The sequence below is a fragment of the Rhinoderma darwinii genome, chromosome 4 (assembly GCF_050947455.1).
Source record: "Rhinoderma darwinii isolate aRhiDar2 chromosome 4, aRhiDar2.hap1, whole genome shotgun sequence".
Taxonomy (NCBI): Eukaryota; Metazoa; Chordata; class Amphibia; order Anura; family Rhinodermatidae; genus Rhinoderma; species Rhinoderma darwinii.
This window is the reverse complement of record NC_134690.1, coordinates 95,876,948-96,021,126: the sequence shown is the minus strand read 5'-3', so window position 1 is coordinate 96,021,126 and position 144,179 is coordinate 95,876,948. Positions and strand designations below refer to the sequence as shown.

Genomic DNA, 144,179 nt, shown 5'->3' with positions numbered 1-144,179 from the left:
AAAGCTGAACATATTTTGAGTATGTAAACTGTTGTTAGGATTCGACAATGACTTCACTTAGTGTTTTGAACATGATGATTGGCAATAAATAAATGCTTCAAATATACAGAATGCTTTATTTTTGTTTTTTGTTTTATACAGTACCACACGATACACAACAAACAGTAACAAAATAATTCAGTGATTAAAAATAAATCCTGTGAAAGAAACCTGAATGTATAGTGTCAGGACTTTTGGTAGTGAAAGTAATTATGTCTATAGCATACAGTATGTGTTGTATCCCGATTATTTCTTGAAGCAGATGCTTTACTGTGACTGACCAGCTAAGGTTGCGGACATTCCACAAACACTTGGGTACGACAGAGCAGCCCTAGGAAGAAGTGACAATGGTAAATCTCAAAGCAGGGTGAATGATATATAAAAGCCCAGATGATGAGAATCCACGTTGAACAGTTCACTACAGCAAAAGGTATTTGTGTATGCCACACAATACAATCCTGAACACAAGATTGGGCCATTCATTGGTTGGTTAGAGCTTGGTCTGGTATACATGCCACTTCTCCATTATCAAGCACACTGTTCTTTATCCCATTATGTGATATTTAGCTCATGCTGGTCATAAAAGCCAAAAACAAAGCCAAAAACAAACTTCCTTTATCAACTTTAATTAAGAGAAATTGAGTTATTATATTTAATTAGGGCCTTTTCGCAGTAGGTCAGATGCTTAGAATATCTATCATAAGGTTTTATGCTTCCTCTTTCTTCATTTCCAATAATATAAAAATAAATACATTATAATAAGATCTGATCTATCCATGTGGGAGATGAGTTTTGAAGTACGAATTTGACCTATGACAGTACCACCATAGCATGGCTAGTCTTGCGAAAATAGTTCTATGTCTATCTAGCACTCATCATAGTAAATCTACTATAAAGGTAAATTGCGTTCATCTACCATATTAGTCTGTGTTCTCTCCATATACATTTTTCTGAAAATATCAGCATTGGTAATTTAACTGTTATTTCTTCCTCTGTTGGGATTTAATACATGTATGACAAAAACGGACACTTTGTGTTTTAATTTGCTTTCATTAGGCCCTGCTTTACCTTAAAGGGGTTTATGAGATTAGAAAAAAAAAGTGTGTTTGGTTTTTCCAGAAATAGCACCACTCTTGTCCATGGGTTCTCTCTGGTATTGCGGCTCAGCCCCATTCACTTTGTAAGGAACTGAGATGCAATACCAGACACAGCCCATGGTGGCACTATTGCTGCAAAAAAAGAAGACCCTATTTTTCAAATCTCTTACAACCCTATAGAGGAAATGCATGGCTCCACTTAGTGGCACTGAGATACCTAGACTGCGCCAGGTCTTCTACCTTCTCATACTGTTTGTTATCAGTAGAATACTGCAGTACTTAACATCTCCATATAAACATGCTGCATTCCCACAGAACTTTACATATAACAGTATAGTTATAGACTAAGAAGCTATAATAATATCAGTTTTAAATGATATATCAAGTATAAAAAATCAGATTCATTGATAAGAACATTTTGATTTATAGAGACTTCAATAAAATGTAAACTGAAATGTCCAGGACATGTAGACTTTAAATGGTCCCTCAATTTCACGTAAGATCCAATTCCATAAGTAACGCATTAGTGTCCAATGGATACAAATCAGTCATACTTTCAATGATGACTATAATGCAATAATGTATGTTAATCCTGACACTGGGTCATCAGAAAACCATTCCCATTACTGGAAGAGAAACCTTAGCCCAGTCCACATAAACCACAAAGCCGGAAAATAAAAAAGATACTGATGCTGTTGGGTAACACAAACAAATTACATATTCTCCATAGATCTTTTAACACTGTGATCTCTCCCTTTTTCTGCTTTCTCCTGGTTCATGTACTCCAAGACCTTCATAAGCATGTCCTCATCTATATACTGCTTATTTTGGTTGTCATCAGTTTCCCTTGGTATGGGTAGCCTTCGATTGCCATTAGCTGCAGTCTCTAAATCCTGGTACCCTCGCATGTTCAGATATCCCCTTAAAGCCTTTTCATACTGCTTTTCAAGATCCTGAATGTCACCTGGTGAGTAAAGGGCATGCATTTTTTTATTCTGACTGTTGCCCACAAGCTCTGGATTTTTGGCTAGCATCTTAACTACATAGTCAGCCAAGTCTTCCTCCTTGTCTGACCTGGGCTCATATTCTATTTGCCTTTTTTCTAAGTCATTTGGCCAGGCAAATTTATGTCCTTTTGGTTTGCTAAACATGGAGTAGGGCCTTGGTGAACCATTGTTTTGGTTGAATCGATTCAGGAAAGGATATTTTTGATTTGGCAACTTATCAGCTCCCATGAGGTTCATCATATCTTCTACTGTTAAATCTTCAGGGCCATTAGGCAACATAGCAGTTGCGGGTTGCTTTATAAATCCCTGCTTACTTTTATACACATCCGTTTTATCAGTCATAGTTTCAGAAACCTCATCCAGATCTTCAGGTACTTCAACCTCTTTTTCAGATTCCAACCTCCCGGCAAATTTCCGGCTATCTTCATCTTGCAGCATGTCAATAAGATCCTCAGGAGGAATTTGCAAGTTTCTAGATAGATCAATCAGCTGATAAATAGATTCAGGATCAAGATTCTTTCCTGAAAATTTTAGTGATCGCTTATCTGTACTCTGTTTACCCTTTTCCAGTCTGTTCAGCCACATCTTTAAATAGGAGTTCATCAGTTTTGACAGGTTTTCAGATTCTTGTTCTTTATTTTCTTTCTCAGGATCCTCATCCTGTAAACCCAACAATCCAGAACGTTTCATCTCTTCTTCCATCTCATCTGTCTTCTCTACTTCCTCCTTACTCTCCTTCAACTCTTCTTGTGTTTGGCTCTCAACTTTCTCTTCAATGGGGTTCCAGTCCTCACCTCCTGCTACATCTTCATAAGCAATGTTGTTGGCTTTATACATGTCATCATCATCATCCTTGTAAAGCTTCTGGTCATCTTCTAATCTATCTCTTTTATGGTTGGCCTGGCCTTTGAGTTTCCCCAGTTCCTGGAAGACAGACTGTAATGTAGCTAGACTTTGTGGAGTATACTGACCTTCAACATTTTCATTGGTCCTTTTTAGTGGGTTGTCCCGAGAGTACTCATCATATAATCTTGGAGAAAATTTTCTAGTTTTTGGTCTTCTCTCAGACCACTTGTTTGAATCATAATCTTCAATCAGTTCAGGTGGTAAGTTTTTGTCCATTAAGTTGCTGTATGGTTTGCTTTTGTCTTGTGGTGTCACCTTTGCCTCGTTTTCTGCTTGCATCAAGGCTTCCAACATTGCTTTCATCCACTCCGACTCATCATCATTGAGGAGAGGTTTGGCACTGTCTGGTGAAAGGGGTTGTGCATCCTTCTGCTCAAAGAGGAATGGTGCCCCTTGGTAGGAGGTATAGTCAGGGAGGCTTTCAGTTCTGCTTCCTTGCTTCCTGAGGTTCTCAATATACTCCAGTGCCTTCAACATATCTGGGCTTGGCAGCCTTTGTAAACTCTTCATTTTGTACTCTTGCTCCTGTTGTGGCACTTGGTAGTACTGAAATGGTACAGCATCAGCAAAGGACATTAGGATGATTAAAAAGCACATGGATAAGCATCTTGCAAGATAGAAGTTCCTTGGAGATGCCATGTTTATCAATATTTCCTGCAAAATAAATTGAGATGAATTTGCAGCAAGGAATGAATTATATCGCATTTATTAAATAATATCAAATACATCATTTCCCTAACTCTAACATGTCATTAGGTGCACTTTCATACCATTAAAATTGCAAAACACAAATAACAAATGGACCAATACGTGATTCATAGTGCCGTACTCCAAACATCTACACATTTAATGAATCTCTCAGTGACTGACCTCTGACTGTAGAATCTCAATCTACTTATAGCAACATGGTTAATGTGTTTGTATTTATAGCTTTTACCTTGGCTTTAGGTTTATGTGTGAAGGTTTAAAGCCACACAAATAAATGTAATGCACAGACAAGTGCAGTCTTGGCTTCTTTCCACTAAGGATTTTCAATCTTGATTTACTAATAAAAGCGAGTACCCGCCACAAGCTCTAAAATCATTTATATCAATACCACATTCAACAACAAGAGAGAAACAATAATGTATCCTAGATAGTGAGACACATAAGTTACTCCACATTTTCCCTAGTTTTATGTCTAATCAGACCAAAGCTTGTCTTTACAGTTAAAATCTGACCCTTCTCGTGATAGTTATGAATTGAGTACCTCTGTGTATAAAAATAAATCTATTACTAATGCCCCCTTCGTGGCAAAAATTTTGATTCTACGACTTTTGTTGTCAAATAATATTCTCTCATATGCAATCTGGAAAAAATGTCTTAATCTTATGTAGTTTAGAGAGAGGTGGATATACAATAAGAAAAATCAGCAGGGTTATTTTTTGGCTGGGTGGAATCCATGGTAACAATCTCTAACTACGGTCGAATACAAGACCATAATGGGTTAATGTTTTGGTTTTATTTCTCCTCCTCTTCAGTACTCCTCTCCTTTCGGGGTGGGTGGGCTATATAAACATGAAGTGTTATTTTTTGTAGTTATATAAATTGAGAATTAAAAATTTAAAAATCGAACCCTTAACCTTTGTGACGTACTAGAAATATTAAATATACTTAACTAGGTTTGGGTACCCCATGGCATTAGAGCTGTGGTAGATCTACAAATGCCATTCAGAGTTCTTTGAGTTTCTTCTTTTCTCTTTATTGCAATGAACATCTTGCCTCCATATAGTCAAATTTGCTTTCATGTGTATTGTCAAAACCTGCTTATTGTCTAAGGTCTATAATACAATGTAACACACACACACACACACACACACACACACACACACACACAGTAGTATATTGGATGATTCAGATGCCATGGACCAATAAATACCAATCTGCGTATAATGAACATGGGCACCCATAAAGTACGACTACATAAACAGCCATTAGTGCATTATGAATAATGGTGTTTGCCTGGTATATCTGGTATAATATAGTATATCCTGTCATCTGTTCTTTAAAATAATGCACACACATACCAGTTCTATTTGTCTACTTTTACTGCTGACATAGTCCATCACATCATCTCAAACATCATCACATTCTGCCCCAGTGCAGAAACAGTTACATGGTCATAAGACTCAGTTAAGGCAGCTACATGTTTATCTAGTTACTTGTGCAATCCCACATAGATATTCACAGATCTGCATCCGTATATTACAGACATCAATGCAAAATGCTCCCAATGAAAAGAAGATTGTACATAATATAATTTACTCATAATCTGGACTTTAGAACTTTATCAGACGAACAGTTTCTCTGTAGCTTTCCAGTAGTTATTACTATATTTCCTGCAATGTGTAACCTCAGCGTCATTCCCTTTAGTGATGAACCACATCCATAGGGTAACATTGCCCAGTCTACCACACTAACATATGGCCATTGTCTACATCTTCTGCTTGGTAACTTGTACAGCATAGCAACAGGCAATGCCCTGATCACCTCCCCCCACTTACCATACACAGCTAGAACTTAGTGCCTAAATTCAGATATACAAAGGGTGTATATAGCAACCATGCCAGAATACCCACAGACACAGGGGTAAAGTACTGGAGCATTTATAAAAGAAGCTGCATCAAGTTTCCTGAACCCCTTGGGCTTTGAGCCCAGTTCACACTGACACAACCCTGACTGGCACCCCAGCAGCAGCCTACCTGCGAGCTTCAGGCAGAGGTCTGCTCTCTGATCATCGCTCCCTCTCAGGATGGAGATATTTGTTTCAGCACCAGAACAGCTCCCAGTGCTTAATAAGGCGCCTCACGTGATCCGCATGACGTCACTGTGTGAACAGGGGAGTGAGAAGCAAGCAGAGTTAACTCTTTCCTTACCCTGTGCCTGCCATAGAATTTACATGATCTAAAGCATAGAAAAGAATATATATAGTGAACTGATAACACATATAGCTGTCTCTATCCTTAGTCTAGCCTATATAAACTAGTTTATATTAGAGATATGTATTACATCCACATCATTGCACAATAAATGCTATTATTATCTTCAATAGATGCATGGTACAGTCACAATGGTCTTATTAACCCCCCCCCCCCCCCCCGATGATAGCCACAGTCTCTTTTTTTATGCACGGGTCCAGCATCAAGAGCCTTCATAGCGTTTCCTGCAGGTGTAGTAGTCAATGGAGGCCACTGGATGGTATCATGAAGGACCTGTTGCTTATGACAATTAACTGAATGATATAAAAATCTCAGTGCCAACTACTTTATCTTTTAATATTGTGTTCAGTCACTTTATGTGGGTTGTAAAATTAGAAAAGGCGGCATTGGACGCGGTAACGCTGCTAAAGATAGTACAAGTTACATGAGATGTACATGGAAAGGAGACATGAAACAGACTTGGATAACCAGTCACTTATTAGATGTTGTAATGAGGCATTAAAGGTGTTCATGAATCTGAAGTAAAGAAGTACAAGCGGTATCTACCGTATGTACTCCCAGAGCCCCCCCCCCCCTTTATTCACCATCACCATATGGAAGATCCACGTGTTACGTAATCTGTGTTCATGTCTTATTCTAGGAGATTAATTCCAACATGACACAGCCACAAAAAGCTTTCAGCAAATTCAGGTAAATGTGTGCAAACATGAGCTGTGTATTCCTCTAGGAGCTGGTCATTCAGTAAGAGAATGTCATAGATATAATGCTATATCTAAGTGTCATTCAACTTCTAACAGCGCTTTACAGATTAACATAAACAGTTGAGTAACTGCAAATAAGTTGCTTTACTCATTTTAGGGCGATTATAAGAAACAATATATATATTTCAGATTTCAAAATGGTTTTGCTATACGTTGGAAACAGGTTTATCTTCAGTCCACTGTCAGACATGTTACCTTAGATCTACCTGTGTTACTCTCAGGTGAGCGCCCACTGCTCTCTGGTCACAAGAAACCACAAGTTATGAATTTATCATTAGGAATGAATGGAGAAGGTAAAATATACCCACTGTAATCATTTTTAAGAAAAGAGTGGCTTAAATGGATTATTTTTATATATGCTGGATAGGTCTATAGTCCTCAGATTCTGTAGTAACCTCATACCCCTATTCCCCAGATCACTAGGGGTCTAATATGTATACAGCTATGAACACTTTCTACTGTCCTTTATAGGAGTTGCACATAGAGGGGCCCCCTAGTGGTGGCAGCGGAGACGTCTACAAGTTTACAGAGGAACACTATCTTAGGCCCCATGCACACGAACGTAAAAACGCCCGTAATCACGGGCCGTAATTACGGCCCGTAATTACGGGCCCATAGACTTCTATTGCCCACGGGTACCTCCCCGTATGCTTACATGTCCTATTTTAGGCCGTAATTACGGCACGGGCAGGCCCATAGAAGTCTATGGGGCTCCCGTAATTACGGATGACTACGTGTGTGCACCCGTAATTACGGGAGCGTTGCTAGGCGACGTCAAAGGATAGTCACTGTCCAGGGTGCTGAAAGAGTTAACTGATCGACAGTAACTCTTTCAGCACCCTGGACAGTGCTACCGATCACAATATAGATCAACGTGTAAAAAAAATAAAAGACGTTCATACTTACCCAGAACTCCCTCCTTCTTCCTCCAGTCCGGCCTCCTGGGATGACGTTTCAGCCCATGTGACCGTTGCAGCCAATCACAGGCCAAACACAGGCTGCAGCGGTCACATGGACTGCCACGTCATCCAGGGAGGTCGGGCTGGATGTCGAAAGAGGGACGCGTCATCAAGACAACGGCTGGGTAAGTATGAATTTCTTTTACTTTTACTGCGGAAATGGCTGCCCCTTCTCTTTATCTTGCACTGATAGAGAGAAGGGGCTGCCAATTAATGCAGTGAAATTTTGCAGCGAAAACGTGCTCGTAAATACGGGTGGAACACTAGTGACACCGTACCCGTATTTACGGGCACGGGTCCTTAAATACTGGTGCAATATGGGTCGAATACGTGTGACCAAGGTCCCGTATTTACGCCAGTATTTACGGAAGGAAAAAAATACGTTCGTGTGCATGAGGCCTCATACTAAAGAAATGGATCGCGATAGTCTGCTCTGTTCACATCTGCCTCAGAGGTTCCGTTAGAGAATGCAGTGCTAGTTTTCCCCTTAAAGTGAACCCGACGTCAAAGGAGATGTCAGGTGCCACTGGTGTCCATCGTTGAAAGATCCGTCACAACGTTGTGGCTTCCCTTATCAATGAAAGCCACAACACAGATGTGAACAGTCTAAGGGCTTATACACATGGCAGAGCCTACATGGCATTGCAGGGAACCTGTATGACACCTTTTGTATGGAGCCAAACAGGCCCTGTCAGGTGCCAAATGTATAGAGAAGATGTTCTCCCCTAGAAGCAATGCTTCTAGCGGAGAATACCTCCATACAAACAGCATCTGGTGGAGCATGCCATGATGTTTATGAAATCGGAGACATATAGAAGTACAGTATTAAACAGAGCCATAATACAGCCATGTGCAGGGGCATAGCTAGAGGCTCATGGGCCCTGATGCAAAGGTTCTTCTTGGGCCCCCCCAAACTTCTCATGGCCGACAGCCGGCAGCGTTCAGCTGCATCACTGGGTCTGCTAGGAGACCCAACAATGCAGCACCAGCAGCCAGGGGCGTCGCTAAGGTCTTGAAACGTCAGGAGAAATAGTCCCAATATTATATATATCCCACGCCAAAAAAAACAAAACATGTGTATGTATATTTGTGTGTATATAGGAGACAGCTTAGCTATAGCACTACAACCCTATAGCTATGGATAAGATTAGATACAGTGGCTTAGCAGACGTTATCACATATGATTGGATTAGATACATTGGCTCAGCAGACAGTATCACATATGATAGGCTTAGATATAGGGTCCAGCTTGCTGACATTGTGGCTCCAGTGCAGGACCCAGGAGAGATAAGTATAAGAATTGTTTTGCTTTTTTATGTGTTACAAATTTTTCTGTGTTTGTGTTTTTTTACAAGTTTGTTTGTTGGACTACTTTGGATTCGAGGACTAATTCGATAACAGTGTTTTTTTTTTTATTCTCATGAGGGTTGTGTGTGGGATTTTTATTTCAATTAAAAAAAAAATTCGAAACTTTATTACTACCACCTTAGTAATGGCCGCTGGCTGGTTGACCACGTCCCTTAGTAAGGCTGGGCTCAATGTTAGACATAAAGAGGCTAACACTAACCCCCATTATTACCCCGGTACCCACCGCCACCAGGGGCCCTGGGAAGAGCCGGGTACAATCCAGTACCCGGCCATCTGTAGTGATGGAGCGGCAGTGTCGCGGCCGCAGGCTGGTATTACTAGGCTGGAAAAGCCCCAAAACAGTGGCCTTTCCCCCCCTGGTAATGCTAGCTTGCTGCTGCTATGTTGTATAAAATTGGGGGAACCCCACACCGTTCTTTCCAATTATTTAGTTATTTATTTTACAAAATTTTTCATAACCAGCAAGATACAACACAGCAGCCACAGCCTAGCATTACCAGGGTGGATAGGGCAACTGTGTTTGGCCTTTCCCAGCCTAATAACACCAGCCTGCGGCTGCCCCAGTACATGACCATCACTGCAGATGGTTGGGTACAGTATCATGCCCGACTCTTCTCGGTACCCCTGGTGGTGGTGGGTGCCAGGGTAATAATGGGGGTTAGTGTTAGACTTTTCACCAGCTAACACGAAGCCCCGCCGTAGTAATGGGCGCTGTCAATCAGTCAGTGGCCATTACTAAGGCGGTAGTAATAAAGTTTAAAAAAATACAAAGACATAGAAAAAATAGGTTTATTTAAATTAAAAAAACACCACAAAACCCTTATTAACCACTTTAGTATTATTTTTTAAAAAAACATCATCGAAGTAGTCCTCGAATCTGATGTAGATCAACGACCAAAACTTAAAAAAAAAAAAACAGAAACACAAAAACAATTAGTAAGGGCCTGTTCACATCACCACTGCCTTTGCATTGAGGGGTTCCGTCGCAGGTTTCCGTCAGGTAACCCCTCAACGGAAAGGCAAACTGAAACCTCAGCTTCCGTTTCCCTCACCATTGATTTCAATGGTGACTGAAAGGTTGCTAAAGGTTTAGAATTGTCACTGTTATGACATGGTTCCGTTGTTTTGACGGAATCAATAGTGCAGTCGCAGGCCTCTCTTTTTTAGGATTGCCCTTTTAGGCCCTGTTCACACAGAGTTTTTTGGCGCTGATTTTTGAACACGGAAACTGCATCGGAATCAGCGCCAAAAAAAACATCCCAAATCTCCTCCAATTGATTTCAATGGGAGTCAAAGGCATTTTTCTTCCCGAGCAGTTTTTGTCCGCTCGCGATAATAAAAAAAAACGACATGACCTTTCGGGGGAGTTTACACTAAGTTTTTTGGCGCTGTTTTTGACGCAGAAGCCAGGTTGAAAACCGCACCAAAAAAATTCCAAAATCACATCCCATTGATTTCAGAGGCGGAGGTGTTTTTTTCCTGCGAGTAGAAAAAAACTTGTGTGGGGAAAAAAAAGCATCATGTCCTTTTTTCAGGCGTTTCGTCTCTGAAGGAATTTTGAGGCAGATTTTTTCCGCCTGCAAAAACCCCATTGAAATCAATGGGAGACGGAAAAAAACTAAAAAATTTTACGCGGTTTTGGCATGCTGTACAAAACCATTTGAAAAAAAACCGGAGCTGATTTTTCCATGCAGAATTTTCTGCCTGCAAAAAAACTCTATGTGAACTGACCCTTAAGGTCTTTTACACCAGCCGATTATTGGCTATGGATGGGGACAAGCGGTCGTTACTCTGATCGCTCGTCCCCATACATTATTATTATGTTGGCAGCACGTCTCCTCGTTTACACAGGGAGATGTGATGCCGACAACGATAATATTTTACTTTTTTAAAACGATACGACCAGCAGATGATGGAGTGTTTGCTTGTTTATCTGCTGATCGCTGCCCTGTTTACACAGGGCAATTATCGGCAACGTGCGTTCTATGAGCGCTCATCTGCCCGATAATTGCCCAGTGTAAAACCTCCTTTAGGCTATGTTCACACTGAGTATTTTGCCGAGTTTTTTGACGCGGAAACCGCGTCGCAAAACTCGGCAAAAACGGCCCTAAAATGCCTCCCATTGATTTCAATGGGAGGCGTCGGCGTCTTTTTCCCGCGAGCAGTAAAACTGCCTTCTGGGAAAAAGAAGCGACATGCCCTATCTTCGGGCGTTTACGCCTCTGACCTCCCATTGACTTCAATGGGAGGCAGAGAAAGCGTATTTCGCTGTGTTTCATGCCCGCGCCGCTCAATGGCCGCGGGCGAAAAACGGCACGAAAATCGCCGCGAAAATCGGCGTGCAGGGAGAGGAAAATTTGCCTCAAACTTCCAAACGGAATTTTGAGGCAGATATTCCTCCTGCAAAATACTCCGTGTGAACATAGCCTTAGTCTTCAAGCTGTTAGATGTGGGTTGTGTACATGAGGAGATCTGGTCTGTCTGGGAGGATACAAGGTTGGTCTATTGATTGTGGGCTGGTCACATGACGAAGATTCGTGTCGTCATGAAGGAAGACTGTGCAACTAGACTTCCGGTCCCCCACCAGCGCTATAAATATCTATTTAAATCTCATAATCAGTGCGACGGGGGAGCGGAATGTATATTAGCGAGTGTACTCACATACTTAAGTGGATACACTGCTAATACTTTTCGGTCCCCACATAAACCCTTTAAGCAAATTTGACCTGGTGCCGCCTTGCTTGTTTATTTAAGAGATGGCCATGGTTCTGTCTGAATGAATTTTCATGTTGTGGCCCGATATTGTTGGAAGAGCCATCTGAAAAGCCTGAAGAACTGCATAAAGCTCTTGGGAATTCGAGGAGAATTTATCTGAGAACCCCAGTTTCCTTGGAGGAAGGAGGAGTTGAAGTGCGCTCTTCAACCCCAGTGGCTTGAATCCGTTGTTATATTTACTACAGGAGATGTTATCCAGCAAACCCCCTTCACTATATATGCTGTATCTCTAAAGCCACCACACCAGGGACAGACAGGCATTGAAGAAAGGTAAAAGTGGCAATTAAGAGTAAGTTTACCCTTGTTCCACTTCCTAAAGGATGTCTAATTGAAGGAGTTGAGACCTAATCTAAGCCCATTTTATTGCTGGGATATAGGCTGTTAGGAGCCCCAGAGCCAAAATAGTATGTTAGAAAGATGTCAAATGGGAAAGATATAGCTCTGACACTCCGTTACTAGTTGAAACTTCTCCTGTAGGAAAAAGGACATTTGATTAGTGGAATCGAGAAGGCTTCCCAGAAAGACACATCTTCTTGACGTGATGAGGCAGGACTTTTTAAGATTGAGGGTATGTTCACACGTGCACGTCCGTTACGGCCGAAATGACGGGGCTGTTTTCAGGAGAAAACAGCCCCGTCATTTCAGCCGTAACGGCATGTGCAGGCGCTTGAACGCCGCGTCCATTACGGACGTAATTGGCGCTGCTTTTCATTGGAGTCAATGAATAACGGCTCCAATTACGTCCCAAGAAGTGACAGGACACTTCTTTGGCGCGGGCGTCTATTTACGCGCCGTCTTTTGACAGCGACGCATAAATATACGCCTCGTGTGAACAGACAAACGTCAGCCCATTGCTTTCAATGGGCAAATGTTTGCCAACACTATTGAGGCGCATTTTCGGACGTAATTAGAGGCCGTAAATAGGCCGTGTGAACATACCCTTATATTCCATCCCAGATTTGTCAAAAAATTGAAAAACATTGTTTAATATCAACACTACCCTTAGAAATCTCTAGTGGGGTTGGAATATTGGAACAGTAGGTAATAGGCATCTTTCAAGTCGATTGAGGCCATTACACAATTTGGAAAAAGAAAGTTCACAATCGATGAGAGACGTTTTTGTAATAGAGAAAGATATTTAGTCCGACCTGCCTGTTACGGCCAGAGGAGCTACTTGAAAAATCCCTCTTTTTTAGATGTTTAAGGGAACTCTTGACCAGTCTGAACAATCCTTTTAATGCTAGAGGCTAGATTGGATGACTGTTTCACAATGACGGTATTTAAGTACATAAAGCTGACATAAGGCTTTAGTGTATGATGTAGCCAGCTTCTTTTTACACACCACACATTCTCTATTAAGAGACTTAGCCACCGCTTTCGTAGGCCCCTCTTTAGTTTAAGAGACTTAGCCACCGCTTTCCTAGGACTCTCTCTAGTTTGAGTCTGGGTTCACACGACCTATTTTCAGACGTAAACGAGGCGTATTATGCCTCGTTTTTACGTCTGAAAATAGGGCTACAATACGTCGGCAAACATCTGCCCATTCATTTGAATGGGTTTGCCGACGTACTGTGCAGACGACCTGTAATTTAAGCGTCGTCGTTTGACAGCTGTCAACCGACGACGCGTAAATTGACTCCTTCGGCAAAGAAGTGCAGGGCACTTCTTTGCAACGTAATTTGAGCCGTTCTTCATTGAACTCAATGAAGAGCAGCTCAAGATTTACGAGCGTTACAGACGCCTCGCATAATACGAGGAGGAGCATTTACGTGTGAAACGAGGCAGCTGTTTTCTCTTGAAAACAGTCTGTCTTTTCACACGTAAATGCCTACTATCGTGTGCACATACCCTGAGAGACTTAGCCACCGCTTTCCTAGGCCCCTCTCTAGTGTCCTGAAATACACACAATAATGTATTTACAAATATAAATATTTTCTCCTACTATTTAGAAAAGGAAAAAATGCCCTCATTAGAATGTACTGGACTGGAGGATCTGGTGGCATCCGAACGATCCATGTGCCCTGCTGCTTCTACTGCTGGATCAGTAGAAGGAGCCATGGTGAATTCCAGCCTTAATAGGTTGAGGACTGGCTGGAACAGGTCACTGGCATTGGCGCTTTGTTAGCATCTCCTCCCCGCAAGAGTAACTGGGTTAGACGTTCCTGGACCTACCGCATCACTGGAAGTGACGTCGAGCATGAACAGGAAGTATACCACTTTCGCTGTCCGGTCCTCAGCTCGCAGCGCCAAACATTCCGGCCGCCCAACATGGGGAACGGTGGCAGAACAAGGCGCAAGGGAAACAATTCTCTCTAGAGGGGATTCTGACACAGCCGGACCTACCATCTCCAAAACCCTGTGACCGGAGAGAAGCGATGCACGGGATGAGGAGGGGGCACTGACCCAGCTAATATGCTGCTCTAGGAAGAGTCCTACCAACCAGAAAAGACCCAGGGAATAGGTAAGCCTCTACCAAGGGGATCAGCAGCTCTGAGAGTATGTCCTGAAGGTAATAGAGGAACTCAAAGTGTTCCACAGGCTATTCCATCCACAGGATAGGAAACCTAAACTATTATCTTCTCAGGTTTCCTGTCCAAGAAATGGGAAGTCCTCTTCAGGGGTGCTGTCATGGGTGAGGGGTAAAAGTAGGATATTTTCTATATACTTCCCCTCCCTTTACGATCCATTCCTGGTTGTGGCCTTTAAATCTGCATAAAACACTGCACCAAAAGTGCACTGTGAATAAGGCCTAACAGCATTTGTGCAGCCACATCTCCATTAATGCCCTTGTTGTCAGCAACTGGGAGATACCCCATGGTCAAACCCCTACTGATCTGACTTTTATGGCAGTGGATATGGAAATCTCGATATGATATAAGGCATGAAAATAATTTGTCAAATAAATCACATTAAAAAAAATCTGTTGATATGTCAGAGGCAATTAGAGCTTTAATCTAAATGTAAATTATATAGGATGCCATTGGTATGACAATAGGGGAGCTGAAAATAAAGCTGTATAGCTGGATTCACAGGGAAAAACTTGGTCCACTTCTGTCTTTTGCTCAAATATCTGCATCAATGTCTGCAACAAAAGCTGCAACTAATACGCACCGTGTGAATCCAGCCTAAACAAGCTGATCATTAGGAACACACTTCCTGCAATTAATTATAGAAATGAATTAGAGGCCGCTTGACAGATCTAAAATTTGACACATTATAATCTTATCTTTCCTTTAAACTCTATGGCCAACCTTTCTACTAAACTGCAAAGATCAACACCTCCCAAGACAGCAACTTCTGCAGACCTCTGATTTGTACAGCTCCCTGTTTTACGTCATCACAATGAATATAAAGTCTGAACGTATGCAGAGATTTAGAGACAGAAAGAGCAAGGGCATCTGACTCATCTCTCTCCTGAGAACAGGACTCATCTGCTATGAATGAGAGCGAAGGGAGGGAGGGAGAAGAGCATTTGTAGTCATGCTTCCTCTAATCTCAAAATAGCTTGATGTAAAAAAAGATATTTATGGATCCTGACAATTATTATCACCGCAAGGTACAGTGACACGGGATATGTGTGATAAATGGAATATTAGACACGAGGAAAATAAATTCAACCAAATTAGAAAGAAGTTAAACTATTGTGTTCATGTGCAGCTTTTCGCATAAAAGACATGGACTGGTGATATGAAGGTGGTATAAACGTACTGCGTATGTATCGGACATGATACTCTGCTACTGCCTATATCAAATGTCTTCATATTTCCACTTTTCTCCAAGTTAATCACCATATTACGTCACCTAAGCAATTCTCCAACAGAAGCATCAACTGCCTGGAGCCTGAGCATTCCAATGACCTTTCTGGCCTGATATAATATTTTGGCAATTACTAACCTAATATATTTCTCCTCTATGTGCTCCTCCAAGTATCGCAGGATACCTACAAGTGAGGTAGGAGGATAACAGATCCCATACACTGTATTAATAAGAGAAAGCTTAGCGATCAAGAAGACCATTTTTACTGAAGAGCCCCATAGCATATTAATCAGCTGAATCTTCAGGACAGCAAGGACAACATGCATCAGGTCATGAGACCCACCTGGTAATACTGGTGTCCGAAAAAGTGGAAGATATTGTCAACAAATGAGTTGCAGGGTTGTTCTTGATGCAATCAATAGCTCAGTCGACTGCGCTATTGATTCTGTCAAAACAACGGAACCCTGTCACAACGGTGACAAACGGAAACCTTTAGCAATGTTTCCTTCACCATGGAAATCAATGGTGAGGGAAACGGAAGCTGAGGTTTCAGTTTGCCTTTCCGTTGAGGGGTTACCTGACAGAAACCTCTGAAGGAAGGGCAGCTGTGATGTGAACAGGCCCTTACTATGTTTTTTTTCTGTGTTTGTGTTTTTTTTTAAAGGTTCAGTCGTTGGACTACATCGGATTCGAGGACTACTTCGTTGATGGCTTTTTTTATTATCAATAAAATGGTTAGTGAGCGTTGTGTGTTTTTTTTTATTTCAATAAACCTGTTTTTTCTGTCTTAGTATTTTTTTTTTAACTTTATTACTACTGCCTTAGGCCTGTTTCCGTTTTAAACGGACGTTGTGCTTCCGTTTGGCTTCCGTGTTTCCGTTAAAAAAAATGAAGGTATTGAACTTTATTTGAACTTGTCACATGTCCCAGTCTGTGAACTTTGGCACGCCCTGCCATTGCTAGGGCAACGGATCCATCAAAAACGGACGGCACACAGAAGCCTTCCGTGTGCTGTCTGTTTTTTTGACAGACCCATTGACTTCTATGGGCCCCACGGTCACAGAATCACTGACTAAAGTAGGACATGCTCTACTTTTGACGGAACGGAACAACGGATCCATCAAAATAATGGAAGTGTGCATGGGCCCATTGAAATGAATGGGTTCAGGGTGCTATCAGTGACAAAAGCGGATAGCACCCTGAAGGAAAAAGTTGAAGTGGACATGAGGCCTTATTAATAGCTGCTGCATTGACAGCATCCATTACTAAGGCGGGGCTTAGTGTTAGCCGATGCAGAGGCTAACACTAACCCCCATTATTACCCCGGTACCCACCGCCACCAGGGGTGCCAGGAATAGCCTGGTACAATCCAGTACCCGATCATCTGTAGTGATGGTCGGGCACTGGGGCGGCCGCAGGCTGGTATCATTAGGCTGGGAAAGGCCAAAGACAGTGGCCCCTCCCACCCTGGTAATGCTAGGCTACTGCTGCTGTGTTGTATCTGGCTGGTTATGAAAAATGGGGGGGACTCCACGCCATTTAACCCCTTAGTGACCACCAATACGCCTTTTTACGGTGGTCACTAAGGGGCCTTAGGCTAGGCTGACGCCTTTTCACGTTCGTCTAGTCTAAGTCCTGCATGGGTCCCCCGTGCAGGCTGGAGCCAGGGCTCAGCTGTCTGATGACAGCTGAGCTCCTGCTCCAACGCCCGTGATCGAAGTTTACTTCGATCGTGGCCGTTTAACCCATTAAATGACGCTGTCAATAGCGACCGCGGCATTTAACTTTGTTTACAGAGGGAGTGCGCTCCCTCTGTCACCCATCGGCGGCCTGCGAATGCAATCGCGGGTCTCCGATGGGGTGTCATGGCAGCCGGGGGCTTGATAAAAGCCCCCAGGGTTGCCCTGGACATATGCCTGTTAGGACGCGCCGGAGGCACGTCCTAACAGATTGCCTGTCAGATTTACACTGACAGGCAATAATGCTCTGGTATACGAAGTATACCAGAGCATTATATCAGCGATCTGAAGATCGCACAGTAAAGTCCCCTAGTGGGACTAGTGAAATAAATAATAAATGTGAAATAAAGATTAATAATAAAAGTTACAGTAAAAAAAAAACAAAAAACATTTTTTTCCATAAAAAGTGGTTTTATTTAGTAAAAGTGTAAAAAAATAAATAAAAGTACACATATATGGTATCGCCGCGACCGTAATGACTCCATTAATAAAGTTAATATGTCATTTAAACCGCAAGATGAACACCGTAAAAAAAAAAACCGCAAAAAACAATGGCGACATTTCCATTGCCCCCCAAAAAAGTCATAATAATAATGAATCAATAAGTCCCATGCACCCCAAACCAGTACCAATCAAAACTACGTCTCGTCCCGCAGAAAACAAGCCCAAAAAATCACTACATTGATGGAAAAATAAAAAAGTTACGGCTCTTGAAAAGCAACGATGCAAAAACAAATAATTTTAGTTCAAAAGTGTTTTTATTGTGCAAAAGTCGTAAAACATAAAAAACCTCTACATATGTGATATCGCCGTAATTGTACCGACCCATAGAATAAAGGTAACATGTTATTTACGTCGCATAGTGAACGGCGTCAATTTAAAAACGCATAGAATGGCGAAATTTCAGTTTTTTTATAATCCCCCCCAAAAAAGTTAATAAAAGTTAATAAAAAAATTATATGTACCCAAAAATGGTGCTATTAAAAAGTACAACTAATCCCGCAAAAAACAAGTCCTCATACAGCTATGTAGACGAAAAAATAAAAAAGTTATAGCTCTTTGAATGCGACTATAGAAAAACGAATAAAATAGCTTGGTCATTAGGGCCAAAAATGGGCTGGTCACTAAGCGGTTATAAAATAAATAAATAAATAATTGGAAAGAACTATGTGGGGTTCCCCCATTTTTATAATCAGCCAGATACAACATAGCAGCAGCAGGCTAGCATTACTAGGGTGGGAAGGGCCACCATTTTTGGGGTTTCCCAGCCTAATAATACCAGCCTGCAGCCGTGCCAGTGCCCGACCATCACTACAGATGGTCGGGTACTGGATCGTACCTGGCTCTTCCCGGTTCCCCTGGTGGTGGTGGGTACCGGGGAAATAATGGGGGTTAGTGTTAGCCTCTTCATGTCTAACATTAAGCCCTGCCTTAGTAATGGACGTTGTCAATCAGCCAGCGGCCATTACTAAAGTGGTAGTAATAAAGTTTAGAAAAATACAAAGACATAGGAAAAATATTTTATTGAAATAAAAATCCCACACACAACCCTCGTTATCCATTTTATTGAAAATAAAAAAAACGCCATCATCGAAGTAGTCCTCGAATCCGAAGTAGCCCAACAACCGAACCTGTAAAATAACACTCACACAAAAATAATTAGTAACACATAAAGAAGCAAAACAATTATTATCTTACCTTTCCTGGGTCCAGCGCTGGAGCCGCAATGTCAGCGAGCTGGGCCCTATATCTAATCCTATCATGTGTGATACTGTCTGCTGAGCCACTGTATCTAATCCTATCATGTGCGATACTGTCTGCTGAACCACTGTATCTAATCCTATCATGTGTGATACTCTTCTGCTGAGCCACTATATCTAATCCTATAATGTGTGATACTGTCTGCTGGGCCTCATATCTAATCCTATGTGTGATATTGTGTGCTGAGCCACTGTATCTAATCCTACCCATAGCTATAGGGTCAGGGGTGCTATAGATATGCTGTCTCCTATATACACATGTACATACACGCACACACAGGGGGTATATGTATTGGGGCTATTTCTCCTGACGTTTCAAGACCTTAGTGACGCCCCTGGCTGCTGGTACTGCATCGTTGGGTCACTTAGGAGACCACCGATGCAGCTGAAAACTGTGGGTTGTCGGCCATGAGAAGTTTTGGGGGGGCCCAAGAAGCCTTTAGCTACGCCCCCTGTGTGGCATCCAATGTATTGTACATTTTCTTCATTTTAGTAAATTATATGACATTTGCATTTGACAATCGGAGGCCATTCTTTCCTGTACTGACAACCTGAAACAACGGAAATGTAATATCAGATGAAGATTACCATGGAAACAATTGCTGCTGATCTAAACCAGTATTGATTATGAGTAGATGCAATTGAAATGATTTGGATCTCATCGAATCTCTGAGCAGTAAAATGTCCCTCAAATGTATTTTACATTTTTGGCAGTTCTCCAGGTTATTAATGTGTTTTCTAACTAGGCATGACTCACAAGATGTATCATTTCTTTGTTGTGCCAAGATTTCCAAGCTAGAAAAGCAATCAACTATATTTCCATGTAAGTGTAAAGCAATACAACATCACTACTGAACCGAAAATAGCAAGTGGCTTATATAAACATGTTATAGAACAGGGGTGGACATAGAGTACCACCTGTGGAGCTGCTGCATCTGCACGGGGTCCTGGATGGGAAGGGAGTCCTCTCTGCCACTGTAGGACTCAGACATTACTGTGTTGCAGAGAAGGCAGACCAGACTAAGTACGCCTTTGAAAACTTTTTTTTTTTAAATAAAAACGTGTATCAGTGTGAATTGTGCAATTTTGTCATTACATTTTATTAAAAATTATTTTTACTTTTTGAGATATAGCTGCTTTGTATTCTGCTGAAACCTGCATCTGAACCCGACACTGATGGGTTCCGTGTCAGTGGGTCCTGCATGTGCCGCTCACCTGACGGATTTAGGTCTTAGCGCGAGATACAGGATACAAACCAGCTGTATCTCAAAAATGATTTTTAATAAAATGTAATTACAAAGTTGCACCAATCAGACTGACAGACATTTTTATAAAAAAAAAACAAAAACAAGGATTGCTGTGTTATCGCAGTGGATTACAGTAATGAAAAGTGAATGTGGCCGCAATGCAACTCGCTGGTTGCAGCAATTGCGACACTTCAGTCGCAAAAAAATCCATCAAGACCATTTGTCTTCTGCAGCTTGTATGTCTAACAATAGAATACATGCTACTGGATAGCATTCAGTGCTTAGTCCGACTGAACAGCTGATTGTCGGCTTATCTCAAGCCTCTCTCTCTCTCTCTCTGCTCTCCTGAACCCTATTCTAAGCTGAGCTTTGTGTCTGCGAGAATCTCACAGCATGCCCATTTTTCCGGACCAGACTAGCCAATTAAAGTCTATGGGTTCCTGAAAAAACGTCAGCACACAGACGACATAGGTGTGCTGTCCATTTTCACGGATCAGTTGCTTAAGAAATGCAGAAAAAAAGAAAAGTTAAACCAGCAAGTGCTTGCAGAGGAGAAAAATGGACAAGAAAAACGGAAACCACATTGACCCAATCTGGACAGCCATATGCATGACGCTCGTGTGAATAAGGTTAAATACAACCGCAAAAGTTTGAATAAAACTAATTGTAAATATGTTTTTTGTTATAGAACACATTTAATGCAATAATAAAATAAAAAAATAAGAGTCTGCAAAGGTGTCCATAGCATTTAATGGCAGCAATTAAAAATAAAATAGATGGATAAAATGGAAAGCGCTACTGGTAGAGGAAAAAATTTTAATGCATGGCTACGCGTTTCAACACAGACCCTGTGTCTTCATCAGGCCAAAGAAAACATACATCAGACATGGCATATTTATACACATCCTAGGCAGGATCACAAAATTCAAAAACAACAAAAAAGACCCACCAAAAAGATTTTATTGAAAGGTACAACTGTCAGTGACGTCATCTGGGAGCGAGTAGTGATTCAAACTACATAAATTGAACATAAACTGAACATAAATAGTAGCTTCCACTATGTTGCATAAGAGTTACATTAGAAATAAATATAACTGGACACTATATTCTGGTGTTAGAGAATATCTCATTGTAGTCAGAGAAGAGAAAAACAGATGGATAAAAGAAAATATGGCGATAAAAAACGATAATAAGGAGTATTATACAAAAGAGGACAGTAGGCATGTTAGTAGGCATGATATAGTTATGTGTTGCGGTACTGTGGTCATGGTACCGGTTTTTGGATTGGAGAGCTGCAGCTGATTTTATTACTACTTACTTACATCAGTGTTGTACCTGAACTGTACAACTTCCAAAGGTGAGCGCAACTGCTTCTCCTTGCATTTTATTTGTCTTATCAACCAGGTTTATCTTGCACCATGAGGCGCTGTGTATCTTTTCTCTCTCTTTAGGTATAGCATTTAATGTCTTGAGAAAGACCCTCCATTCACCACGGGTCGAAACGTTGTCTGTCTTACCTGGATATTTTGACAATAAATTTACCCTTTGATGGAAATCCTGGAGATGTGCGCTGTTGTCAAACCATTTTACCTTGAGGATTGCGTTATGTCAGATTGGATTTGTCTGACTTGACAGCGTGACACCATCCCAGCTACCAGGACCTGTGCACCTTTAAAACTTTTTTAGCATTTAATGGGGTCACAAGGGAGTGGTATTGGTGTGGCCTCACAATATTTCACCTGCCTGCAAGGATCTACCAGGGGTCAGAATTGGAAAAAAGAAATCTGGTAATTGTGAATGATTGATATGTAGTATCACCGCATGTGAGTAGTGATTGTGGGACAAGTGTCGACTGTTAGATAGATAGTGGGCTGCACAGACCAGTCTATATATTGCCTTGCCGCTACAGACACGTCTGTAGCGTCTCTGTGAGATTACAGCAAGGCAAACGTAATCTCGCGAGATTACGTTTGCCTTGCTGGAATCTCACAGAAAAGATTCAGAAGTGGTCAGGATTCTGAATAAACATCACGTCCAGGCTGGAGGTAATTTATATTCATTATCAGGACACTGCTGTAATGTTAGTGTTTGTGTATGTGGCTGCACATAGCGATATAACTATATCGTTAGTGCAGTGTAAATGAATGGAGAGAAGTGTATGACGCTGATTGGTCAGCGTCATACACTCCTCTGTACAACGGCCACTTGGTCTAAAGTAAAAACAATTGCAGTTTCCAAATAATACAGCAATGCATTGCATCATTTTTCTATACACCAACTAAATAGTGTGATTCAGATTCGAAATAATACAGTAATACAACAGTCAAATAACTTCATCATACAATGCCTACATAACAGTACCATACAAGGTCCTAAAGCCATACAATACCCACAGTGATCATATACCACCTGCCATAGTTACCCTATAATAGTGGCACACAGGGCCAAATAGTGCCAAAACAGCTCTGACCCGTTGAGGCATAAACTACACAAGACCTCTCAAGGTGTCAAGTTGTATCTGGAACCAATGTTCCCTCTAAGTCTTGGCAGCTCCTGAGCGGAGCTGTTAGGGAGCAGGGCAAGTCTCCATCAATGGTGGGCGATCTGATGACCAATGTCACGGTGGGTGTGTGGACCCACTGGGCCGTACTACCGCAGAGGGATAGCAGCTGGCCAACAGGATACCAAGTCAATGTCTATAGTTCGAATAAGGGTACCTATGCAAATTCAGACAGTAGCGATGGTTAGGCTCAGATGGGACTTTGGCAGCATGCAGATACCAAGCACGGTGTAACACAGCAGGCGTAGTATACAGCACAACATGACTCCAACTGTTAAGGATCTGCCAGGCACAGCTTCTGTATCCACGCCCACAGGTAATCAGTCTGCACCTGCTTCTATGTCTGTGAGACTGACTCCATCTTCCACCACTCAGGATGGCAGGCTTAGGAGTGGGAGAGCCTATCACACCCTGGCCAGGCGGAGCTAGCTCCCGCCCTCTGTCTATTTATACCTGTCTTTCCTGTTCCTCCTTGCTTGTGATTCTTCTCATTTTGTTTCCTGGCCCTGCTGCAGCTTCTTGAACCATTTGACCCTGCTTCATATTGACCCTGGCTTACTGACTACTCTCCTGCTCTGCGTTTGGTACCTCGTACACTCCTGGTTTGACTCGGCTTGTTCACTACTCTCCTGCTCTGCGTTTGGTACCTCGTACACTCCTGGTTTGACTTGGCTCGTTCACCACTCTTGTTGCTCACGGTGTTGCCGTGGGCAACTGCCCCTTTTCCCTTGCTTCTGTGTACCCTTGTCTGTTTGTCTGTCGTGCACTTATTGAGCGTAGGGACCGTCGCCTAGTTGTACCCCGTCGCCTAGGGCGGGTCGTTGCAAGTAGGCAGGGTCTGAGTGGCGGGTAGATTAGGGCTCACTTGTCTGTTTCCTTACCCCCTTCATTACACCAACTCTCTATGGCACAAGAACAATATAGCACGGGATACGGGGACAGGTACGGGAACACTGGAAACTGGAAAACACGAAGGGACCATTTGTAAAGACTAACACGGGTAAACACAACGCCCAGGCAATGAAGGAATGGGCAGGGCCCTTCTTATAGTCCAGGGTGATCATGGGCTAATTTCACATACTTTTCAAACACTTTGCACCCTATGGGACACAGCAGAGTAAAGCGGAAGTGAGCACTGGTGTCTCCTGAGGAGGAGATGCGGGCCAGCGCTCACAGATCCATTGCTGCGGCCATCGGGAGGTGAGTAATCTTGACGGTCCATGGCCATGGGCGCTACAACAAATAGTAATACCCCCAGTAAATGCTAATATAGCATACTAAATAAGAGAAAACTTATTTTAAATTAGTTTTAATTACTTTTTTAACTACTATAATATTACAAGTACACTAGTAAAATAGGCAGTTATAAACACCAATTATAGGCATCAATGATAGAATCCCCCTCTTACACCACTGTCCCTATAGATAGTGCCACACAGCCCTCCCCCTCTTGTAAATAGTGCCACACAGCCCCCTTGTATATATTGCCACACAGCCCCCCCTTTTATATAGTGCCACACAGCCCTCCTTTGTATATATAGTGCCACACAGCCCCCTTGTATATAGCGCCACACAGCCCCCCCTTGTATATAGTGCCACACAGCCCCCCTCGCTTGTATATAGTGCCACTAGGCCCCTTGTATATAGCGCCACACAGCCCACCCTTGTATATAGTGCCACACAGCCCCCTCTCTTGTATATAGTATCACACAGCCCCCGATTATATATAGTGCTACACAGCCCCTTTGTATATAGTGCCACACAGCCCCCTCTCTTGTATATAGTGCCACACAGCTCCCCCTTGTATATAGTGGCACACAGCAATCCCGCCGTGTATATAGTGCCACACAGCAATCTCCCGTGTAAATAATGCTACACAGCAACCCCCCCCCTGTGAATATAGTGCTACACAGCTCCCCCGTCTATATAGTACCACACAGCCCCCCTTGTATATAGTGTCACACAACCTCCCTTGTATATAGTGACATACATCTCCCTTGTATATAGTGTGACAGAGCCCCCCTTATATATAGTGCCACACAGCCCACCTTGTATATAGTGCCAAACAGCCCCCCTTGTATATAGTGCCAAACAGCCCCCTGTATATGGTGCCACACAGACCCCCTCTCTTGTATATAGTGCCAAACAGCCCCCTTGTATATAGTGCCACACAGCCCCCCTTGTATATAGTGTCACACAGCCCCCCTCTCTTGTGTATAGTGCCACACAGCTCCCCCATGTATATAGTGTTACACAGCAATCCCCCATGTATATAGCGCTACAAAGCAATCCCCCATGTATATAGTGCTACACAGCAATCCCCCCATGTATATAGTGCCACATAGCCCCCCAAAAAAATATTGTACTTACCTTGCCCCGTTCCTGTGATGGACGGAGCGCTGCACTGCCTTGCGGGCGGGACGCATGAGCAGATAAGCGTGATGCAGTGACATCATCACGCCGCCCTGCATAGGGAGTTTTCCCAGCGCCTTATAGGCTGCAGGCCCAACGTGGCCTGCAGCCTATAGTATTCATTTGTATCTGTGCCCTGAGGATGCAGATACAAGTGAATGTGGCTTTCGCTAGCACCAGGGCCCCCTTCCCGGCATCCACCTGCCGCTCGTGACTGCACCTTATAGGGAACACTGGAACCAAGACATTAGCAGCAGATCCTCCAAGTCCTGTAATTTGCGAGGTGAGGCCTCCATGAACTGGACTTGTTTCTCCAGCACATCCCACAGACGCTCGATTGGATTGAGAGCTGGGGAAATTTGACTATTTTTGCAATGTGTCAGGATGCATTATCCTACTGAAAGAGGCCATTGCCATTGGGGAATACTGATTCCATGAAGGGATGTACTTTGTCTGCAGCAATGTTTAGGTAGATGACACATGCCAATGTAACATCCACATGCCAGGACCCAAGATTTCCCTGCAGAACATGGTCCAGAGCATCACACTGCGTCCACTGGCTTGTCTTCTTCCCATAGTGCATCCTAGTGCCATCTCTTCCCCGGGTAAATTACGTACACGCGATTGGCTATTCACCTGATGTGAAAGAAAATGTGATTCATCAGGCTAGGCAACCTTCTTCCATTCCTCCACGGTCTAATTCTGAGGCAGCGCATTATGTCAAATTAAAGAGGCTCTGTCACCAGATTTTGCAACCCCTATGTGCTATTGCAGCAGATCGACGCTGCAATGTAGATAAGAGTAACGTTTTTATTTTTAAAAAACAAGCATTTTTGGCCAAGTTCTGACCATTTTTGTATTTATGCAAATGAGGCTTGCTAAAGTCCAACTGGGCGTGTTTAAAGTAAAAGTCCAACTGGGCGTGTATTATGTGTGTTACATCTGGGCGTGTTTACTTCTTTTACTAGCTGGGCGTTCTGATGAGAAGTATCATCCACTTCTCTTCAGAACGCCCAGCTTCTGGCAGTGCAGACACACAGCGTCACTCACTTCCTGCCCCAGGTCCTGCATCGTGTCGGTCACATCGGCACCAGAGGCTACAGTTGATTCTGCAGCAGCATAAATACAAAAATGGTCATAACTTGGCCAAAAATGCTCGTTTAAAAAAAAATAAAAACGTTACTGTAATCTACATTGCAGCGCCTATCTGCTGCAATAGCAGATAGGGGTTGTAAAATCTGGTGACAGAGCCTCTTTAAACAGGTGATGCACAGCCAAGCAAATTGCAGCCTAATGGAAAGCTCATGCTCCAACTAATGTATCCGAATGCTCAACTGGTCATTCCATAGCATGAATGGGCTATAACAGCAGATGAACAGTTCAAGTGTCATTGCTTTTTAACGCCTTCAGGACACAGCCTGTTTTGGCCTTAAAGGAACAGTGTCATCACAAATTTATTTTTCATATGTTAAAGATGTTAGTGCTTTATTAAAAACGTTTATATTTATTTGTGTGTTTGTGTTTTACTTTTTCTTATTTTTACACTTTTTCTTCCCTATGGGGGCTGCCATTTTTTGTTCCATTTCTGTATGTGTCGATTAACGACACATACAGACATGGAATACGGCAGCCACAGTCCCATAGGGACTGCGAACGGCTCCCGTCCCATCCACTTCTGTGTACGCCGTCTGTGTGGGAACTGCGCATGCGCCGCTCCCACACAGTCCAATTTGAAATTGGCGCCGTCCGGCGCCATTTTCCTGTGGACCGGAAGTCGCGGCCGGACAGTAAGATTACTACTTCCGGTCGCGGCTTCCGGACTTGTGCACTTGGACCAGCGGCAGCAGACGGAGCGGACGGGCCGGAGGGAGCCGCGGCGGCAGGAGCAGGTAAGAGATTTCAATGTATGTTCGCGTTTGTGTACGTTTACTACTGTATGTTAACCTTCTACACTGTGTGTTAGCTCAAAAAATGGCGACACACAGTGTAGGAGGTTAGACCGTTCAAACCCCTCGTTTATCCCGGCACTAGCCAGGATAAAGGAGGGGGGGATGCTGAGAGCTCACTAGAGCGAGGGCTTTTTACCCAATTTTGCAATGCTGCAATTTTGGGAATAGCTCCATCTAGTGACCAGCAATGGGAAATATTATAAATTAGAATCTAATTTATAATATTTCCTGACTCGTGAAAAAAAGAAAAAAAATTTGAACAATGTTTAATCACCTACACACTAAATGTTTAATTAAAAAAAAACAAACATGTTTTTCTGGCAACACATTCCCTTTAAAGACGAAGCCGATTTTTTCAAATCTGACATGTGTCACATTATGTGGTAATAACTTTACCTATCCAAGCGATTCTGTGACTGTTTAGTCATGACATCGTTTTTGTACTTTATGTTAGTGAAAAAATTTGGTCAGTAAATTCAATATTTATTTGTGAAAAACACCAAAATTTTGAGAAAATTAGCAAAAATTAGCGCTTTTCTAAATTTGCTTGTAAAACAGATAGTAGTACCACACAAAATAGTTACTATTTCACATATCCCATATGTCCACTTTGTTTGCATCATTTTATGAACGTTCTTTTCTTTTTCTAGGACGTTGCAAGCCTTAGAACTTTAGCAGCAATTTCTCACATTTTCAATAAAATTTCAAAAGGCTATTTTTTCGGGGACCAGTTCAGTTGTGAAGTGGCTTTGAGGGGTCAAAACAATATAAACCCCCATGAATCACCCCATTTTAAAAACTGCACCCCTCAAAGTATTAAAAACAGCATTAAGAAAGTTTCTTAACCCTTTAAACCAGGGGTGGGCAAACTTTTTGACTCGCGGGCCACAATGGGTTCTAAAATTTGACAGAGGGGCCGGGCCAGGAGCATTTGGAGGGAGTGTTTGGGCCGGATATACTAAAGCATTAAATGTAGTGTGTGCAAACCTCATAGCACAGTAAGAACACTACAACCCAATTTATTAACTGTCTTTCAAATGTGAAAAATAGCCCTTATCAGTTAATAAATTTGTCTCAAGGAATATGCAAGATATGGCATTTACATACTATTTCGCAGATACTGGGAGGAGGAAATGTAAATAGATTAAAATAACATACGCACTGTGATTTATCAAGAAAAAAGTTCTGTTGACTCTGTAAATTAGCTGCCAACCTCTGAGCAGTAGCCGCCCGTTCTTGTGTTGACTGCTTGCTAGCATAGTTTGCATGCTTCGTGGCAAAGTGACGGCTGATATTGTACTCTTTGAAAACCGAAGGGCTTAATGGTGACGTGAAACGAAGTGAAAATTAAAGTGAAATAAAGAGAAATACGCGCCACATTAACCCCTTAATGACCGGGCCATTTTGCACGTTAATGACCAAGGATTATTTTTTGTTTTTTCATGGTCGCATTCCAAGAGTCGTAACTTTTTTTTTATTACGTCGACATAGTCGTATAAGGGCTTGTTTTTTGCGGGACGAGTTGTATTTTGTAATTGCACCATTTTTAGATGCTTACAATATATTGATTAACTTTTATTAACTTTATTTTAGGAGAGAATTGAAAATAAGCAGCTATTCCAGCATTAATTTTCACGTTATAAATTTATGCCCTTTACTATGCAGCATAAATAACATGTTACCTTTATTCTACGGGTCGGCACGATTACGAGGATACCAAATATGTAAAGGTTTTATATGTTTTCCTATGTTTGCACAATAAAAACCCTTTTAGAAAAAAATTACTTGTTTTTGCATCGCCGCGTTCCAAGAGCCGTCATTTTTTTATTTTTCCGTCGATGTGACCGTATGTGGGCTTGATTTTTGCGGGCCAATGCGTAGTTTTCATTAGTACTATTTTGGGGTACATAGGACTTATAGATTAACTTTTATTTTATTTTTTATGGGGGGAATGGGAGAAAAGAGAGAATTTTGCCGTTGTTTTTTGCGGGTTTTTTGGACGCCGTACATCCGGCGGTTTCATTAATGTGTTCATTTTATTGGTCAAGTTGTTATGATCGCGGGGATACCATATATGTGTATGTGTGATTTGTTTTGACACTTTTACTGAATAAAACCACTTTTTGGGCAAAAAAAGTAGTTTTATTTGATTTTGACTGTAATTATTTTATTTTTTTTCAACAAACTTTATTTAACTGATTGACATTTTTTTTTTAAGTCCCACCAGGGGACTTCACTATGCGATGTGCCGATCGCATATATAATGCTTTGGTATACTTAGTATACCAAAGCATTATTGCCTGTCAGTGTAAAACTGACAGGCAACCTGTTAGGTCATGCCTCCGGCATCGCCAAACAGGCAGTTGCGGAAGACAGACCTGGGGGTCTTTGTTAGACCCCCGGCTGTCATGGAAACCCGACGGCGACCCGCGATTTGTTTGCGGGGGCGCCGATCGGGTGACAGAGGGAGCTCCCTCCCTCTGTCAAACACATTAGATGCCGCTGTCACTATTGACAGCGGCATTTAATGGGTTAAACTGCCGGAATCGGAGCGCGCTTCGATTCCGGCAGTTGCAGCAGGAGCCAGGCTGTGTATAACAGCCGTGCTCCTGCCGCTGATCGCGTGGGTACACTTGCAGTACCCGCGCCATCACAGGACGGATATATCCGTCCTCCTGCGCGAACTAGCAGCTGCTGAGGACGGATATATCCGTCCTTCGGCGTAACAACGGTCAATGTGTTTTGAGTGCGCCATCTATTGGGAAAACGTGGGCATTGCAGGGAAAGGGGAAAAAAAAGGAGGTTTTTACTATGATTTGGACAAGTTCGGCGGGCCGGATTAAAAAGCCTAACGGGCCGTATGTGGCCCGCGGGCCGTAGTTTGCCCATGTCTGCTTTAGACGTTTCACAAGAATTAAAGCAAAGTAGGGGTGAAATTTACAAATTTCATTTTTTTTGCAGAAATTCATAGTTAATCCTTTTTTTTCTGTGAGGGTATGTTCACACGCAGAGTCAAAAACGTCTCAAAATATGGAGCTGTTTTCAAGAGAAAACAGCTCCTGATTTTCAGACTTTTTTGTGCCACTCGCGATTTTCGCTGCGTTTTTCGCGGCGTTCTTTACGGACGTTTTTGGAGCTTTTTTGAATAGAGTCTATGGAAAACGGCTCCAAAAACGTCCCAAGAAATGTCCTGCACTTCTTTTTCGCGGCCGTTTTTTTACGCGGGAAAAAAACGCTGCGAAAACGCTCTGTCGGAACAGAAAATCGTTCCCATTGAATTCAATGGGCAAATGTTTAGAGGCATTCTGCTTCCGATTTTTTGGCAGTTTTTCGGGCGTTTGAGGCCCAAAAAATGGCTGAAAATAGGCCGTGTGAACATACCCTAACACAGAAGGTTTTTCCTGGAGAAACGCAACTCAATATTTATTGCCCAGAATCTGCAGTTTTTAGAAATATCCCATATGTGGCCCTAGTGTGCTAATGGACTGAAACACAGACCTCAGAAGCAAAGGAGGGCCTTCTTTTTATTACAATATATTTTAGGCACCATGTCAGGTTTGGAGACGTCCTGTGGTACCAAAACAGTAAAAAAAATAAAAGTGACCCCATTTTGGAAACTACACCCCTCAAGGAATTTATCAAGGGGTATACACAAGTTTTTTGCTGAATTTAGTGGAATGAGGCCGTGAAAATGAAAATCTAAATTTTTTCCAATAAAACTTAGAAATTAAAATTTTTTACAAGGCATATAGGACAAAAAAACACTCCAACATTTGAAAAGCATTTTCTCCCGATTACGGAAATACCCCATATGTGGTAATAAACTGCTGTTTGGACACAAGGCAGAGCTCAAAAGGAAAGGAGCACCATTTGGCTTTTGGAGCTCAAGTTTTGCTGCAATGGTTTTCGGGTGACATGTGGCATTTGTAAAGCCCCTGTGGGCCAAAAACAGTGGAAAACCCCCAAAAGTGACCCCATTTGGGAAACTACACCCCTCAAGGAATGTATCGAGGGGTATAGTAAGCATTTTGACCCCACAGGTTTTCTGCTGACTTGAGTGGAATTAGGCCGTGAAAATGAAAATGTACGTTTTTTTCTAATGCAATGTAGTTTGAGCTCAGATTTTTCCATTTTCACAATAAATAAAAAGCACCCCAAAATATGTTAAGCAACCTCTTCTGAGCACAGCAGTACCCCATATGTAGCAATAAACTGCTGTTTTGACCCACGGCAGGGCTTAGAAGGGAAGGAGCACCATTTGGCTTTTGGAGCTCAAATTTTGCTGGAATGGTTTGCAGCGCCATGTCACATTTGCAAAGCCCCTAAGGAACCAAATCAGTGGAAACCGCCCAAAAGTGACCACATTTGTGAAACTACACCCCTGAAGGAATTTATCGAGGGGTATAGTGAGCATTTTAACCCCACATTTTTTGCCGAATTTAGTGGAATTAGGCCATGAAATTGAAAAGCTACATTTTGTCCGATAAAATGTGGACATTTAACATTTTAACAAGGAATAAAGGAAAAAAAGCACCCCAACATTTGAAAAGCAATTTCTCCCGATTACGGCAATACCCCATAAGTGGTCATAAACTGCTGTTTGGACACACAGCAGGCTTCGAAATGGAAGGAGCACCATTTGGAGCTCAAATTTAGCTGGAATGGTTTTTGAGTGCCATGTCACATTTCAAAAGCCCCTGCGGGGCCAAAACAGTAGGCGCTCACCAAAAGTGACCCCATTTGGGAAACTACACACCTTAAGAAATCTATCTAGTGGTATAGTGAGCATTTATACCCCACAGGTCTTTTGCAGAATTTATTGGAATTAGGCCGTAAAAATTTATATCAACATTTTTTCCACTAAAAAGTTGTTTTTTTCATTTTCACAAGGGATAACGGAGAAAAAGCCACCTAAAGTTTGTAAAGCAATTTCTTCCGAGTACGGCAATACCCCACATGTGGTCATAAACTGCTATTTTGACACACAGCATGGCTCTAAAGGGAAGGAGCGCAATTTGGTTTTTGGAGTCAAGATTTTACCGAATTTGTTTTCTGACGCCATGTTGCATTGAGCTAAGGTACCAGTACATTGGAAAGCCCCAAAAAATTACCCCATCTTGGAAAATTCATCCCTTAAGAAACTTATCTAGAGCTATTGTGAGCATTTTGACCCCACAAGTGTTTTGCAGAAATGAGTGCACAGTGGAAGTTGCAGATTGAAAATTGCCATTTTTCCACGGATATGTCATTTCAGTGACCAATATGTTGTGCCCAGCTTGTGCCACTGGAGACACACACCTCATAAATTGTTAAGCAGGTTCTCCAGAATACACTGTCAGGCTCAGATGGACTGTCATTTGGCTTTTGGAGCACAGATTTTGCTTGGTAAAAGCTTTGTTTGGGGTTTTACAAGTATTTCAGCTTATAATGTGAGGGCATATGTAAACTGTGCGGAGTACATCAGGGTATATGTAAGCTGTGCGGTGTATATCAGGGTATATGTAAACTGGGCGGAGGACATCAGGGTATATGTAAATGGGGCGGAGTACATTAGGGTATATGTAAACTGGGCGGAGTACATCAGGGTATATGTAATCTGGGCGGAGTACATCAGGATATATCTAAACTGTGCGGAGTACATTAGGGTATATGTAAACTGTGTGGATTATATCAGGGTATATGTAAACAGGGCAGAGTACATCAGGGTATATGTAATCTAGGTAGAGTACATCAGGGCATATGTAATCTGTGAAGTACATCAGGGTATATGTAATCGGTGCGGAGTACATCAGTGTATATGTAACACGGGCGGAGTGCATCAGTGCATATGTAATCTGTGTAATCTGGGCTGAGAACATCAGGGTATATGTAATCTGGGCGGAGTACTTCAATTTATTTATTCATGATATAGAGGATGGGATTAATAGCACTATTTCTATTTTTGCAGATGACACCAAGCTATGTAATATAGTGCAGACTAGTGAAGATATTCGTGTATTGCAAGCGGATTTAAACAAACGAAGGCTCGATTCACACGAGCACATTACGTCCGTAATGGACGGACGTATTTCGGCCGGAAGTCCCGGACCGAACACACTGCAGGGAGCCGGACTCCTAGCATCATAGTTATGTACGATGCTAGGAGTACCTGCCTCGCTGCCGAACAACTGTCCCGTACTGTAATCATGTTTTCAGTACGGGACAGTAGTTCCACGGAGAGGCAGGGACTCCTAGCATCGTACATAACTATGATGCTAGGAGCCTGGCTCCCTGCAGTGTGTTCGGTCCGGGACTTCCGGCCGAAATACGTCCGTCCATTACGGACGTAATGTGCTCGTGTGAATCCAGCTTAAGTGTTTGGGCATCCACTTGGCAAATTAAGTTTAATGTAGATAAATGTAAAGTTATGCACCTGGGTACGAAGAACCTGCATGCATTATGTGTCCTAGGGGGAGCTACACTGGGGGAGTCACTTGTTGAGAAGGATCTGGGTGTACTTGTAAATCATAAACTAAATAATAGTATGCAATGTCAATCAGCTGCTTCAAGGGCCAGCAAGATATTGTCGTGTATTAAAAGAGGCATGGACTCTCGGGAAAGGGATGTAATATTACCACTTTACAAAGCATTAGTGAGGCCACAACTAGAATATGCAGTTCAGTTCTGGGCTCCAGTTCATAGAAAAGATGCCTGGGAGTTAGAAAAAATACAAAGAAGAGCAACGAAGCTACTAAGGGGTATGGAGAATCTAAGTTATGAGGAAGGATTAAAAGAACTAAACCTATTTAGCATTGAAAAAAGACGACTAAGGGGGGGGGGGGACATGATTAACTTATATAAATATATGAATGGCACATACAAAAAATTTGGTGAAATCCTATTCCATGTAAAACCCCCTCAAAATACAAGGGGGCACTCCCTCCATCTGGAAAAAGAAAGGTTCAGCCTGCAGAGGCGACAAGCCTTCTTTACTGTGAGAACGGTGAATTTATGGAATAGTCACCGCAGGAGCTGGTCACAGCAGGGACAGTAGATGGCTTTAAAAAAGGCTTAGATAATTTCCTAGAATAAAAAAAATTTGCTCCTGTGTGTAGAAATTTTTTACTTCCCCTTTCCTATCCCTTGGTTGACCTTGATGGACATGTGTCTTTTTTGAACCGTACAAACTATGTAACTATGTAACTATACTATGTAACATCAGGGTATATATAAACTGTGCAGAGTTCATCACGGCATATGTAATCTGGGCGGAGTACATCAGGGTATATGTAATCTGTGTGGAGTACATCAGGGTATATGTAATCTGTGCGGAGTACATCAGGGCAGTGGCGTAACTACCACGGGGCCCGCGGCATGAGGGGGCCCGTGTCGCCCGCCGGCACGGGCCCCCCCACCATGGCCGGAGGCTCCGCTAGCAGCCGCTATGGCTGCTACAGCGGGACGCCACTGAACACTATGGCAGAGCAGGGAGGTATCTCCCCGCTCTGCCTTTAAACAAAAGACATGTATCCCCTATCCACAGGATAGGGGATACATGTGTGATCGCTGGCAGCAATAGGGAGAACGGGGGACCGAAAGTCCCCTGAAGTTCTCCATCACAAACCTCGGACTTCCGGGGTCTGTGTCGGCAGCTCCATAGAAATGAATGGAGCGCCAGTCGCGCTTCTGCGCATGCGTGACCAGCGCTCCTTTCATTTTTATTGAGCTGCGCCGATGCTGGAAGTCAGAGGTTAGTCATGGAGAACTTGGGGGGACTTTCGGTCCCCCGTTCTCCCTATCGCTGCCAGCGATCACACATGTATCCCCTATCCTGTGGAGAGGGGATACATGTCTTTTGTCTTTTCACACTGTAGGTCGCATTTTTTTGGGGGTTTGGGGACGCTGTGTGGCGTTCCCTACAGGGGGGGGCTGTATGGCGTTCCCTACAGGGGGGGCTGTATGGTGTTCCCTACAGGGGGGGGCTGTATGGTGTTCACTACAGACCCCCCTTGTAGGGAACACCATACAGACCCCCTGTAGATAACGCCATACAGACCCCCTGTAGATAACGCCATACAGCCCCCTCTGTAGATAGTGCCATACAGCCCCCCTGTAGATAGCGCCATACAGAGTCCCTGTAGATAACGCCATACAGACCCCCTGTAGATAGCGCCATACAGCCCCCTCTGTAGATAACGCCATACAGAGTCCTTGTAGATAACGCCATACAGCCCCCCTGTAGATAACGCCATACAGCCCCCTCTGTAGATGTCAGGTCCATATATCAGGGAAGCTCCTTTCTCCCTGTCATTTCACACCGAATAACTACCTCTGTAAATTGAAAGCTGAAGGCATGCCTGGAAAGAAGTAAACCAGTCAGAAATGTTTGGTACACAACTTTCCCTTCCTCAGAAAAGAGAAGAACTGAACTTTATTCAGAACAAAGAAAACAGACAGAGGAGACACATGCCCCTCCCTAGAGATGTGGGACTTGTTTAAGTCCCATTGGCTCCTCAGATGTAAGCTTTCCTGTACATTCTTCTGCACACTCCTCTTTGCATTCCAGGGGGCGGTGTCTTCCATAGGCGTGTTATGCAGGCTCTTTGTGCTCCATGAATCCAATCTCTTTGTGTAATATACTGAATATATATATATATATATATATGTAAGGATAATATTTTTCAAACAATATACATAGTAATGATCCCTGACAGTCCCCCCTAAAAATATTATTATTCTATCCCTGAGTCTTGCCTATCAACCTACCACTGACCACTCGAACCAGGCGGGTAGTGGTTTTGGATTTCCTCACCAGCTTGAGACGAGCTACTCCTTATAAGTAACCCCCCTTTGTACCTGGACTTCCAAGGTTTCTGAATGGTCCTAACTGTCCCTATTCTCCTCAGTATACAGGATGGTTGTCTTTAAAGGGACTGTCGGTGTCACCTCATCTATTTGTGTAAACATAGTGGGAACAGTCTGTTCTACAGCTTTCGTCATCATTTTCCTGATACAAGGGAAAACACAGCACACAAGGACAGAGAATAGTATTAAAAAGACGACTACCACTACTCCTATTTGTGCTAATATTTTCTGCCATCCCGTCATCCATGAGAAATACTGGTCCCATGGGTCGGTAATACCTGAGTTCCTTTTCAACTCCTGAGATAAGCTCTCCAACTTATGTATGGCCATTGTGACTTTTCCTTTGGGCCCGGTGTTGTCGGGGATATACGTACAGCAGGTTGTCCCTATCATTCGGCATACCCCACCTTTTTCAGCCAATATCATATCAAGAGCCATTCTAATCTGGAATGTCATAGTTGAGGTAGGCCCTAGTTGGTCGGCTAACCCTTGTAAAGCATCTCGGGTATAATTTACAAACCGCTGCTGGTTGTAATATATATAATTAATCCAGTCTACATTTTTATTAACAGTAATAATTGGGATAAGAGACTCAAATCCTGCCCTCACCTGATCTCTGGCCTTGAACTCGTCTGGCACCCCCCTCGGGACACCAATTGTATCTATATACACATGTGGATCTAAGCTTCCCCTTGGGGATGCCTCCCTCTTTCTGCGGGGGTAAGATCCTTTCATTGGGTCTTCATTTGAACCTTCACCAAGAATGTGGAAAGGCATAATTGCTTTAGCCAATGCACATTCTCCTTTCCATTGCCCCTCAAGTCTGGCTCTGATTTTCATATCCCCACATATCCAGTATATATCGCCCAAAAACTGCACCTGATTCTGAGTGATAGATGCATTTAATGAGCTGTACTTTGAACAGTACCCTTCCGGAAAGTTCCCTAGGAGCCTGCCATTCCCTTCTGTATTGGTGTAACATGTGTAGTTGCCTTTGTAAATGGTAAGTCCTTGGGCTTGTTTGGGTGTCTTGGTGACTATGGGGTATTCCTTTTTCCTGGACTCGCATACTGTGTGGTCTAATGTTATATTGGTGTATAGGCTTAGGAAACATTCTTCAGCATCGTCAGGAATATTAAGTGGTACTATCCCCAGGTGTGGACGGGCTCCTGCACACACATAGCAGTTGGACTTATTCACTTTCCGTGTCGTGTATTGTACCCACTCTAACCAGACATTATGGTCCCCAAATCCGGTTTCTACGGCCATAGTGTCTTCCAATCCTGGGTCAGCCATGGCCATCATTTTTTTATGCATCTGTATTTGGGATAGCAACACTTTTATCAGTCTCTCAGGGTTCAACTTTCTCCATTCTCGGGAGTCTACCATATCTTTTAGTTTGAATTTTCCCATTTCTCTGTTTACTCCCCCATAGGTCCCTAATATGTATGTGTCTTGGTCTGTTTTACTAGGGTTTTCTATGGTGAGGATCAAGTCTAATCCTGACAGACCACGGGCTTTCCTTGATAACGTCATTCTAGTTAGAAGTGACTTCCCATTAATGTCTTTCTTTTCTAAGGCACTCTGTGGGCTATATCCCCAATGGTCCCCCGTGTTCCAGCCCACCGCCTTCCAGGATGTACAATGATTGCCGTGATAATTGTCTGTTACACATATATATTGAGTGCCTCGATCAAACAGGTGATAAGCATTCCAATATCTGCATGTTTGTTTGACACAACTATGTTTGTTTCTGAAGGATGTTACAGACTCAAATTCAAACTGGTATGTAGCTACATGTGTACTAGAAGAATTATACCAAAAAGTGGTCACCCCATCAGCCTGGGAGATTCCTACATGTTCCCCCTCAACACTCTGTGCAATAATACGAAAAAGGATAAGGATGTACATGCTGACAGTCATTCTTTGGAAGAGACCCTCTTGCAGTGCGAGGCGTGGATCCATGTCGGCCTTCCTTCCAGCTTAACTGCAGTGGGCGAGATCAGGAGGACCTGGTATGGACCCTCGAATCTGGCTTCTAAGGCCCCTCTGACGTGTCTTTTCACCAGTACACAGTCTCCTGGTTGTAGCTTGTGCACCCCTGAGACAGAATCTGGATCTGGAATGGAAGAAAACACTGCAGGATGTGTTACTGTCAACTCTTTACTGAGGGAAATAACAAAATTAACAAGACTATCATTTCCTAAACTAAGCTGTTGTGGGTAGTAACATCCCATTCTGGGAGGACCCCCAAAGAGGACTTCATATGGGGTGAGTCCTGTTGGCTGTTTGGGGGTATTTCTAACCGAGTACAAAGCAATGGGCAATACTTCGGGCCATGGCAGGGATAGTTCTTTAGTGGATTTAAGAATTTTACTTTTCAGAGCACCGTTCATTCTTTCCACTTTGCCACTGCTTTGACGGTGGTACGGGGTGTGTAGTCCGAGATCTGCACCCACCATCTTCCAAATGTCTCTGGTCACATCTGCAATAAATGCTGGTCCCTGATCACTTTCTATGACTTCAGGGATGCCGAATCTGCAGATTAACTCTGTCAGCAGTTGCTTCACCGTGGTTTTTGCTGTCATGTTGGACACTGGGTACGCTTCAGGCCATCCTGAGAACATGTCCACCACCACCAGGACATATTCATACCTTCCACTCTTTGGTAATTGCATATGGTCTATCTGTATCCTTTGAAACGGGTACAATGGTCTTGCCAAGTGTTTCTTTGGAGTGGATTCAGTTCTTCCTGGATTGCAGGTATTGCAGATTTCACAGCTTTGGGTGTATTGCTTAACTGGTGTGGAAATGCCGGGTGCTACGTATAGTTTGTTTATGGCAGCAATCATCTCATTCTTCCCTCTGTGGGCCCATTGTACTGTAGATGGGTAAAGTGCTCTGGGTAGACATATTCTGTTCCCTTTTCTCCAGAGTTCATCCTGCAACGATTGTATCGCCCCTGTTCTGAGCCATTCTTCTCTCTCGTGGGTCGGGGCTTGTCTTTGAAATTCCTGGAGGGTCTTGACTCCTGGATTATCCATTTTATCCCCCTCCTGGTCTTCTTCCTTCCTTTTACCCCTCCTCGTCATTACGTACACACCTGCCTCCTCTCGAGGTCCTATGGCTGCTTGCTTAGCCTCTTGATCCGCAAACAGATTTCCTTGGGCTTCTGCCGTATGGGTTTTCCCATGTGCTTTAACTTTGATTACCGCCACTTGCAGGGGAAGCTGGAGGGCCTCCAGTAAACTCTCCACCGCCTCTGCATTCTTGATAGGGGATCCGTTGGCTGTCTTGTAGCCCCATATGGCCCATAGCTGACCAAAATCATGCACCACCCCAAATGCATATCTAGAGTCAGTATAGATATTGACGGTTCGTCCTTCTGCATGTCTGCAGGCTTCAGCTAGGGCTATCAGCTCCGCCTCTTGCGCTGACATGTGCGGCGGAAGAGATCCGGCTGTAATGACCGTGGTAGAGGACACCACAGCATATCCAGTGTGGAAAGACCCCCATTTATCCGCATATCTGGATCCATCAGTGAAGAGGGTAAGGTCAGCATTGACTATCATCTGTTCAGTCACTGTAGGCAAATGCGATGTTTCATGCTGCATTACCTGAAGGCAGTCGTGTTCGTGGGCATCTGGATCATCATGATCCGTCATAAGCGGGGGGTTAGGAGTGTGAGAAGAAAACCCATCTGTATAATCCCCCCACGAGAGAGGAAGCAGTGTGGCCGGATTCAGGATTGTGCATCGCTGTAGGGTCACATTTTCTGGGAAAAGAAGAGAACATTGGAGTCTCATATGCCGCTGTGTAGAGAGATGCTTTTGTTGGCTTTGATCAAGGATGGCTTTGAGATCATGTGGAGCCAATATCGTAACTGAATGTCCTAGAAGAATGTCAGACGTTTTATCCAGCAATTCCTTGGCGGCCAGCACAGCTTTGAGACATACAGGGGCCGCTTGTGAGACAGAGTCCAATTTACAAGAGTAATATCCAATGGGACGGTGTGTCCCGCCATGGTGTTGGGTTAACACTCCAGATGCATGGCCGTGGTATTCTGACACGAAGAGGAAAAACGGTCGCTGATAGTCGGGGATGCCAAGGGCTGGCGCGGAGACAATCAGGTCTTTGAGTCTTTGTACCGCATCCACGGCTTCCACAGGTAGATGTGGATTCCAGACTACATCCTTCAAGGCAGCATACAGCGGTTGCATAAGGGCAGAAGCATTGGGAATCCACTGTCTACAGTAGGTGACCATACCCAGGAACGCTTGGAGTTGTTGCACTCCCCTTGGGAGGGGAATATCTCGAATAGCAAACTTCCGGTCTTCAGTAAGGTGTTTCATCCCCTGAGAAATGCAGTGTCCTAGGAAAACAACTTTGGTGGCACACCACTGGAGCTTCTTCAGAGAGACCTTACAATGAATTTTCGCAAGAAACTAGAGCAGGCGTAGAGAGAGATGATGACTTGTCTGTTTGTCCGGACAACAAAGGAGTAGGTCATCCACGTATTGGAGGAGTGTGGCTTCAGGGTGAGTTCGTATCCAAGGATCTAGGCACATGGAGAGGGCCTGAGAAAAGTGATTGGGTGAGTTCTGTGCTCCTTGTGGCATAACTGTCCAAGTGTACTGAGCTCCCCTGTAGGTGAACGCAAAAAGATACTGACAATCAGGATGTCGAGGGACACTGAAGAAAGCATTGGTCAAATCAATAACCGTGAAGTACGTAGATTCGGGCGGAATGTTACTCAGCAGAGTATGCGGGTTGGGGACCACTGGAGTTTCTAGTACCGTGGCAGCGTTAACTGCTCTCAGATCCTGGACCAAGCAAAATTTATCGGGCTCACCTTTCGGAGTTTGCTTCTTCACAGGGAAGAGGGGGGTATTGGCTGGAGATATGCAGTGGATAAGGGCACCATTCCGTAGTAGTCCCTGAATCTGGGCTCCTAAGGAAGCTTCTTGTGTAGCCTTCAAAGGATATTGTGGGAGCCGTGGTGTGCACACCTTCTTTGAGGAACACTTGAACAGGTGGAACGGGTAATCTCCCTATATCTTCCAGGCATGTGGACCACAAAGAATCTGGGATCTGATTGTAGAAATATTCCAGAATGGGGGTGGGAGGGGGTTGGTGTAGAAGCAAAGGGATAGCCCTGATCTGACAGGTCTCTTCCTGGGACAGAGGAGTGTCCAAATCGAGGTACATTCCAGAGTCTTCGTAGCGGATAATTGCGTGAAGTTTTTGTAATAAGTCCGCTCCCAACAGGTTGAGAGGACAGGTATTGGATACCACAAATCTGGAGAGAATCTTTTGTTGGGCCCCAACAGGCACGGGGTAGGTGAGCCTAGAAGAAGATGGCTTGCCGTCTACACCAACGCAGGAGATATAATCTTCAGATATGGAACTGTCAGCAGGTAGAGCCTTAGTTCTTATGACTGATCTGGCTGCACCCGTGTCCACTAGAAAAGGCAAAGAGTGGCCTCCCACCAGGATCCAAACAGAAGAAATAGGTCCAGACTGTGCAGTAACAGAGGACATGGTGGGCATGGGCTTGCCGGTTCCCTATGGTCGGTAAGGGCGTTCCAGAGAGTGATTACGGTAATCATCTTGAGGTCGTGGATCAGGCCGATTGTCCAGACGAGTCTTGCAGTTTCGCTTGAAGTGCCCTGGTTCCCCACATTTATAACAGATGAGGACTTCACTGGCCCTTCTGGGATCCTGGGTGCCAGGATATTCCCTTGTAAATCTCGCTTGTACGGGTCTGGGCCCGTAAGAACGTTGAGGTGGACGGTAAGCCTGTTGCAGGTATAGAGGGGGGGGGTGTCGCTCTGCTGGTCCGGCATACATAATTGTATTGATATCCTGGCACACAGCTACCTTTGTAGACTCCTGTGGGGTGGGGGCTGGTTGTTATTCAATAGCTTTAGCTATGAGGAGGACCTTCCTGGGATCCATGTCAACATATTCCGGCCTTCCCTCCACCAACTTCTTCTTGATATGCTCCTTGAGACCATTAACAAAGGAGGTCACTAACAACACCTGTTGCATTTTGACTTTAACATCAAACCCCTGGTCTTGGAAAAGGGATTGTATCCGGGCATAGAACTTCTCCACTGACTCCGTGGTGTCTTGGGTGCAGTCTGAAATACTCGTGGAAGATTCCGTTAACCTATCCCTGGCCCATCCTTGCATTTGACGGCAAAACACATTTCCTGATTCATAAGTTACCTGATTTCGTACTTGTGTATCATCTAAGGCAGACTGGATTATGGGCCAGAAACTATCCCCCGCCTTGATGCTAGTGATGAGTTGCAAATCCTTCCATGCTGCTGAGTATGTCTGTTAAATTTGTCTGAGTCTCCTGTAGAACGGCATAGGATTCTTGTCCGGGTCCGGGAGTTGGCTCACAATCTGGTTCACTTGCGTCGGATTGAAGGCCACATATTTGTTGGGTGCGTCACCTTGGGACGTGGTCATGGTCGTAGGTGGGTCAGGGACTGGAGGAGAGCCGGGGATGGCGGAGGAGGCGGCTGTGGTAATCCCGATCTCCTGAGGCAGTGCCGCATAGGGGAGTATCACGATGGGTGTGGATATGGGAACTAGAGGTAAGGCTGTAGGAGGGGGTGGGTAGACCGGTGGGCCGGGTAGGCCAGGTAGCAGTTCATCCGGATCTTCAGGGAACATCTCCTTAAGTAAAGGTGAGGGGATAACTTGCTTGGACATGTTCTGCACCGCCTGCTTCAGTGCTTGGACAGTAACATCATCATTGCTAATTAATCTGATTTCCTCCAGGGACGGCACTGCTGGGTGATGCCGTATGGCCTGAACAATTGCCTGTGCGCATGCTTGAGGTGGGAACCCGAAAATTCCTGCACTAATAGCTGGGAGTACTATGGTTGTGAGACGTTTATAATTGGCGAAATCCAGAATCCTGCGGACAGTTGTTTAAAGCTGTTGAACACAGTGCTCGTGATTCTCGGCCTCATACACAGGGCCTACTGCATGTACTATCAGGGTGCAGGGGAGATTTCCTGGGCCTGTGGATACCAGATCTGTCACTCTAAGTGGGCCTTGTTCCTGAACTATGAGATCGCTGTCACGTTGGATTCCGACACCTCCGGCGTGTACTATTGCTCTGGCCACCCCTCGCATATGGCGGAGCTTACTATTAGCTGGATTGACAATTGCATCCACTCGCTGGGTGACAATATCGCCCATTCCTGCTATCAACAAAGTGTCAGTAGGCCACACCAGTCTTTTTGCTAATGGTTCCCAGTGCTGTGGGTGTCCTGCATCAGAGAAAGTATCCCTCTCTTCCACTGGTGGGGACTCTGGTATGTGAAATGTGACACGGCCCGGGATCTGACTGACCGGTAGGGGGAGCGAACAATCCTCTTTCACAGCATGTAACTCATGCTGGGATTCCTTGTCTTCATCCGGTTCACACTGACTCCTTCTCTTCGCCATTTCACGTTGAAAGGCCGGGCTATTAAGAAAGTCATCTATGGACGGGAAGAGCCCAGTCATGGTTGGGGGGACAATAGGGAAAAGGGGCACAAAATCTTTCGGGACATAATAGGCACCATCTGGTGTAAGGACTGGGAATAGTGGTAATGGTGGCTCTATGGTAGCTTCATGTGGAGTAGTAAGATGGCCGCCAGGGGTGGGAACTTCCTGTGATGTACTGATGTCAGTTCCGGGTGTACTGGGGTGTCGGTGGGTGCAGAAGGGGTTGGTCTAGGGGTTGGGCTTGGGCAGGCTGATTTGGTTGAGCCGGACGTGAGCTCATCAGGGGGTGAGGGGCGGCCTCTCCCACAGGAAACACATTGTTCAATTGTAAGGGGGTTTTGCTGGCCACAATAAGGGCACACCCAAAATGAGGGATGGCGGCCATTATAAGGTGGGGGCTGCTCCTTTGTTGTATAATACATATAACATAATATAATGCCTTTCTTATTCCTAACTTCTGCTTCTTCAAATCCTTCTTTGCTGACCGCTATGGCTGTTCGCTTCCATGCTAAAGCACTTTCCATCAATTTACTATCTTCTAACTTCCCTTTGTTCTCACGAATCCCTTTTGCCCAATCTGCGGCTTGGAGCCTACCTCCTCTATGGATCCCACACACATCCATCAATTTCTTCATTTTACTCACATACTGCTTCCCTTCCCTTCGCTTCACTAAATCATACGAATAGGACTGTCCGGAAATGGACGATCCTTGAGATTTGAATATGGACCGCAAACTATCCATTCTAACAGTCTATATTATACACGTATTATACACGTAATTTATATAACAATTTTCGATCTACAACTCTTGGTCTGGCCGGAAATATTACAATTTCACAGTCTGCAACGCTAAATCTCGCCGAAATAGTATAATCTCTAGTCTGCAATGTATTTATTACATCTCGCTAGGATATAACAATATTTAGACTCTCTGGCCTCGCTGGAAATATTACAATTTTCAGTCTACAGCTCTCCGGTCTGTTATATCATCTTTGTCTAGTCCCTAATTACCCAGAGGATGGTAAGTCGGGCGCGAAGAACTGAACTTTATTCAGAACAAAGAAAACAGACAGAGGAGACACATGCCCCTCCCTAGAGATGTGGGACTTGCTTAAGTCCCATTGGCTCCTCAGATGTAAGTTTTCCTGTACATTCTTCTGCACACTCCTCTTTGCATTCCAGGGGGCGGTGTCTTCCATAGGCGTGTTATGCAGGCTCTTTGTGCTCCATGAATCCAATCTCTTTGTGTAATATACTGAATATATATATATATGTAAGGATAATATTTTTCAAACAATATACATAGTAATGATCCCTGACATAGATAGCGCCATACAGCCCCCCTGTAGATAGCGCCATACAGACCCCCTGTAGATAGCGCCATATAGCCCCCTCTGTAGATAACGCCATACAGCCCCCCTGTAGATAACGCCATACAGCCCCCTCTGTAGATAGCGCCATACAGCCCCCTGTAGATAGCGCCATACAGTCCCCCCTGTAGATAATGCCATACAGTCCCCCCTGTAGATACCTAAATAAAAAACACTGCTGTAATCTACATTACAGCGCCAATCACATTATGTAGAAGATATGGCACTTATAATTTGGTGACAGAGCCTCCTTAAAAACATTAAAAAAAGAGTATATGTGAGAGACAGGTGGGCAGGCTCTCTGTGGGAGGCCATGGGACAGACACTAGGTGTGTAAGGGGGGGGAGGAAACATAAAAAAATCATTGCGCTAAGGGCCTTTTCACATCAGCGTTGCCCTTCCGTTGAGCGGTTCCGCTGGAGGTTTCCGTCGGGTTAACCCCTTAACGGAAAGGCAAACTGAAAACTTAGGTTCCATTTGCATCACCATTGATCTCAATGGTGACGGAAACAATAGCGCAGTCAACTGCTCTATTGATTCTGTCATGAACAACGGAACACTTTCATAATGGTGACAAACGGAAACCTTTAGCAACGTTTCCGTCACCATTGAGATCAATGATGATGCAAACAAAATCTAAGGTTGCCGTTTGCCTTTCCGTTGAGGGGTTAACCCGACGGAAATCTCCAATGGAACCCCTCAACGGAAGGGCAACGCTGATGTGAACACAGCCTAAAGCTGCTGCTTTTACACAGCAGAGTCATTCACCTAGTTGTAGTCCTGACTGCTGCTTCAGGCTCTTGCATGATTTTAGATCTTTTACTACCACGGCACGCTTGGATGTCACCACCTCCTCCTCACACATGATGGTACCCACGTCACCTGCGTAGACACCAGACCAGATACTAAATTTAATTTGGATCCCCAATTAGCTCTTTAAATTAATTCAGACCCCTGACCAGACCCCTAAATAAATTCAGATCCCCGACCAAATCCCTAAATTAATTCAGACCCTAGACCAGACCTCTAAATGAATACAAACTCCAGATCAGACCACTCGAAAAAATTAAGACCCTAGATCAGACCCCCTATGTACTAAGAGCTCCTGGGTCCTTTTGCCTCCACTTTCAGATGGGTGCCTCTTCACTTCTGGTGTATCACAATCCTGAGGCTGGGGCCCTTCTTCACAAGTGGTAATACTAACCATCATCAGGACCATGTGACGCAGGACCCTAGAGGTAATTACTTTGGAGAGGGGAATGGGTCCTGCAATATATTGTGGCCCCTTCCTTTTTCTTAACTTACTATCACTGGGGATCATTTTAAATGGATGGCGGTGGGCTGCAGCAATGAACGGCAAATTTACCCCTTTTTTAAAATTTTATGGCCGAGCCCATGACATTAGTACGCCATACTGCCCAGATGGCAGCCCTGTTTACAGGATCTAGTGGTATCCTGCTGTGACATGAAAATGATTGTGGTCAGTGTCCCTCAGGCTGTCCAGTTCAGCTTCCTATTCCTGTACATTTTGTTTGTGTTTTTTTCTGCAGTTGTAGTTACTGTTTTGCATAGAAGCAGGTTTAGGAACATCTTCATAGAACTATAAATGGGAAATGTTTCTATTCAAAACACATTTGCGGCATCAGCGAGACAATACATATGTAAATATATATGGTTATCGCTGTGTAGAAATGATGTGGCTTTGTTATGCCGACATGTCAATGTGCCCTATGAGTAAATTCTGGATAATGAAAAAGGTTTGCAGCAAAACTTATTTTATATTACCTAGTGAAATCACCTAAGGCTTCGTTCACATCTGCGCTAGGGCTTCGTTCCGACATTCCACGGAAAAGGAGCCCTGACAGACACAAACAGAAACCATAGGTTTCCGTTTCCATCACCATTGATTTCAATGGTGACGGATCCGGTACCAATGGTTTCCGTTTGTCTCAATTGTGCCAGGGTTCCGTCGCTTTGACAGAATCAATAGCGTAGTCGACTATGGTATTGATTCCGTCAAAACGACGGAACCCTTGCACCACAGAGACAAACAGAAACCATTGGTACCGGATTCATCACCATTGAAATCAATGGTGATGGAAACGGAACGTCGGAACAGAGCCTTAGCGCAAATGTGAACGAAGCCTTAGATGTGAAAATAAAATCTAGTCTACATGTCTCGTCCCGGATACAATTTTGCTGTGTAGCCATTTGTACAAGGTCTTGGAGCACAGCTGAAAGGTAGATAGGAAACCTATGCGTCTCTTATCACAGTGGAAGGAAAAATGTGAATATAACAAATCAACAGATATAAGCTCTGACTTCTTCATTTAAAAGGAAAAACAAAAGCCCAGCGTTTCCATCACAATGAACATCTTTAGGGAGCTTCATTATTTGCTTCTGTATTTGGAGTCTGCAGATCAATGTTGCTCCAGAGCGTGCTTGTTTACACATGTAAATGAAGAAGACTTTGCTACTATCATATCTCGTTACTATGGCTACCAGATCCAAGGGACATATTGGGCGCGTGGTAACTAAGAGGATAGCAAAGAAACATCCATTATGCTTCCGTTTCCTAGTACAGATGTGTTTCTCAAAATGCTGGGTAAAGAAAAGTCACCTGGTCACCTAATAGACCCGCTACACCTATACCCTACACCCCTTACTGTGCAACTTAATTGATCTAGCATATATTACGACATTGATCACCTTTTACCTGGGTCACACTAGATTACGTAGCAGTAATATTTTATTCTGTAGCGGAAAAAGGCCAGACGTGTTTGACACCCTCATTGATTTTTTTCTTTAAGCAGATTTTTGGAAAACGTGCTAATTTAACTACATACTTAGTCATTCGGTTCAGATAACCAGTTTGGATACCCGTGGAGGGTCAGATTGCACAGAACCAGTACATTGCCTTTATATTTCAACTACAAAAAGTCAGCTTTTGATGGTGATGGATTTTAATTGAAAAGATAGTTAGCAAAATTACAAAAGAAATAATAGATACTTCATAACCAGTGCATTGTTGCAGATAGCTTCTTTGCATAGAGACACCTTTGCAACCAATTGTTTTATTGCTCCAATGAATCTAGGATAAGAAATTAAGCAATTTTCAAATAGTACTTAAAAATGTCCATTTGTTTTGTGTCTACAACTCTTAGGGTATATTCACACGCACTAATTACGGACGTAATTCGGGCGTTTTTGCCCCGAATTACGTCCGAAAATAGCGCTTCAATAGCGTTGACAAACATCTGCCCATTGAAAGCAATGGGCAGACGTTTGTCTGTTCACACAAGGCGTAATTTACGCGCCGCTGTCAAATGACGGCGCGTAAATAAACGCACGCGTCAAAGAAGTGACCTGTCACTTCTTTGGGCGTAATTGGAGCCGTTATTCATTGACTCCAATGAATAGCAGCGCCAATTACGTCCGTAATGGACGCGGCGTTCAAGCGCCTGCACATGCCGTTACGGCTGAAATTACGGGGATGTTTTCAGGCTGAAACAACCCCGTAATTTCAGCCGTTACGGACGCCCTCGTGTGAACATACCCTTAGGCAGATTTATGTGTTACTATGACTACAGACTACAAACAAACCCTGTGTAGTCCTATCCTGCTGTCAGTCTCTATTCCGTCTGAAACTTTATAACATGGTCAGAACCAAATTGCTAGAGTCAAATGTAAAGTGGGGGGTGAGCATGTGAGCCGATGCGTGCCGTGGCTCCGCCCCCTGCCATTGTCTCTGCAGCCGACGCTACACCTGACCGTTGATGTCCTGGACGCTCTTCACGATGTGCTCAGGCCTGTCAACGCTGTAACCTAGCACCTATCCCTCTGCCTCCTGCTGCCTATCTTCCTGGCGCCTGACAGGTCCTTAATAGGGCTGGATACACTGCTCCTCACCACTCCCCACAGTTACCGCTACCATTAATATCTCCAATACTTTATATGGGGGATGGATTACTGATCCTTCTGCCAATATTGCTACCTGTGACCTGCCATCTGCCATCTCTGCTGACATCAATGCTGACACCAATGATGCTAGAATCTACTGCACCCTTTGCTGGGTTTCAGGTTTGGGCTACCAATTAGAAAGATTTTAAGGAAATATATGAAGTATACTAATGTATAAGTATACTAAATATGAAAATTTGACTCTAAATCTGATGGAATTTCTGAATGTTTGGACTATTCTGCCCTCTGTCCGGTATCAGCTTAATGAAGATGGTTGTCTTTAAAAAAAAAAAAAAAAAAAAGTTCCTTTCTCTGCTTCCCGCATTTATATAGGTAAGGCTATCAACTTGTCCGCCTCCATGCCATGTCGTTGTGCGGTTTATTGGCCTATGTATTGTTATTAAAATCTGCTTACTTGGGTATTGGTATATTGCAAATTTGGTATACAGAAAAAACGGTCCGTTATACCTGGCCTAGGCACTGCAATTAAAGCCTGGGTGTTCGAGGCTTGGTACATTGTAATCCTGGTAAACTGAAAAAACAGTGAGTTATAACTGACCAATGAACTGCTATTAAAACCTGTGTATTGGTTCACTGCAAATTTGGTATTCTGAAAAAGGGGTTTGTGGTAACCGGGCCATGTACTGCAAATAAAACCTATCTGTTCGTGACTTTGTACACTTCAAATTTGGCATACTAAAAAACTAGTCTGCCGTAACGGGCCTAGGTACTATAATGGAAACCTGTGTTCGGGGCTTAGTACATTGCAAACTTGGTATACTGAAAAACTGGTCTGTTGTAACTGGACTTGTAACTGTCCTATGTATTTCAACTAAAACCTGAGTGTTTAGGACTTGTCGCACTGGAAACATGGTGTTCTGAAAAACCAATCTATGTTAACCAGCCAATGTACTGCAATCAATATCTGTGTCCGGGACTAGGTACACTGTAAACTCCTACAATCTATCGTGTTTTTACTAACTTGTGTATGTTTTTAATAGGTCTATGTATTATGCATCTACTCGCCCTATGCCCGGGATTTGGAAGGGGAAAAATCCAGTATTCTACGATATAGTGGGACAATGTCCAAAAATTGTTGGATTTGTTGTTTCTTATAGAATGGTATTGACGGAAGATGGGGGTCTATTGCTCTAACTCTCTTAGATCGGGTCAAGATGATGCTGATTTGAAGTTGGGCTAGATATATATGAAACTGAGCATATACTGTATGGAAGATATAACAACTATTTTTGCTCGACACAATTATCAATTTTATTGTAAGCATTTGTTACTATGTATTATCCATGACGTACGTTAGGCAACCATAGCATGCTTTCTTGCAATAATTGGATGATGTAACAAAAATATTTTTTATGTCACATTAATTTTTATCACTTGAGATGTATTTTTTCATGATCTTATGATTACACTATTCTATGGTTGTCTGTGTATTGTGACAACAAGTTATTTAAAGAGGCTCTGTCACCAGATTTTGCAACCCCTATCTGCTATTGCAGCAGATCGGCGCTGCAATGTAGATTACAGTAACGTTTTTATTTTTAAAAAACGAGCATTTTTGGCCAAGTTATGACCATTTTTGTATTTATGCAAATGAGGCTTGCAAAAGTACAACTGGGCGTGTTGAAAAGTAAAAGTACAACTGGGCGTGTATTATGTGCGTACATCGGGGCGTTTTTACTACTTTTACTAGCTGGGCGTTCTGACGAGAAGTATCATCCACTTCTCTTCAGAACGCCCAGCTTCTGGCAGTACAGACACAGCCGTGTTCTCGAGAGATCACGCTGTGACGTCACTCACAGGTTCTGCATCGTGTCAGACGAGCGAGGACACATCGGCACCAGAGGCTACAGATGATTCTGCAGCAGCATCGGCGTTTGCAGGTAAGTCGATGTAGCTACTTACCTGCAAACGCTGATGCTGCTGCAGAATCAACTGTAGCCTCTGGTGCCGATGTGTCCTCGCTCGTCTGACACGATGCAGGACCTGTGAGTGACGTCACAGTGTGATCTCTCGAGAACACGGCTGTGTCTGCACTGCCAGAAGCTGGGCGTTCTGAAGAGAAGTGGATGATACTTCTCGTCAGAACGCCCAGCTAGTAAAAGAAGTAAAAACGCCCCGATGTAACACACATATAACACGCCCAGTTGTACTTTTACTTTTCAACACGCCCAGTTGTACTTTTGCAAGCCTCATTTGCATAAATACAAAAATGGTCATAACTTGGCCAAAAATGCTCGTTTTTTAAAAATAAAAACGTTACTGTAATCTACATTGCAGCGCCTATCTGCTGCAATAGCAGATAGGGGTTGCAAAATCTGGTGACAGAGCCTCTTTAATCTATGTAATTTTTTGTCATTTTTTATGCATGAATTATTATAATGTATTTAATTCTTTATTTTTCACTTCACTTGCACTATGCATTCTGTTTCAATATGTCTTTATTAAACAGTTGAGACATCAGAAAATATATGTGAACAGTTCTACTCGCAGGTAGAAGTAAATAGTTAGTCTCAAATAATAATTAAATCGTTAATTCCTATAAGTTTTAACATTTTGAGAAAATGGGATTCAAAATAATATGGATAATAAAAGAAAGGTAAATAAAATAAATGTTGTGAAGAACGTATACAGGTCATAAAGAAAAAATAAAATGTATACAACAGACAACGTATGAGCTCCCACTAGAAAGGGAGAGCACTATGCATTCATATGAGGCAAGATTTTTTACATGCTTATAGGCATTTTTCTTCTATGCCAATTAGGTCCCCACTTAGAGTCATATAATACCAGTTCTTACATATATTGACACATAATCTGCCTTTAAAGCACATCTATTGTTGTTTTTTTAAAAAAGGATTTTTTGTATATAAGGCCGCTAACATTATTGGAAATAAATTCTCCTACTTACGATACTGGAGTCCCTCATGCGGTGAAGTGCGCATGTCAGTGTCGGCTGCTGGCGGCGAAGCTTTGCCCTCTCCGTTTCCAAAGACCCATTGCGCATGTCCGGAACTCCCGTACGCGTCGGGTATCCGGAGACGCGCTGCTGTGCCTGGAACCGGAAGTGGGGCTGGCCTCGCTTCCGGCCGCGTCATTTGAGATACGCCATTCTTCACCGCATGAGCGACGCTCCACACACTATTTAAGGGCTGTCAACATTAGGACATATACACACATCCCCCCTGAGGAAGCAACCGTAGCGAAACGCAATTCATTTATATAGCCTTTATACTTGTGGATACTATCCCGCAAGTGTTAATAATTGCTCCAGTGTTCATACTAGGGTCTTGTTCTTATTTAACTTTTTAAACTTTGTTTGTGATATGTGATATATGTTAAATAAAAGTTGTACTTTTGATATAAATTGGCTTTATGGCTCCTTTCTGTTCTTCTGTGTATAGCCTATTATATGGAGCTGCCTGTGTGGTAAATTATGGGGGGATGTTCGTGTAGTAATCCGTACCCAGCCCTGATTATAAATGCTTTTGGAGTTCATATGGTGATTACACTGTAAACTCAGTATACGGAAAAAACGGTGTGCGGTAGTTGACCAAAGTACTGCAATTACAACATGTGTATTCGGGACTTGCTGCACTGTCTACTTGGTATACCGATAAAGCGGTCTGTGTACTGAAAATAAAACTGTATATTCGAAACTAGATATACCTGAACTAAACGGAGTGATGCCACGAATAAAAAAACTGGAGGAAGCGACGGATAGAAGAACTAGTGGGGTATGTCCTCGAACTCAACTAAGCTGGACACATTTTTATGCTCATACTAGCCATCTCCTATGGGGATCAAAAGGGGGAGGACTAAAGAAAGTGCAACTAGAAATTCTTTAAGTGCAAGTGATGCAGCATTGTCAGTGGTTTTGCGGGAGAAAGTGGGCGTAGTGGGAGCAGAACATCGTGAAGTAGGGACACCACTTCTGTCTGAGATATTTGCAACTTTGAAAAAAATGGAGGAGGCAGTGGCAGGGCTGGCTCAGCAAATAGGAGCTATTACGACAGACGTTTCCTTAATAAAAGACGATCTCTCTAAAATAAATGTCAGAGTTGAGACAGCTGAAAACAGGGTATCAGTTGTTGAAGAGACTGTATCTAAGTTACAGAAAGAAATGCAAAACCTGAAACACTCGAATAAAGACATGGCGAGCAAATTGATAGACATGGAAGACAGATTCCATAGGGCTAACCTACGTATAGTGGGATTCCCAGAAAATGCAGAGGGGGCAGAATATGTCTCCTTTATTAAAAAAAAAAAAGGCTATTGGATAACTTTGGAGAAAAAATCTGTCTCAAAGGTTTTTGAAGTGGAAAGAGCGCCTAGGATGCAGATGAAAGCAACGCCCCCAGGGGCCCCACCAAGGCCGATACTTGTTCACTTGTTTAATGCAGGGGACAGAGACTATCAGCTGAGAGTGGCAAGGAATAAATCTGATCTGACCTATAATGCAGGGGGGATCTCTCTTTACCCTGATTATTCCCAGGCTACAACTAAAAGGAGAATTACATTTTCTGACGTTAAAAACAGGCTGACAAAAGCTGGTATCCAGTACTCTCTGCACTTTGCGGTCTGTCTCCGAGTGGTCTATACAGATCTTACTGTCTTTTTGGATAGTACAAAGGAAGCAGTGACCTAGATGGACAATAAGAAAATTTATTTACTTTATGTTTTTACTAGGAATGGCTGTCTATCAGTTATGTTAAGGACAACTTCTACGCTAAAATAGGGATTATGCTTCTCTATTTTTCTATTCAAATCTTCATGTATACTATTGCCAGAAGTGAAGATTCACTGTATTTATTATTTGGAAGTTTGCTTAGGCCCCATGCACACGACCGTATTTTTTCCCTCCCGTAAATACTGGCTGTAAATACGGGTCCGTTGCCATTCGTATTCCGCCCGTATTTATGGACCCATAAAAAAGTGGGGCTGGAAATGATGTCACAATCATGTCCAAACCCCTTAAATGGGTCACATAATCGCTCAGAAGCCATTTTCTCTGCTTCTCTTTATTAAAAAATTGAAATCCCCTGACGTTGCCTAGCAACGCTCCTGTAATTACGGGTGCACACACGTAGCCACCCGTAATTACGGGAGCCCCATAGACTTCTATGGGCCTGCTCGTGCCGTAATTACGGCCTGATATAGGACATGTTCAATATTTTGCAACGGCCCGGGCACCTTCCCATACGCAAACGGGAAGGTACCTGTGGCCAATAGAAGTCTATGGGCCTGTAATTACAGCCCGTAATTACGGGCGTTTTTACGGTCGTGTGCATGGGGCTTTAGGTAGTATTTGGGGAGGAAATATCGATTGCTATCTGGGAGTGAATATGGATGCGGTGGGGTTTGAGGCACTGGAGCGATATTTGATATTTAGATTATAAATACTTTAAAACCCCTATTAGTTAGGCAAGGTATATTGTATACGTATATATATATATATATATATATATATATATAGGGGGGTTAAAAAAACGATATTAAATTTTGTAGATAAACCTAATCTAGTTTAAAAAGAGGTGCGTGGGCGGCAGGATGATGGGGGGGGGGGAGATGGCAATGCTTGGTTTAGGAGCTTTCTAAGATGTTTCTTAGGGAGCTATTAAAGGGTGTGGTGGAGACGGGACCGGAAAATATGTTTGTGTGTGGGGCCTTTATTTTTAATTTATTCCTTATTTTTTTAAATTATGAAACTATTATCATGGAACGTCAGAGGTCTAGGACATAGGCTAAAGAAATGTGCAGTCTCTCATTTAATTAGAAATTATCTTCCAGCGGTGGTGTGTCTCCAGGATACCCATCTCACTAGGGACTCTGCAAGTGGGATTGAAAGGCAGTGGATGAGTAGGGCACACGGTCTTCTCATCCTTCTCAAGAGGGATTTCAATTCTTAGGGTATGTTCACACGTCTTAACAAATTACGTCTTAAATTACGGAGCTGTTTTCAGGCGAAAACAGCTCCTGAATTTCAGACGTTTTTGCAAGTACTCGCGTTTTTCGCGGCGTCCATTACGGAAGTAATTGGAGCTATTTTTCAATGGAGTCAATGAAAAACGGCTCCAAAAACGTCCAAAGAAGTGACATGCACTTCTTTGACGTGGGCGTCTTTTTACGCGCCGTCTTTTAACAGCGACGCGTAAAATTACACCTCGTCTGAACAGAATATCGTAAAACCCATTGCAAGCAATGGGCAGATGTTTGCAGACGTAATGGAGCCATCTTTTCAGGCGTAATTCGAGGCGCAAAACGCCCGAATTACGTCTGAAAATAGGCCATGTGAACATACCCTAATGCACGAAGGGGTTGATGCTCAGATATTGGATGAGCGTACAGATAAAGAGGGTAGATTTGTGGCTCTATATGGTAGGATTGAGGGTATTTTGCAGCAGTTTATAATTCTCCTTTTTCTTTAAGTATATGTAAAACTATTCTTGAATATGTGAAAGATAAGGATGAATGCCCTCTACTTATTATAGGCAATTGTAATATTGCCCCTAATGGGAAGATAGATAGATTACGTAGAAGTAATTTATCTATGAATAAAAAAAAGAACCCCTTTTTGGATTTTCTAGGTGAGGTGGGTTGGACTCATGTCTGGCGGTCTAGACACCCGGACATACAGCAATTCTCGTGTTACTCTAAATCCTCAGTTAGTCTCTCCCGGATAGATCTAGCAATTGCTAATGAGAGAATGTTCAGATTAATTAATAGAATGTTGAAATTAATTAATAAAGTTCAATATGATCACTCAACGATGTTGGTAGAGATTATATCTAAAAAATGCTGGCAAGGTAATATTAAGATCAGTCCTACTACACTACAGGATTTACTATCAGACAATAACATATGGCAGCAGCTTAGTTTTTTTTTCTGTAAATGTGGGTTCTGCTTCTGTATATACTGTTTGGGATGCTTTCAACACCTTCGTGCACCCAGACGTGCCATTACGTCCGGGTGCGGGAGGTGATGTTTGGAGCGCGCTCACATGCTGAGCGCACTCCATATGCTGCGGGTGTCAGCTGTATTTTAGAGCAGACACCTGGGACAAACAACCAGGAGCAAAGATTGTGCTGTTCCTGGCTGTTTAACCCCTCAAATCGCGACCGCAGCATCAGAGGTGTTGAAAAGAGGGGGGCGGCCCCCTCCGACAGCTCACCGCCTCCCCCCACAGTGAGATCGGGTGTGACGACAGTTGTTCTGGCAGCCTAGGGGCCTAATGAAGGCCCCCAGGGCTCCCTTCACTCTGCCTCCTGTAGCAGGGTTTAACAGATGCCTGTAAAAATGACGATATACTGCAATACGATAGTATTCCAGTATATTGTACGTTAGTATTGCAGTATAAAAAAAGAAATACTAAAAGTTAAAAAAAAACACCCTTTTCCCATTTTCCCCCTAAAGTAATGTAAAGAATTAAAAAGTAAACAAAAGTGGTATTGCTGCATCCGTAAAAGTCTGAACTATTACAAAATAGCGTTATTTAATGCGCACGGTGAACGCCGTAAAAAATGAAAATGTAAACCGCCAAAATCGTTGTTTTTTTGGTCAACTTAGCTCTCAAACAAAATGTTATAAAAAGTGATCAAAAAGTCCTATGTACCAAAAAATGGCACCGATAAAAACTACAGCTAGTCCCGCAAAAAATAAGCCCTCACAACGCTCAATTGGTTAAAAAATAAAAACGTTACGGCTCTCAGAATGTGGCGACACAAAACATTATTTTTTTAACAAAACGTTTATTATCAATAAAAGTAGTAAAATATAAAAAAAACCTATATAAAATTGGTATCACTGTAATTGTATTGAGCCACAAAAGAAACATACATTTTCATTTTTACCTCACGGTGAAACCCGTAAAAACAAAACCCAAAAAACTAGGAAACGCAGTTTTTTCCAACTTCAGCCTGCAAAGAATTTTTTTTCCGTTTCCCAGTACAATATATGGAACTATAAATGGTACCAATAAAAACTTCAACACCTCCAGTAAAAAATAAGCCCACACACCACTCTATTGACGGAAAAATAAAACAGTTATGGCTCTTGGAATGCGGGGAGTGAAAAACGAAAATCAAAAATCAAAAAATGGCTTCGTCCCGAAGGGGTTAAAGCATTCTTTAGAGGCTCAATGTTTCTTTTTCAGTCAGCCAAAAAAACAAAAAAGATAATGAAGCAAAATCTGCTGTTAAAATAGAGCTAGCAGAGTCTATATATAGGAGGTCCTTCGCAATGAATTAGAATATCATCAAAAAGTTAATTTATTTCAGTAATTCAATTCAAAAAGTGAAACTCATCCGTTATGTTGATCCATTACACACAGAGTGATCTATTTCCAGCATTTTTTTTGCTTTTAATGTTGATGATTATGGCTAAGAGTCAATGAAAACCCAAAATTTAGTGTCTCATAAAATTAAAATATTATATAAGCCCAATTTCAAAAATGATTTTTAATACCGAAATGTTGTCCTACTGAAAAGCATGTACAGTACAGCCTGTGGCACTTCTGAGGTGTTATGGAAGCCCAGGTTGCTTTGATAGCGGCCTTCAGCTCGTCTACATTGTTGGGTCTGGCTTCTCTCATCTTCCTTTTGACAATACCCCATAGATTCTCTAGGGGTTTAGGTCAGGCAAGTTTGCTGGTCAATCAAGCACAATGATACTGTGGTTATTAAACCAGGTTTTGGTACATTTGGCAGTGTGGGCAGTGCTTCTACCACACTTTTTCCTTCCTCTCAACCTTCCATTAATGTGCTTGGATACAGCACTCTGTGAACCGCCAGCTTCTTTAGCAATGTTCCTTTGTGGCTTACCCTCCTTGTGGAGGGTGTCAATGACTGTCTTCTGGACAACTGTCAAGACAGCAGTCTTCCCCATGATTGTGTAGCATACTGAACCAGACTGTTGGACCATTTAAAGGCTTAGGAAAACTTTGCAGGTGTTTTATGTTGAGTAGCTGATTAGAGTGTCATACCATGAATCTACAATCTTCATCTTTTACCCAATATTCAAATTTTTTGAGAGATTACATTTTGGGTTTTCATTAACTGTTAGCCATAATCTTCAACATTAAAATAAAAAAAATGCTGGAAATAGATCACTCTGTGTGTAATGAATCTATATAATATATGAGTTTTACTTTTTGAATTAAATTACTGATACAGGACTGGGGCATGTAGTCGAAGCTAAGGCAGGCCCAGCAGAACAGGATTGATGGCCTTGGCAAAACAAGGAAATAAATCAGTTCAGAATGAAGGACTTCAACGGCTTGGTTTTAGAAATGATGGGATCAGGCAGAGGCAGTCCATTCACTGAGGCAACAGCCAAAATATGTCTCTAGGGGGACTCTGGGCAACTGAAGATGATCCACCAGCTCTTTTTGGATGAAGTTTGCCGCAGACCCAGAGTCAAGATAGGCAGAAACCCGATGCGTCCTCTCGCCGGATACTAGGGTCACAGGAATAGTCAGCTTGGAACAGAATGTTTTATTAGGCACAGTTCCACCTAGGGTTGTCTACCCAACCAATCCTAGGCAGTGGAGTCTCTCTGGCCTCTGGGGACACAGACATACACAATATGGCCTCCGAGGCCGCAATACAGACAAAGTCCAGAACTGCGTCTGTGTTGTTTCTCCTGGATAGACAATTTGATATGGTTACTCTGCATAGGATCCTCTGCTGGGACGACTGGGAAGGATTGCTGAAAAGTAGAATGCGGCCTAGGAAGTTCTCTCTCCCGGAGAATCTCTTGGGAACGCTCCCGTCTCCTCATGTCAACCCGGGTGGCGAGTAGGATAAGATCGTTCAGGATAGATGGCAGATCGCGAGCTGCCAGCTCGTCCTTTATCCCCGAAGACAGTCCCTGCCAGAATGTGGCCACCAAAGCCTCGTTGTTCCAGGTTAACTCAGCAGCCAGGATACGGAACTGAATGGCATACTCGCTCACGGAGAGGTCTAACTGGTGTAGGGTCAGCAGGGATAAAGCAGCCGATGAAACTCTCCCAGGTTCCTCAAAGATCGAGCGGAAGATCCGTAAGAAGCACTGCAAGTCACGGGTCTCTGGTCCCTGATGTTCCCACAGAGGATTAGCCCATGCCAGGGCTTTGCCAGTAAGGAGAGAGATGATGAAGGCGATCCTGACGTCATCCGAAGAGAAGGACCTGGCATGAAGTTTGAAGTGGATCAGGCACTGATTTAAAAATCCCCTACAGGTCCTCAGGTCTCCGTCATATGTTGGTGGTAGCAGCAAGAAGCACAGGGGGTCGGCACTGGTACAGACAGGAAGTGTAGCAGGAGGAACAGCAGGAATGGGTGCGGTGACGACTGTAGGCAGCCGATGGGCTATGGCGTTCACCGACAGGAGGAGTTGGTCTTGCCGTGACTGGAAGTCTTGCATCTCGGCTACACATTTAGGAACTTTTTTGAAATGGGGAGAGGAGGGGGAAGTATTAGACTCTATAATTAAAAATCTAAATGCATCCTCATTTATTCCAGTAATTAGGAAAAGAGATGATTCAAGATTATGTACGGACTCAGTATATTAATAGACTTTGCAGACTATTACCGAGATCTTTACTCCTCAAAATCTAGTTGCTCGGAAGAGAAAATTAAAAACTATGTAAAGTCTGTTGATCTCCCAGCGTTTGGAGGCCCCCTGAGTATGCAGGAGTTAAGTGATGTGATTAAAAATCTACCAAAAAATAAGGACCCATCAAAAACCGCGGCAAAAACGTCATAAAACGCCTCCCATTGATTTCTTGCGAGAAAAAAAAGTGACACGACCTATCTTGAGGCGTTTTCCACCTCAAAAACCCCAATGAAACAAAGGGAGATGCGAACGGCCATGACGGTTTTTTTTTTACGCGTGTTTTTTTTTACTTGTGTTTTTTTCCTTTGCCTGTTGAAGAAAGAGGTAAAAACAACACCTAAAACAATAACGCGGCAAAAAAAGTGACAAAAAACACCCAAAAAAAAAACGCGTGTGGTGCAAAAAACCTGGAGCTGATTTTTCTAGGCAGAATTTTTTGCCTGCAAAAAACTTTGTGTGAACTAGGCCTTTGAGCCCCTCTACAATGTTTTTATTTCTTCTTTTTCCCAGGGAAAACTTCTCCCTTCTATGATGGAAGCAAATATTATTCTAATCCCTAAAAAGGGTAAAGATCCAGTGACTGTGGATCCTAGCGGCCTATTGCGCTTTTGAATTGACATGAAAATCTTAACTATAGTTCTGGCCAATCGACTTATGGCAGTTATCTCTTCCCAGGTGGGTCCGGACCAGACTGGGCTTCTTCCTGGGAAATCAATCTCCTGCAATCTCAGGAGGGCCTTTACCAATATTCAATATGGTGGTATAAAATTTCCACAGGGAGCTATATTGTCTCTGGATACTTGCAAAGCATTCGACACAGTGGAATGGGGTTTTCTTTGGGAGGTACTCTGGGCTTTTGGTTTTGGAGATAGTTTTCTAAAATGAATAAAAATCGTATACTCCAGTCCTAGGGCTAGGATAGGTATGGGTGGTGGTTTCTTCCCCTTTTTTTCTTTGTCTAGAGGCACCCAACAGGGATGCTCCCTCTCCCCCACTGTTATTTATTATACTTATTGAGGTCCTAGCAGTTAGAATAAAAAAAGTTAGTTGGATAAAAGGATTCTTAATGGGTGAAACGGAGGAAAAAATTTCCTTGACATGCTACTATTTCTTAGAGACACATCTGATATTGGTCATGTCATAGAAGTGTATGAAAACTTTGGTGAGTTCGCAGGCATATAGATTAATTGGGAAAAGTCGTCATTGATGGCTTTTAACTCTAATTCTGCACTAGGAGGACAAAAACTTCAGGTGGTGGACTCTATTCAATATTTAGGTATTACAATTTCTGGGATAGTGTCAGATTTTGGGCCACTGAATAATTTCCCATTATTTGTTACCTTAAGACATAAAGTTAAATCTGCAACAGGATATTACCTCAATATGCCTCACGAATAGCATTAATTAAAATGTAATCCTGCCATTGGTGCTTCATAAATGTGGTAATGCTCCGGTATGGTTATCTCGTACTATTTTTACAACTCTGCAATCTATTATTCAGGATCTGATTTCGAGGGGAAAGTGTCCCCGTATTAAATATGATAAACTTTGCCGATCGGTTAAGGATGGGGGTTTTGCTTTGACGGATTTCTTGAAATATTTCTTAGCATCGCAGTTGTAACAATTCATATATTGGAAGCATCTTGCTCTCAATAAAATTATATTACAAGAGAGGGGGTATGGGCAGGGTTGGAGTATTCCTCAAATATTAGAATCAGGAGTGCTGATTAGTCCCCGATATTCTTTGGAGCCAGCCTTTGTCAAGATTATATGGTAAAGTCTGGCGGGAGACGTATGGGGGTTATTTGGAATTTACTCCTCTTTGGAATAATTTTTATTTATATGAATTTATATGCATACAGGACTCACAGATTTGTGTTAAGCACGGGATAACGCAGCTATCTAATTTATTTGAGATTGGTAATCTAAGCTACTTCCAGGCTCTCCAGCTGGAATTTGGGTTACCAAAAGATGGTTGGTTATCCTATCTTCAATTATGTCATGCATGGAATTTCACTAAAGATAAACACAAATATAGAATTAAACCATTTCCGTTGATGACATTTTGATAAATAAATTTCACTGTAAAGGGGTAATTTCACTCTGTTATAAACATTTGAGTTTAGGCCTTAAAAATAATATGGAATCCACTAATATAAATAAGTGGATAAGGGGCTTGGGACCAATTAATGAGCCCCAATGGGAATCAATTCATTGTAATTTGGAATATGTTTCACTCAATATTGCACATAGATTTTCTCATTTTATGGTAATCAATAGATTACACTATAGGCCTAAAAAATTGCAAAAATGGGTTATAGATCAGTTGTTAGCTGTCCAAAGTGTGGCTCTCCGGATGCTGACCTGATTAATTTACTCTGGAGATGTCCAAAATTACACCGATATTGGTGACAGGTACTAGATTACATTAAAGGGATTGCACCTTTTGGGATAGATTATGATGACCCCCCCCCCCCTTTTCAGTATGGTAGCGGCCTTTTAAATTAGTGGGGGTTGGAGGCTGAGTGCAGTAATCGGCACTTTGCTGCTCTAGTCTTTAACAACGACTCAGCCTCCTGCCCTTACCTCATTACTTACCAGCCGCTCTCTTCTTTTCTTCAGGAGAGAGCGTTCGGCCGCTCCTCCCGCAGACCTCCAGGTTCTCTATGCTCCTCTCTCACGGCGCGTGCAGCATCAGAGAGGGGGAGTGTACTAGCAGTGGTGCGCCTATCGTGCTGCACGGTAAAGTATTCTTCCCTGCCCTCCCCACGCGTCCCCCTGGCCCTGCCACAATATGCCGTGCCCCGTTTTTAGCTCGGTGGCGCTGCCTGATGCGGCTGCCATACCTCACCTCATGGCAGGTGCGGCCCTGAGTATAGTAATAACATTTTAGTATATTGCCAACTAGGTCCATAAATACCAAGAAATTTGGCTTAGTTCACATGTGGTGGAAGTTTGCCACCGCAGAATTTGCAGCAAATCTGCGACAAAACCACAGTAAAATCTGAATGTGTTACATGTGTACTTTACGTCACATATTCTGAGTATTTCGACCGTTGGATTACATTGCAAATGGTGTAATCCTCTGCACAAATAAACCACATATTTGAAAATTCGCAGAATGCCCTAGAATCTGGGCTGATTTTTTCTGCATCATGTGAACTGAACTGTACACTTTTGTAAACCTGCAACAATTATGGCAAGTGTGAACTTCACCTTAATAACAGCTTCCCAGACCATTGAAACACAGTTCAGTAGGCTATAATACACACACACAATAAGCTTTTTATATCTGAGATTAGTATATAAATGATATCATTATAAACACAAACAGCCATACTCTCTTTAGGAATCACCATGTGCAGATATATGCTATATCCTTGCCAGTAAAAGATGCTGTGTAGGTGTGTGCTGGTTGGAAGTACAGTGACATATTTTGGAGCTATGTGTAGCTTTTCAAAGCAGAACAAAAGATATTGGCTTATTTGACGACCGAGACATTTTCAATAACTTCCATAGAAAACGGTCTTCCAATTGTTATACAAAAGACCAGCAATGTTCTTTGAAATAAAAAATGGGGGGAATGTATTCTTACAAAAATAGAAAATACAATGAGATTTTATGCCTGATTATATACAATAATGCGATTCACAAAAAAAACTATATTTAGAAAAAAATAATGCATTGTGCAGTAAACGTGAAGCTTCTGGGCACCAATGTAAAATGTGTAACAGGGCACCCACCGGCCATGTGTTATCTATAGTGCTCATGTTTTGTTCATGTTTTTTAAAAACTAGTTTATTAATTTTCTATAAACTCCTGAACAGAGCAAAGTAAACAAAAAATAAAAAAAAACTACACAGAAAAAGAATTGCATACAATCATGTAGGGCAACACAGTGCCTCAGCACGTCAAAGTCAAGTGCGGTGGAACAAAAGGAGAAGATAAAAGAAAAAATATCAGAGGGGGGAAAAAAGAGAAGGGAGGGGAAATGGGGAAAACAACATTAAACAGCAAAATTAAAGGTTCATCATTAAAATAATTAAATTTCAAGATCATGGGTGACTAGGCAAGAAAGAAAGAGGGCCTGTAACTAGGAAATCTCCATGTCAGCTAGAACATCTCACTCTTGGGGGGCACACTCAGAAGGAGGAGTCTCGCAGTTGTGACCAAATAGCCTCATACCGATGATTTTTGCCATTTAAATCACAAAAATACATTCAAAACTTTTGGAATTTGTACATGTTTTTTTTTTAAAGGAGGGTAATTACGACTTCCAACTTATAGCAATAGTCAACTTAACAGTGAAAAGAAAATACTTTAGCAGTCTATGCTGTTTTTTAAATGGTGTCTGTCACCAGAAATTGACCTATAAAAGCATCAGTACAGAAAGATAGTGTAGCCCCACCTGATTCTAATGCAGTTATTATTTTCGGATGCGTGGCTCCACTGCAGAGTTAAAGGGGTTTTCTGAAATAAAATGACTATGTGTTAATGCTTGAAATGTATTAATGTAAATAGTATATTCGAGACAACAGCAGGGACCACGCATGCACGTTATGAGCGGTACAACAGTACAGCCCATACACGGCACGTCACAAGTGACGTATCGTATACCCGGAAAATTATTGAAGATCAACACAGTGGCAGAGAGTGACATCACCCGTCAAGTACCCCACGGCAGCATCTGGAAACGGGACCAATTTGGAAAATGTAAGCATATTACAAATGTATTTACATTAATAAATTACAAGCATTAGCACATAGTCATTTTATCTCGGAAACCCCCTTTAAGTTTATTCTTAATATGCAAATGAGCTGTTTAGAGCAACAAGGGCGTCACAATTGCTCTCATTGCTCCAAACATCCACCTTCTCTCCCCCAGTCCGTCCCTCCCTCCCTTTCCTCTCCGATTGACAGGGCCAGGCAGTATAGAAGACATGATCAAGCTTGGCCCTGTATTCTCGTGAGCCCGCCTCATCTTCTGAAACAGCGCATGAGCAGTACAGCACTGAAGTATCACGGGTCAAATCGGCTCTAGTACACATGCGGTGATTACATCACGCTAATCCGGCGCATGCATAGTAGAGCCGATCCGATCCGTGAAACTCCAGTGATGTACAGCGCATGCGCCGATTCAGGAGCCGAGGCGCCCTCACGAGAATACAGAGCCAGGCGTGATCACTGCTTCTACACTGCCTGGCCCTGTCAATCGGAGAAGGGAGGGACGGACTGGGGGAGAGAAGGTAAACGGCCGTTAGGTACCATCTAGTAAAAAGTTTGTATTTCTGTAACATTATATGAGCAGGAAGAAGTGTGAACATTCTCCCAAATCTGCTGCAAGTAATGATATCAGGGTTCGGGCTAATTTACTTCTCCCACCCCTTTACTTGGGATGGAGAAACAGTAGAGCTAAAGTTCCTAAATTTGGAGTATAGTTGAGAAATCATCCTCTTATTTTTATGGGCCAATCTACAAATATTCTCAAATGTGAAATTGAGCGTCCCAGTGATTTTAAAGAATTTTGAAATGAAGTGTCAGAACTGCATATATCTAAAATGTACCCTTAAAGGGATATTCAGTTCATTTTTTCAACTGTTGTTCACTCTACTGTGGGCAAAGGGGACATTAGGCCTTACACTTACTTTGCCCCGATAATAAATTGTTTGTAACCGTTACCTTAAAGGGGTTTTCCCATCTAGGACATTTATGGCTTATCCACAGGATATGCCATAAATGTCCGATAGATGCGGGTCCCACCTCTGGAACCCACACCTATCTCTATATTGGGGCCCTATGAACCCGGTTCTGCCTAGCTTAGCTCCCGCTGCTTACCAGCCACCTCCTGATGAGATGGTCGGGTTACGGAAACAGCCGAGCTTGCTGAGCTACGCTGTTTCTGTAACTCCCATAGAAGTGAATGGGTTTTATGAAAACAGCGTAGCACGGCGAACTATGGTGTTTCCACAGCGCCCGAGTTCCGGGACCAGAGTAGCTTGCTGTGCCACGCTGTTTCGGTAACTTCCATTCACTTCTATGGGAGTTTTGGAAACAGCCTAGCTCAGCGAGCTCAGCTGTTTCCGTAACTCCCAACCACCTCATCAGAAAGCGTCTGGGAAGCAGCAGGATCCAAACAAGTCAGAGGCAGGATCCGTATCTATCTGGCATTTACAGCATATCCTGTGGACTTGCCATAAATGTCCAAGATGGGAAAACCCGTTTAAGCTTCAAGGTTCTTTATGAATCCTTCCATGCTTTCATGGACTCGGATGCAGCAAAGTTTCATTGCGTATTCCCCCATCAAAAAACTCCAGACTCACCTCCGTCAACGGATCGCTCATCCCACAGGATCACGCCAGTTAACGAACAGTGGGAATTTCTCAAACTACAGAGATTTACCACCTTGTCCTTCATCTTTACAGGTATTCCGTCCTCTTGGGATTATCCTGGCTCAGATGACACTCACCATCTATAGATTGGTCATCCGGTCAGATCGATCTCTGGAGATTATTCTGCTTCCAGCTCTGCCTCCAAGATCTGGTCTGCTCATGTCAATTTCTCCTCTGTTTGGTGTCCCACCTCAATATCTGAACTTTGAGCACGTTTTCTACAAACAGAAAGCAGAGACTCTTCTGGTGCAGCCTCCCTATGAATGTGCTAGGAGTAGGATGTATCCACTTTCCCCACCTGATTGAGGCGATGTCAGCCTATATTAAGGCAAATCTGGGAAGTGGTTTCATCCAGAAGTCTGCTTTTCCTGCTGAGGACAGATTCTTTCTTATTAAAAAGAAGGACAGATCCTTAAGGCTTTGAATTGACTACCTGGGCTGATAAGATCAACGAAAAGAGTGAATACCCACTTCCGCAAATTTTGGAGGTTGTTCGATTGCATTAAGAAGGCTCATTATTTTTCCCAATTAGATTTATGTAGGTCTACAATATACAAGTTTAAGATAGTTTTTAACACTCTAATATTCTTGGACATTATATAATATATATATATATATATATGTAAATATATATATATGTGTGTGTGTGTGTGTGTGTGTGTGTGTGTGTGTGTGTGTGTGTGTGTAAACTATATACAGAGGGCACAGTGTATGCGGCACTTTCTACACGGGGAGGGGTAGATGATCCACCCCCCCCCCCCCTGCAGAGCCCTTCACACTCATTTTATGAAATCCTGGTAATACAGGTCTACCATAGATGGGATGGCCTGGGGGGGGGTGCATCCAGGGATAGCTGTGACATAACAAATAAGGCTACACTCACCCCTCGTCTTTACACTTTACAAGTTTGCAATAATAGATAGAAAGAAGTCTTTCCTGTCCCGCTGCTTTGAGTTTCAGGTCAGTTTTTTTTATTAACTATCATGACTATGAAATAGCATAATTAAGTAATCCTTTTTTTTTTTTTTTTTTTTTAAACATCAGTGCTTAACTGTTTGTTACAATTTTCGTAACCCTGTAACTAAAGGTTAATAAGAGTACACTTGGCAGGTAAGCTGTATTTTTACCTTGCACACAGAACTGATAAATGTTCAAGATCAGGAGGGTGGGGGTTGTCAAAAGTTTCCTATTGGGCCCATTCTATCCTAGTTACGCCCCTGTTCTCAAGGACTGGTTAATATAAATGCTTTTTACTTATAAATATCCTTTTGTACCAAAGTAAATCTACAATATTTACAGTGGAAATAGTTTTCTTTTGAATTCAAGAAAAATATACTGAAGTGGTCTGTTACAATAAATTAAGTTGATACATTTATTAGTAAATTACAGTTTCTGGATTGCTTGTTAGAACCTCTGGGGTTAAACACCAAAATTGTAGTTTGTGATAATAACACATTTCTTATAACAAATATCTTGCCAGACCAAACAAATGCAAGAAAATCATATTGGTTTTATTGTGTTCGTAACACAGAATATTGAACAAAAGATGTACATATGGCAGTATAACACCCATCATAGTCTTTATTGTGCTGAAAATGGTTTATTCTATACATGGCAACTACGTGCTTACCATTTTGCTAGCAGATAAAGAAACACCATGGTAACACTAAACGTGCACAAACACTACAAGGTCGCTCTTTGGACAAAAAATATTACTGTCACAGTTGCATCTCTACACACACATCTAATTCAATCAATTAAATGAGTTTTGTTAACATAGAAGCCTCAGTATAAACGGCTATTTCTTAATCTCACTTTTTTTTTAAAATTGAATCATCTCACTAATAGTAATGACAAAATAAAAATAAAAAAAAATCTCATCCTACGATATTTGTCCTAAAAGAACAACTTTTTCTATATGCCTTATGATGGAATTTGGACATCATAGGGGGTCTATTAGCCAGAGTGGAGAGCGAACGGAAATAGTTAGTGATTCCTGCTCTAATGAGCTGAGCGTTGGCATTTCTTACATATTCACCGATTAATTTGAATGCATTACGTATGATACTAACCATAATACTGCAGCTTCCCCAGTGAGAGGAGATGATTGATGTGGGTTCTAGCAATCAGACTTGTGGCGATCACCTAATCACCAGGCAGCTTACATATAAAATGTCTTGACGCAAAGAAGATTACTTTTAAAAAACGTCATTTATATTATATTTTTGCTTCCTTTGGGATTCACTTCTTTTTTTTTATATAATTTTTTCCTCTTTATTGCATAACAAATATAATATTACAATATAACAAACAAGATATACAAAGCCCAAACCCCCCACCCTACACTCCCACCTCAGCCGCCAGGGAAAGAAGAAAAATATATACATATATTCATCCAAATTTAGAAATGGCATAATCCAAAATTTCAACCTTTCAAAAAAGAGAACTGGGTCTCGGAGCTTTTCAATTACTGCAATCTTGTTTATAAGGCATACCCAAGGGGATACCAAAGCAGGTTTATAACATTTCCAATTTTGACATATAAACTTTCTTTGCCAGAAGAATTCCCAATAAGACCATTTTTTTAGTCTCCACCTTACCAACTAAACTTAAATCTGACCCCAGAATACACAGCATAGGTTCTGCTAAAACTTCAATACTGAAGCAAAAAGGACAAATAGGAAAGATTTCTTACAAAAAATGGTGTCATTTATGACAACACCATAAAAGAGGCATTAAATTAGCTGATGAGGTCATACAGAATTGGAATCCTGTTTAATGCCTCAAGAAAATAATACATTTAGGAGAAGAATAAACCATATAAAATATGAACAATTTTGATGAGCGCAGTGAAGGATTATGAGTGATTTTGCAGATAGATTTTAGAACTGTGTCCCAGTCCGCTTCTGTCAGTTGCGAACAAATATCTTTCCACTTTCTAAAGCCCCCCACCCTGGGCTTCTGTAGAAAGCTATATAGTTTTGCCATGGCCCCTTTCTTTGTGGTTGAATTGATTAAAAATTCCAACATGGGAGAACTTTCCCTATCCCTCTTAAATGTGGGCAACATCCTACTTAAATAGTGACTAAGGCCCCATACACACGACCGTAAAAAACCTCAGTTTTTGCGGACCGCAATTGCGGTCCGCAAAAACTGAGCCATTCACTTTCATTGAATGCTGACACCTTTCCGTAGCACTACGGAAGGGTGTCCGTGCCGTGGAAATGTTCCGGGAATTATGGAACATGTCCGTTCTTTTGCATTTTGCGGGCCGTGCTCCCATACTTTGTATGTGAGCACGGCCCGAAAATGCGGCTGTCAGTCGGTGGCCGGCCGTGCCCGCAATTGCGGGCCGTGATTGCGGGCACGGTCGTGTGCATGAGGCCTTAATTGTAAATAATAAAAATAGTCCATAGACGATAGGCCAACCTTAGCCAATAAGTAATCAAAAGTGTTAATAATCTTATTCTCAATAACTTGTGAGAAGTATAATACTTCCACCAAAAGTGGTGAACTTCAACTTTTATTTAATGCCAAATAGGTGTAACAGTATTAAAACCCCAAATATCCAAATCCTTTTTTATTTTATCCCACAAGCTCTGCAACATGTAAGCTGTAGGCAAATTAGCCCCTTTTGACTTTCGTAGAAGATTTGCTTTTAGGACGGAAAGGATGGCATATCATTAAATTTAGGATTAGAGATAAAATATGAATATTTAAGAATAGACATATCAGTCAAAATCAGTAGTCATACCTGAGAAGCTACATAGAACTTTCTATAATCTGGTATTGAGAGTCCACACAATTTTGGGTGGGCCCTTAATGATTCCAGATTCCAGCGTGTTTTTCCCCCTACCACAGAATATCTGTAGTAATTGAATCCACCGTATCAAATATTGCATTAGGGAGCCAAATTGGAGAATTCTTTGGGATTCTCCCATTTGCAAGTTTTAGCAAGAAATATGGCTTCTAATTTGTGACAAATGCGATTTTAATTATCCGATAACATAATTTGTCAGAACTTTATATGCAAGATAATATATTGCTTCCATTCCCGCTAGAATTGTACCCTTCATTTTGCATGAATGTATCTGCATGGATTATAGCATGTACATTAACTTTAATATTTTATCTGTCCTTTAGAAGCATCGTAATAGCCAAGTCCATTCCTTGCTGCTACACACGAATGAGTTAAGGCCTTGATAATATTGCTAAGCAACAGGTATCCAAGCACCAAATCTTCCTTGCTCTTTGTGATGATCATTTTCAGTATGTGCAGGAGCCAGCCTTCTCAGAGATATCGCCGTATTCTGTTTGAGGTGCATTTCTGGGAATGATTCTAGGAAACGATTAGCTCGGATCGAGTTCTGCAGATTGGACAAGTTTCCATATGTTTCTAACTGAACAAGTAAAATAACTTTCCACCAATTCTGCACATACGTCAGGAGTGTGAAGTATGCCAGACTAATGAGATTATGCAGATACGAACAAATGGCGCTTATGACTTGAGTTGTGAACACCCGAAGTGAATTAGCTTGTGCTGTGAGCATTATTCAATTACATCTTACCAATGTCAGTGAATGTCTAAAATGTCATTGTATGCTTAGAATTAAAGGGATTGTCCAGGTTCTGGGCTGTTTTTTTATTCCGATGACCTATCCACAGGATAGGTCTTCAGTATATGATTGGTGGGAGTTCAACACCTTGGCCCCGCACCGATCAACTGTTCTGGCCCTCAGAGGCAGCTGGAAGCTATGCAGTGATCGGTGCCGGAAGTAGAAGGCTCTGACCACTGTATAGCGGCCGTGCTGGATTACTGCAGCACGGCCGCTATATTGTAACCAGAGCCTTCTACTTCCAGCACCGATCATTACATAGCTTCCAGCTCAAGCAATTGCCTCTGAATTAGTATCAGAGGTGTTCGTATTCTTAAAACCACTAACTCAAGTCCACACGTAGAAGCCGTGGGCCAGTCTGAGTGCACCCACATTGTAGCTGAAAACTACTGCGGCATGTGGTTTTACCAATTAATGGTGTCGTTTTGGAATTGTCATTTTGGGTCCAAAGTGCGGTCATGAGCAAACATTACAGGACTACCGATTCGCAGTAAAACTTCATGATGATGGGCTGTACTTCGGTCAAACAGCGATCATTTTGCGCTGCCTTATCTTTAGGGGAGAAAAGTATTTGTCTTACTGCGCATCACACTACATAAGTTAAAAAGAATGAAGAAAAAAAATAAACAGCCTATGGGAGCGTGTCTGGAATCTCTGGACAAGGGCACAGGAAAAAAAACTAACCCAAGGTTGAATGAGAAAGATTGTTTAAATGGTGGCCAAATCCAAGCTGACCTTCAATTTCAAAGCACATCAATGTCCAAAAAACTTAAGGTACAATTAGCACTATTTGTCATTGTCTGAATAAAAATGGCATTTATGGTAGTCGAATGGACTCAACCGGAATTTACCAAAACGCATGTCAGCAAACCATAGACCTTCTAGGCAAATGCCGTTTTGATTGATTTATTCATAAAACGCAAATTTTATTTCATCTAACACTAAATGTTAAAAAAAAAAGGAAGCAGTAAATATTTTATTAAAAGAATAGCATTTTTATCATAGGGACACTCAGTGATACTTTGGCATCGGCCATGTACAACTTGGAAAATGCACTTAAATCAGAAGAATATGAAGGCATTTCGAAATAATAATAATAAAAAAAATGGTACAGTTTAAAAAAAAAAAAAAAAATAAAGTACTGCCCAGTGCCAAAAATTCATGTCTCAGCCACATGTCATTTTGGTTGTTTGCTTATTTAAGATGAAGTCTGCTAACAATTTTGGTCACATCTGTATCCTTGGAGCAGCTCATAATGCACATAATATACGCAATACGGATTAAAATAATAGATATAAGCTCCGTCCCGGCTTCAGTGTTTCTGCACTAATCCTGCCGTAAAACTTCCCGCAAATACTCCTTGAACTTGGGGCAATCACAGGCATAGTAGAGGAGAGCTCAAAATGAGTAAGACACGCAATTCGGCGGCCGCTGATCGCCTCAAAGAGTTCGCCAGATCAAGTAACCATTATGGCGCCGTTACTCCTGGACAGCAGCATGACGAGGCGGACCCTCAAGGAGATGAGGAGCCGGAACCATCACTAAAACAAGTCACAGCACAGCTCCTGACTGCCATACGTGAGTCTACTACTTCTCTTACTGGGAAAATAGATGAGGTTAAGGTGGACCTTGGATTGATGCGTCAGGATCTCCAGAAGCTCAGAGATCGGGTTCGTGACACCGAAAATCGGATCTCGCAAGTAGAGGATGATTCTGCCCCTGTGGCGCGGCAAATCGGGGCCCTGGAGAGGGCGGCAGATGCATGGGCACAAAGATCGGACGATCTTGAGAATAGGATGCGCAGGAATAATGTTTGTATCCTGGGACTGCCAGAACGCGCTGAAGGCAAGGACCCAGGGACATTTATGGAGCAATGGCTCAAGGATACGCTGCCTGATGCTACACTATCTGCGGCTTATGCGGTTGAACGAGCACATCGCGTTCCTGCCAGACCGCCTCCGCCAGGGGCCATGCCTAGGCCTATGTTGGTTCGTTTACTCAGCAGCAAGGATAGAGACGCCATTTTGAGAGCTGCGCGCCAAAAAGGCCAGATCACTCACAACACCGCTACGGTCACGATTTTTCAAGATTTCTCTGCAGCGCTCCAGAAAGCTCGGGCTACATTTGTTGGCGTTAAACGACGGTTGAGAGATCTTCAGATTCAATACTCCATGGTCTTCCCAGCACGGCTCCGAGTTGTACATCATGATAAATCTATCTTTTTCAATACTCCGGGAGAGGCTGACGAATGGCTGAACAGCCGAAATAATCCAGATCCCAGACCGTGATTGCTGCTTTTGTTATCCGACACCTAGAATCGGGGACACGGAGACTCGGTGACTTTCGTGGAGCTGCGGTTTTGCTTTTGGAACTTTTTTTTTTGTCTTCCCTTCCTCATGGCGCCGATCCAGGTTGCTGCTTTGTGGTATAATATCTGTATATCTGATATGTGTTCACTGAATGTACAGTCTCTTTAACCACTGTATTTTACTCTTGCCTATATTGTTGTTAATGAATTGGGATACTGGGTTGTCCTTGAACAGGTTGCTAGACCGTTCTGGGGAGCCTTGTTACCCCATATTATTGCGGGTCCTTATATGACGGGTTGTATGCCTGTCTTGTGTGGGTTGGAGAAATAGTCTGTGCAGAGTTTCCAGTTCCACACAGACTACCCACGTGCTTCAGAGGGGATATATTCCCCTAGTTCGGAAGATTTTCTTGATAAGGGGACTGAGTTCCCCCTCCTGCTATTGTTCTTTTGTTAAAATCTTCTACTTTTGTATTTTAAAGATAGTTCTTTAAGCGGTGCATGATGTCTCTAAGTGTTATGTCTTGGAATGTGCGGGGATTGCGAGAGCCACGTAAACGCAATCAAATCTTCTCTCAGATTAGAGCAGGAGGCCCACAAATAATATGTTTGCAAGAAACGCATTTAATATCAGACACTATTAAATTTATGAGGAAGCCATGGATACAATGGTCAGCACACTCCACGCACTCCTCATATTCCAGGGGGGTTTCCTTACTAATTCACAAGTCCCTGAGGTGGGAGCCAGGAGTTATGAAAAAAGACCCAGATGGGAGATATATTTTTGTACATGCATGGATAGAGAGCCACCCTTTTGTTATCCTGGGCATTTATATTCCCCCAACACAGTCCCTAGCGGTACTTTATGAAGCAGCCAACTTTGCATCAGCGTATCCCCAAGCTACGGTCCTCTGCATGGGAGACTATAATACTGTAGCAAATCCTACATTGGACAGATTTCGCCCGGATGTGGGGACAGATCCCCCTTGTGTAACTAGATCCCTCCCTTTATTGCTATTTCTGGAAGAGGTGGGATGGCATGATCTTTGGAGGTATATGTGGCCGGATGTTCTAGAATATACCCGTTATACCACGGGGAGAAATGCACTGTCTCGGATTGACTACATTTGCGGTAATGTGCGGGCGTGTTCGGTGCTCGCATCTGTGGAACATTTACCCCGGGTGTTTTCTGATCACTCCCCTATGATGGTAAAATTGACCATGTCCCAGAGAAGAAGTCACATCTGTAGGAAAATACACCCATTTTGGTTAACTCAATTTACTCAGCAGGATCGAATTCCTGACCAAATTCACATTTACACACAGAGCAACGAAAATGGTACGAACCACTCAGCTTACTGGGATGCATTAAAAGCCTAATTGAGGGGCTGTCTCCAGTCCTCCATTTCTTATATAAAAAAGGAATCGGTTAAAAGGGAACAGGAACTGGCTAACTCATGCAGGGTACTAGAAGCCACGTATGTATCGAACCCATCGGAAAATAATAGGGTCAGCTGGTTACGGGCGGGAAGACAATATTTGTTGTATCTGACGGAAAAAAGCAAGCGTAAAATGTTCTTTGCAAACCAGAAATACTTTGAACAGGGAAACCAATCCAGCAGCCTGTTAGCACATCTCATCCACCAGAACACTTCCTCCCCGGCTATTTTGAAAATTAGAAGCCCTAATGGTGTTATTCTTACTGCTAAGTCAGATATACTTTCTGTATTTTCTGATTTTTACAAAGACTTATATGTCTCTAGAATTACGAAGACTGCAGAAGAGTTGCAGATATACTGTGAATCTATCACCTGCCCCAATATAACTAATGAACAGAGTCTCCTACTTGATGGCATTATCACGATGGAAGAGCTGACTGAGGCAGTGAAGGATATGTCTAAGGGGAAAGCCTCGGGGCCGGATGGAATACCTTTAGAGGTTTATTTGAGATACCAAGAGCAGTTACTCCCAGAACTCCTTCATACATATCATAAATCCTTGGTAGCGGGGTCCCTGCCCGACTCCTTCTATGAGGCCACAGTAGTAGTGATACTTAAACCGGAAAAAGATCCCTTGGGCTGTTCTTCCTACAGGCCCATAGCATTACTTAACGTAGATTATAAAATTTTAACTAAGGTATTGGCAAATAGACTTAATGGTATTATGCCCTCTATCATCCACCCTGACCAAGCTGGGTTTATACAGGGGAGAAGTACGTCAGATAACCTACGCAGAGTCCAGATTGTTTCTCAGATTGCATCGCGACAGGGTGCGGTCTGGGCCTTGCCATCTTTGGATGCAGCAAAGGCCTTTGACTCTATTTAGTGGCCATATTTACTTAATGTTCTGCGCGGGTTTGGATTTGGTCCTGTGTTTTGTCAGTGGGTCTCCTTATTGTATCTACATCCCAGAGCGGCGGTGTTCTTGAACGGACAGCTCTCTTCATACTTTGATTTGGCTTGTGGTACCAGACAGGGGTGTCCGCTTTCACCTCTATTATTTGCAATCGCTGTAGAACCCTTAGCTATTCTACTTAGATCTAATGTGATATACCGGGGCATACCCCTAAGTTCTGTGGAACACCGAGTGGCATTATATGCTGACGACCTGTTGCTATTCATGTCATCCCCTGATGAGTCCCTAGATGTAGCAATGACCATAATTGATAGGTTTGGAGACTTCTCTGGACTGTCTATTAATTGGGGCAAGTCGTGTCTGATGTACTTTTCCCCGAGCAGAAATGTTATGGTGGGCTCATTGGTAGGGGGCTTGAGAGTGGTTTCTAGTTTTAAGTATTTGGGAATTCAAATCACGAGATTAGACGCTGACATGGTACAGGCAAATGTTGCTCCCCTAATTCCGATGTTTCGAGATAAATTTAAGATTTGGTCGGGACTACCTCTATCCATAGCAGGACGTATCAACCTTATCAAAATGGTGGTTCAGCCTAAATGCCTTTATATTCTGCAACACATATTTGTATATATTCCAAAGTCATTTTTACAGGAAATAGAATCGCAGCTAATTAAATTCATATGGGGATCTTCTAGATCTAAGTTACAGCTAGCAAAATTGCAACAACCCAGAGATTTAGGGGGAATGGCCCTCTCTGATTTATATTTATACTAGCTGGCGGGCCAGCTCAAATATATGGCCGCCTGGGTGTCACCTGACGTACCAGAGGGAATGGAACTGTGTCTGGCAAACTATTTGGATATTCCTAAACTCTGGCCTGTATTAGAACCCTCGCTTCCCCTTAGTAGGAAATCTTTACCGATACATAAGGTTGCTCGCAATGTATGGTCGGCGGCACTTAAGATCTCAGGAGAGGACCAAATAATAGCGGAAACACCCCTATGGCAGAATGCGGCACTAGATCAGTTACTCCCCTCACAGGATGATACATTTTGGTCGACACTGGGGGTGAAGACGGTGGGAGATTTATTTGTGAATAATGTGATGCTGTCCTTTACTCAAGTTGAGGAAACTGATCAAGCTCCAAGACAAGCTTTCTATAAGTATTTACAATTGCGCCATTCACTGCTGGTTCAGTATAGGGGAAGAGTAACACCTATTTCCACCTATCCCTTGATTGGGGTCATTAGATCACAGGGCCCCGGAGGGTTAATTTCATCCATCTATTCTTACCTTATACATGCGAAGGCAAATAAAGCAGCTTTCCCAGCAATGGACAGGTGGCAGACCTTGATCCCATCCCTAGATTAGGACTCCAGATTGGATCTGTTAGAGTCACATAGATTTGTTTCTCCTGCTATTAACAATAAGCTTATACAGCTCTACATCATACACCAGAGTTATCTTACCTCGGTCCGTCTTTATAAAATGGGTAGACGGCCTAATCCCAGTTGTCACAGGTGTCGCCATGAACCGGCTGATTTTCATCACATGATATGGGAATGCCCTCTACTTCAAGTTTTCTGGACTGAAGTTACTGACCTGTTATCCCGGGTATTGGAGGTCCCAGTTAGACTGGAACCAAGAGTTTGCTTATTCGGATTGGTGGAGGATGGGATGTATCCTAATCCAACACGTACGTGCCTTCGGGAGACGTTATTTATGGCTAGGAAGGCTATTGCTATTAGATGGATGAATACTCGTACTCCTACTAAATCTATGTGGATAGAACTGATTAATTCTATGATACCCTATGAACGAATTGTTTATGTTAACAGAAGATGCCCTGATAAATTTCATCGGGTGTGGGATCAGTGGTGTAATTCTGAGCTCACATCCTACTCCAACAATGCTTTATCTATGGCTCTTAGAGCAGTCCCTACTTAAGGTGCTTTGTAGAAGGGGAGGAGAGAGGTTGCCTCTCCTATCTGTCTGGGTAATTTATAGTTCAAGATGGGATGCAACATTATAGATACCTCGGGTCTCTTGGAAGGAATCGGGATTTGCTGGCTCTCTGACTTCTGCATATGGTAATATATTATTGTTCTGAGAAAATATGGATCGTGCACTACGAACGATTGTGAAAGGTTTATATACTATGTTCTAGTTTATTTTCTGTTTAAATTGAGATGGATTGTAATGCCATGCATTGCTGACATGATATTGTAACACGCACTTTTGTATTAATACGGGGCATGTCCGCTGTGCGGGGGCCCAGAAATGTCTTTTATCATGGTGTTTATGTATCTCCTTCAATAAAACGAGTTTAAAAAAAAAAATAATAGATATAACAAGAAGAGTTTGGAAACCATTGTAATAGATTTAAATCTGTTTAGAGTCACTGTGAACTTAATATTATGAAGTAAAAGGCAGTCTTGCTAAAGAGAATAGCGAATATGGCGAATCCCATTACTTCTAGTGACCTAGCAGATCCACCACTCCTTGTTGAAATTACTTAAAATCTCATTGCTTTTTTTATCCCTGACTTGATGCCCCCACATCTTTTGATTTACTTGTTCTGGTGGCCCAGTTTACAAGATCCATTGTTTGTCCCCAGAACCATTGCCACTTCAAGCAGCGCTCGATTCAGGCCTCAGGGTAGCGTGTTATCTCCCTTATTGCATACAACACAGAGTGAGGGGAGGCAGCACATGACATGCTCATAAGGCCTGTCTCGAGTGCCACTGGACGATGCATAGTCACTGGAGGAGGTATATCAAAAGGGTTGGAGTAAGTGCCAAGAGTCCATGTAATAATAGCAATATAAAAAATACTATTCAAACTAAATTTGTGCATTTTATAAAATGAGAAAATAATGTTTAATTAAAAAAATAAAAAGTTGTCTTTAAAATTAAGAGTCAAGTCCTGCCAGTTAAACCCCTTTAGACCCTAAAGGCACGTTTACACGGGCCAATGATTGAGCAAACAAGCATTCATAGCGCAAACGCTAAGTCATCGGCTGATCACATAGTTTATGCAACAATAAATATTATCGTTGTCAGCAGCACATCTCTCTCATATTTGCGGGTGTAAAAGATCCTTAACATTCTGAGAAAACACAATAAAAATAAATGCTCACCATGCAATCCACCATGTAGTGCAGGGACCTAAGTGCCATATTAAAGGGAATGTACAGATGTGTCCACCATCAACTGTTCTTCAATTGCGTTAAGTTATACAATATGTCATCATACCAATTCAATACCAGACAATAAAAAGAAGTATATATGTTAAAAACATACTTTTTTTTTTTTTTTTTTACATATAGGCCTATGCGTGATGGATGCCAGAGCTGTAAGATTTTTTTTTTTTTACAGGTTTGTTTAACGTCTCATGCCATACATCTCGGTTTACTGCTCAGTTAAGGGAGGCCACATTGGTATCGTCAGAAAATGTCATACTATTTAAATAAGGTATTTATTGATTTTTTTTTTTACATTTCTGGTGTTCTGCAGCTCACTGATCAGCTTTGCTGTGGTGCCTGGGACAGTGTCAGCAGAGGGCAGGGGATTTAATTACCACTAATGTCAAGCTGGAGGCTTAAATAAGGCAGCATAGCAACTGTGCTGTAAATCACAGAGACGCTACAGAAGTGGTCAGGAGAATGAATACACATCACGTCCTGGCTGGAGGTAATGTATATTCATTGTCATGACACATGAGTAGCGTTATAGTGTGTTTATGTGACTGCACATAACGATATAGCTATATCGCTATCTGCAGTGTAAATGAATGGAGAGGAGTGTATGACGCCGATTGTCACTGGTATAGTGCCAAGGGATTGACGCAGGGCAAATGTGGTGCCTATTTTCAAAAAGGGTTCTAGGTCTTCCCTGCGTAATTATAGACCAGTAAGCTTAACATCCATCATGGGGAAAATGTTTGAGGGGCTATTGAGGGACTATATACAGGATTACGTGACAAAAAAAATAGTACGGTTTTACTAAGGACAGAAGTTGTCAAACCAACCTGATTTGTTTTTATGAAGAGGTGAGCAGAAGCCTAGACAGAGGGGCTGCTGTGGATGTAGTGTTTTTGGACATTGCAAAGGCATTTGACACTGTCCCTCATAGACGTCTAATGGGTAAATTAAGGTCTATAGGTTTAGAAAGTATAGTTTTTAATCGGATTGAGAATTGGCTCAAGGACCGTATCCAGAGAGTTGTGGTCAATGATTCCTACTCTGAATGGTCCCCGGTTATAAGTGGTGTACCCCAGGGTTCCGTGCTGGGACCACTATTATTCAACTTATTTATTAATGATATAGAGGATGGGAATAATAGAACTATTTCTATTTTTGCAGATGACACCAAGCTATGTAGTAATGTTCAGTCTATGGAAGATGTTCGTAAATTGCAAGCGGATTTAAACAAACTAAGTGTTTTGGCGTCCACTTGGCAAATGAAGTTTAATGTAGATAAATGTAAAGTTATGCATCTGGGTACCAACAATCTTCATGCATCATATGTCCTAGGGGGAGCTATACTGGGGGAGTCACTTGTTGAGAAGGAGCTGGGTGTACTTTTAGATCATAAACTAAATAACAGCATGCAATGTCAATCAGCTGCTTCAAAGGCCACCAAGATATTGTCGTGTATTAAAAGAGGCATGGACTCGTGGGACAGGGATGTAATATTACCACTTTACAAAGCATCAGTTCTGGGCTCCAGTTCATAGAAAGGATGCCCTGGAGTTGGAAAAAATACAAAGAAGAGCAACGAAGCTAATAAGGGGCATGGAGAATCTAAGTTATGAGGAAAGATTAAAAGAATTAAACCTATTTAGCCTTGAAAAAAGAGGACTAAGGTGGACGTGATTAACTTATATAAATATATTAATGGCACATACAAAAAATATGGTGAAATCCTGTTCCATGTAAAACCCCCTCAAAAAACAAGGGGGCACTCCCTCCGTCTGGTAGAAAAAAAAGGTTAAATCTGCAGAGGCGACAAGCCTTCTTTACTGTGAGAACTGTGAATCTATGGAATAGTCACCGCAGGAGCTGGTCACAGCAGGGACAGTAGATGGCTTTAAAAAAGGCTTACATAATTTCCTAGAACAAAAAAATATTAGCTCCTATGTGTAGAAACTTTTCCCTTCCCTTTTCCCATCCCTTGGTTGAACTTGATGGACATGTGTCTTTTTTCAACCGTACTATGCAACTATGTAGCGTGACTTTTACACAAAAACCAGTTGCTGTCAAAAGTAGGGCAGCCAGCCACTCCTTCAGCCTCTGTGGCAGTCAATGGAATTTTATCTAGCTCTTTCAAGATATGTAATGGTACGCGGCAAGGGTGTCCCTTATCTCCTTTTTCGTTTTTTAACGGTTACGGAGACTCTTATGCAGGCTATTAGATTGGATGTTAATATTAAGGGAATACACTTTGGGAATAGGGATCACAAAGTATCTGCTTATGCCGACGATATGTAGCCGATGGTTACGAACAAATTTTGGACTCCTTTAGTACCTTTTCAAAATCAATAAGGGGAAGTCCCAAGCTTTAGGGTTCTCATATGAATCTCGTAGAAAATTCTTGGCGGATAATTCAGATTATAATTGGACTTCTTCTCATATTACCTTTCTGGGTATTAAGATTGGGAATAATTTAGGCTGTTTTCTCCAAATTATGCCTCCTTTCTCGATTCTCTCCCTTGTCTGTTGAAACAATTTGACATACCTTATATCTCATAGTTTGGTGGAAAAAGACATTCTAATGTCATTTATTCTACCTAAGCTTACTTACCTTATGCAAGTTTTACCAATACCGCTCACCAGGGCTTTTTTCACAGATATCAACAGATTATTCTCCAAGTTTATTTGGAAGTGTAAAAAAAGCTTGTATATCTAGAGAAACCTTAACCTGACAGAAGCCTTGTGGTGGTATTTGTTTACCAGATCCAGAAAAATGTTACCAAGCCATACATTTATCTCGGATTATTGATTGGGTTCAAGCTCCCTCTTACAAGATGTGGATATCTGTGGCAAACGCGCTCTCTCCAGTTCCTCTACGCACTTTAATATTATTTAACAAAGAGGTCGTAGAAGGGGTCAAACCCTATAACCCCTTGACCTTGGCAACGTTGAAAGTATGGCGTAATTTCTCCTCAAGACCTGACTTTGGTTCTATACCATCTCCTCTTTTACAGGTTGGAGATCTGTTAGGTCTTGCCCTATTGGCCTTAAAGGAAAGCATCCCTGGTTCTGTCGCCTCCTCATGTTACCTTTTAACTCAGCTTCTTGACGACTCCGAGAACGTCTTAGATGACATTTCCCTTGCTTCTAAACTTGGGATTCCCGTAACTCACTCACCTTTGCTCTCCTTCATAAAGTAAAGCTTCAGTCCTTTCAGCTGTCTCATGCGGGTTCTGGACCCTCAGAATGGTTTGATAAATTTGTTATCTCAGTCGATACCAGTCATCAAACCCTTTTCACTAATATATAAAAAACTGATATTTTCTACTCCCTCTTCCCCTCCATAATTTTCTTTGATTATGGGAGAAAGACCTAGACAGAGTTTTGTCCGACTCTGAAATAACTCGTGTACTGATTGCTCCACATAGGATCTCCAGATGTGTCAGGATACAGGAAGACAGTTATAAGATTTTGTCCTGTTGGTACAAAACCCCAGATATGACTTCTATATGTACACTATCCCATTCTGATGTTTGTTGGCGTTGTGCCAAGGAGAGAGGATCCTTCTTTCATATCTGGTGGTCCTGTGACGAGATTGCAAAATGGTGGAAAAATATTTTTGATAAATGTAATTCCATCTGTCAAACTAATATTCCTCCTTCTCCGGACTTAGCTCTTTTGTCGATCACTCCTTCAAATATCACTGTTGCCCCGTCCAAACTTTTTAAGAATTTGTTGGTTGCTGCTAGACTTCTGTTTCCGACATATTGGCTTTCAGTGGAGATCCCTTCTATGGAACACTGGATTGCTGAAGTGGACCAAATATATAGATTTCGGGAAATATCTCATAAAGAGACTTATTCCAGGGATGCTTTCTTGAAAATATTGTTGCCATGGAAGCATTATAGAAAATTTGAGCAAGCTTCATTTCCTTTGTCCTTTTTAGTGATTATACAATTTGAAGTATTATTTGTCATCACAATGATATTGTGTACTTTTCATTATAGCTGACCGTCTATAATCTAATGTTTGCAATGCCAGCACTGTCTTTCATAACTTGCACATGTACTTTGGTTTTCTTTATTTTCTGTACGAAAAAGAAAAAAGAATAAAGGAAAAAAGAAAAAAGAAGAAAGAAAAAGAAGTAGGGCAGCCATGTCACGAACATCCAGACCAGAGTGGTTATTAGAGGCATCAATGATGAACATGCAGGTCAAATGCTCTCACGCCCTCTATGTGGAGAGGTCTGAACAACGTAAAATAAGTACACAGGTCATTGCTTTAATACAGAATTATCAAAGTATGTTCTGGTTCTGCCATGAATATCCTGAAGATCTTAAAAATATCTCCACTAGCTTCTGAAGTAAAGAATGATGTATGGCAAAAATAATTTCATTCAAGCTCCAATCAAAATGGAAAAAATTAGCCATCACACATTGTTTGCATGCTTAAAGTGTTTGTGCATCCAGTAATCACGGTTACAGTATGGTTTCCATAGAATTAGAAGCCAGTGGCTGCTATCACTATGGTACACATTTTCCCAAGGTAATAAACGTGTCAGACTCCACCCACTAGTGAGATTTCCTTTTCCCTATACAGGCAACCACTGGCAGGTGCGCACAGTCATGTTCAAGGTAAACGCTGACATGATGGATCTGGATGGATGGATGGATTTGTTCTACAGTGGAGTCCTCAATGTAACATTATGTGATGATTGGAGTTTCCCTTTAAGACTTATAAAATTTTTGACTTAAAAATAACATGTAAACTGTGCAATCATCAAATGTTCCCCTAATAATAGATGCATCAAGCAAGCATGAACACAATGTTAAAAAGATTGTGCTTTAAAGAACACTTAACAGTAAAATAAAAAATACTTAAAAAATCTAATGTTGCAACACACTTTGATCAAGTGATAATCTTTTTTCATTCATTAAAAAGGATATTTTTTGTCCTTTTCAGGATTTATAACATCGGTCATCCTACACCAAGAAAAATTTAGAATAGGCCTCATTTATCAAAACTGTCTTAAAAGAAAATCTGGCCTTGTTGCCCATAGCAACCAATCATAGCTCAGTTTTAATTTCTTATACCACTGTGAAAAAAAGAACAGCTGCACTGATTGGTTGCTATGGGCAACAAGGCCAGATTTTCGGTTATGTTTTGATAAATTCCCTCCATTGAACCTTATTTATTAAACACTCTACGCAAGTTTTTTTACTTAAAAAAGTTGCCATTTGTGTAAAACTTTAATTTTGCGACTTTTTACACCACCTCCACCATTTTTAGAAAAAGTGTGCGTGGCTTAGCGGAAAGGCGCGGGCCCACCATGACCCAAATACATTTACTACAACTTACAGCAAAAAACGGCCATAAATGATAGGACAAATCTATTCCAGAACCTAGCTGTCATAGATTTGACTTTCTGGTTCACGGCCGGCCTTCCTGCCTGTGCCCCATAGTAATTTAGGCACATCGTTTTTTTTAGATTGACTGGCATATCAACCACCGGTCGTAATGAATTCCCCCCCCCCCCCCCCCCATATGTCTATTTCGACCTAATATTTCAATTTGCATCAAGATATAAAAATAATTTGTTTGATCAGTCCTTGCTTTGCTCAGCATTTTCAGGCAGTTATTCTGATAATTAAAAGACCCAAATTATACATAAAAAAATATTAAGTTTTATTTCTCCTTTAAAAAGCAAGGTTTCCTTTACATACGTATATTCACTTTGCATATGTTTAGGTCCATACAGCTGCAAAGGGTTGAATAAGTCTTGGTAATCATGTCCCACTGGATTTCACACTCCCCTGTTGCAGGATGGCAGGAGGAACGCCCAGCGATGTCCTCCTATCTTTAGTGCACTTGCCACATTTTCTGCCCAATCAGAAATTTCACTGTAGAATCTACTCCATGTCCTATGGACGGATCTTCAAGTTGCTCACTTAAAATGTTGGTTTGTTCATGTACTCTTCCATTGTCTAAAAACATGACAATATCGGCAGTCATAAATATTCAACACTTCATTCACATTATTACTTTTTGCCCAGAAAGGACCTGTATACAATTCACTATTAAATTAGCATTTGGGCCCCAAAGGTGATTCTACAGTTTAGAGAGGACCTGTCACTAGTTCATATAAGTTAAACTGGTTTACTGACCTGAATGGCACTGTCTCCCTGATTCCAGCGCCGGTTTTTTTCTTTTTTTTCCTGGACACCCCCCTCCACCCCGTTCAAGAGATATGGACCATTGTTGTGTTGGCTCCCTATATGCCAATTTGCTGTAGTTAGCCAACAGGGCGCGAACTGCCCTCAAGCTGCCTCGCTCTGATTGGTCAGCATCAGACACAGGGAAGGCAGCTCCCACCATTGGCCAACTACGGCAAATTAGCAATACTGGGCCATATCTCTATATCGGAGCGGTCCACGGGGAAAAAAAACCCACTAGAAATCAGGGAAAGAGAACAATTCAGGTCAGTTGATCTGTTTAACTTATATCACCTAGTGGCAAGCACTCTTTAAAAGGGTCCCCCAAAAATAAGCAGATCACAGTGTGTCTTCCTGCTAGGAATCCGACAGCAAGTGTTCAGTCCTCTGCAGCTCCATCAGAAAGTTCACAATTAAGTCAATAGGCTGCCCGTGTAATGCATGGACACAGCGGGTCCTTTAGAACGAGAGAGGCTTTTTTTAAATTGGGATTTTCTAAGCGCAACAACCCTTTAAAAGCTTTTCGGTAACAAGGGCGTATGTAATACATCATGAAATCAAACTCTTGCCACGACTAAAATATAAAGACCACAGCCTGTAAAGGCCCATTTTCACTGGCCAATTATCGGGCAAACAAGCGTTCAAAGAACACTCGTTCCTGATAATTGCTCTGTATAAACAGGGCAGCGATCAGCAGATGAACGAACAAATACACTTTTATCTGCTGATCGGATCGTCTCAAATGTGTAAATTATTCTCGTTGTCGGCAGAACATCTGCCTGTGTAAACAGGGAAACGTGCTGCCGACATGTTACAAAGGTATGGGGACGAGCGATGGGACTAATGAGTGCTCGTTCCCATACTATGTCCCTGTGTAAGGAGCGAACGAGCGCCGATCAACAAGCTGTCTCTTTGATTTGTGCTCGTTGCATCGGCCAAAATGGGCAGGTGTAAAAGTACCTTCACTGTGATCTCTGCCCCTGTTCAGCCTTGCAGGATGATACCGGAAACTTTCTTCATGTCATCTCCCTTCTTACCAATAAGAGAGAATATGAGCGCTCTGATTGTAACCCCTTTTTTTTCCTACCACAAGGGTAAGAAGATGTATAGTTACACATCTAATCACCCCGTGCGCCTAATCTCAAACTTTTATTCTTAGAAGTTGCTGTGCATTGAAGTCTATGTTCTGTGTAGACCTTTAGCAACAAGCGTGACTTTTTATGCATTTTATATACAATTTTACGCTCCAATGCAAAATTGCATGAAGGCGCCCATGAGTGTTGAGTGCCATTTTTACAATGTGTACAGTGTCTACTTTTGAAAAATAATTGGGTATGGATGTATATGATTTTTTTTTAATTTTAGAATGCAGGTTCTATTTGTGTAAGCCTAGATGTAAACTTTCTTCTTGGTTGCAAAAATTCAATGAGACCCATTTTCATAGGTTCTACCTTCAGACAAGTGGAAGTTAATGCCCTGCCCAAGCCGCTGAGTTGAACGTTATTAAAGTAAAAAATTATACATAAAGGCTCATGTACATGGCCGTACTACTGCTCCATACAACCTCCGAGTTACACAAAGACATAATACGGTGCCCATACACGTGTATTGTCCCGTCCTGTACCTCCTTATGCTTCCAATTTCATATGGAGTTTTTTCCTGTTGTAATTGTGGCATGCTTCGGCAGACTACGTTAGGTATACGGTAACGACAGAGCTTGTAGGGCACCACACGGAGGCCGTGCAGCTCCGTATTTCCCCTGTGCACACGGCTCTGCCGTGTGAATGAAACCTTATAATGACATACCTATGATTCAAGAACAGGCAGGAATATTTTCTATTGCATCACCAAATAGCAGTAAATAAACCCCAAAAAAATATTTAATACCGTATAATAACTTTTTGCAGTTACATGTTCAGCTCTATTCACACTGGCATCATCGCTTCTAATTTTACAGGATCTATGACAGATAGGATGGATCCATTATGATCCTTTTGACAGATCCCGCAAAATAATTTTTTTCTAACCCTATTGACTAATAGTGGTGCTATATACACAGATTCACAGCACGTGTCTTGGGGGGACTGTAAGGGGTTCATTTATTTATACTCACTCAATCTTGCACTTACCTTCTGCTCCGTTTGCAAATTGAGCATTAATCACACCCCAACACAGTCCATACACAAAACTCGCTGCCACCACATACCTACGTAGTTCTGGGCTGATAGGACACACATTCAGTTTCCATAAGGGTAGGAATGCAGAACTGCAGCTCGGCCGCTATTTTTGGACCGGAGCAAACTGCTTCCGCCAACATCGTCCGGCGCCAGGAGACAGCCGGGGTGTTGGATCGGTGTGGGGTCTGGGTGTTGGACAAGCACCGATCATATACTGATAACCTATCCGGTGGATAGGTCATCAGTTTTCAGAAAGTGGACAACCCCTATAAGGTTAGAAAAAAAAAGGGGCAGAGAGAGTGGGGTAACATAGCTACAGGGTCAGACTCAATTTGCTTGTAGTCCTTAACCATGGAGACACACAGATCTGCATAGAACTGTAAACACAAATAGTAGGATATTGTTTAATCACAACTATTCACAAAGTTGTTGAAATTTTTTATGTGCACACACAAAATATGCATTGATTTTAAGAAGCCTGGACCACAATGGCGAACCATATAATGACTTGTCCTAATTTTTTTTTGTGGTCCAGGCTCCGGACAATGTACGGACCGTGGAAACCACGGTCGTGTGCATTGGCCCATAGGTTAGCATGCAATTGCAGATAGTATACGGCAATCATGTGTATGAGGCCTTACTCTGCAGATTCTCCTGAAACACTGGTTTACTAATTTACTAATTACTAATTTAAAAAGCTTGAAGCGAAGATCCCTTTCCAGAAGCAATCTGCAGAAATAGTAAATATAGTAATAATTAGCACTACTTTCCTGCAGGGGCTGCCCACAGAATACTTGCTGCCATTTAGGGTAGCCTGTATTCTCTATTCCAGTGCTAATACAACCTCATGTAGAGTACAGTGCAAAAGTCAAATAACAGGAGGAATAATAGAGGAACAGCTCAACGCAGGGTTCGAAAGGTGGCCATGCACATGAAATAACGGTCTCTGAACGAGTCGACAGCTATTTCTTCCACTAGAAGCATTAATGCTCGACGGAGCGTGCATATTTATTTCAATGGGGAGAGGGGAATAGGCTCTTGCCATGCCCTCTGGCAGTGGCTTATCTACTGTTGCAAAAAAGGATTAAGGAATTTTGAAATCAAACTTGCCTGATCCTTCTTTCCCCCAACGGCAGAGAGACTCCCATATACACTAGATAGGATTTTCTTGGAAAGACACAGCTGTAACTAGTTATTTTTAACATTAGATGGAAGAATAGTGGAGAAATGCAAAACTCATTTCATTAATAATTGCCTTGATCTATTTTTCTGATATTTCATGCATTTACTTATTTTATTCGGACACTGAAAAAATGAAATGGCACTTTTCCGTTTTGGTTGGAAGTTTAAAATAAATAAATAAATTAAAAAAAAAGTTTTGGTCTATGACTTGAATAGTACTATGGATTACGACAGGTCTTGTCTGCATTATAGGATCACTCCCAAAAGAAACATTCTGATAACAACATTAGATTAAAAAGGTGTTGTCCAGTATCAGAGAAAAAGAATGGATTATGAATCTGTCCATGGGCTGTGGTCTGGTATTGTCGTTCATCCCCATTCAATTAAATGAAGTTCAACTGCATTACCAGACACTGCCCATTGACAAAAGCAACGTTGCTTCTGGAAAAAATGTTGCACCAATCTTATACTTATACTGATACACATTTGTATTTAAAAAAAAAAAAACAACCAAAACACGATTTCAAAAGGTGTACATAGCCTTTAAAGGAATTGCTTTAGTATTCCACAATTAACCCGTTAGTGACCACCAATACGCCTTTTCACAACGCTGCATCAGAATAAACAGAGCAGGTAGCCGTTAACCCTTTCACGACCAATGACGAAAATGAACGTCATGGTCGGCTGCTAGTTCCCGCACCAGGACGTTCATTTTCGTCAGTATTTCAAACTGTCACTCTGTGTAAACACAGAGTGACAGGCGCGCGCTGACAGCTGTCCCAGACAGCTGTCACATCAGTCTCGCCGGACAGCGGACCATCGCCGCTGCTTTCGGCAATTAACCCCTTAAGTGCAGCAACGGATTGCCGTCGCCGCATTTAAGTGGTTTGAAGCACATCGGCAGCCCCCACTAAGTGATCGTGGGGGCTACCGATGCTTGTCGTGGCAATCGGAGGTCAGACAATGACCTCCGGGTTGCCATGTACGGAAGCCTCGGAGGAGCAGCCTCCGGCCGGTCCTCCTCGGCTTCCTGTCAGAATGACAGTTACGTCGCAATGACAGTTAGAGTACATTACACTACGTGTGTAGTGTACTCCAGCAGCGATCAGAGCTGCAAGTCTAAGTGTCCCCTAGTGGGACAAGTAAAAAAAGTGAAAATGGTTTAAAAAAAAAAAAAAAAAAAAAAGAAGTGTAAAAATGAGTTTATAAGTGATATAAACACAAAATGCTTTTTTTTTCCTATAATAAGAAATTATTATTATAGAAAAAAAATGAACACGTTAAAAAAGTACACATATTTGGTATCACCGCGTTCGTAACGACCCCAACTATAAAATTGTAATGTTGTTTTTCCCGCACGATGGACACCCCAAAAAAAAAAATCAATAAAAAACTGCGACAGAATCGCAATTTTTTTTGGTCACCACCGCTCCCTAAATAAAGAATAAAAAGTGATCAAAAAGTTGCATGTACCCGAAAATAGTACCGATAAAAACTTCAATCCGTCCCGCAAAAAACAAGCCCTTACAAAGCTTTTTTGACTAAAAAATAAAAAAATTATGCCTCTCAAAATATGGTGACACAGAATTATTTTTTTTTATAAATAAGTGATTTTATTGTGCAAACGCTAAAAAAAAGGAAAAAAACCTATATACATATGGTATCGCCGTAATCGTACCAACTCGCAGAATAAAGTAAAAATGTCATTTATAGCGTACGGTGAACGCCGCAAAAAGAAAACCTAAAAAACGGTGTCAGAATTCCTGTTTTTTGGTCAGGATTGCAAAAAAATTGAATAAAAAGTGATTAAAAAAAATAAATAAAATCGCATGTACCCCAAAATGGTACCAATGAAAACTACAGATTGTCCCACAACAAATAAGCCCTCACAGGGCTCCGGTGGTAAAAAAAACATAAAGTTCTGGCTCTCAGAATATGGCGATGCAAAATGTGCAGAATGTTCCAAAATTAGTTAAGATCGGGCGCCATTTATCAGTGCGACACCGGCCACATATCTATGAATTATTATTTATTTACCGCATTATTATACCCTCTTATTATGCCCTGATGTACTCCACACAGCTTACATAAGCCCCCACATCATAAACTGAAATACCAGCGAAACTCCAAACAAAACTACTACCAAGCAAAAGCTGCGCTCCAAAAGCAAAATGGAGTCCCTCCCTTCTGAGCCCTGCAGCGTGCCCAAGCAGCAGTTTGCGCCCACATATATGGCATCGCCATACCCGAGAGAACCCGCTTAACATTTTATGAGGTATTTGTCTTCTGTGGCACAAACTGGGCACAACATATTATGCACTAAAATGGCATATCAGTGGAAAATTGCAATTTTCACTTTGAACCATCCGCTGTGCACTAACCCCTTTGCGCACTATGACTTAATTGCCCGTCATGGTGCGGTGGTTGATGTATGGAGCGGGCTCACGTGCTGTGCCCTATCCATACGCTGCGGGTGTCAGCTGTGTATTACAGCTGACACCCGGGACTAACGGACAGGTACAGCGATCGCTCTGTTACAGAAGCCTGTAAGAACAACAATATGCTGCAATACATTAGTATTGCAGTGTATTGTACCAGTGATCCAATGATCACTGGATCAAGTCCCCTAAGGGGATTGATTAATAAAATGTGTAGAAGAATTATAGTTATAAGTAGTGAGAATTTTTTTTTTTTTTTAAAGTTAAAAAAAAACACCTTTTTCCATTTTTCTTCTAAAGTGATGTAAAAAAAATGAACAAAATTGGTATCGCTACGTCCGTAAAAGTCCGAACTATTACAATATACTATCATTTAATTTGCACAGTGAACACCTTAAAAAAAATGTAATAATTGAAACCGCCAATATTGCTGTTTTTTTTTTTTGTCACCTTATCTCTAAAAAAAAAATGTAATAGAACTTTTTAATCACTTTTTATTTACCAATAAAAACTGCAGCTCCTCCCGCAAGAAATAAGCCCTCACACCGCTCTATTGATGGAAAAATAAAATAGTTATGGCTCTTGGAAAGCGGGGAGTGAAAATCTAAAATAAGAAAGCAAAAAATGGATCAGTCCTGAAAGAGTTAATTCATTTCTAATGAAAAAACGTATGACCACAAGTGGGGTATTTCCGTACTCGGGAGAAATTGCTTTATAAAAAAAATGGTTGTTTTTTTCCTCCTTTATCCCTTGTGAAAATGAGAAAATGCAACATTTTAGTGGAAAAAAATAGGATATTAATTTTCGCGCCCTAATTCTAATAAACTCTGCAAAAGACCCGTGGGGTGTAAATGCTCACTATACCCCTAGAAAAATTCCTTGAAGGCTTTTCCAAAATGGGGTCACTTTTGGTGAGTTTCCACTGTTTTGGTCCCTCCAGTGCATTGCAAATGCGACAAGGCACCGAAAACCATTCCAGCAAAATCAGAAATCCAAATGGCGCTCCTTCCCTTCTGAGCCCTGCAGTGGGTCCAAACAGCAGTTTATTACCACATATGGGGTATTGTCGTAATCGGGAGACATTGCTTTACAAATGTTGGGGTGCATTTTCTTCGTTATTCCTTGTAAATATAAAAAATTTCTATGTTGTTTCAGAAAAAAGTAAATTTTAATTTTTACAGACTAATTCCAATATATTTAGCGAAAAACCTGTGTGGTCAAAATGCTAACTATACCCCTAGATAAATACCTTAAGGGGTGTAGTTTTCGAAATGGGGTCGTTTATGGGGAGTTTCTATCGTTCTGGCAGCTCAAAGCTTCTCCAAATGTACAGTGGGGGCTAAAACATTTTCAAGCAAAATAGGAGTCTTGAAAGCCTCCGGGTGCTCCCTTCCTTTTGGGCCCTGCCGTGTGTCCAGGCAGTGCATTAGGGCCACAATGTGGGTATTTTTGAAAATAGGAGAAACAGGGTGATAGATTTTGTGGTGTGTTTGTTCATTCTCATGTTCGCTTTACAAAGAAATCAGTCTTCAAACGGATACTTTTATGAAAAAAGTGAAATAATTTTTTTTTCACCTGTTCTGCATTAAATTTAGCAAAAAACTGTGGGCTCAAAATACTTACTATACCCCTAGATAAATACCTTAAGGGGTCTAGTTTTCTAAATGGGGTCATTTGTGGGGGTTTCCATCACTCTGAGACCTATGAGCCTCTGAAAACCTGGCTTGGTGCAGGAAAACAAAATGTACTTCAAAATTTATACAATTATTATTCAATTTGTAAGTCCTCTAAATTGCTGAAAATTTATTTTATTTTTTTCAAAAGTGCTGCCAAAATAGAGTAAAGAGATGGAAATATATATTTAATTTAAAAAATTGTACAGTATGTGTGTACATATGTGACATATTGCAGTTAAAAATGGGTAAAAATTTTAATTTTTATAAAATTTCTTCCATTTTTCTATTGTTTTATTAATTTCTGCAAATCGTATCAGTCTACTTTTACCACTAAATTAAAGTACAACATGTGACGAAAAAACAATGTCAGAATTACTTGGATATTCAAAACTTTCACAGAGTTATTCTCTGATAAAGTCAGACATACCAGATTTGACAAATCTGGCTTGGTCGTTAAGGTACAAACAGGCCCGGTCATTAAGGGGTTAAATCTCCCTGCTCTCAGCTGCCAGATGTAGCTGAGGGCTGGGGGCATCCCTGCTCCAGCGGGTGAGATCGATATTAGTATCCATCTCACCCGTTTAACCCCTCAGATGCGGTGCTCAATAGAGAGTGCCGCATCCCAATTGTTTTGGAGAGAGGGAGGGAGCTCCCTCTCATCCCACTGACACCCAGCGATAAGATCGCCGAGTGTCTGTGTCTCCGATGGCAGCCGGGGGCCTAATAAAGGCCCCCAAGTCTGCCCGTAGTAAATGTCTGCTAGGTCATGCCAGAGGCATGTCCTAGCAGATGCCTGTCCGTCTTAAATGGACAGGCAGTAATACACTGCAATACAGAGGCATTGCAGTGTATTATAAAAGTGATCAGAAGATCGCATATTAAAGTCCCTTAGTGGGACTAGTAAAAAAGTAAAAAAAAGTTGAATAAAAGTTAATAAAGTAAAAATGTGAAAAAAAAAATTCAAAACCACACTTTTTCCTTTTACAAAATGTTTTACTATTAAAAAAACTAAATAAAGTTAAAAAGTTACACATATTTTGTATCGCCGCGTCCGTAACGACCCCGAGTGTAAAGCCATTACATTATTAAACCCGCACGGTGAACGCCGTAAAAAAAATAAAAAGCAATGGAAACATTGCTGTTTTCTGTGAATCCTGCCTTAAAAAAATTTAATAAAAAGTGTTCAAAAAGTCGCATCTACTCCAAAATAGTACCAATAAAAACTACAAGTCGCCCCACAAAACAAAAGCCAACTGCATCGGCGGAAAAATAAAAATAAGTTATGGCTCTTCAAATATGGAGACACAAAAGTAAATAATTTTGAAAAAAAAAAGTGTTTTTACTGTGTAAATGTAGTAAAACATACAAAATCTATACAAACTTCGTATCGTTGCAATCGTAACAACCCGCTGAATAAAGTTATTGTGTTATTTATACCCCACGGTGAACTACGTCGATTTAAACGCAAGAAAAGTGACAAAATTTCTGGGTTTTTCTATTCCCCCCCCAAAAAAAGTTAATCAATAAATTATATCAACCCCAAAATGGTGCTATTAAAAAAAAATACAACCTGTCCTGCAAAAAACAAGACCTTATACAGACAGCTATGTCGATGCAAAAATAAAAAAAGGTTATAGCTCTTAGAATGAGACGATGGAAAAACGTAAAAAATAGCTTGGTCATTAAGGGGTTAAATAAATAATGTGTACATTTTGCTAAATACCCAGCATGTCAATGAAAAACTTCACAGCAGCCAACTACATAGTCAAAATTCTAACGCTAGGTGTGGTACAGGAATTGCCCCAAAAACTATTCTCTTTACTTTTGAATTATTAACCATTTACACTTCAATGTCTTCTCTGCAGTACTTTTTACTTAATAGTATTTTATGGTAAAATGTAAATAAATCAGTGGTAGCCATGCAGACGGTAAGGCTGGGTTCACACAACCTATTTTCAGACGTAAACGAGGCGTATTATCCCTCGTTTTACGTCTGAAAATACGGCTCCACTACGTCGGCAAACATCTGCCCATTCATTTGAATGGGTTTGCCGACGTACTGTGCCGACGACCAGTAATTTGCGCGTCGTCGTTTGACAGCTGTCAAACGACGACGCGTAAAATGACTGCCTCGTGAAAGAAGTGCAGGGCACTTCTTTGAAACGTAATTTGAGACGCTCTTCATTGAATTCAATGAAGAACAGCTCAAATGTTCGGCCGTCAAAGACGCCTCGCATAATGCGAGGAGGAGCTTTTACGTCTGAAACGACACAGCTGTTTTCTCCTGAAAACAGTCTGTAATTTCAGACGTAAAAGCCAGCTAGTGTGTGCACATACCCGAACACTACACTACTGCTGAAACCAGGCTGTCCTCATGAATGTCTGGTGTCAGTGACTTGCCAATAAACTGCAATACCAGGATTTGCCACAGATTCTAAACGAAGAGCTCAGTCTATCTTCTCATTAGCTGAGAAGTAATATCTGATGTTAAAAAGGGTCGGGAGTTTTTTTTTTTAAATTTGTAACATGGAAAATGACATTTAAAGAGGTTATCACATCACAGACACCTACTTTTTATATGGGTCCCTGCTCCCGACACCCCGGCGTCCACTTATTACATGAATGGCTGTCATGTAATACATTTCCTCTGCAGTGGCTGATGCCGGGGAAATCTATGAACAGGAGTTGTCGCGGTGCATTTTTCTCTACATCTCTATATCAGTATTCTGATTGAAAATGGTGCTCACTTTTCTTTTGAACGTTTTTTTTTGTTTTTTTTTAAAGTGAGAACCTGATAACACCAACTGTGCCACTTTCATGCATAGTCCACGTTGATTTTGTACTGCCTTACCTTCCAGCCAGGCTTCAGTATATACCAGAGGACGTCATAAATGAACAATGTACTATTTTGCTAGGAGCGGCTTTTTTCCCAGGCACTACTTATAATGGCAATAGGGGTGAAACCAGATTAACCTGACTATACAAGGTTTAAGACTAAAATATCCCACACAATGGGATTACATAGGAAAGATTACAGTCTTTGCCCCAAAAGTGGCAGATGGTTGGCATGTTTTTACTAATCTCAGTTTTTTCCATTGGTTGCTTTACATTGCTGAGGAAAAAGAACATAATTCAAAATTGTACATTATAAGTACGTTGGTGATACAAATAAGATTAGTACTTTTAGTAAGTGGAAACTGTAAGGAAATTACCTCTTGTAACATGTCTGCATCCTCAATGGCTCTTACCACAGACTCCTTAGAGGTCTCTTGAATTTCACCCCCCATGAGAAACTCATCCAGGATGAAATAAGCTTTCTCAAAGTTAAAAATTATGTCCAGCTCGCAGACCTAAGAACAACAGAAAAAACATGCAGCAGTTGTGGCAATAGTTAAAGAGACTTAAAGGGTTATCCCCAACTTAGACAGGTTATGCCATAAATCTCTGATGGGTGTGGGTCCAAGTTCTGGGACCCGCACCTATATCGAGAACAGGAGTTACCCGACCCAGTTTCGCCTGGTAATGAGCCCCTGGCCGCAGATTCCAGGAACAGACTAGTTAAAAGGGGGCCGCGCAAGTGCTCGGATCGCTCTTTTCTCTTCTATGGGAGTTATGTAAACAGCCGAGCAGTGTAACTGCAAAGTTATTATTTTGGATTTTTTTTTAAATATAGCTAGTGACATGAATAATAAAAAACACCATAATAAAAATGAAAAAATATGTTAAAGGGGTTTTCCCCATGTTAGAAACCGATGTCATATTGCTAGGATATGCCATCAATTTCTAAATGGTGCGACTCAATTCAAAGCGGTGAAGAGGACACACCACTAAACTAGTGCTGCCACCCCCTCCTTCTCGGGAGCGGTGGGTGTCCCAGCAGCATATGCCATCATTTTATCAGATGGGAAAACCCCTAACCAAAAAGCTTAAAACATTCATAGTCAGCAAACCCTTACAGCTCTTGCAAATGACCGAGATCGGACCGTGAAAAACGGACTTTGAGTCGGCCGGATTTCCAGGGCTGACCGCGGTACAGGTGAACGGGACTCCTGACATCATAGACATTTATGATGCTAGAAGTCTCTGCCTCCCCACGGAACTGCTGTTGTGTATTGAACAAAATGATACAGTAAGGGAACAGCAGTTCTGTGGGGAGACTCCTAGCATCATAAATGTCTATGATGCCAGGAGTCCCGTTCACCTGTACCGTGGTCAGGCTGGGAAATCTATCTGACACACGGTCTATTATTCACAGCGCAATCTCGGTCGTGTGCAAAGACATTTACAGCTAAACAGCCTGGGCTGAAGATTGATACATTTTAGCAAACCAGCAGAAGGATTCGTGCAGCTGCTGCTGATGTATTATGCTTCTAAAGCATTGCCTAGCATTGATACAATTGTACACTTCTCATCTGAAAGCAGGACTATGGGCGGCATGTAAAACGAGTGTTCTTATTCACGGACAGCAAGAGAATCTTAAAAATAGTGATGAAATTAAACAAAGTATATTAGAAAGATGTAGAACTTTTCAATTATACAATGATCAAGCTTTATTTGCATAAAACTGGAAAACCCCTTTAAATAAAATGTAATGACATACATTTCCAAAGTATTTATCCAGTAGCTCCACAATTCTATGAACGATCTCCAGTGTCAGCAGCTCATTATCTTGATCCTCAATGGCACAGCAGAAGTACAAGCTAGCATACCTACAAAATCAAGAGAGAGAGACTTTTCTTAGATAGAGCGCCTTGAGAAAAGTTATTGAGCGGTTCACAGCCCTTTGGGCATTCGATATAAAGTCATATTAAGGCCTCATGCACACTTCAGTTTTTTTCCTTCAGGGTGCTATCCGTTTTTGTCACTGATAGGACCCTGAACCCATTCATTTCAATGGGGCCATGCACACTTCAGTTTTTTTGACGGTCCGTTGCTCCGTGACCGTGAGGCCCATTCAAGTCAATGGGGCCGTCAAAAAAACTGAAGGCACACGGAAGGCATCCGTGTGCCGTCCGTGTGTGACGGAGCCGTTGCCTAGCAACCGCCGGGTGGGCAGAAAAACATTACAGATATATTACACTAACCGGCAGCCACTTGTCTCTATCAATAACTGATAGATAGAAGAGGCTGCTGATTAAAAATAAAATAAAAAGCATTTCATACGTACCCGGTCGTTGTCTTGGTGACGAGTCCCTCTTCTTCAGTCCGACCTTCTTTTGTGACGCGGCAGCCTGTGATTGGCTGCAGAAGCCGCTGCAGCCTGTGATTGGCTGCAGTGGCCGCTGCAGCCTGTGATTGGCTGCAGAGGCCGCGGCAGCATGTGATTGGCTGCAGAGGCCGCGGCTGCCTGTGATTGGCTGCAGAGGCCGCGGCTGCCTGTGATTGGCTGCAGAGGCCGCGGCTGCCTGTGATTGGCTGCAGCGGCGACATGGATTGAACGTCAACGCTGGAGGCCGGACAGGTGGAATATAAGTATGAACTTATTTTTTTTTTTTTTATTACATTAAAATTGTATTTTCCGCACGCCGAGCATGGTACTGTCCAGGGTGCTGAAAGAGTTACCGCCGATCAGTGCAGCCCATTAACTCTTTCAGCACCCTGGACAGTACCATGCTCGGCGCACGGAAACACGGAGTGCACACGGAAACCACACGGCCGCTAAAACGGGTTCACGGACCCGTCAAAAGCGGCCGTGAAAACGGTGACATAAGTGTGCACGTGGCCTTAAAAGTAAAGCTTCAGGTTTTAAACATTTATCCCCCCCCCCCCCCCATAAGCTTTGTGTATCTTTTTACACTTTCTAATGATTTTACACAAGTGCTGGTCAAACAGTAGTAGCTTTTATATTTGCGGAATTAGAAGTATTAGGCTTTTATGGCTAAAGGCCCATTAACACAGACCAATAAACGTGAATGAGCGTTCCTAAGAACAATTGTTCGGACAATTATTGGCAGAGATTAGTCGACAAACGAGCAAATGCACGTTCATCGGCTGATCACATCATTTATGCAGGCTATAAAATCATCGTTGTCGGCAGCACATCTCCCCGTGTGAACAATTTTGCAAACTGATGGGGACCAAACAATTGTATTAAATAATCATTCGTCCCCATACAGTATAGCATCGGCATGTGTAAATGGGCCTGTTAAGGAGTGCCGATTGACTTGTTATATGGTCGATTGGAGCTCATTATGGGCAGAAACCTTCCCATGTATATATATGCTGCATTTTCCCGGCTACGCCAGTTCCAACCTACTATTATAGGCTTGTCTGAGACTCACTTGATTAAATATAAGGTCCAATCTCTATTTCTATTTTTCTACAAGTCCTGGATGGGACTCAGCATTAAGGGTCTATATTTCCAAAACTTCTATGCCCACTGACCAAGGTCTAGTTTGGAGCATCCTCTAACTCTGAAAAAAAACTTAAGGATGGATGAACTGCAAAGATTTCCCAAAGAGAAGGTCCCTGAGTTAGATGGGCTTCCTAGCAAGTTTTTCAAAGAAATATAAGGATCTCCTGTTCCTGCCTGAATCATACCATCCAATATCATTACCTCCCACCAATGTAGAACTTTTTGCAAAGGTTCTGGCAAACAGGTTAATAAGGGTTATCTCCAATATTGTGCACGAGGATCAGACAGGCTTCATGCCAAACAAATCTATTGCCATAAATCTTAGAAGGTTCTTCCTAAATCTTCAATTGGGTTATTCAGACACTGGGACGAGTGTTGCTTTGGCAGTGTCGAGTGGAACTATTGGGTAAATTAAGATCAATAGGTTTGGAAAGATAGTTTGTAATTGGATTGAAAGTTGGCTCAAGAACCGTATCCAGAGAGAGTTATGGTCAATGATTCCTTCTCTGAATGGTCCCCGATTGTAAGTGGTGTACCCAGGGTTCAGTGCTGGGACCACTATTATTCAGCTTATTTATTAATGATATAGAGGATGGGATTAATAGCACTGTTTCTATTTTTGCAGATGACAACAAGCTATGTAGTATAGTTCAGTCTATGGAAGGTGTTCGTAAATTGCAAGCTGATTTGGACACAGTGTTTGGGCATCCATTTGGCAAATTAGGTTTAACGTAGAGAAATGTAAAGTTATGCATCTGGGTAGCAACAATTTGCATGCATCATATGTCCTAGGGGGAGCTATACTGGGAGAGTCACTGGTTGTGAAGGATCTGGGTGTACTTGTAAATCATAAACTAAATAACAGCATGCAATGTCAATCAGCTGCTTCTAATGCCAGCAAGATATTGTCATGTATTAAAAAGAGGCATGGACGGGGGCATGGCCTAGCGGCATATGTGAGTGGACGCAAGCTCCGGAGCTCCCTCTGCCTAATATCCTGTAAGACCATACTTACCTTACTTTCAGGCTATTTACTGAAGTTGGAGAGAGTGCTTGAGCCTACAGAGACGACATTCCGAAGGTCTTGGCGACAGAATGACCTGCTCTAACATGTCAAAAGCTGCTGAGGGAAGTGTGGACGGTGAGGCCCAAGATGGCGCCGGCGAGTATAACTCAGACAGGAGGAGAGAGACATCAGGGGCGAGACAGCATCGCAGTTGGAGAGATTTGCGCGCCAAACACTTTCAAAAGCCCGGTCCAGGAGGAGTACTGCGCAGGTGGAGGAGAGAGACCTGCTAACTGCTGGAATGGGATCTCGTTATACACCGCTGAGAGCGCACATGGATTCGGAGGAGACGGGGGATAACATTCCTGTGCCCTTTGAACCTATGATTGGCCGCGGAACAGACCAAGACTATCCCTGAACCTACACTGGTAGATGTTTTTTCGGCAGTAAGCCAATGTAATACCACGCTTGCTAAGCTTACCTGCCATATAGGGGGGAATAAAAGAGCACATATAAATAAAACGACACTACCTCCAAAAAGTGGCAGAACGTACCACGGCGGCAGAAGGTCGCATAAGTGAAATTGAGGACATGTTATTACCGATGAGAAGAGACCTAAACATGAATTCAGTGGCTATAATGAATTTGTTGGCCAAAGCTGATGATTTAGAAAACCGCTTGCGGCAGAACAATGTGCGACTGGTTGGCATACCAGAAAAGTGGAAAGGACTTATCCAGATTATTTTTTGGAGAAATGGCTGCTGGATGTGTTTGGGAAGGAGGTCCTGACTCCCTTGTTTGCGGTGGAAAGAGCCCTCACAGTACCTACTCGTCCTGGTCCTCCTGGTCATCCGCCTAGGCCTGTCCTGGTGAAATTACTATACTATGAAAACAGAGATATTATTCTTCGTCAAGCCAGAGAAAGACAAGATGTCTGTGTTAATGGAGTAAAAAAATAAATATCCTTTTATCTTGATTTTCCTTCTGAGGTTCAGAAAAAGCGGCTTCAGTTTCTGGATATAAAAAAACAAACGCCTGTGGAATCTCCGAGTTCAGTATTCCATGCTGTATCCTGCTAAACCACGAGTAGTGGCATTAGGATTAGCCCAATTCTTTGATACTCCACAGGATGCTTTAAGGTGGCTTGATAGCCATGAAGGTCAGATTCATCAGTAACAGAGAATGGAGGAGGTGTGAGGGATCCCTAGTGGATCCTCTATGCATGTATTAAGTTGGGTATGACTATGGGAAAATTGTAGGTGAAAATGTCTGTAAGCGTCTGTAAGGAAGGATGCATACTACTGCTTTAACAAATGGGTGGCGGGAGGGAGAGGTGGAAGTTTTAAATGCTGTGTGGGATAGTCGGGTGTGTGCTGACCTGCGGTAGGTTGGTTCTACCACTCGTGACGCTTGGTACCGATGGCGGAACTTATGCCATTAGCCCTGACCCTTCTAGGAGGGAAGGCTTACAAACTTGTTGGGTATTGTTGTTGGGTTTGGGGGGGGGGGGGGGGGAGGGAACCAGCAGCAGCACTATGTTCTTATTCGGGTATCTGGCAAGGTTTGGGGAAAGAAAGCTGGCGGATTCTTATTGACCATGTTGTTTTCAAATGGGAGATAGGTTGAATTTCCGGTCATGGATTGTTCGGGGTATGGGGGAGGCTACTAAAAACACATATCATATTTGAATACCTGAAGCAACACTCCCCTGGAGTGGTGGGCTTGCAAGAGACTCATGTAACTAAAGATACAGTCCATCTCTTACGTCAAGTATGGATCAAACATGGTTTCCATTCCTTCCACTCAACGTACTCGAGAGGGGTGAGTCTGCTGGTTCATAAAAATGTGCCTTTTCAATGTTATGCCTCGTTTAGTGATTGCGAGGGTAGATATGTGGGCGTACACTGTAAACTGTTTCATTGGGATTGTATAGTGGTTGTCATGTATGTCCCTCCTCCATACTCCTGGGTTCCGATGAAAAAAGTATTGGAAAGACTGACCAGCTGGCCTGATGTTCTGACCATACTAATGGGAGACATTAATAATGTTATGAATGTAGAGATGGATCGATTGCCGGCTGAGATGGGGAGGGGGGGGGGAAAATCGGGAATAACACGTTTGGGAAATATATACAGGAAGTTGGGTTATGATATATGGCGGGAAAAATGGCCAACTACGAGCCAATACTCCTTTGTGTCTTCTACCTATTGTTCATTATCACAAATTGATTTGATGTTATCCAAAAATCTGGGCCTCCCGTTTGCTGAAGGAATTGAATACTTACCTAGATTAATTTCAGACCATTCGCCTATACTGTTGAGGATTACAGTTAGTTCCGAGGTAGGACATAGGAGATGTGAAATGCGATTGAACCCGTTCTGGGTCAGGTTAATAAAAGTGGCCAAGATTGCCCCGCTTATATAGGAATACTTTGACTTTAATACTGGTACAGTCCCGGTAGATGTCCTGTGGGACGCCCCAAAAGGCGTATCTGAGATACGATACACCGGTTATTGGAGTATTTAGAAGAGATCCCATGGATAACTTTGGGTGGGGAGGACAGAGATATGTTGGAAGGTCCACTGACTATTGAAGAGGTGCAGAAGATGGTGCGCTCAATGGCGAATCATAAGGTGCCGGGGTGGTATGGCCTGCCCACAGAAATATACAAAACTTATGGAGAAGACTTGTTGCCACACCTGTTGAGTGTGTTTCAAGATGGGTTGAATAGGGGGAGGTTGCCTAGCACAATGTATGAAGCAGCCATTGTAGTGCTGCCCAAGGAGGGAAAGAATTTGGCGCAACCGGATTTGTATCGACCTATTTATTGACCTCTGACATCAAGATTTTGGCGAAATTACTTGCCTGTAGATTGGCTAGGGTGATTGCAACTGTATTATCTCCAGATCATACAGGCTTCATGCCCTCCAAGTTCACGGCAACATATTTGCATAGGGTGTTCTTAAACATTCAAGCGACTCCAGAGGGCCCCCATTCTAGAGCGGTCTTATCCCTACATACCGCTAAGGCATTTGATAGTGTGGATTGGGGGTACCTGAGGGCGGTGCTGGAGCGATTCTGGTTTGGGCTTAATTTCATCAAATGGGTACAGCTCTTGTATCAGGAAATGGTCACAAAAATACAGGCTAACAATGTGTTATCTGAGTCATTCCCCTTAGCGAGAAGGACGCATCAGGGCTGCCCATCGTCCCCGCTGCTGTTCTCTCTGGCGATACAACACTCACCAGTGGTTCTGAGACATCACCCAAATATAAAAGAGGTTTTAAATATGGAGCTGAAGAGGAACGTATAGCGTTATACACAGAAGATATATTATTGTTTGTAGGGGATGTTGAGAAGTCTTTGCCTGAGATTCCGGATACTCTGGAGAGGTTTGGTAGATTTTCGGGGTTGATGATTAACTGGACGAAATCGGTTTTGTTGCCATTGAACTCATTTGTGATACCGGTGAGGGTGCAGGGGGTGGAAATTTAATAAATGTGTGCAAGAATTAAAATATTTGGGAATTAGAGTGTCAGCTAATGTGAAGGATTTCATCAATCTTAATGTACAACCTATGCTGGGAAAAATTAAAACTAGAATACAAATTTGGCTTAAATTACCCTGGTTTGTCCTGGGACGCGCGAATCCGATAAAAACGGTCCTTATGTCTCAGATTTTATACTTTAAACATAATGCTCCGGTGTGGATACCAAAGTATTGGTTTAGGAGGATGCACAATTTGTTCAGAGACCTGGTTTGTAAAAGGGGGATCCCTAGAATTAAACTACAGAAATTACAGTTGGCTAAAGAACAAGGGGGCTTGCATTGCTAAATACATGGATATACTATTTGGCAGCTCAAATACAACACTTCAGAGGATGGAAAAATAGAGAACGTTGGGATTCTAGTGGGAAGTTGCTATATTATCTAGGTCAACAAATGGGTATGAGGGAGGCGTTAGAATCTCATAAATACAAACGGGAAGCTAAGGGTAAACTGACATTGTTGCTTATGCTATTTGGAGGGAAAGTAGACAGTTGCCAGGGATTGAAGGCTGCTCGGACTATATGGAATAAACGTTATCTGTGGGAATTTAATATACTTGAGGGCTTTCAAGATTGGGAGCAGAAAGGGGTGCAATATGTGGATCAAATTGTATGAAGATGGTAATTTTAAATATTTTCAACAATTTAAAAAGACTACTTTGATATTCCCAATAGATCATTTTACCAATATTTACAGTTGAGGCATGCAGCCCAAGCGCAGGCTAGGGTGGTTAATTTGGAATGTTCCGGCTTGGGCATTGTGGAACGCATTCTGGGATCGGATAATACTAAAGGTATTATCTCACTGGTATATACAAAGATGCTATTGATACATCTGGGGGATATAAAAAGTAAATGGGAGTGGGAGGAGGCGCTTGTATCTCCACAGCTGGTATCTCTTAATGTAGCGCATATACGTTCTCAATTGTTCCCATTACATAGAGTGTACAGGACGCCAAAGCCGCTCTGGCAGATGTATATCAGATCGTCTGCAGATTGCCCTAGGTGCCTCATGGATATGGCCGACTTAAAACACATGTTCTGGGATGGTGCGAAGCTGGCTAGTTATTGGTTGGCGGTGAGGGACTTGATTAAGAGGGTGTTTGGGACAATGGTACCATCATATCATAAGGTATGCTTTCTGGTGTGTGCGGAAGGCCTAGTAGGAGACATGGCTGAGACTCAGGCTATCGGTAAAGTTCTATACTATACACAAAAGCTGATAGCTAAATATTGGATACAGGGAGATAATCCCAGTTTGCCTGAGCTTATAACGTATCTGAATAATACGATCGCCTTGGAAAGACGAGTAGATCTCAAAACGGAGGGCACTTAAGAAATTTGAGAGGCAGTGGGGGAAATGCTTGAATTGTCCTGGGGTGGTTTCCCAGGAATTAGCAAGATACTGGCCTGGAAGAAATACTTTATGAACTGGTAGGAGATAATAATGGTGTATTGAAAGATGGATGGGACTGGATCATAGAGCGGTGATCGATCGGGAGGTGGGGGGGGGGGTTTGGGGAGAGTTGGGAACATATACATGCATGACATATTTTCTAAGACATTACCTTTGGTTTATATGACAGCAATGGCAATCCTACTTTTGCATATCCTGGAATAGTACTTTTCTGCTTTGACCAAAAGAAATAATTATAATGTTGGGGGAAGTTGGTTTGGTGGACGGGGGGGGGATATGTATTGGGCCACTTTTCTTTTTTGTAACAAGTAATGCACGTATAGCGCTTTGTATACCTGTAATGAAAAAAATTGCAACATATTTTAACAGCTATACCGTTTATTGTTGTGTCAGAATAAAAGTTATCCGATTTAAAAAAAAAAGGCATGGACTCGCGGGCCAGGGTTATAATATTACCACTTTACAAAGCATTAGTGAGGCCTCATCTAGAATATGCAGTTCAGTTCTGGGCTCCAGTTCATAGAAAGGATGCCCTGGAGTTGGGAAAAATACAAAGAAGAGCAACTAAACTAATAAGGGGCATGGAGAATCTAAGTTATGAGGAAAGAATAAAGGAACTAAACCTATTTAGACTTGAAAAGAGATGACTAAGGGGGGAAATGATTAACTTCTATAAATATATGAATGGCCCATACAAGAAATATAGTGAAATCCTGTTCCATGTAAAACCCCCTCAAAAGACAAGGGGGCACTCCCTCCGTCTGGAGAAAAAAAGATTCAATATGCAGAGGCGACAAGCCTTCTTTACTGTGAGAACTGTGAATCTATGGAATAGTCACCGCAGGAGCTGGTCACAGTAGCTACAGTAGATGGCTTTAAAAAAAAAAAAATAAATAAATAAAAAAAAGACAGAGAATTCCCTAGAAGGAAAAAAATATTAGCTCCTATGTCAGGCCCCATGCACACGACCGTAAAAAACCTCCGTTTTTGCGGACCGCAGTCGCGGTCCGCAAAAACGGACCCATTCCCTTTCATTGAACGCGGACACCTTTCCGTAGCACTACGGAAGGGTGTCCGTGCCGTGGAAATGTTCCGGGAATTATGGAACATGTCCGTTCTTTTGCATTTTGCGGGCCGTGCTCCCATACTTTGTATGGGAGCACGGCCCGAAAATGCGGCTGTCAGTCGGCGGCCGGCCGTGCCCACAATCGCGGGCCATGATTGCGGGCATGGTCGTGTGCACGGGGCCTCAATTTGTAGAATTTTTGTTTCATCCCTTCCCTTTTTCCCATCCCTTGGTTGAACTTGGACATGTGTCATTTTTCAACCGTACTAGATGTAAGAATTTATGGGTTGTCATGGGGAAAATGGGATTTGGGTCACAGTTTCTCTCATACGTTTAACTTCTGTACAAACTTCTAACATCTATGATATGTGCGAATGGAATCCTGTCAGACACTTTTGCACTGGGGCTGTCCTTTGTCCTCCTCCTCGCGAATGCAATTGAACCATTGGCCTGCTTGCGAAGGTCTTCCCCTGACATCGTTGGCTTTAAATGTGGCTCATCTATAAAACCTGTCATGGACATTATAAAAGAGTTTGGTAAGTGATCATGTTTGACTAATAATTGGGACAAGTCTGTTCTTCCGGTTGACCCTCTCCCCTCTTTGCTTTCTCTGGTACACACGCAGATACAGGTGGTGAGGGAATTTAAATATCTCGGAATAGTAGGACCTGTCAGAACCCAAGATTATGTTACCTTGAAACTCTCCCCATTAATTGGCGTCGAAGATAAATGCCTGGTGTCGTTTGCTGATGTCAGAACTCGGCAGAAGTAACTTAATAAAGAGGTTTCTAATGCCTCAGTTTCTATATGTATCTATATGGATCCCTGTAAGCTATTTCCACAAGATTCATAGCATGTTTAGAATGTTACTATGGAAAAAGAAAGATGCCAGAATCAGATTGGAGATGCTGCCAAGCGATAAGAACTTGAGCGGCTTGGACATACCGAATGTGTGGCTATACTTTTATCGTGTCCCAAATTTTACGTTTTGGGGACAAAAATATGGTTTGAGGAGAACAGGGGGTCTTAATGTACAGTTGTCATTATGAGACTCCTTTCTGTGTTTCTTGGAATCGAGGAGGTAAGTAGTGGTCCAAGTCCGACTTTGGCCTTGTTATACAAAGTATTAGAGTCAAAAGTATTCAAGGCATCGCCGGTTGCATGCGTTTCACTCCTGTATGGCACAACCCTAAACTGTACCAAATCTTTAGATTGGTGGAATTTGGCTGTTTGGAAGAGAGGGGTATCCATACTATTGAGAATGGAGAGATATTAAAGAGTTTTAAACGGTTACGAGCTGATTTTGGTATTTCTCATAGTTTTTTTTACCACTGCTTGTAACTTAGGAATGCCTTTACAAATCAAATCTGAACAACGACTAAGAGTAGAGAATAACATTGTCCTTGAGACGGTGGCTGCCCAGGAGCAATGAAGGGTCTAATTTCTCTTATATGTATATTAGGTATTTTCTGTCTTCCCACTTAAATAAATATCCAACACAGGCAAGGAATGAATGAGAGACTGATATAGGGACCCCATCAAAGAAGCAATGGAGAAGTATTTTTAGAACATTCTAAAAAAGGTGTCAGACTTTTTTGGGTATAAGGCGGAATTCGTTTAAAAAGAGGGGTTTGTGTGAAAAAGAAACAATATGCACAAATTTGAGAATATTTGGGGGCGTCGGTTAAACACTCCAGGATTACCATCAAACATTACTACGTGACAGGTAAAGAATGGTTCATTACGCTGCGTCTGTGTGTAAGGCCACAGGATGGGAGGAGGAAGGGAAGACCTATGTCATGCTACTATTTGCTGTAATTGTAACACTATATGAAAATATGTCACTGAATGTATCTGTCATAATTCAAACCTAGAAACTCCTGCGCACGAGGAAGCAGCTGGACAGCTCCACAACTGAATCTATTGTCTCGGTTCTCTTGATTTTTTCCTTTCCTTTATTACCTAATTAGTCTCATCCTTTAGGATTGTTATATGGCTGGGATTCCACAGGGCGTTATTGCTGCATTTTTTACCTGCATTTGTTTGTTTATGTAAAGCGGCAGCAAAACAATTGCTTACGTTGGCCTATGTAGTTTTCGAAGTGTTATTTTCTTTGGCCGTTTTCACATATTCGGTCGGGCAATCAGCATCTTAATTTGTTGACTACCGCGCAGAGTTCAGGTGCAGTTCTGCTTGTTCCCCTGGCTGGTTTGCCACGCTGGGCATATCATTTCCAATTTTGTATGCAGGTGTTTAAATGTTGAAATGCCTCTAAATAAAAATGCAATGTTTACTAATGCAATTTAAAAACTGCACACTTTTTTTTCTGCGGTTCAAAAAACGCAGCAAAAACGTCCTGTGGAAACATAGCCTAAAAGCACGGCCCTTGCACTCCCTAAATTCCAGACTATTGAGCTCCCCGCCTCTAGTCTAGTTCATTGCTGCCTTACTCTGCAAACAACTGCTGCTAATTTGGTGTACCGAACTTGGATTGCTTCTGACCAGGTCTCTGCCTGATGCTACAAACTGTGCCGCTTATCTGTGTACTAAAAATGTACTGTCACTTGACTACTTTTGCTATTAATCACCCACCTTTCAGATTGCTTAAACCAGTGGACTCAAAATATGCTTCCAGACATTGACAGTATATTTTCTGACTATAATTCCTTACCATGTCATACAGTATTACTGTTGAAATGCCTCAAGGACTGGAATGGACAAAATGCTGACCTTGTACTGAGGGGTGCGAGAGACAGGCGTTATTGGTCTATAACAAATTTTTTGTAAAATAATTTTTATGCTTTTAGAGTGAATATCAAAAAATAGATTTTCTTTGTCCAACCTTTTAAACTGGTTATTCTAAAACGGCATGAAAAGATGCCAATTTAGAATAAAGCCCTTAAAAGGAGTTGTTCTGTTAAGAAATCCCTTTTTTTATATACCCTATCAGGAAATAATGGGTAGAGGGGGTCCTTTGTTTAGGATGCTCATCTCTTGGCCAGAGTGGAGAGCATCTCTTGCTCTGGAGAGTCTGTTCAGTCCTGCATTACACAGACAAACCATAGATTTGAGTGGGCACTGTGTAATATTTAATTTCCCCTGTGGTGGTGCTGCAGAGGAAATGAGCACTTGCTGCCAGGTTTCCCCACAGATTACAGCGGATCACTGGGGGGCCCAGCAGGCGGACACGTGATCAGCTTATGGTCAAGGAATCCTTCTAACGAGTAGGGATTGTCCAAAGTGGAGAACACACAGAACTGCGAAGAAGCAGAATACCAACCTGTCCCCTTCTACCATCACTACACCAGGCCACACTTACGGTAAGTCCACACGTAGCGTAAATACTGCGGATTTTCCGTAATGTATTGAATTGCGGAAAATCCGCAGCGTAATACAGTAGCAGCAAAGTGGATGTGATTTGAAAAGATCTTATTCACACGCTGCATTAAAAAAAACGTTCATAAATTGACCTACGGTGCATTTTTATTATTTTTTTTAAAACCACAGCAGGTCAATTCAGGTTGCGGAATCGCTGGTTTTCCCCATTGAAGTCAATGGGTAGGTAAAACCCACAAAAAATAGCAGGTCGCGATTTTTGCCATGAAAAAGTTGCGATCCGCCACAAAGTTCACAACTCAGAAAAGAAAAAACCCTCATACTTACCCATATCTCTCTGCTCTAGCGTCCAGCCCGGCCTCTAGGGAGGACGTTTCATTTCATGGATATATGGTTATGTTACTGTAGTAACAGGGCCTTGTGTAGTTTACTGCATGGGCCCCATTTTGGGCCCCATTTACTACAGTAACTCTTAAAGGAACAGTGTCATAACAAATAATTTTTTTATATGTTAAAGATGTTAGTGCTTTAATAAAAACGTTTATTTTCATTTGTGTGTTTGTGTTTTACTGTTTCTTAACAGACAGGGTGTTGGTGGCGGCAATTGTGGGTCCCGGGGGTAGGGACAACGCCTAAAGGACAGTCCTTCTAAGGATCTATAATAAACTGTATGTGGTGTTACCTGCCTGGAGAAAATGTGTGTTATCTGTAAGTAAGATTCCCAAGACAGCAAGAAGAAACTCCATGGAGAAACCTGTTCAGTAAGGTGGAGGTGGAAACATCAAGACTAACAATATTCTGTTTTTCCACTTTCAGGCAGGTTTCCTGGACAGCCAGTTTAGCATGTCGAACAATTTCTATTAACATGGTAAGACGGAGAATAAGAGCGATCTTTTTCACCAGATACAAAAGTCCTGAAATGATCTATAATTTTAAAAAAAAGGTAAAGGCTTGATGTACAGTATATAGTTTGAGCAGAATCAGATATTTTATGGGTTAGAAGACAGGACCACAGCATGAAGCCTTTACAACAACACAATGCCTATAGCTGTAGGCATTCCGTGTGCCGCTGTATGAGGTCTCTGTATGGTACCATATTACGGAAATATTATCCTCTAAAAGCAGAGAATACCTCCCTAAAAAAACGTGACTAATCGGAAAAAGCAACCCTTTGCCAATCATCAGTGGTCCAATTCCGATACTGCCGTGCACCTTGACCATTCGTCTGCTTCAGAGCCCCATACGCAGTAGGGTTCACCGAACTGTTAGTTTTAGACACACGTCTGGTAGCCCCCTGGTGATTTTCACGGTGAGCTGCTCCACTGTAGCGTGTCGTTCGGCCCTCGCGCACCCTTGTAGCCGACGTTCACCTCTCACATCAATGGCACATGGTGCTCCGCAGTTTTCACGTCTGTTATTCCCAATGGTGCCATTTGTCCACTCACGATACTTTCACCACAGCAGCACGCGAACAGTTCAGACCGCGCTGTTTGAGAAATACTGCCACTTTTGGGCCGAAAGCCAATAATCATCCCTTTTTGCAACTCTGATAAATCACCCCTTTTACCCATGGCAACGAGTGATATATGTTCAGACAGTCTATCGCACACCTTAAACACCCACCAAGCCAGGCCACGACACATCACTTCCTTCATGGGCTACACGCTGTATACGTTGAAAGTAGGAGGTGGTCGTAATAATGTGATTCGACTGTGTACTTCAAGAAGTAATATGTCACTACTTTTTTTACAATGCATATTTTTATGAAATGTTTTAATTCAGCAGCTTATAAGTATGCCTCGTATGAGCTACACAGTGTATTTCCCATTAAAATCAATGGCAAGCAGTTTGCAGGTGTATTTCACGTGTATTTTTCAGAGCGGAATACACCTGTAATTATGCTGTGTGAATATGGCCTAAGGGTGTAAATACGTGTGGCCTCCTGTGATGCCAGCATTGCCTACTATTAATGTTGCAGCAGAAATTCTGGCATATAGAGAAAAGGCCATTGATATTGGTGTGTAGGTGAGATGAAGACTATGTGTAAAATATATGAATAATATACCTCTTGTATACAAGTTTTAAATCCTTCCAGTCCAAAAAGCTGCTTGTCTTAGGACTCCGAGTAAGAATTATGTGCATCAACTCCCGTGTTATCTTGCGTTTCTCTTTCTCGGTCAGCGTCGTATACCATTTCTGCAGTCTCAACTTCCCTTGCCGACTAAACAGAAGCAGGAATCGAATCTACAAGAGGGGCCAGAAAAAAAAAAAAAATAGTCAAAAACATTTCCAACCCCAAAATATAGTTCACAAAAAAACTTTGCAGTTTAATACTTTCAATTACATAAGTCCCACATACAGCAGACAAACTCATAAGGATTATAACAATTCCTACGTGATGATACATTTACTTTTATGTAATCCAAACTAGCACACCTATTTAGCAGCTTGCAAAGCTCCCAAAACCCAAACAAACAAATAGTAGAAATGAGCAAATAGGGGTCCTTTGCCTCCTGGTCCTCCCCATGCGGAGTAGGAATGATGGAAAGGTTTGTCTTGCTCGGTCTCCACTGCACACCGCAGAGGGATTAGTTTCTGTTGCTGCCTTCCGACTTGGGTTGGGAGTGGAGGAAGCGAAAACCAAACTAATGTCTCCAGGGAAATATGTAGAAGGCTCTTTGATATAATTTTAGAATTATTCAAAATTATATTTTTTATCTTTTGCTATATGACACAGGACAAGATCAATATAACATGAGAAGTGTTGGTAATATTTGTTTGTTTTGTATCGTATCTAAAAGTACTCCGCTTTGAAATGGCTCCTACCCACAGTAATAAATCTATTACATAAGCATAGGGTGAGGTAGAAACTCATTATAGAATATTACGACATTACATCGCAAAGGAAACCTCCTATTTCCTTTAGGTGTTTTTTTTTTAGCTGCAGCTATAATTTCTAACTTTTATCCTTGGATTACATGTATGATCATTTTACCAGGCGTTCAGGAGATCCCCTGTGATTTTATAATAACAGCCATTTCATCTATTATTTCTGACAACTGATTTAGTTACAATAAAGAGTTAACAGGTGCCGATTTCGCCACTTTTGTATGTAATTTTTTTTCTCAAGCGATTGTTATAAAACAACGGCACGTGTGAATACAGCCCTAATGTCCTTTTACACGGGCCAATAATTTGGCGTTCCTGATCATTGCCCTGGGCAACGATAAGCCGATGAATCAGCAAACGCTCATTAAATCGGCTGATCGTACTGTTTATGCAGAACAAAATATCATCGTTGTGGGCAGCACATCTCCCTGTGTAAACATTATAAAAAGGTATGGGGACGAGCGATCATAGTAAAAAGTGCTCGTCCCCATACATAGCTGATCATAGCACCTTGTGAAAGAAGGAAACGAGTGCCGATCAACGAGCGGTCTCCTTGATCGGCACTCCTTTGCACGACCCACGTCATGTAAGGTAAGTGAAGTATTTTGCTTCAGTATTTAGAAGCCTTTTATAAGGCTCTGTTCACACCACGTTCAATGTGCACATTGAGAGTATACCCTGAGAGACACTCGTGGAGAAAAACGTTGAATGGGTGTATAGACTGTTTTAAAACCCAACGGATGCCAAAAGGATACGTATACAATGGTATACTTTTTTTTCTCTGTACTGTATAGGAAAGCGCAGCCAGCAGTTGCATATATTGGGAGTTTACATTTGATGCATACATTGCAATATTTTAGCAACGTATACGCTGAACGTAAACATGATGTGAATAGAGAATTATCCAGTATACAATACCACCAAACGAAAGTCAAAAGATAATATAACACAGATATAATGATTAGAAGAATTACTGTCAGGAGTTCAGTTTTCCACAGGATAGGAAGATCCATGGTAACTTCTAATTTTCTTTAATATAAATTGAGGGTATATTATGCTTTATAAGACACGCCTCGGCTGCCGAAGAGCCTCTTTAAAAAAAAAAAATCAAGAAGATCAATCACTGATTGAATTCTTCTTTAAAACAAGGGTCTGCAGTCGATGAGGTATATATATATATATATATATATATATATATATATATATATATATATATATATATATATATATTATTGTACCCTCCCCTACAGTACCAACCACTTCTGCTGGGAGATAGACACCTACAGTTAGGTCCAGAATTATTTGTACAGTGACACAATCTTCATGATTTGGGCTCCGCTGCCACCACATTAGATTTGAAATGAAACAACTGAGATGCAATTGAAGTGTAGACTTTAAGGCTGGGTTCACACGACCTATTTTCAGACGTAAACGAGGCGTATTATGCCTCGTTTTACGTCTGAAAATAGGGCTGCAATACGTCGGCAAACATCTGCCCATTCATTTGAATGGGTTTGCCGACGTACTGTGCAGACGACCTGTCATTTACGCGTCGTCGTTTGACAGCTGTCAAACGACGACGCGTAAATGGACTGCCTCGGCAAAGAAGTGCAGGCCACTTCTTTGCCACGTAATTTGAGCTGTTCTTCATTGAACTCAATGAAGCACAGCTCAAGATTTACGACCGTCTCAGAGCGTCTCAGACGCCTCGTAAACTACGAGGAGGAGCATTTACGTGTGAAACGAGACAGCTGTTAACAGTCTGTCTTTTCACACGTAAATGCCTCTCATCGTGTGAACATACCCTCAGGTTTAATTCAAGAGGTTGAACAAAAATATCCTGTGAAACGTTTAGGAATTGCAACCATTTTTGTACACAGCCTCCTCATTTCAGGGGCTCAAAAGTATTTGGACAAATTAACATTACCATAAATAAAATGTTTTCTTTTTAATACTTTGTAGAGAATCCTTTGCAGGCAATGACTGCCTGAAGTCTGGAACCCATGGACATCACCAAACGCTGGGTTTCCTCCTTTGTGGTGCTTTGCCAGGCCATTACTGCAGCGGTCTTCAGTTTTGCTTGTTTGTGGGTCTTTCTGCCTTAAGTTTTGTCTTAAGCAAGTGAAATGCAGCTCGATCGGGTTGAGATCTGGTGATTGACTCGGCCATTGCAGAATATTCCACTTCTTTACCTTAAAAAACTCCTGGGTTGCTTTCGCAGTATGTTTTGGGTCATTGTCCATCTGTACTGTGAAGCGACGTCCAATCAACCTTGCTGCATTTGGATGAATCTGAGCAGAAACTATATCCCTGAACACTTCAGAATTCATCCGGCTGCTTCTGTCTTCAGTTACATCATTAATAAACACTAGTGACCTAGTGCCTTTGGCAGCCATGCATGCCCATGCCATCACACTGCCTCCACCATGCCATCACACTGCCTCCACCATGTTTTACAGAGGACGTGGTGTGCTTTGGATCATGAGCCGTTCCAAGCCTTCTCAATACTTTCTTCCTCCCATCATTCTGGTACAGGTTGATCTTCGTTTCATGCTGTTCCAGAACTGGGCGGCTTCTTTAGATGTTGTTTTGCAAATTCTAATCCGGCCTTTCTATTTTTGAGGCTGATTAATGGTTTACACCTTGTGGTGAACCCCCTGTATTTGCTCTCATGAAGTCTTCACTTTATGGTGGACTTAGATACTGATACACCTGCTTCCAGGAGAGTGTTCTTCACTTGGGTAGATGTTGTAAAAGGGTTTTTCTTCACCCTGGAAAGGATTCTGCAATCATCCACCACTGTTGTCTTCCATGAACGTCCAGGCCTTTTGGAGTTCACGAGATCACCAGTGCGCTCTTTTTTTTCTAGAATGCACCCAACTGTTTATTTGGCCACTCCTAACATTTGTGTTATCTCTCTGATGGATTTCTTCATTTTTTTCACCCTAACGATGGTCTGTTTCACTTGCATTGGGAGCTCCTTTGACCTCATGTTGTGGGTTCACAGCAACACCTTCCAAATGCAAATGCCACACCTGGAATCAACTCCAGACCTTTTACCTGCCTAATCGATGATGGATTAACGAGGGAATAGCCCATGCAGCCCATTAAATAGCTTTTGAGATAATTGTCCAATTACCTTTGGTCCCTTAAAAAAAGAGGCAGCTACATATTAAAGAGCTGTAATTCCTAAACCCTTCCTCAAATTAGGATGTGAATACCCTCACATTAAAGCTGAGAGTCTGCACTTTAAGCCCATATTGATTATATAACTGTATATTCAATATGTTTTGGTAAACAGCTAAAATGCCAATACTTGTGTCACTGTCCAAATAATTCTGGACCTAACTGTATGTTGTGCTGATGTCAGAACGTGATGATTCAATAAATACTAATTTCAGACAAGTCAATGTAAAATTTATATATTGTGAACTGCAAGCAGAAATAATCCAGTAGTGCAGGAAATCCAAAATGTGTTTTTTATATAACGCAAAACACATTCTGGTCATAAATAGAGGAACCCACTACACGTGACCCAGGCCTGAGTTCACAATGTTGGAAATTGTCCCTTTAAACAAAAACAGAACAAGCTCACAAGTGGATGATCTTATCCTAAGTGTTTATGGAAAAGGAGAATTTAGTGAACACATGAAAGCTTCCAATAACATGTTTTATGTACTAACACGACACGATTACCTATAAACAGATCTAAACAGAACATTGCCTTTTGTGACTTGAGTTGCAAAGTCAGCCAAAGAAGAAGTATAGTAATAATAAAAATTCTAATTATAAAAACATAAAGTAAAACTTCAGACAATATAAAGAACAAGTGCACTCTTATGTGTTTAGTAGAAGTCCCCAAAATCTACGTTATGCATAAACAAGGTGCAGGGTCTTTTTAGGTCATTTTAATTTTAGTTAAAAGTTGCAGAAACGATCCGCCACCATCAAAGAGCGGATGTTGCTCTGCTGGACCGGGCCCCACTCTGTTGAATGGCCAGAATGTAATACTAGATGGGAAATATATGGCCAGCCGCATATAAAAAGTGAGTGGAGCAGTGGCGGACACAGACTGCAAAAGGCCCCTGTGCAGATAATGTGCCAGGGCCCCCCCGCCCCCCCCCCCAATACCGACAAAGTTACCTAAACATATATATGCATATAAAAATAAACCTTACTAATAAAAATTATGAAGGAAGATTTATATTGTACATTTTATTACCAGTTTAGAACACAAGTAACACATTTTTTTCCGGGTTAAATTCTTATCTAAACTAAGTCCCTAAATGTGGGCAAAGAAAATGAAAAACCTATACTCACCTCCTCCGGCGCCTCCGTTCCCCCTCCGCAGCCCCTATCCCTTTCTGTGTTTACAAAGCTGCTGTGGTGACGCGCGGTCGATGGCACATGACCGCTGCAGCCAATCAATGCCCTCAACAGCGATTTGCTGTGGAACTACTGTCCTCAGCAGCACACCAATGAGGAGTTATTGGCAGCAGCGGTCACGTGCCATCGGCAGCGCGTCACCAGTGCAGCCTTGTACACTTGTAACACAGACCGAGACAGGAGGATGGGGGCTGCGGCGGGTGAACGGAGGCGAGGGAGGAGGTGAGTATAGTTTTTTTATTTTCTTTGCCCACATTTAGAGACTTAGGTTAAATTGAATCATTGAATATAACACAAAGCACTCATGCAACTGAGATGCAATAATTTAGATGATCTTATCATGCTTAGCTTACTGCACTGTTACCTATCAAGCAGGACTGAATCTCAAGATATCTACAGAGGGGGCTGTATGGCGTTATCTACAGGGGGGACTGTATGGCGCTATCAACAGAGGGGGCTGTATGGCGTTATCTACAGGGGGGACTGTATGGCGCTATCTACAGAGGGGTCTGTATGGCGCTATCTACAGGGGGGTCTGTATGGCGCTATCTACAGGGGGGACTGTATGGCGCTATCTACAGGGGGGACTGTATGGCGCTATCTACAGGGGGGACTGTATGGCGCTATCTACAGGGGGGACTGTATGGCGCTATCTACAGGGGGGACTGTATGGCGCTATCTACAGGGGGGACTGTATGGCGCTATCTACAGGGGGGACTGTATGGCGCTATCTACAGAGGGGGCTGTATGGCGTTATCTACAGGGGGGCTGTATGGCGTTATCTACAGGGGGCTGTATGGTGTTATCTACAGGGGGGACTTTATGGCGTTATCTACAGTGGGGTCTGTATGGCGTTATCTACAGGGGTTCTGTATGGCGTTCCCTACAGGGGGGGTCTGTAGGGAAAGTCATACAGCCCCCCCCTGTAGGGAACGCCATACAGACCCCCCTTTAGGGAACGCCATACAGACCCCCCTGTAGGGAACGCTATACAGCCCCCCCTGTAGGGAACGCTATACAGCCCCCCCTGTAGGGAACGCCTTACAGCCCCCCCCTGTAGGGAACGCTATACAGCCCCCCCCCTGTAGGGAACGCTATACAGCCCCCCCCCTGTAGGGAACGCCATACACCCCCAATCACTCAAAAAAATGCGACCTACAGTGTGAAAAGACAAAAGACATGTATCCCCTATCCACAGGATAGGGGATACATGTGTGATCGCTGGCATTGATAGGGAGAGCGGGGGACCGAAAGTCCCCCGAAGTTCTCCATCACTCACCTCTGACTTCCGGTGTCTGCGCAGCTCAAGTGTGACCGGCGCTCCATTCATTTCTACGGAGCTGCCGACACAGACCCCGGAAGTCCGAGGTTTGTGATGGAGAACTTCAGGGGACTTTCGGTCCCCCGTTCTCCCTATCAATGCCAGCGATCACACACGTATCCCCTATCCTGTGGATAGGGGATACATGTCTTATGTTTAATGGCAGAGCGGGGAGATACTCCCTGCTCTGCCGTAGTGTTCCGTGGCATCGCGCTGTAGCAGCCATAGCGGCAGCTAGCGGAGATTCCGGCCAAGGTGGGGGCCCGTGCCGGCAGGTGACGCGGGCCCCCTCATGCCGCGGCCCCGTAGCAGCCGCTACGGCTGCTATAGCAGTAGTTACGCCCCTGTGTTAGGGGGAGTTCACACTGAGGTTTTTTTCGCGAAAAACGTCAGAAAGTGCCTCCCATTGAAATCCATGAAATTTTTCCTGCGAGCAGTAAAAACCGCATGCGGGAAAAAGAAGCGCAATGCCCTTTCTTCGGGCGTTTCTGTCTCTGACTTCCCATTGACAACAATGGCAGGCAGAAAATGCGTTTTTTGCTGCGTTTCCCTGCCCACGGCCCGATGGCCGAAAAACGCCACAAAAAAACGCAATGAAAAACGCGGGAAGTGTTCTACCGGCAGGTCAAAATATGCCTCAAAATTCCGGAAGGAATTATGAGGCAGATTTTTCTACATAAAAACTTCTCCCTTCTGACATGAACTTTTTAACTTCATCTACCTGTCCTCTGCAGTCTGCACGTCCTCCACTCGTCCTGTGTCTGTCCTCCGCTCATCCTATGAGTTCTCCGGCAGTCCTGACTGTACTGTCCAGCCGCCCGAAGTCTTACGTCGCACCGCCCCCTGTCCTCTCCCCTGCCTGAGCGCTCCTCCTACCACCAGCATCGCCGTCCTGTCCTATTCATCTGTGCCAGATTGGCAGTGCAGTGTAGCGGCTATCACCGGGCCCGGGCACCCGCCCCCTCCCTCCCGATTGGTAGTGCAGTGTGGCGGCTATCACCGGGCCCCCGCCCCCTCCCTCCCCTCATGCCTAGTGTTGTGATGCTACTAGGCATGAGGGGGCCCGTGCCGCCAGGCCTGGTACATAAAATGTAATGTGCCTGTCAGGGCGACACGGGCCCCCCCATGCCGCGGGCCCCGTAGCAGCTGCTACGGCTGCTACTGTGGTAGTTACGCCACTGAACGGGCCCCCTTCCCACGCGGGGCCCTTGTGCAGCTGCACCGGCTGCACATGCGGTATGTCCGCCCCTGGAGTGGAGCTTAATTAAACCGGCGGGTCTTCCGCTGCCTAAAAATTGACAGAAATTTGCATACATTATAGTGCAAATCTTCGCCAGCTTGCAGCTGGCGTAGATTTGGCTTTCTCGCACAGATGGCCAGAGATTTGCCCAATTTATTAAGATTCGTGTGCCTCTTACATACTTACATGGGTTGAAAAAAGACATAGGTCCATCAAGTTCAACCTCTCTCAATAAATTACCCGTCATTCATTGCTTGATTAATTATAACACTCAACGCCATTTGTCAATAAATAAGCATCTAGGCTTAATAAATGAAGCGCACTTTAGATTAAGACTGGTTTATGAAATGGCAGTCTTAATAAGATCCCCTCAAAGTGGCTATTTCCACTGCAGAAGGAATAGATTGTTGATCATTACTATAGACTATGGCTGGGCAATTAAATAAGAACAAAAAATTAAACTGAAATTCAGCGCAGAGGTCATCTTGCGCATTTTGTTTTTTCCCTGCTCTAATATTCACTTTATAATGCTGGCCACGCACGGCTCAGTGCAGACAGGCGCGATGAGGTCACTGCCTCGCGCCTGCCTGCGCTGAGCTGTGAGTGGCTCAGCACAAATATATTAGGTCCGCTGCACTTCTGTCATATAATGGCGTTTCAGGCAGCTTATTGGTCCATGGAGCCCTCAATGCCCACCTCATTTATTTCTTGTTTGGCCTCAATGCCCGCCCCAATGGTATATACACGAATGATGTGGGTTATATACAGGGATGATGGAGATCCCTGTATATAACCACGGTCATTCTTGTATATAACCCCCATCATCCCCGTATATAACCCCCATCAAGCCTGTATACAGGGATGATGGGTGTTATATACAGGAATTATGAAGGTAATATACAGAGATGATGATGGTAATATACAGGGACTCCCATCATCCCTGTATAAACCAGGTCAGCCATCAGCGCTGTATATAAGCCCCATCATCAGTGTATATACCAGGTCAGCCATCATCCCTGTATATAACCCCCATCATCCCTTTATATAACCTCTATCAACCGTGTATCTACCATCTCCTCCACTCGTCATTGGAACAGGGTTAGGCGAGTATGTATTTTATTATTAGCCACTATTGGGGCTGTGTGGGAGTATTATACTGTGTGGTGGGCAGCTATAGGGACATTATGCTGTGTAAGGGGCAGTGTCGGAGGGGTATACTATATACAGTAGTATACAGCAAGCTCAGGGGATCTATATTAATTAAATAATGTGGCATGCAAATAGAGGGTGTGGCATGCAAAAACAGGTGTGGCCTAAAAATCATTTATTAATCGTAATCGAGGTTACATGTTCAATAATTGTGATTTTGATCATAATCGCCCAGCCGTACTACAGGCACTGAGGGTATGTTCACACGTAGTGACCAAAAAAGTCTGAAAATACCGAGCTGTTTTCAGGCAAAAACAGCTCCTGATTTTCAGATGTTTTTTTAACAACTCGCGTTTTTCGCAGCGTTTTTTACGGCCTTTTTTGGAGCTGTTTTTCAATGGAGTCAATGAAAACGCCTCCAAAAACGTCCCAAGAAGTGCCCTGCACTTCTTTTGATGAGCCGTCATTTTACGTGCCATATTTTCACAGCGACGCGTAAAATAAAGGCTCATGGGAACAGAACATCGTAATTCCCATTGAAAGCAATGGGCAGATGTTTGTAGGCGTATTAGAGGCGTTTTTTCAGGCTTAATTCGAGTCGTAAAACGCCTCGAATTACGTCTGAAAACAGTGCGTGTGAACATACCCTCGTGTGTGTATTCATAATATATACACACACACATATACTGAGCCAAACATGCGTCTACAACGGGAATGGGTGCCTTGGGGGCACTTCTTTAATATAGTCTTTGTTTGAGCTCATGCCCGAATGCCCTCTACCTCTTCCTCCAACCACTTTATTAGTAGATTTCCCTGACTGATCACTGAACTCTGTGTAGCCAACAGGTTTTACGTTTAAAAAAAAAACAAAAACACTTTTTGGCCGTTTTTTGCATTTGGTTACTCTGCATGCAGAGTCCTTAACTTGCCATAATCACCCATTAAACCCCATCAGGAGCAGAAAATGCAACGACCTATTTAAACAATAACTTTAGCTCAGACCTACCCAAAAAGTGGCATAACTATTAGAAAGTGGCATAAAGAACAATATCCTTATTACTATCACAATTGAGAGGACAATCTTATAATAGAGAAGAAGGAGACAATTCAAATGACTGGTTTTCAGATCTCTGCCACGGATAATTGAGGCAAATCCGTTAAAACAAAATAATAGGAAACCGCTACTCTTTAAGGAAAAGCCAACAACGTGCCAGCTATGAAAGAACAAGCAGGAGCACAGCACGCAGTGGGTGTAAGCGCATCACCAAATACATTTTTTTTTACATGACACACTGAGAACAAAAATAATCTGAAATATTTATGATTTATTCAGAACTAATTCCAGTTGCCCCATGAATCTATCAGCCTGTGTCTACTGAATGATTCTCAAGGTAAGCACAAAGACCTGGAAATCCCCAGACAGAACTGGAACAATTCCACAGCTAAAGAATCAGCTAACAATATGAGATCATAAGGGAAATGTCTTAGGGTATGTGCACACACACTAATTACGTCTGTAATTGACGGACGTATTTCGGCCGCAAGTCCCGGACCGAACACAGTGCAGGGAGCCGGGCTCCTAGCATCATACTTATGTACGATGCTAGGAGTCCCTGCCTCGCTGCCGGACAACTGTCCCGTACTGGAATCATGTTTTCAGTACGGGACAGTTGTCCTGCAGCGAGGCAGGGACTCCTAGCATCTTACATAAGTATGATGCTAGGAGCCCGGCTCCCTGCACTGTGTTCGGTCCGGGACTTGCGGCCGAAATACGTCCGTCAATTACGGACGTAATTGGCGCTGCTAATCATTGGAGTCAATGAATAACGGCTCCAATTACGCCCAAAGAAGTGACAGGTCACTTCTTTGACGCGGGCGTCTATTTACGCACCGTCTTTTGACAGTGGCGTGTAAATATACGCCTCGTGTGAACAGACAAACGTCAGCCCATTGCATTCAATGGGCAGATGTTTGTCAGCGCTATCGAGGCGCTTTTTTTGGACGTAATTCGGGGCAAAAACGCCCGAATTACGTCCGTAATTAGTGCGTGTGAACATACCCTGAGAAATACACAGGCTGTTTCTGGGACTCTTAGGCTATGTTCACACGGGGTCTTTTGCCGAGTTTTTTGACGCGGAAACCGCGTCGCAAAACTCGGCAGAAACGGCCCGAGAACGCCTCCCATTGATTTCAATGGGAGGCGTCGGCGTCTTTTTCCCGCGAGCAGTAAAACTGCCTCGCGGGAAAAAGAAGCGACATGCCCTATCTTCGGGCGCTTCCGCCTCCGACCTCCCATTGACTTCAATGGGAGGCAGGAGAAAGCGTGTTTTCTGCCCGCGGCGCTCAATGGCCGCGGGCGAAAAACGGCGCGATCATTGCTATTCACACGGAGTATTTTGGGGGAGGAATATCTGCCTCAAAATTCCGTTTGGAGCTTTGAGGCAGATATTCCTCCCCCAAAATACTCCGTGTGAACATAGCCTTAGGGTATGTTCACACGTTTAGCAAAAAACTTCTGAAAATACAGAGCGGTTTTCAAGGGAAAACAGATCCTGATTTTCAGAAGTTTTTTAAGCCACTCGCAGTTTTCGATTTCCAAAAACGGCTCAAGAAGTGACATGCACTTCTTTTTCACTGGCGTTTTTTTACATGCCGTTTTTGGAAAACGAGACGTAAAAAAACGCCCCATCGGCACAGAACGCCGTACTTCCCATTGAAATCAATGGGCAGATGTTTGGAGGCGTTCTGCTTCCGTTTTTTCAGGCATTTTTCGAGGCGTAATTGCCCCGAAATACGGCTGAAAACACTTTGTGTGAACATACCCTTATAGTCATGGATGGAGAGAGCCACACACGTGTGTAGCCAGTTCTCCGCTTCATTTCTTCCTGTATATGGCCGGAGGTTTGCCGAACAGGGGTCAGAGTTCCCCCACCTTTAGATATTTATAGCATTTCCACAGGATGTGCCATAGATAAAAGTGAGAAAATCCATTTGAAGGGGTGTCCAATCTGGCCATATGCCCTATTATCTCAAAATGAGTACAACACAAGTAACCGAAAGAATTTGCCAATTTAGGGGTTATCCGGGGAAAAAAAATTTTTTATTTAATTTACATTTTAATTTGAAAAGAAGTCACTTACATTACTTTCATTTTTAATTCTGTACTGAATTGTTCAGTTCAAACCCGGTGAATTAGTGCCGAAAGCCCTGTCGTTTTCCTTATATTGAAGATGCGCCGACACGGCCCCACGTGACTGAGGGATTGCTTCCTGTGCTCTTCATGTCGGTGTGTTATCAAGCGCCTAACCGCAAAGGGGCTGTCACAGTGCCTATCGCTGGAGTCCCCGAGCAGAGCATCAGCTGATGCTCTGCTCGGGGACTCCGGTGTAATGTCCGTGGCTGCGGGCTGTCAGCTCCAACCTCCCCCTGACAGCTGCAGCCACGAGTCGGCAAGCGCTGGCCCCAGTCTCCTCCTCAGGAGACGCCAGCGTTCGCGTCCACTCACCTCAGCCGGATCCCGTTGATGAACTTTAACCCGTGAGTACCCTGGACTATAAGGGTATGTGCACACACACTAATTACGTCCGTAATTGACGGACGTATTTCGGCCGCAAGTCCCGGACCGAACGCAGTGCAGGGAGCCGGGCTCCTAGCATCATACTTATGTACGATGCTAGGAGTCCCTGCCTCGCTGCAGGACAACTGTCACGTACTGAAAACATGATTACAGTACGGGACAGTTGTCCGGCAGCGAGGCAGGGACTCCTAGCGTCGTACATAACTATGATGCTAGGAGCCCGGCTCCCTGCACTGAGTTCGGTCCGGAACGTGCGGCCGAAATACGTCCGTATATTACGGACGTAATTAGTGTGTGTGCACATACCCTAAGAGGGGTCCAGCCCCCTAGTTCTATGCCTGAGCATTGTTGTGTTCCCTAGTTTGTTTATGTCATGGCCTCCTAGTGTGTTTCCTGTTCCAGTCCCTTTACCTATACCTGTTTCCAGTTCCTGTTCCTAGCAATCCATACATTCCTGGTCGAGCACAATGATGTGCCAAAGTTGTGCCGTGTTGTATCCACGTCTGACCTGCTTCAGCTCGCCTGACGTCCGCCTGCTACCTAGTCCCAGCCGAGCCTGCCCTGCCGCTGTCTGAGCTGCCACAGGTACCTATAGACTCTCACCTGCTCCCTGTTGGCCAGCTGCCTTACCGTCAAGGCGGTACGACCCAGTGGGTCCACAGACCCTTCGTGACATCCTGCTCCTGACAGTGACATCGGGAGCAGTGCTGGAGTCCCGGGCAGAGTGTTGCCAGTCCCTTGTGGTCATGTGCTTAATAACACATTAACATGAAAAACACAGGAAGCAAGCCCTCAGTCACGTGGTGCCGTGCCGGCACGCCACATTCCCTTCATTGTTTACCCATGCACAGCGCCCTACATTTGGCCGAGGCTGAGCCTGGTACTGCAGCACACACAGCTTCATCTCATTCGAGTGAATGGGACTGAGCTGGCTAAGCAATACATGGAACACAGAGCTCGGGGGTGACAATTTCAGACGCTGATTTGGTCTCCAACCACATCGGTTTACACTGCTGCTGCCAGATGAGCAGCCCAGCCAATCATGGGCCACTGCAGTGGTGTGACATCCATAGTGACGTAACTACAGCGGGCGAGGACTGGCCAGCCACTTACATTACATCCCTATGGACAACACATCATCACATATGAGTGTAAACAGAAATGACACGAAACAGTGACGAATTATAAAGAAACTAATAGGATTGTGTAATCCCTATGTATGTAAACAATGAATGCTTCTGTTCACTGACAAAGAAGAAATCTAAAAAAAATGATGACAATTAAAAAAAACAAAAAAGGATAATAGAAAGTTTATATTTTTCTTATTATACAATAAATAAGCTTTATTTCAATAAACCTGAAAATGGGTAAGAAAATGAAGTGAATGGATGTAACGGATACCAATTTTCATCTCCATCAAAATCCATTAGTCAGGCTTCGTTCACATTTGGGTCAGAGGCTCAGTTTGGTAACGCAGTCGTAAATTCTGTCAGATTTGATAAAAGAAATACATGCACTACAATGGAACCCTGATGAACCCCATGGCACGTTTATAGGGTTCATCAAGCGCCGTTGGGATCCACATTTGTTTGGCAGAATGTTGTGGCTTCATTTATAAAAGAAGCCTAAACCAAATAAACGTATTGAATTGCAAGTGGGCTAGCAAAAGTGATACTGACAAGGTGAAGCCATCAAAAACAACGATGCTTTGCCTGGCTCATAGTCAAGTCACTAGGATTATTCTAAATTTGCTTTATATGAAGCCTGCCTAACGTCAACATCCTAGTAGAATAGATCACCCAGCATGGGGTTTGCCCCAGGACACTTCAGCTCTACCACAAGAAGCTTAGAAGACATATAGAAGAAAGGCCATTTCCTAATAGTTTATTGCTGAGTCCCTCATCTCAGCTGCAATTTTTAGATTTTCATATAAAAGAAAGAAAAACAGAGATAAGGAATAATCTGATAAATGTAACAAACGAATATGGTCACGAGGAAACACTGGGTATGTAACAAACTGGCACGTGCTGATAAAATCCCTATAGCATGAACTTGTATTAAATACTCATTGGGCCTCCGTGCGGCATCATATTCTCCACTACAAGCAATGTGTCCAGGGAAAATACCTGCGTAATACAGAATCCCATAAAATTAGAGGCTATAATGGGCGTCATATTACAGATCTGTTGAATACGAATAAGGGTGCAGTCACACAAGGCAGATTTTGTTGCAGAAATTTTCTGCGACTAAATATCAGTTCCATTCATCTGAATGGGATTATTTCTGCAGCAGGTGTATGGATTTCTGCAAGTTCCATTCAGACAAATCAAAGTAATTTTCAAAAGCAGAAAATTTCTACAACAAAATCTAAGGCCAGGAAAAAAAAACACACACAAAAACACACACACACACACACACACACACACACACACACACACTTTTGATGATGTTTTTGGCTTATTTATTTTTTTTAGCCAAACTCAGAAGTGGACACAAAAGAAAAGAGATGCATCAGTCTTTCCTTTATACTTTTTCTTCCTTTTAAATCACTTCTGGCTTTGGCTGAAAAAACAAAGTCAAAAATTGACTCAAAAACTGCATCAAAACCGTTTGTGTGACTGCACCCTTATACTGGTGTGTTCATGAGCCATCACTAAATCTGGCTATGAGCACAAAGATTCATCCTGACCACAGGAACATACCAATACGTATGCATGGCTGAAGCCCAGGGCTACACCTAGACTTTTTGTAGCGCTACTGATTGATTTTAACTCTTGAGTCACAGCTGAAATCCAAATAAGTACATTGAGTTGCATGCAATGTTGTGGACTGCAGCTGTCACTCAATAGTTAAAATCAATCTGTAACACTACAAAAAGTCTAGGTGTAGCCCTGGCCTTACTTGACTTCTGACCATGCCGGCAATAACGGAGGCTCCCGGGAGAGCCCGCTATGTGTGCTTACATAGTAAAAGAGCAGCATGAATAATGGTACATCCTAACCCTGGGAGAGCAGCTTGTTCGTAGCTGGAAGTTGTCTCAGTGTATAACTTTGCTTGAGAAAGGTCCTGATGGACTGAAACGTTGCACGGGTGAATAAAGCTGCTCTTCATTCTGGAAGTGCTGCCTCCCTGTCTTTTCTTCTAGTGTATAACTTGTCACTATATAAATAGTTTACCATAAATTAATAGTTATTATAGCAAAACCAGTATAATTTAATATTTGTATTGGTCCACATGGGAAATCCTTGACCATTATTGCTAAAGCACACGAGCAGTGGTGACAACTAGCAATAAGAAAAAAGAGTAAAGCATGTCCAATTTATTGCAAGTCTAATGCGCCTACTGATGGAAGGGACATTATAGACGGCCTTGTCACCAGTTATCGGCAGCAGTAATAATGATCAGCTGAACGATCACCATCATGATTTTCCTGTAGTTCTACATCTATTTTATAACCGGGAACAGTCAGACAAAGCAGGGGATTATATTCCCTCCACTGCTCTGCAGATCTGTCAGTATTCTGATTACAGCAGTCTGTATTCTTCATGTAATGCAGCAGACACAGGAGGGACTGTTGACAAGATATTGACAAGTTATGGGGGGGGGGGTTTGCTTTCTTCAGCTATTTCACTGCTTTACTATCAGAGAACTTCCACTTATAAATAGTTTGTAAACTTTGCTTCAATGTATACACTTCCCTAGTATAGAAATATATGGACATCTTGACTTGCCAATAGATGTGCTGACATTCCTACAGGTGATTACAGGGATAAGTGAAAGGAAGCTCTCTCCAGTGACACCCGGGCTGCCCCCTCTATACAGTGCGGTCTGGTGATCACAGTGTTAATATTCAGACCCAGAAGTCTCATTCACCCTTTCCACTACCCATGACGACTCCCTGTGACAGGCAGAGAGCTAGACTGAGCTGTCAGCAGCATGCTTGCTCTAATAACAGCCGGGACAGGTGCCCTCATCTAGTCACCGAGCACCCAATAATAACCACCTACGTGACCAGCCCGCCGCTCTCCCTGCACCTCACCCCCGATCTCCCCTCTTACCATTTCTGTTCCGGCGGAAAAGGAAGACACAGGTGACAACGACAGAGGTGATACTGGAACAAACACTTCACCGGCGGCGCCCCGCCCATCAATACACCTGCCGTGAATTTAACCACGCCCCGTTGCCTTTGTCACGCCCAATACAACCGCCTACTGATTCAGTGACCCTAGCAACCACTCGCACTGCATATCAGAAGCTCCTAGCAACAAGGTCACCCGACCGCGCCCTCATTCCCCGCCTAACGACACCCACTTCCTTGTACCAGGCACGTATGTGCACGGCCGCTCCCGCTGGGGTCACTCGCTGCCGGGCTGCCACTACTTCATAGCGCTGGTGACATGTATACAATGTAGATGTAGCAGAGATGAGTTAGTAATTTAACACAATTCATACTCAACTCACTTTGTGTTATCTGTGGTTTGTCATAGGATGTAAAAACGACATTATATTGAGGTAAATAAAGTTCGTGGCTTTAAAAATTACAAATAATCGCTTCAAGCAGGCCACGCACATTTCACCCATTTATGCACAATTATTGCAACAACCCCTGTCAGGCTGAGGACACGCGGTCGCCACTCCCTCCTGAACACCCCCCCCCCCCCCCCCTGATTTACTGGTAAAATGTAGTATTGTGATCACAATATGTGTTTAAGGCTCAGTTCACATGAGATCCATTTTCAAACTGATACGTCGAATCCTGACTGACCCCATTGACTATAATGGGGGCCATCTGGGCTCCAGTTTTTTTGGCGGAAAGAATAGTGTTTCAGACTGTGCTCTGCTTTCTGTTGAGAATACCGAAAACTAGACGTACCCCATTAACTCTAGTGGGAACCTAAGAGCCACTCGTTCTTCACCACCCCTCTCATTTTTGTGGTGTTTTGCTCCACAGCGTCTTCAAAGGGAGAACAAGGTAGGGTGAAAAAAAAAACCCTGTAAAATGGCATTAACCCCTTAAGGACGCAGCCTAGTTTTGGCCTTAAAGAGGCTCTGTCACCAGATTTTGCAACCCCTATCTGCTATTGCAGCAGATCGGCGCTGCAATGTAGATTACAGTAACGTTTTTATTTTTAAAAAACGAGCATTTTTGGCCAAGTTATGACCATTTTTGTATTTATGCAAATGAGGCTTGCAAAAGTCCAAGTGGGCGTGTTTAAAAGTAAAAGTACAACTGGGCGTGTATTATGTGCGTACATCGGGGCGTTTTTAATACTTTTACTATCTGGGCGTTGTGTATAGAAGTGTCATCCACTTCTCTTCAGAGCGCCCAGCTTCTGGCAGTGCAGACACAGCCGTGTTCTCGAGAGATCTAACGCCGATGCTGCTGCAGAATCAACTGTAGCCTCTGGTGCTGACACGATGCAGGACCTGGGGCAGGAAGTGAGTGACGACACAGCGGGATCTCTCGAGAACACGGCTGTGTCTGCACTGCCAGAAGCTGGGCGTTGTGAAGAGAAGTGGATGATACTTCTATACACAACGCCCAGCTAGTAAAAGAAGTAAAAACGCCCCGATGTACGCACATAATACACGCCCACTTGGACTTTTACTTTAAACACGCCCACTTGGACTTTTGCAAGCCTCATTTGCATAAATACAAAAATGGTCATAACTTGGCCAAAAATGCTCGTTTTTAAAAAATAAAAACGTTACTCTTATCTACATTGCAGCGCCGATCCGCTGCAATAGCAGATAGGGGTTGCAAAATCTGGTGACAGAGCCTCTTTAAAGGAACAGTGTCATCACAAATTATTTTTTTATATGTTAAAGATGTTAGTGCTTTATTAAAAACGTTTATATTCATTTGTGTGTTTGTGTTTTACTTTTTCTTATTTTTACACTTTTTCTTCCCTATGGGGGCTGCCATTTTTTGTTCCATTTCTGTGTGTGTCGATTAACGACACATACAGACATGGAATACGGCAGCCACAGTCCCATAGGGACTGCGAACGGCTCCCGTCCCATTGACTGCAGTGTACGGCGTCTGTGTGGGAACTGCGCATGCGCAGCACCCACACAGTCCTATTCGAAATTGGCGCCGTCCGGCGCCATTTTCCTGTGGACCGGAAGTCGCGGCCGGACAGTAATATTACTACTTCCGGTCGCGGCTTCCGGATTTGTGCACTTGCACCAGCGGCAGCAAACGGAGCGGACGGGCCGGAGGGAGCCGCGGCGGCAGGAGCAGGTAAGAGATTTCAATGTATGTTCGTGTTTGTGTGTGTTTACTACTGTATGTAAACCTACTACACTGTGGGTTAGCTCAAAAAATGGCGACACACAGTGTAGGAGGTTACATCGTTCAAACCCCTCGTTTATCCCGGCACTAGCCAGGATAAAGGAGGGGGGGATGCTGAGAGCTCACTAGAGCGAGGGCTTTTAACCCAATGTTGCAATGCTGCAATTTTGGGAACAGCTCCATCTAGTGACCAAAAATGGGTAGTATTATAAATTAGAAATAATTTATAATATTTCCTGGACTCGTGCAAAAAAATAAAAAAAATTTGAACAATGTTTAATCACCCACACACTAAATGTTTAATTTTTAAAAAAAAAAAACATGTTTTTCTGGCAACACATTCCCTTTAAGGCTCAGAGCCCATTTTTGAAATCTGACATATTTCACTTTATGTGGTAATAACGTCGGAATGCTTAAACCTACCCAAGCGATTCTGAGATGGTTTTCTCGTGACACTTTGGGCTTCATGTTCGTGGTAAAATTTGGTCGATATATTCAGTGTTTATTGGTGAAAAATTGCAAAATGTAGAGAAAATTTAGAAAAAATAGAATTTTTCAGAATTTAAATGCATCCGCTTGTAAAACAGACGGTTATACCACCCAAAATAGTTACTAGTTCACATTTCCCATATGTCTACTTTGGATTGGCATCGTTTTTTGAACATTCTTTTATTTTTCTTGGACGTTACAAGGCTTAGAACATAAACAGCAATTTCTCATATTTTTAAGAAAATTTCAAAAGCCTTTTTTTTAAGGTACCCGTTCAGTTCTGAAGTGGCTTTGAGGGGCCTATGTATTAGAACCCCCCATAAAACACCCCATTTTAAAAACTAGACCCCTTAAAGTATTCAAAACAGCATTTAGAAAGTTTTTTAACCCTTCAGGCGTTTCACAGGAATTAAAGCAAAGTGGAGGTGAAATTTGCAAATTTCATTTTTCTTGCTGAATTTCAATTGTATTCATTTTTTTTTCTGTAACACAGAAGGTTTTACCAGAGAAACACTACTAAATATGTATTGTCCAGATTCTGCAGTTTTTAGAAATGTCCCACATGTGTCTCTAGTGCGCTCATGGACTAAAACACAAGCCCTAGAAGCAAAGAAGCACCTAGTGCATTTTGAGGCCTCTTTTTTATTAGAATATATTTTAGGCAGCATGCCAGGTTTGAAGAGGTGTTGAGGTGCCAAAACGGTAGGAATCCCCCAAAAATGACCCCATTTTGCAAACTACACCCCTCAAGGAATTCATTTATGGTGGTTGTTATCATTTTGACCGCACAGTTTTTTCACAGCACCTATTTGAATTGGGCTGTGAAATTTAAAAAATTTCATTTTTTCCAATAAGATGTCATTTGTGATCAAAATTTCTTATTTTCACAGGGAACAAAATACCCCATTTTGTTGCCCAATTTGTCCTGAGTGTGGCAATACCCCATTTGTGGTGATAAACTGCCGTTTGGGCACCCTCAATGTGGCTGTTATCAGCTGCCTGGGCACGCAGCAGGGCTCAGAAGGGAAAGATAAGGGGGGATAAGCTGTGCGGAGTACATCAGGGTAAGTAAAACTGGGGTAAATTAAAAATCAAGGGATGTATGATACATTTTGAAGCACTCTTTCATACAGAGCCCTTGTTTTTCGGGACACGTGTCACATTGATATTTTGTGTCCTCCCTTACCACCCTCTCATAGCAGACTTTGCACTTCTTTTGACTTTTTCCCTTCTTGCCAGTTTGTGGAACTTCTCCTGGAAAGTGTTGCCCTTGTATGATGCGTGTGGCCTCGCTTCCAGAAGTACTGGGTGCCCCCACTTCTTGGTCCCTAAAAATTAGTTTCTTGATAACCACCTCTTGAAATTCCAGGAAAGTTCCCGTCTGGCCTGTACATGGATGTAGCACGTACACATTGTACAATGCCATCTGTATGATGTACACGGCCAGCTTCTTATACCACACATCATGGCGCTGTAGGGCTTCAGGACTTGATCTGTCAAGTCCACCCCTCCCATGCACCTATTGTAGTCCAGGATGCAGTCTGGTTTGGGGGTCTCTGTACTGGCACCTCGTACAGGTACATGGGCACTGGTGTGGCATCTCTCTTGTCTTGTACTTGACACACAATATGTTGCTGCTAGAATGTGCCCTGATCTCACCCCTTCTTGTTTGCCCAAGCAGAGTCTTAGGGAGGCCTCTCAGATTTCTTTTAGCAGTGACGCGTGCCGCAGGACTTCTGGAAGCGTGGTACTTGAAGAGTTGGACGCTGGTATGAAAATTATCCAGGTAGAGGTGGTAACCCGGGTCCAGCAGTGGTTGCACCAAATCCCACACAATTTTTGCATTAACTCCCAGTAAGGGGGGGGGGGCATTCTGGGGGCTGAATACTGGTGTACTTCCCTTCATGTATCCTAAATCTGTAGGCATACCCTGATGGACTCTCGCACAGCTTATACATCTTCACAACATACCTTGCCCTCTTACTCGGCAGGTACTCGCAGAATTGAACCCTCCCTTTAAAATGTACCAGGGACTCATCAATAGAAATACACTTCTCGGGGGTGTATGCTTGGGAAAACCGGGCACTGGAACGGTCTAATAGGGGTCTCCGTTTATACAAACGGTCAAAACTGGGGTCATCTCGGGGTGGGCACGGCTCATTATCAGTATAATGTAAGAAGCGAAGTATTGCCTCATTTATTTATTTTTTTAGGTTCCAGTTCAGTTCTGAAGTTGCTTTGAGGGGCCCATATATTAGAAACCCCCATAAAACACCCCATTTTAGAAACTAGACCCCTCAAAGTATTCACAACAGCATTTAGAAAGTTCATGAACCCTTTAGGTGTTTCACGGGAATTTAGAGCAAAGTAGAGGTGAAATGTAAATTTTTTTTTTGTCAGAAAATCCTTTTTATACCATTTTTTTTATAACACAAAAGGTTTTAACAGAGAAACACAATTTAATACGTATTTCCCAGATTCTGCAGTTTTGAGAAATATCCCACATGTGGCCCTAGTGCGGTAATGGACTGAAGCACCGGCCTCCGAAGCAAAGGAGCATTTAGTGGATTTTGAGGCCTCCTTTTTATTAGACACCATGTCTTGTTTGAAGAGGTCTTGTGGTGCGAAAACATTGGAAACCCCCCAAAAGTGACCCCATGGAAACTAGACCCCTTGAGGAATTCACTGTAGTTTTCTTGGGGTGCATGCAGCTTTTTGATCAGTTTTTATTCTATTTTTAAGTGGCGCGGTGACTAAAAAACAGCAATTCTACTATTGTTTTTTATTCTATTTTTTTTACTGCGTGCACCGTGCGCTATAAATGACATATTCACTTTATTCTGCGGGGCGATACGATTACGGCGATACCAGATGTTTATAGTTTTTTTTATGTCTTATGGCGTTTGCACAATAAAATACGTTTTGTAAACAATCATTCACTTTTTATGTTACCTTATTCTAAGAGCCAGAACGTCTTTATTTTTCCATCAATAAATCCTGTAGTTTCGATCAGAACCATTTTTAGGGACATGCGACTTTTTGATCTCTTTTTATTCCATTTTTTGGGAGGTGAAGTGACCAAACAATTGTGATTGTGGTTCGGTTTATTATTATTTTCTTTTACGGCTTTCACCGCGCAGGATAAATAATAAAATAATTTTGTACTTAAGGCCGTTACGGACGCGGCGTTACCAATTATGTATAGTTTATTTGTTTGTTTATATATTTTTATTAATAATAAAGGACTGATAAGGGAAAAAGGGAGATTTTTACTTTTAAAACTTTTATTTTCTTATTTTTACACATCTTTTTTTTACTTTTTTTTTTACTTTAGTACTTTGTCCCACTAGGGGACTTGAGGGCAGGAGGCCCTGATCGCAATTCTAATACACGGCACTACATGCGTAGTGCCGTGTATTAGAGCTGTCAGCTACTCACTGACAGCAAGCATAGTGGGTCCTGACTTTGTCAGGACCCACTAGGCTTCCGTCGATGGCATAGCCGGACGCCATTGTTAGGTGTCCGGTTGCCATAGTCGCCATCGCCGGCCACTATCGTGTAGCAGGCCGGTGATGGTAGCTTAACCGCTAAAAAGCCGCGATCTCTATTGAACTCGGCTTTTAAGGGGTCGATCAGCGGGGACACAGCGATCGGTCCCCGCTATAAGAGCTGCGGCAACTGCTGTACGAGACAGCAGCTGTCACTACTCCTGTATGTGTCGGGAGGACGGCCGAAATGGCCGTTACTCCCGCGACTTAATATTCCGTCGCTGAGCGCAAACGGGTCGGTCAGCGCGATGGAATATTACGCCGCTGAGCGTTAAGGGGTTAAGCAACATGTGGAATGGCGGTGCGACACATGTGAAACCAGCAATAGATATAACAACCAAGTATGTTTCCTAGTCGTAAAACAGTCCTTTTGAAAGTGCCAGTGACTAAGGGGTTAAATATTCTCCCAAGGACACACATCGATCTTTCTTCCAGTTCGGTCTCCCATCGTGTGACTTGGTCTCCGAGCTCCATGATTTGAGATTCTTATTTTTAGCCCAGGTAAATTGGCTGCATGCTTTGTGACAGCAGTGACGTCACCGTGCGTCAGGCACAGCAAGCGTGTTTATCCTCCTCCATCAATCCTGCCAAACAAGTTCAGCACGATCTCTGAAAGCACCGCGTCTCGCTTACACTAAGGCCTCTTATTATTACAGAGTACACAGAAGAAAAGAGTCAAGCGGACTGGTAGCCTGTGAAAGCCTAACACTGTCATTAACACGTTTTTCATGAATTGCGTCTGCATAATGTTTACTCAAAGTGATTACCATGTGTGTTAAACATTGACAACTCCAACCGCCTCTTGTATTTTACTCTGTAGGGAATAAATGATGTTAAACCCAAAGGCTAAAAATCCGTCGTTGATCCTGTCCCGTAGATTTCAGCCACGGTTTTGCAGTGGAATTGTCGCTCATCCACACACAGATTAGACCCATTCAATGGGGCTGATCAGCGTGTGGCTGTCCGATGCAGTTTTTGCACGGAACAAGCTTTTTTTTTTTTGCGACAGTTCTCAATATCTATATAAACAACTGGGCAGCTTCCCATTAAAATCAATAGTATGCTTTTTGGAAGCGGTTTTCTGAATATCTGTTTTCTGCCAAAATAAGCGTTAAAATGCGCCGTATGAACATAGCCCAAAAAAATCGATGCCCGCTCTAATTTAACAAGTCAAATACTAAATATTATCCTGTACGTTTGGTATTAAAGGAATTCTTCACTTTGGTTAACTGAATATTCCACAGGATATGCCATAAATGACTGACAGAGGGGTTTCCACCTCTGGGATGCTCACCCATCAGAAGAACTGGGGTCCTCTTTCCCCTATTCTGCAATCCAAAAGTACTGATGGCCTAATGTATGAGGTGACGATGTAGAGCGCTGGACGTGCATACTCGGAGCTCTCTCCATTGTATTCTATGGGAGTTAGGAAATAGACTTCAAAGGATATGGCTGCACATGTATAGCCAGCTCTCTGTTTCGTCTGCTGTGGAGACTAGGTAGAATTGCCTTTAAATATCGGAAAACCACTTTAACTTAATCTGTTGGTTAGATGTTCATCGCCAGGTGGTATTTCCTGCATTATGATGCACATGTCCTTCATGCAATATACCAAAACAGGCGGGCAACCACCCAGTTATTTTGCAAACTCTACATCACCCATTGGAGGGTGGCAATGATTGATAGCTGTACTCAAACAGCAATGTACCAATTCCGACCAATGGATTTTTAAAAGACTGCTAATCAATGTCGATTGCGGGGTTCATAAAGTGAGTTATGTTAATGGTACGGTCCCACGTAGCAGCATCCGCATGCGACCGAGACCCCGCTCAGTTGCCAATGGTTGCACAATTCTGCCTATAATACCCAGTAAAATCGTGTGGTCATTGGCCAACACAAGTTAGAAGGGTTTCAGCCACATGCAGACGCCGCTATGTGAGACCATACCCTAAGGACTTATTCACACGAACGTGTATTACATCCGTGATACGCGCGTGAAAATCACGCGCGTCGCACGGACCTATGTTAGTGAATGGGGCCGTTCAGACAGTCTGTGATTTTCACGCAGCGTATGTCCGCTGCGTAATACTCACGACATGTCCTATACTTGGCCGTTTTTCACGCATCAGGCATCCATTGAAGTCAATGGGTGCGTGAAAATCACGCACGGCACACGGAAGCACTTCCGCGTGACGCGCGTGATTCGCGCAACAGTAGATAAGGAAATTAAGGAAAAAATAAAAGGACTTCCTTCATTTATTTTTCTAAACTTCAAAACCGCATGTCATAAGCATGGCATATTCGTGAAAATCACACAGCCAACACTGATGACACACGCAACTGCAACACGCAAAACGCACACGTTCGTGTGAATAAGTCCTAACTGTAAAGAAGTTAATGATTATATAATGACAGCCTGGGGTCAGAGTAAAGCTGCCCATACACTTAATATATCTGTTAGCTGAATGAGCTATGACTTTCCCATACGGATACATGTACTGCTAAGCGTCCGAGTGCATTTAATGGGGAGAGGGAAACAGAGGCTTATCTCTTGTGGGCAGGGGTGAACCTAGCCTCTCTGCTGCCTGAGGCGAACTATAAAAAGGCGCCCCCCCCCCCAATCTATCGGAGTTTTCTCATTACTACCTTTACACATCAAACACGCAATATATAAAATAAAAAAAAATAGGAAAACATTTGTTGTTTATTTGTAAAGTGCTGTTTAATGTATAGAGAAGATGTAAAGAACTCTTTTTACTGTATTACTTTAGTATCATAGATCAGCAACGCAGCATTAAGACTGAAAATGGTTTAACACATCTTCTATGCCCCCTTTTTATTACCTAATTGACTTATGATTTTTAACCGAGTTCAGTGGCCCGGCGTGGTCGGCATGATGCAGTGACGTCATCGTGCCGGGCAGTTGACGTCATCAGCGTGCTCCCGATCTCTTGTAGGCCTCAGGCCTATACCAGGCTGTGGCCTACAAGAGCAAACGGCGGAGCAGGGGTTTCTATTGTGGCAAATTAATTATTTTTTTACATTTTATACCGCTAACTTTTTTTTGGTAGGTTCCGCTGGACCGTTTGGACTACGTCGTAGATTCATTGGACTACTTCAATGATCTACTTTAAAAAAATAAAATAAAATTGTGAAAGAGGGTTGCATGGGGAAGTTTTGATTTCAATTAAAAAAAAAATCTTATGTCTCGTTTTTTTTAATACTTTATTATGGCCTTAGTAATGGCAGCTGTCTGATTGACAGCGTTCAATTACTAAGGCTGGGGCTTAGCATTAGCCAGTAAAAAGGCTATCACTATCCCCTATTATTACCCCAGTTTCCACTGCCGCCAGGGATACCGGGAAGAGTCGAGTACGATTCAGTACCTGGCCATCTGAAACAACTGTTAGGCCGCGGGCTGGTATTATCAGGCTGGGGAGGGCCAAAAAAGTTGCCCTTCCCACCCTGGGGATGCTAGGCTGCAGCTGCTTTATTGTATCTGGCTGGTTAGGAAAAATTGGGGAAACCCCTCGTCATTTTTTAAAAATAAATTGAAAAAAAAATTACGTGAGATCCCCTCCATTTTTCATAGCCAGCCAGATACAATAAAGCAGCAGCAGCAGCCTAGCATCACCAGGGTGGGAAGGGCCATGGTTTTTGTCCCTTCCTAGCCTGATAGTACCAGCCTGCGGCCACCCAAGTGCCCTTCTCTTAAGACGGTCGGGTGCTGGATCGTACCCAGCTCTTCCCGGTACTCCTGGTGGCGGTGGGTACCGGGGTAATAATAGTGGTTAGTGATAGCCTTATTACTGGCTAACACTAAGCCCTTCTTAGTAATGGACGCTCTCGATCAGACAGCAGCCATTACTAAGGCGGTAATGGAGTATTAAAAAACAGAGACATAAAGTAATTTATTTTATTGAAATGACAACTCTTCCACACAATCCACTTTAACCATTTTATTAAAAAAAAAAAAAGAAAAAAAGCTTACATCAGCGAAGTAGTCCAACGAATCTACGACGTAGTCCAAATGGTCCAGCGGAACCTGCAAAACAAGAATTAGCAGTATGAAAAATAAAGATAAAGATGGCTGCCCCCACAGACGTACAAACATATGAATAAATAGCTACCTTCGGGAACATATTAAAATAATAAGAAAAATTAGGCCCATAAAATAAAACATATCAAATAAAAAAAATAAAATTATAACACCTTTCTTTTAAAGAGAACCTTTCATCTCCCAATACATGTGCAGCTGAGTGCAGCATGTAATGGGGAGGGCCGCACAAACTCTGGGGCACTTTCCATTTTTTTCCTAGCCTCCTTCGTTATTTAGATATCGGTGCTGTAATATTTGGTGCCCGATATTTAAATAACCCCCTGAACTGTCAATGGGGAGGTAATTGGCAAGGGGGCGTGTAACATCGCTGTGACACTGTCCAATCAGCTACAGACAGTTTCAGAGCAAGAGCTGGATAGAGAGCGCGTGCGCGCGAGAGCGCAGCTCCGCCACCACTAAGGAACAGAAGAAGAGTGTGAATTCTTCTTCTGTTTCATGGCATCGGAGCTGTGCGCGCACGCACTCTCTCACTCTTTAGCTCTCGGCAGACAAGGACGACAAGACTGATCTCTCACCTGAGATCACAGTCTTGTACTTGCCTGCCGAGAGCTGAAGAGTGAGAGGGTGCGCGCACATGCTCTCCTTTCTCCAGTTCTTGCTGTTGACATTGTCCGTAGGTTCCGTGGGAGGTTTCCGTCGGGTGAACCCCGCAACGGAAAGTCAAACTGAAACCACAGCTTCCGTTTCACCATTGAAATCAATGGTGACGGAATCATTGCTAATGGTTTCCGTTCGTCACCATTCCGGCAGGTTTCCGTTTTTGTGACGGAATCAATAGCGCAGTCGACTGCGCTAATGGTGACGGAAACGGAAGCTGTGGTTTCAGTTTGACTTTCCGTTGCAGGGTTACCTCCAACGGAACCCCAGAACGGAAAGCCAACGCTGATGTGAACAGGCCCTAAGGCTTCTTTCACACTAGCATTGATATACGTTTACCTCTCTTCCGTTTGTCTCCGTTCGCTAAGTTTCTGTTTTTTTTAAAGGAAACAAAAGTGCAGTCTGCAGAACTTTTATTTCCGTTCAAAAGAACGGAAATCTAGTGAACGGAGACAAACGGAAAGCAACTGATACAAAAGAATTACCATTGAAAGCAATGGTAATTCTAATGGAACCGTTGCTTTCCGTTTAACGTATCGATCCTCTCTCCCTCTGACGGAAGAGAGGTAAACGTATATTAATGCTAGTGTGAACAAAGCCCAATACAAGATATTAATATATTTAAAAAAAACAAAAAAAAAACCCCAGCTGGGATTTGAACCAGCAACCTTCCATGTGTAAGGCAGACAAGCTAACCACTACACTATAGAAGCTGTCATAGACAATCCCTGTGAAACTGTAGTAGTTGAGGGTTTACTATTAGTCTCTCCTGTCTGCTGCGTGTGGGTGGTGACTGGTCAGAGACTCACAGTCAGACTGGCTGCCGCATTCAGTGTGCACTGTGAGTGACTGTGAGACTCACCAGTCACAGCCCCATTTGTAGCTTTCCCACGCTAATTAAGCACAGGAAAGTTACAAAGCCAGGAGTATACTGCAAGGGGGGGGGGCGTTTTACTGACAGCAGAGGGCTCTATAGGGGGGAATTATCCCCCCACCATAGAGCCCTGACTAGTTACTATACTGAAAGGTTAGGGGGGTCTGAGCATCTGACTGACTGCTCTAAAGGGGGGGGGCAGAATCCCCCTCTATAGAGCTCTCTGCAGTAAGTCAGACAGTCAGACCCTCCCCCACCCACACTAATCATTGCATTATAGTGATGTGAGGGCTCTATGGGGTGGATTATTCCAGCCCCATAGAGCCCTCTGCTGTCGGTAAAATGCCCAGACCCCCCCTTGCAGTATACTCACGTCACGGGTCCCGGTCCCAGCAAGGCAGGAACTTACCTCTGCTGCTCGTCGCTCCTCCTGCAGATTTGCTCCTCCTGCAGACTTGCTCCTCTCTGGCTGCATGTGCTGTGTGCAGCGTCAGAGAGGAGGAGGAGTATTACAGACGTTCGGCACGTCTCTCCCCTGTCCAGTCCGTCCCGGGCTGAAAATGCCGCCCCCCCCTGTTTGGGTAGGTGGTGCCGCCTGAGGCCGTCGGCTCACCTGGCCTCATGGCAGATGCGGCACTGCTTGTGGGAATAAATCTCCTTCTTTCTCCCGACATCTGTTGTTGGGGGGGAAAGTCGGGACAACCTCATACATATAATGCCTTATTCACATCGTGTTTGTGCTATCCACCGAGCGTATACGTTTTTTTAATAAAAATGTGGGCCATTGAAAACGTACACAAACGTGTACCATTTTCTGATTACGTCTGTTTTTTATAGCATGTATGTTTAGCATATACTCATACGTCGGTATACTGTTTCTGTCCGTTATTTACCTAAAAAAACGTATACGATTTTTTTTTTTTAAAGTGAACACTGATAGAAAATAAAAGAAAAAAATTTACGTCGCATATACGTTTGGAGACTACGCTTTTCAGTACTTTAAACAAACAGGATTCCAACGTAAACCATGACAAACATAGACCAAACGGATGCTATTTTGTGTACGTTTGACCCATTATAGTCTATGCCTGGGGCTGTCATCTGCGGCCCGCGGGACACAGCCGCTAGTACAGACTCTGCTCCGAGACTCTGGAATTCCCTGACATAGCTGTCCACATATGAACAGCGATGTCTGGGGCTTCCCCAGAGCCGGAGTCCCGTGCAGAGCTCTAGTATAGGCTCTGCTCCGGGACTCAGTGGAATTCCCTGACATCGCTGTCCATATATGGACAGTGTGTCAGAGTCTGCCCCAGAGCGGAGTCCCGGACAGAGCGCTAGTATCGGCTCTGCTCCGGGACTCTGTGGAATTCCCTGACATCGGTGTCCATGTTTGGACACACGATGTCTGGGGCTTCCCCAGAGCCGGAGTCCCGGGCAGAGCGCTAGTATAGGCTCTGCTCTGGGACTCTGGGGAAGCCTCTGACATCGCTGTCCATACATCGACAATGATGTCAGGGGCTTCCCCAGAGCAGGAGTCCCAGTGATGTCAGGAGCACAGCTGGAGTCCCAGGAAGAGCCTACTAGCGCTGGACATATGGACAGTGATGTCCGGAGCAGAGCTGGAATCCCATGCAGAGTGCTAGAAGTGGCTCTGCTCCGGGACCCCAGCTCTGGGCAAGCCCCTGACATCACTGTGGCAGCATCTGCGGAGGGCACTGTGGCAGCATCTGTGGAGGGCACTGTGGCAGCATCTGCGGAGGGCATTGGCAGCATCTACGGAGGGCACTGTGGCAGCATCTAGGGAGGGCACTGTGGCAGCATCTACGGAGGGCACTGTGGCAGCATGTACAGAGGACACTGTGGCATTCTCTAGGGGTGTGTGGCATTACCTACAGAGGGCACTGTGGCATTACCTACAGAGGGCACTGTGGCATTATCTAGGGGTGTGTGGCATTATCTGCAGGGGGCACTGTGGCAGCATCCCCAGAGGGCACTGCGGCAGCATCCCCAGAGGGCACTGCGGCAGCATCCACCAAGGGCACTGCGGCACTATCTAAAAAGGGGCTGCCCAATCTTGACGTGTGTCTGCCAAACTGCATTTAGTGACACTTAAACTGGATTGTTGAAATAAGCACGTGGAGAAATATCTCAAATTTTAAACCTAGCGCTATTATTATAGTAATGTAGTATTATTTTTATTATAGTAATATAGTGTTATAGTAGTTCAAATAACTAATTGATTAACAATAATTTTGTATTGTATCAAATTTGAAAGTAATGCGGCCCGACCACTTCACATTTTTTCTATATGTGGCCCACTTACCCGGCCGAGTTTGAGACCCCTGGTCTATGTATACACCGAGCAATACATTTCAATACTTCTTTAGTGTTTAATAACGTATACGCCCAGCGGATAGCGCAAACTCGATGTGAATGGGGCCTAAGATAGTCAGCTGGTCCCGCAAAAATCGGTGGTACTACATAATTATGTAAAAAAAATTATTATAAAAAGTTCATCAACCTTATTAACCCCTTAGTGACCACTAATACGCCTTTTCACGTGATTCACTAATGGGCTTTAGGCTAGGCTGACGCCTTTTCACGTCAGCCTAGTCTAAATCCTGCACGGGTCTCCCGTGCAGGCAGGAGCCGGGGCTCTGCTGTCTGATGACAGCTGAGCTCCTGCTCCAACGCCCGCGATCGAAGTTTACTTCGATCGCGGCCGTTTAACCCGTTAAATGCCGCCGTCAATAGCGACCGCGGCATTTAACTTTGTTTACAGAGGGAGTGCGCTCCCTCTGTCACCCATCGGCGGCCCGCGAATGCAATCGCGGGTCTCCGATGGGGTGTCATGGCAGCCGGGGGACTGATAAAAGCCCCCAGGTCTGCCCTGGACATATGCCTGTTAGGACGCGCCGGAGGCACGTCCTAACAGATTGCCTGTCAGATTTACACTGACAGGCAATAATGCTCTGGTATACGAAGTATACCAGAGCATTATAGCAGCGATCGGAACATCGCACAGTAAAGTCCCCTAGTGGGACTAATAAAATAAGTCATCAAAGTGAAATAAAGATTATTAATAAAAAGTACAGTAAAAAAATAAATAAAACCATTTTTTTCCATAAAAAGTGGTTTTATTTAGTAAAAGTGTAAAAAAAAAAAAAAAGTACACATATGTGGTATCGCCGCGACCGTAATGACTCCATTAATAAAGTTAATATGTAATTTAAACCGCAAAGTGAACACCGTAAAAAAAAAAACGCCAAAAACTATGGCGAAATTGCAATTTTTTTCCATTGCCCCCCAAAAAAGTCATAATAAAAATGAATCAATAAGTCCCATGTACCCCAAAACAGTACCATTCAAAACTACGTCTTGTCCCGCAGAAAACAAGCCCAAAAAATCACTACATTGATGGAAAAATAAAAAAATTACGGCTCTTGGAAAGAGACGATGCAAAAACAAATAATTTTAGTTCAAAAGTGTTTTTATTGTGCAAAAGTCGTAAAACATAAAAAAAAACTCCACATATGTGGTATCGCCGTAATCGTACCGACCCATAGAATAAAGGTCACATGTTAATTACGTCGCACAGTGAACGGCGTCAATTTAAAAACGCATAGAACAATGGCGGAATTTCAGTTTTTTTTTATAATCCCCCCCCAAAAAGGTTAATAAAAGTTAATATAAAAATTATATGTACCCAAAAATGGTGCCATTAAAAAGCACAACTAATCCCGCAAAAAACAAGTCCTCATACAGCTATGTAGACGAAAAAATAAAAACGTTATAGCTCTTTGAATGCGACTATAGAAAAACGAATAAAATAGCTTGGTCATTAAGGCCTAAAATGGGCTGGTCACTAAGGGGTTAAATAAACACATAACAGTAAATAACATATACATACCGGTATTTATGGTGATTAGGGATAAAAAAAGAACATTGGAATTACTTTTAGTGTATTCTGTCCATAATAAAACTTAATGTGATTTAAACACCACCATAAGATAGTATACAAATGTGCTTCCAACTGGCTGCAGGGGCTCATGTGAGGGTTCCTTCCGGCTGCTCAGACTCATTCAGTTTTGCATCCACTATATTCCCTTTAGCACAGGGATCTACAAGCTTTTCTTGCCCAAGGGCCACATTGTCAGATTGTATTACTCCCGAGGACACAATTAAACTTCGCAACTAATTTATTTTTATTTTTTTAAATCCCACAAAGCATCTAAAAATGAAAAAGTAAGTGACTTTGCAATAGGTCTTGATTAAGTATGTTGTATTGTTTTCTTTCTACAGGCCCTATTCAGGCATATGTGTCTCCATGGTAACAGACAACAAAATAAACTCTTTGTAGTCTAATCCTGCAGTCATACTTCCTTTATTTGTCTCCTACTTCTTACTCATTAACATTCAGTAGGTTAGCAAGAAGTAAGGGACCGATATAAAAGGGAACATCACTGCAGGATCAATGCAACGAAAATTATAGAAAATTATGAATCAATCATTAATCAAACACATTGAAAAGTTACTTCATATTTCATTTCGAATGCATTGGAGCAAAAAAAAAAAAAAAAAGATTATTAAGATGGACATAGTCTTAAGAGGGGCATTTCTATCGGATACATATATGACATATCGACCGTATATGCCATAAATGTCTGATAGGTGGGGGTTCCTCTTCTGGCACCCACCTATCAGGAGAATGTGGGTCCCCTTCTCCACCGTTCAGCAATCCAGAGAGGAGTATACAGCTGAACATATCACAACTCTTATAAGATACAGTGGAGAGAGCCACGGGCGCGG

At 42.7% G+C, this 144,179-nt stretch overlaps 2 protein-coding genes across 3 annotated transcripts; both read right to left on the bottom strand.

Moving 5' to 3' along the window:
- Window positions 1-96: 96 nt before the first annotated feature.
- Window positions 97-5,897, bottom strand: SCG2 (secretogranin II). The gene is made up of 2 exons (XM_075861419.1): window positions 5,791-5,897; window positions 97-3,703 (listed from the first exon to the last, which is right to left on the bottom strand). Exon 2 carries the CDS (start codon window positions 3,686-3,688, stop codon window positions 1,850-1,852), a length of 1,839 nt encoding a protein of 612 aa, XP_075717534.1. The 5' UTR covers window positions 3,689-3,703; window positions 5,791-5,897; the 3' UTR covers window positions 97-1,849.
- Window positions 5,898-84,159: 78,262 nt separating this feature from the next.
- Window positions 84,160-127,731, bottom strand: AP1S3 (adaptor related protein complex 1 subunit sigma 3). Of its 2 annotated transcripts, none has more exons than XM_075863968.1 (5): window positions 127,506-127,720; window positions 110,951-111,129; window positions 96,758-96,866; window positions 95,370-95,507; window positions 84,160-84,456 (listed from the first exon to the last, which is right to left on the bottom strand). In XM_075863968.1, the coding sequence occupies exons 1-5, from the start codon at window positions 127,506-127,508 to the stop codon at window positions 84,421-84,423; spliced, it is 465 nt and encodes a 154-aa protein (XP_075720083.1). In that variant the 5' UTR covers window positions 127,509-127,720; the 3' UTR covers window positions 84,160-84,420. The 2 variants fall into 2 exon arrangements, with proteins under 2 accessions (XP_075720083.1, XP_075720084.1); XM_075863969.1 differs by lacking the exon at window positions 84,160-84,456 and adding an exon at window positions 95,212-95,269 and having other exon boundaries at window positions 127,506-127,731.
- Window positions 127,732-144,179: the final 16,448 nt, after the last annotated feature.

Excerpts from the sequence above, each read along its gene's own strand:
- SCG2 (XM_075861419.1), bottom strand. The coding sequence starts at position 3,688 with ATGGCATCTCCAAGGAACTTCTATCTTGCAAGATGCTTATCCATGTGC.
- AP1S3 (XM_075863968.1), bottom strand. Across the intron at positions 96,867-110,950 it reads TTAAAACTTGTATACAAGAG|GTATGCTAGCTTGTACTTCT; the intron begins GTATATTATTCA and ends TTGATTTTGTAG. Across the intron at positions 84,457-95,369 it reads ATGCAGACATGTTACAAGAG|ACAATGGAAGAGTACATGAA; the intron begins GTAATTTCCTTA and ends TCATGTTTTTAG.